Genomic DNA, 143,066 nt, shown 5'->3' with positions numbered 1-143,066 from the left:
TTTTTGAGACAGCGTTTCTCTGTGTAATAGCTCTGGCTGTCCTGAAAATCATTCTGTAGACGGAGCTGGCCTCAAACTTGCAGAGATCCACCTGCCTCCGCCTCCTAAGTGCTGGGATTAAGAGCGTGCACCACCACCTCCCGGCTCTTTTATCAATTCTTGTAAATAAAAAACTCACATAAGCTTTGGGGAGTTGAGGGATTCATAAGACTTGGAGCCGTCTCTCACAGGTCAAACGTCTTCAGATAAGTCTGTACAGATACTCTAGTCTGGGTCTGTTCCAGTAGGTTTCTTCTTAACTGACAGACACCAGGAATCAGCTGCGGACTATAAACTGCTCAAATGGCTATGAGCCCTGGACTTGCTGACAGCTGACGTGCCTCAATCCAGCCACTGTCATTGCTCCCTGTCTTCTGCTGGGTCAGCTAAGCAGATGCTTCTGATGAATGCCCCATTGTCCGAATCCCCTCCTGGCCTTTGACAAACATTCCAGCCTTCCTGGACCCTGACAATGAGGCCCTAATTTCAGTAGAAAGTAGTTACAGAAGGTAACATGTTGCTCCTTATCCCCTATAAAAAGGCTGGAGCATGAGGTCAAAAGGAAAACTCCCCGGCACAGGGACGAAATGGCTATGGTGCTGTTGTCATAGCAGGAAAGGTCCCTGTTCAAACCAAATGGACCCACATCTCTCAACAGGTGCACTCATTAGCGGAAATGGGTCTACAGTGCGATAGGGCACTCGACCTGCTTTATGCAGGACAAGGAGGGCTTTGTGTGGCTCTGAGAAAAATTCTGGTTTCCATGAAAACCACTTGAGGACCATTAGAGAAAATTGGCTAGGATTGGATCTACTAACAAGGGAGAAGGGCGGCCTTTGCCTCTTCCTCAGGGAGGAATGGTGGCTTCTATGTCAACCAGTTGGGTATAGGAAAAGGCAAGACCTGCCAGCTCCAGACAGATCTCCAAAGACGTAAGGACCAGCTTAATACCCTGGCTGGGGATCGCTGCTAGTCCAATGTGGAGCTGGACACTGCCCTTCACCTCTTCTTCTCCTCATCCTACGAATTCCTTTCTTAGAAACTTCTCATCTAGATTTCTTCAGTAAATTTGAAAGATTTCTAACCAGACTTTTAAAATCAGTTGTTAAATTATGGAATTATCAGCCCCTACCTATGGAATCAGAGGCCTATGACCCCTCCCCTCCATTACACCCTGACAGTGAAGACCAAGCTTCCCTAAGGACTTTGACACCCCTTACAGGAGGATGTCTTCTAATGATATTGCAGCGCTCTTTCCTAACCCCTGAGGGAGGCTTGAGAAAAAGACCTCAAAGCCCACCCCCACAGTGACATACTCCTTCCAACAAGGCCACACCTCCAAATAGTGTCAATTGCCTTTGGGGGTCATTTTCTTCCAAACCACCACACCCAGCATACACGAAGCCCTGGGTTTGGTCTCCAGTGAATTAGTTGGGTATGGTGGCCCACACCCCTAAACACAGCATTTAGGAGGTTGAGGAAGGAGGACCAGAAGTTCAAAGTTGTCCCTGGCTCCAAAGCAAGTTTAAGGTTGGCAAGGAAACAAACAGAAAGTTTCGTTCAGGAGGGACGTGGGAGCAGAGGAAACTTGGCCGGCTAACGGTCACATGTCTAAGGAAGCTGAAGTATATAGGGTTTCAGAACAGCGGACGACTGTGGGGTAGGAGACACTGACCAGCTGAGTTGTAGAGAGATTTCTCTGACCTGTGGAGCCCCTGGCAAGTTGTGCAGAGAGCTCCAGGGTTGCTGTTACAGGTGTCAGGGTGGTCGTTTTGGTGATGTAGCTGCTTTGGAGTGGCCCTGTGTGTAATCCATCGCCCATACTCTTGTTAGTGACCCCAACAAAAGCTCATGGTTCACCAAGTTGGACGTAAGAACAATCCTAACTTTGGTTTGTGGTGGGTTCCCTTCCTGGGGTAAGCGCGGTTGAGTTTTCATCACCCCCAGACAGACAGGCATACAGATGGATGGAAACCGCGACGGACATGGACCGTCCCGCATGCTATGTTAATTCCATCGGCACACTCACTAACATAACTCTTACGAGCAGTCTGGGGGTCTGAGGTTATGAATGAACCGCCTCGCTCAGCAATCACTTAAAGAATAAACACAGCTTTTGAAAATCTCTAGCAGCTGGGGAAGCACGGGCAATCAATCAGTCTTGTTAATCTTTCTTGTTAAAGCTGGAAACACGCAAAGCCTCTCAGGTTGCTACATTTTTGAATGGTGGACATGATTCATGTTAAACTTTTGTTTTCCTGTTCAAGATATAAATCATTCATGGAGGGGGACAATATCAAAAACAAATAAAAGAGCACAGGCGATCATTGTGCTGGTGAACACTTTTCTTCCATCTGTGGCTAGAATTCATGTCTTGGTCTCCTAACAAGAGGAACATTTTACCAGTCCTGATTCTGAAAAACATTAATAAAAACCCGTCCTTTCTCAACAGCCCCAGTGGATGCAGCCCCTACATCTAGGCTCAGAGAACGGGGTGGGGTGGTGGTGGTGGGGAGCAGTAAGGTTGTAAGAGCCAGAGGACCAGGATTCCTCAGCTGGATAGTGTCTCCTAGATAGAACAGAGAAGCTGCACCCATGGAATTTCAACAGTACACATAACGACCAGACTAGCTGGCATGCCAACATAGATGGGGAAAATTTACAAGGCTCTTCTCCTAGATGAGGAACTACACACAATGGCTGTAGTTTTCGCCAGGGACAAGGACCCTGTTTGGTTATCCAACCTCAAATAGTCAGCCCTAAACACATTGTACATAAGGACAACACTCCAGGGACTCAATGTTTTAATATATACATATTTACTTATACACACACACACACACACACACACACACACACACATATATACATGCATATATAATGAAAGAAGAGGACATGAATTTGAGAGGGAGTGGAGGGACACAGGAGGAGTTGGAGAGGGGAGAGGGAGGGTGGAAATGATGTAAATACAGTACTTATCCATCAAGTTCTCAAAACATTAAATTAAAAAAAAAAACTAAGTATTGGGGGCTGGAGAAATGGCTCAGTGGTTAAAAGCGTTTGTTGCTCTTGCCGAGAACTCAGTGGTGCCTCGCAACCGTTTGTAACTTCTCCAGTTCTAGGAGATCCAACGCCCTCTTCTGGTCTCCGAGGGCACTGCATGCATGTGGTGCACAGACGTACGAACATGAAACAAATCTTTCAAAAAAGTACTGTATTGGGCTGAAGAGATGGCTCAGGGGTTGAGGGCTCTGGCTGCTCTTCCAGAAGACCTGGGTTTGATTCTCAGCAACCACATGGCAGCTCACAACTAAAACACCCATACAAATAAAATAAAATAGTAATTTAAAAAAGTACATATGAAAATGTCAAAGGGAAACCCTTTTTTCTTTGTATGGTAATTTAAAATAAAAAGGAAATCTAAGAGCAAGATATTTAGAGTTAGTAAGTGTCTAGATGCACAGATATAAATATGCATTATGCATATTTGCGCATGAATGCGTAAATATTTGAAGTGTGTGTTACATGTGTGCAGCTCCAACGTGCATGACAGAGACAGCATTAGGCTCGGAGTCAAGGCTGGTCTGGGTTTTGAGCGAATCTACCAGCCACTTAGCATTTAAGTGATGAACTGTGTTATGAAGCAAGATGAAATATTCCAGGTCTCTTAGACAGATCCACCATCAGTCCCAATTATGCAAAGTTGTGGTTAGGAAAACCGAGGCACATGGTAGCATGAAGTTTAACGGAAACAGAACTAGGGCTCGGGGAGCGTGCCAGCTGATAGCTTGCTCTTGCTCTGCTCCGTGCTACTGCCTGGGAGATCACCCTGCTATACCTCTAGGCGGGGCTCGTGATGGCAAGAGGCAGCAGGCATCTAGAGGACTTGGACTTCAGCATCTGTTTTGGCAGATCGGTGTACTGTGAGCCATCACACACAGGAGGGCCTTTTCCAGTTCAGGCCCGTTCTACAGAACGGGGGCATTGATTTTTTTTTTCCTCCCAAACTACAAATGCTGAATGCCGTGGTAAAAATATAATTTATTTATACAAATGGTGTGTTTTCACAAAGGCCATCTGTCAGTTGACTCTCTGATCTACAACAAATCTGTTTGTTCCCCCAGAAGAAATAACATGTCTGTTGAAAAGGATTTGCGACCGACAGGCTCCTCGACGCACAGCCTTGCTAAAATAGTAACTATTGATGATCTATTTACTTCTACTGGAGGGCTGTGAGTGGGAACTATTATATCTGAAGTATGGAAATTAATTTTTCATCCAAGCCAGGAAATGGAGCCCAGTTGCATCTATTAAGATGACTGCAAGGGAGCTGTGCCCCCTCCTAGAAAAAAATCTGCTCAGTGAACAGCTAAGTCCACACATTACAGCTTGCTGCCTGATGTCCGGAGAGGATCGCAAGGTTGACCTGAAGTCCTTAGTTACTTTCTGGAGACGAGGACACTTTAAATTTTATTGCTATTTTTCAAACACGGGTGCACATAACACAACATATATGAGGAGGTCAGAGGACAAGAACACATTTTTGGAATTGGTTTTCTTCTGCTGTTGTGGACAAGATGTCAGACTCAGGCCTTCAGCCTTGCTCGGCAAGGACTTTTACCACTGAGTTTTTTTTACATTTTACCCTGCTGGCTGCAGCTACTCATAAATGATTCTGGCTGTTGGATGTCAAGGTGCCTCTGATGGCTCTCACTGGAAACTAAATTTTACCATTAAAATGAAAGAGAAGGGGGACTGGAGAGGCGGCTCAGTGTGGTTCAGAGCACTGGCTGCTCTTCCAGAGGACCCGGGTTCAAGTCCCAGAATCCATATGGCAGCTCACAACTGTCTGTAACTTCAGTTCCAGGGGATCCGGCATCCTCACACAGACATACATGCAGGCAAACCACCAACACACACAAAATAAAAATAAATACATTTTTTTTAAATGAAAGAGAAGGACATGGGGTGTTTACAGAGGAAATCTACTCCCTCCAGATAGAGAGCCCATGAAAGACTGAAGTACGGATATCACTAAAGTTCAACTTGGTGACCTAATGAGTTTTATTGAGTTTGCTTACAAGAATATGGGTGAGGGCTGGGCGGTGGTGGCGCACATCTTTAATCCCAGCACTTGGGAGGCAGAGGCAGGCGGATCTCTGTGAGTTCGAGGCCAGCCTGGTCTAGAAGAGCTAGTTCCAGGACAGGAACCAAAAAGCTACAGAGAAACCCTGTCTCGAAAAATAAAAAAAAAAAAAGAAAAAAAAGAAAAAGAATGATGAGGGTGAGGGGTTAGTCACAGAGAAGACATGACTTAAAGACAGCTACATCAAAAAAGACCACCCCAGTAATGGTGCTAACTCACAAAATCTGAGAACCTGGAGAGCATTGCACAGCCTGCAGGCAGCTCAATGGGTTGAAGGGTCTCCCTTCCAAGTGACTCAATTGGTCTAAACCTCTTCATGTAGCTCCACTGATTTCTGCTTGATCCAGGCAGGTGGTCTGGTCTCACAGTCTTTACAGTTTAGGTTGTCTGAGAACAGCTCTCCTCTGTCTTTATTGTTGACTCTTGGTTGGGGGGGGGCACGACCTAGTGAGGCTGGTTGGTTTCAGGAACTTCCTGGAGCTATTTCGAGTTGTTTGCCTTCTGCCTTAGGGAGCTCCCCTGCAGGATGGAATGAAAGGTTAGGTGTGTGTGTCGGATCCTTTAAAAGCTCTTACCAAAGCTGAAACACATAAGACAGTATTGTCAACTGTTGTCACCTTGCTGTACATGAGCACAATATCTAATATTGTGAGCAAATGCATACTCTTTGATTAATAGGTGTGTGGCACCTGGGACCACTGTGTGAGGTGAGTAGTTCTTGAGATAACCTTTTTGCTTTTTCTTTCATTGTGGCAGAACACTGCTTGGAAAAGCAAGTTAGGGGAAGAAAGGGTTTATCTGGCTTATACTTCCAGGCCATAGTCTATCACTGATGGAAGTCAGGGCAGGAACCTAAGCAGACACTTGAAGCAGAACCATGGAGAAAGCCCGCTTGCTGGCTCACACTTACTCATATGCTTCCTTAGCTCTTTTTTTTTCAGCTCAACCTGCTTAGGGATGATGTCAACTAACAATAGGATAAGCTGTTCCCCCTCCCGCCCCCCACACATGCCCACAGGTGGGTAAATCCTCAGGTAAGACCTTCCCCTGGGATGACTGTAGCCTGTGTCACGTTGACCGTTCAAGCTTACAGGACATCTTCCCTGTGCTCTCGGCCCTCTCCTGTCCCCTCTGTTTCATCGCCTTTTTTGGTGGACTTCCCTCCTTAGATGGGACACTGGTGTAGCTCTTGGGTGCCCCTCAAAGGCTCTTTTGTTAAAGGTTTAGCTCCCAACTTGGAGCTTTCAGGAAATGGTAGAAATTCCCTCGACAGAGAGAACTAATGACAGACCAAAGTAAGAACACCGCCAAAGTCTATGCTGACCAATGAGTTTGCTGTTTTACAGACACATGGGCGAGTGATTACTTAAAGGCCCACGGCAGCTACCACACCAAAAACCTACCCCAGCCAGTGTGACCGTTTGTGAAAGCTGGAGCCCCGGAGCTCTCAGCAGGATTTGCAGGCAGGTGGACAAGTGGGAACGACTCTTCAGTAGGCCTTGCTGCTCATGTGATCTTGTGAATCTGGTAAACTTCAGGGATTCCATTGAGACTAACGAGTTGTTGACTTCCTCAACTTTTTAAAATAAGGGTCTCACTCTAGAGCTCTGGATGTCCTGGAATTCTCTCTGTAGACAAGGGAGGCCTCACAGAGATCCACCTGCCTATGTCTCCAGTGTTGGGATTAAGGGTGTATGGCCACCTCCACTTACTTCCCGAGTCTTAATGAAGTTCCCTTTAGAATGTCTTGCTTCCTAAAGAGCTTCCTTTCAGGGTGGAATGTTTTCAGGTCAAGGGGCATGGTCATATAACACGGAGCATGATGTCACTGAGGGGTATGCTGTCATACCAAGGGGACCTTGGTTTCTTTTGCTTCTGGGCCGCGCCGTGAGTTGTTTGGCTTCAGCGCCTACTCCCTGTGGTCTGTGCTGCTCTGCCACAGGCCTAAAAGCAGTAGCCACCTGATCATGGACTGCAGCCTCTAAAATGGTCAGCCAGAACCCTTTTCTCTTTATAATTTATCTCTTGTGTTTTGTTATAGTCATGAAATCCGACTCACCCAGTAGGACGTACTTTCCAGGAACGAATTTGGGAAAGCTTACCTGTCTGGAAAATATGATTTGCTTGTAATGTTTCATCTGTGGCCATTTCATTTGTCCTTGGAGATTTATATCCTTAAACAGTTTAACTCTTGTTTTAGTGCAGTCTTGGCAGAGAGTGGAGATAAACTCAGAGAGCAGAGTTACATCTTGTTTACCCACTTTTCAATGCCTTTTTTTGAGACATGGTTCCCATGTAGCCCAGGCTGGCCTCTCTCAGGTAGCCGAGGCTAGCCCCAAGGATGACCTTGAACATATGATCCTCCCAAGTTCTGGGAGTACAGAGGCCCTATTATGTCCACCTTATGTAATGCTGTGATGCACACTTTGTTAGCTCTCTGCCAACTGACTCAACTCCAGTCTTTTTCCTTCATTAGTCGAATTCTTCAAATTAAGCCAGACAGCTCAACTGCACTTCCCAGGCTCCCTTGCAGCTGTGTATGATGGCACCACTGTGCTCTGGCTCGTTCTGCACACATTATTTTTGTAACTTTTAAATCAAGCTCTTAAAGGCAAGCGGCACATTTTCTTGCTCCCTGTCATCTGGCCATGAGTGAGTCGTATGGGAGATGGTGTGGTTTAGGAAGGCTGAGCAATAGAGGAGAAGGAATGTGAGTCCCCAGCATTGTAGGGACCTTGGTCTTTTAATACCCTTTATTTTGGGGGGAAGAATGACACATCAACCTTATTTAAGGATCTCTCTCTCTTTTTGTCATTGTTGGTTTTTCAAGACATGGTTTCTCTGTGTAACAGTCCTGGCTGTCCTGAAACTCACTTTGTAGACCAGGCTGGCCTTGAACTCACTGACATCTGCCAACCTTTGCCTCACAAATGCTTGGGTTAAAGGTATGCGCCATCACTTCCCAGCTTAAGGAACTCTTAATATCACCTGCATTCTGCATTATTAAATACCATGTGCCCCATGGCTCATAGTTGGTATGTCATGTTTTCTTTAGAATAGTTTGAATTTATTCTTTGCTTATAAGTTTACAATGTATTTTGATCATACCCTCCAACTTTCCCTTCCCACACACCCGACCTCGCAAATGGTTTCCTCCCACTTTCAAGTCTTTTTTTTGTAATCCACTGAGTCCAGTTATTGCTGCCTGATGGAATCTTGACTGATCTTGTTGGCTTGACCTTGTCCCAGCCTCGTGTAGGTGACCACAGCTGCAGTGAGATCGAGAGTACAGCAGCCCTGTCATGTCTGGAAGACAGCATTTCATAGCACAGCACTCCTTCCTGTCTGCTGACTCTAGCATCCTTCCTGCGTCCTCATCTGCTGACTCTAACACCCTACATCCTCATCTGCTGACTCTAACATCCTACATCCTCACCTGCTGACTCTAACATCCTACATCCTCATCTGCTGACTCTAACATCCTACATCCTCATCTGCTGACTCTAACATCCTGCGTCCTCATCTGCTGGCTCTAACATCCTGCGTCCTCATCTGCTGGCTCTGACATCCTACATCCTCATCTGCTGGCTCTAACATCCTGCATCCTCATCTGCTGACTCTAACATCCTACATCCTCATCTGCTGGTTCTAACATCCTGCGTCCTCATCTGCTGACTCTAACATCCTTCCTGCATCCTCATCTGCTGACTCTAACATCCTACACCCTCATCTGCTGACTCTAACATCCTACATCCTCATCTGCTGACTCTAACATCCTGCATCCTCATCTGCTGGCTCTAACATCCTGCATCCTCATCTACTGACTCTAACATCCTACATCCTCATCTGCTGACTCTAGCATCCTTCCTACATCCTCATCTGCTGACTCTAACATCCTACATCCTCATCTGCTGACTCTAACATCCTACATCCTCATCTGCCGACTCTAACATCCTACATCCTCATCTGCTGGCTCTAGCATCCTGCGTCCTCATCTGCTGACTCTAACATCCTACATCCTCATCTGCTGACTCTAACATCCTGCGTCCTCATCTGCTGGCTCTAACATCCTGCGTCCTCATCTGCTGGCTCTGACATCCTACATCCTCATCTGCTGGCTCTAACATCCTGCATCCTCATCTGCTGGCTCTAACATCCTACATCCTCCTCTGCTGACTCTAACATCCTTCCTACATCCTCATCTGCTGGTTCTAACATCCTGCGTCCTCATCTGCTGACTCTAACATCCTTCCTGCATCCTCATCTGCTGACTCTAACATCCTACACCCTCATCTGCTGACTCTAACATGCTACATCCTCATCTGCTGACTCTAACATCCTGCATCCTCATCTGCTGGCTCTAACATCCTGCATCCTCATCTGCTGACTCTAACATCCTACATCCTCATCTGCTGACTCTAGCATCCTTCCTACATCCTCATCTGCTGACTCTAACATCCTACATCCTCACCTGCTGACTCTAACATCCTACATCCTCATCTGCTGACTCTAACATCCTACATCCTCATCTGCTGGCTCTAGCATCCTGCGTCCTCATCTGCTGACTCTAACATCCTACATCCTCATCTGCTGACTCTAACATCCTGCGTCCTCATCTGCTGGCTCTAACATCCTGCGTCCTCATCTGCTGGCTCTGACATCCTACATCCTCATCTGCTGGCTCTAACATCCTGCATCCTCATCTGCTGGCTCTGACATCCTACATCCTCATCTGCTGGCTCTAACATCCTGCATCCTCATCTGCTGGCTCTAACATCCTACATCCTCCTCTGCTGACTCTAACATCCTTCCTACATCCTCATCTGCTGGTTCTAACATCCTGCGTCCTCATCTGCTGACTCTAACATCCTTCCTGCATCCTCATCTGCTGACTCTAACATCCTACACCCTCATCTGCTGACTCTAACATCCTACATCCTCATCTGCTGACTCTAACATCCTGCATCCTCATCTGCTGGCTCTAACATCCTGCATCCTCATCTGCTGACTCTAACATCCTACATCCTCATCTGCTGACTCTAGCATCCTTCCTACATCCTCATCTGCTGACTCTAACATCCTACATCCTCATCTGCTGACTCTAACATCCTACATCCTCATCTGCCGACTCTAACATCCTACATCCTCATCTGCTGGCTCTAGCATCCTGCGTCCTCATCTGCTGACTCTAACATCCTACATCCTCATCTGCTGGCTCTAACATCCTACATCCTCATCTGCTGACTCTGACATCCTACATCCTCATCTGCTGAGTCTAACATCCTACATCCTCATCTGCTGACTCTAACATTCTACATCCTCATCTGCTGGCTCTGACATCCTGCGTCCTCATCTGCTGACTCTAACATCCTGCGTCCTCATCTGCTGACTCTAACATCCTACATCCTCATCTGCTGGCTCTAACATCCTACATCCTCATCTGCTGACTCTGACATCCTACATCCTCATCTGCTGAGTCTAACATCCTACATCCTCATCTGCTGACTCTAACATCCTACATCCTCATCTGCTGGCTCTGACATCCTGCGTCCTCATCTGCTGACTCTAACATCCTGCGTCCTCATCTGCTGGCTCTGACATCTTTCCTGCATCCTCTTTGGCCATGTTCCTTGAGCCTTGAAGTCCCTTTTAGAGTTGAACATTCAACCAACAGTCATTAATTCTCAGCACTTTGAGTGTATGCATCTCTGCATTCATAGCTGCCTGCTACAGAAAGGGACTTCCATGGCCAAGGTGGAGAGCAGTACTCACCTATGTGTCTAAACATAAATATTTAGATATGGTTTGATCACGTGTTCATTTAGCAAGACAACAGTTTCAGGTTCCCTCTAGGGCCTGTGTTGGTTTGCCATAGGGCTCATTAACGATAACTGGTAGAGGGGAGAACATGTTTCTCAGGTGGTTGGATGAATGAAGAAGTGTTAACACTCCTCCAATTTATTCTATCCTCATCTCTTCATTCAAGGGAAGAAGGAAGTGTATGGAGAGTACAGACTCAGATTTGGTCCCAGCTCCTGCGCCTGTGACCTTGGACAAGCAGCAGAGCCTCTGTGAGGCTGTTTCTTCATCTCAGAGCGAAAACGGTGGCTGAAGAGGGGGCAGGCCACCAAGTTCTGCTTTTGCGATTATGCCTCCAAATGTTTGCCCTATGAATCTGAAATGAATCTTTATTATGAATGTTACTTAATATGAAAACATGCAGTGTAGTAGTCACGGAAATAGCTGCTGTTTATTAGGCATTTCCCACATGTCAGCAGCTGCAGAGCACTTTAATAAGGTGCTGATGTTGACAATAAACCCTTGCGGCATCTGTGCCATAAACACCGCTGTGTCTGTTTCTTCCGGAACTGTGCGCAGCACACCTCCTTCCTTCCTTCTTTCTTCTTTCCTTTTGAGACAGGGTATCACTGTGTTAGAGGCAGGTAGGGAATCATTCTATACAAGGAACTTGAGCATCCTTGCATTTTGCTATCTGCTTATGTTTATAGTTATTTCTCCCAGAGATAACTGCACCCACACACATAAGATATCTGTATGTATACAGACAAGATATAATGTGTGACTCACGTGACAGCATGGGATAAAATAGATACCAGAGTGGTTGGACATAAGAACTTTTGCAGTTGTATTTTACATGGGAACTCCATGTCCCACTGTGAAGACTATAGCTGGATCTCTCTGTTGTCTGTGATTTTTTTTTTCATAGATATTTTTCATGGTCTTACAATGTGTGGCTGAGCCCCTACCATGTTGGTATTAAGAGGTGAGGCACTAGGAAGTGAGTTAATGACTTTATAAAAGAGGCTGGGGTAGTGTCTTCTCTTTCCACCATTTGGGGTGCATCAGGAAGGTCAACCCACTGGCACCCCCATCTTAGACTCCCCAGTCTCCAAAACAGTACATAGTAAAGTTTCTGTTTGTGCATTATCTGGTCTCAGGTGTTTTGTCATAGCAGCCCCCCAAAGACTATGAGAACACTCTTTCAAGAGGGTATTCAGTATAACAGATGCACCCAGGCTCTCAGGGTGTGTTCTCAGTTTTCTCTCTCTCTCTCTCCTTCTTCCTATGTGGCCCTAGTTGACACGGTGTTCACTATATATAACACAGTCTGGCCTCAAACTTACAGCAATCCTCCTGCCTTAGCCTTCTGAGCACTGGCATTCTGTGCGTTTGCCACCATGCTCAGCGCACATCGTCAAACTTTTGGCTGCTCGAGTGTGTCACCGGTAAGTCACTTTGTCAGCAGCCTGACCGTAGAGCAGGCGACATGAGGAAGCCCAGCCCACCTTGTTCTATATGGTGAAGAAATCAATGTTGCTAAATTATCTGTCAACTGAGCTAGAAGATTCCTGCGGGAACCAGGAGGTTTGGTCACAAGGGAGACATCCCCCACTTCCAAGAGGCTGTCCCTGCTGAGGGGCTCTGACAGACGCCGCTCCTAGAGACCCAGAACCCTTGAGTGGGAAGCAGCCATATTGAATGGAGGACGGCTGCTACACTCTGTGACCGTGGAAATGTAGCTCTGGGAGTCCTACCTTCAGTGTGGCCCCAGGGACCTGGACTGCTAAGGATTATCACCCTGGTCATTCACAAACAACCTCGTCATCCACAAACGACAGAGTTTGACGTCATAGTCTTCACTTGCCTGCAGGCTCTGTGAGCGACTGATTTCATTAGCCGGCTGTGCCTTTATCAGACACTCGGATTTCTGGTTTACTATTCAGACTGTGCTGATTTTCCCTGCTATGGGACCGTGGTCTCTTGGTGATGCCAAAGGCTTGTGGTCCATCATCTGTCTTCGCAGAGTCTTGTTCTTGTTTGGGATACAGCTAATGGAGGTTTTTGTTAGGTGAAACTGAGAAGCAGTATAATGTTCAATTAGAATATCAGAAACAGAGAATCTTCCAGCAGCATTTATAATGCTGGCTTCTCAGGCTCCTTGATTATAAAACAACAGTGAATCCTCCGAAGCACATCAGAGTCCCTCAGTGACATCCTAAGGGATGGAGGATTGCCAGATCTGACTTCAGGATTTTTGTCGCTCACCTGTCATCTCCCTGCCAAGCAATATTATTAACCAGAACAGGAAAGTCTACATTGAAAGCCTAATATTATCTGTCTCTAATTTGGCCCTGTACATAATTTATTTACCTTTAGAATGCTTACTAATTTTGTTAGATTTTGACGGTCATCAAGTATCACAAAGTCATTCAGACAGGAACAGCCAGGACAGATGTCATCAAAGAACTTAGGACTGTGAATTGGTTCCAAAAGTATGGATTTTGTTCCCAAGGAATGCATGATTTGTGAATGAAGTGTTTTCATTCAAAGTATTTGTTTACATGGGTTACAATAGTGAGTGAAAAAAGTGTTTTCGACACACACAGAACGGTCACTGCTAAATCTTTATTTCAGCCTTTTCCATTTCTTCATCAAACAGAAGTAGGTGGTCACTACTGGTTTTCAGCTTGACAGGATTTAGATTTAACCAGGAAAAGAATCCCAGGCGTATTGTTTAGGGAGTTTCTAGGCTGGGATAAATGAGGTGGGAAGACCTGTCTAAATGTGGGCAGCACCAGTCCACACGCTGGGGTTCCGGGCTGAATAAAGAGGAGAAAAGAAACGAGAAGCATGCGTTGGGCTCTGATGTCTGCCGGTAGCCGCAGCATGACCAGGGGACCTCACCTTCCAGCTGTGTGCCTCCCTTGTGGGCACATGCATCCCATCCCTAACCCAGAAGCCATCTTCAATTGATAACCACTGGCAAAGGAAAATTTTGTTTTCTCCGAGGGAGTCTCACAGGGGAAGCAAGCCCCTCTTGAGAGGAGGTGGTCCATGGCCAACACAAAGTGCTGTCAGCGGCACCTTTGGAAAGTTCTTTGTCTCATATTGTTAAGTCAGGCTGTTTTTTTCACCCTCTGCCTTACAGGCCCTTTGGTTAGACATCAGGGTGGTTTTTTTTTTTTTTTTTATGGGATGCCTGTGTGTGTGTCTTTGCATCTATATTTGTTTCTTATGTTTTTTGTTTGGCCCTTTTTCTTGCTTGGTTATTTTGTCATATTCTGATTTGTTCTTTGATTTATCTTATTATGATTTCTCAGATGACTGCTTGTTTTTTCTCTTTTTCTCTTTCTTTCTTTCTCTCTCTCTCTCTCTCTCTCTCTCTCTCTCTTTCTTTCTTTCTTTCTTTCTTTCTTTCGAGAAAGGGTCCCCGGCTGTCCTAGAACTCACTCTGTAGACCAGGCTGGCCTCTAACTCACAGAGATGTCCTGCCTCTGCCTCCTGAGTGCTGGGATTAAAAGCAGCTGCCCGTTTGTTTTCTAACAAGAATCTGGACTGAGGAGAAGTGAGGTGTCGAGAAACTGGGAGGAGTAAGGGGAGAGGAAACTGTAATCAGAATATATTATGGGAAACATTTTTCAGGAAATTAGAAATAAAAAGAGTCTAGGTTATCTTCAGCTACACAGTGTTTGGAGCCCCCTTTCATCCCATTTCTGTCTGTCGTCTGTCTGTCTGTCTGTCTGTCTGTCTCTCCCTCTCTCCAAACTCCACCCACTCAGCAAGACTTTGAACAAAGGAAAGGCGCCCAATTCCACCAAATTCTTGGTGGCTACAGCAGCTTTCTCTTCTGGTGCCACCAGCTGACCTAAGCCATCAGCTTTTGACCATACTTGGCCCAAACCCAGCTTGTTGTGGACACATCATCACCCCTTGCCTACAATCTATAAAATCTCCCTGCCTTAGCCCATTTCTCTGGCCTCAATCTCTGAGACCAAGGGACCTGCCTGGGAGTTTCTTCCAATAAACCTGTTGCTATACTTTTCCAGTTTGGCTTGATGTAGTTTACTGTGTCCATGGAGAAACTTACTATTTTGGGAAGAAAACCTATTACATAGAAAGTTCTCAAAACAAAAAGAAGCCAGTTGTATTTTTTGCCTTTCGATTATTTATGAAATTTACCTTTATTTTTGATTTTATGAAATTTTATTTTGGTAGGTCTTGTAGTTTGGGTTCCTTAGGCTTTCTGAATCCAGGGTTTAATAATTTTGATTAGAATGGAAAATTCCTTCTCTCTCTACATCCTTCTTTCTTCCTTAGATCCCTTCCTTTTGTTTTTTTGAGACAGAGTCTTGCTGTGTTGCTCAGCCTGACCTCAAGCTCAAGATTCTCCTACCTCAGTCTCATGAATGCTGGATTACAGGTATATGCCCCCAAACATCTGGCTTCAGTCACTATTTCTTTTTAATAAAAATTCCTACTAGGCGGTGGTGGCACACACCACATACCTTTTAATCCCAGCACTTGGGAGGCAGAGGCAGGTGGGTCTCTGCGTTCGAGGCCAGCATGGTGTACAGAGTGAGTTCCAGGATAGCCACAGCCAGGCTTGGACAACAAAACAAAACAACAAAAACAAAAATCCCCTTATTATAACTAAACTTGGTTGTCAATGTGGGAAGAGGGAACCTCAGTTGAGGAATTGCCCCCATCAGATTGGCCTGTGGGCATGTGCTTTGGGACATTTTCTTGATTGCTGTTTGCTGTAGGAGAACCTAGACCACTGTGGGTGATGCTGTCCCTAGGCAAGTGGACGTGAACTGTGTAGGAAAAGCAGCTGAGCAAGCCAGGGAGAGAGTCAGTAAACAGAGTTACTCCTTCCTTGCTCCCTCCTTTCCTCCCTTCTTCCTTTTTCTCTTTTCCTTCCTTTTGCTTTTTTGTGTTGTTTGTTTTCTGAGACAGAGTTTCTCTCTGTAGCCCTGTCTGTCCTGGAACTCACATACTATGGCCGGCCTCTGACTTACAGAGATCTGCTTGCCTCTGCCTTCCTAGCGCTGGGCCACCACGCCAGGTATTATTGCTTTCTCCTTCAAGTGCCTGTCTTGAGATCTTGCCTCGACCTCCCCCAGTGATGGCTGTGACGGGAAATTGATCCTTTCTTCTCCAGTTGCTTCTGGTCATGGTGTTTATCACAGCCATAGAGAAGCAAGCTAGGGCCCCTTCTCCTTCTCTTCGGGACACGCAGCCACCCATTCGAAGGCTGGAATTTACTTTCTTGTCCACCAGTGTGGTTTCCCTCCTGTCTTTTCTCTCTTTGCTTCTGTTTGAATAATTTCCCCTTTCTGTGTTTTCAAGTTGATGAACTTTTTCTTTCGCCATGTGTAATACTTTCTTTCCTTGTGTGTGTGCTAAGTTTTCCATTGCTTTTAGTTTTAACCTCTAAATGCATTTGAATCTTTCTCACCTGATCATTGCTCGGAAGTTCAGTCATTCCTCTTGTTAGCTGTCCTGACAACAGCTGTAGCAACTGCTTCACAATGTCCCCTGTCAGTTCTAGCATTTCTGTTGTTTTCTCATCAGTTAAAGTTGCTGTTCATTTGTATACTGGGTCATGACCCCTTCCTCATACACGCACGTGTGTGCACATGCACACACGCGCACACACATACACACCACACACACACACACACACACACACACACACACTGTGATTTTTGTCTCGCTGCTCCTGGATGTTTCACATTCCTGCAACACATTCTTGTGGTTTTGGTTTTTTTTTCCCCTTTCTGGAATGCAAGTTGCTTAGAAACTGCTGGGGCCTTCTGAGGCCTGTGTTTAAGTGTTTCTGGGTAGGGGCTGAGCAGCTCTGGCTCCAGAGCCCATTTGGCCTCATGACTCGAGTCCTAGAATCCTCTTGCCCTGGTTAGCTTTCTTCCCATGGAGGGTGAGGCCACAGGCTTTGCTGGTGGGTTTCTGAAGATACCCACCTAGCACCATGGGTGGCTCATTCCCAGGCTTTTGGCAGCTTCCATCCATCCCTGCATTGGTGAGTGCCTCAGAGGTACCCTCTCTGTGCACCTGCCTCTCCCTGGCACAAGCTACTGGATCCCGACTTCTCAGTTCTGTCTCCTCAACTTGGGGAGACTGTTGGTGGGTTTGGGGAGTGTTTCCTGACTGGTCCCTCAGTCTGGGTCACTCTAAAGCCCATCTCATTTGTTACCCCTCTCAGTCAGTGCTCACTCTTTTTTTTTCCCAACACCACTGTTTGAAGTAAGATTCAGCGTCCAAAGACAAGCGTTCCCCACCTCCTGCTTTATATTGTTGGCCTATTATCTTCCTAGAACAGAAGACCTCATGCACCTTGTACCACTCACTTCCTCTTGGTGTTTAGCAATTTTATCACCTAAATGTCTATTTCAGACACTATGGCTAAGGCATCCCCATTACAAAGCGTGACCCCACCGCTCAGCCCTTTGACTCAGATCCAGTATAAAAATCACCGCGAGCTGCTGGTGTCACCTTTAATCTGCAGACGCCTCCATCCTCTCTTTTTAGTTTACCTGAAAAGACTTGGTTTTCAGGAGTCACCCCTGTGACTGGATGTCTGCTGAAGAACTCTAGTATCTCCCGCACAGGCTGGACTTCGCTGATGCCCGCGTGGGTCATACGCAGTTCCTGTTTTAGTTCAAGCACTGAAAAGCCAGACTCAGAGATCAGTCGACTGGGCTTGGCACCACCAGCAACTCCGCAGTGCTGTCTTCTCTTTCCTCGGATATCTGGTTATCTTTTTTTTTCCTGTGACATTCTCAGCCATTAATGCAAATGCCTAAAAGTATTAATTTATTGGAGATGCAAAATGGTTATACTCTAATTCTTTAATTTCTTTTTCTTTTATTAGACAGAGAACCTTCATAAGGAGACACGTGTGCTCATTACTATTTGATTATGGGGGCCTGGTTGATATGGGAAGGCAGAGTAAATGCCTCACTTGAGATAATGAATTGGTTTCCCCTCATTCTGTCACAGTCACCCATTCGTTTCTTCAAACTAAATTTTAATATAACGATGACTTCACTGATTGATGAATTTTAATAAATTGTAACGATTGTCCCATTCCTGGCTGGTGGTGAGGGCTCTCTTCAAATCAGCTCTGAGCCCTTCTTATAGCTTAATACCTCAGCACCCTCTTTCAATTTTTTCCAAAACATTTCTTTATTGTGGGTGGGAGGTGTGTGTGAATGTATGTGCCGCAGCCGCCACGTGGAGGTCTGAGAACAGCTTCTGGAAGTCGGTTTTCTCCATCCACCACATGGGACTTAGGGATTGAGCTCAAGTCTTCAGGCTCGGCAGCGAGCATCTTTGGTGGCCTCCTCACCAAGCCTCAGCTTCTTCTTCTGCAGACTAACGGGGAATTCTGAGTCCTGCTGCCGCATTTCCATTGCTGGCTTCTCCTAGAAGACTTCATTCTGTGTGGTGGTCTGAGTAAGAACGGCCTCACAAGCTCATGTATTTGAATGCTTAGTCACCAGGGAGTGGCACTACTTGAGAGGGATCAGGAGGTGTGGCCTTGTTGGAGGAAGTGGGCCACTAGGGGTGGGCTTTAAGGTTTCAGATAGGACCAGTGTCTCTCTGCTGCCCATGGATATAAACTTCTCAGTTACTTCTCCAGCACCATTCCTGTAGCCATGCTCCCCGACATGACAGTGGACTAACCCAGAAGCTGTTAATTAAATGTTGTCTTTTACAAGAGTTGCCACGGTCATGGTGTCTCTTCATAAAATAGAACAGTAACTAAGTCATTTTGTTTAGAGGAAAATTGATACTTCAAGTCACGTAGGTATGTGCTGGGGACAGTCAGTGTGAGCAAGTTGGTCATTGCCTTCAGGCGCCTGCAGGGAGCAGAGCTTAGGTGACTGTGGAAACATTTCCTCTTCTTTTAAACGTTTTTAGAATAATTTATTTTTATTTTATGTGTATAGATGTTTTGTCTGCATGTATGTCTGTGTACCGTGTGTGTGCCTGGTACCCTCGGAGTCCAGATGAGGGCATTATATCCCCCACAACTGGAGTAACAGACAGTTGTGAGCTATCATGTGCATCTCCTATAAGGGTTCTTAATTCCTGAGTTCACGCAGCGACATTTAACCACACAACTATAACTCAAACCCTTGCAGATTGTATCTGGATCTTCTCTTTTCTCTACCAGAAAATCTCGTTTCTCAAGGAAACAAAACAGAATTAGAACTGAGTGATGGTGGCACACGCCTTTAATTCCAGCACTTGGGAGGCGGAGGCAGGTGGATCTCCTTAAGTTCGAGGTCAGCCTGGTCTACAGAGTGAGTTCCAGGACAGGTTCCAAAGCTACAGAGAAACTCTGTCTTGAAAAACAAAAAAAACAAATAAACAAAAACAGAATTGGAATGAGAAAACTGTAGTATTTACTGTAACGAATCCCCTCTTTTACCTTGAATTCCCGCAGACGTTACAGGAAAGACAGCCAGCCGCAATCTGACCACCGTTGCTGCTTTCAGTTCTGTTGAGCATACATTTTCAGAGTCTGGACATGGAGTAGTCTGCTATGTATTCATGAGGCCCTGGGCTCACCCTCAACTCTGCCCAAAAGCAGCAAACTACCCACCCTCCCGCCTCATTTTACATGTTCTCTATATGATGCTTTCCTCTGAGCCTCAGTGTTACTCCCAGTAACTACACGCTGTAGCTTATCACCAGCGTGGGGACTGGTGTTCATGTAATGTTTGTGTGTTGACAAGGGTTTCTGTTCTCTATACATGGATGACGAGTTTGCTGCCTCTGAAGTGCTCAGTGCATGTTTTCATTCCACCAGCGTCTTTGTTTAGAGACGGGGTCCCAAAGAATAGTCCTTGCTGTCCCAGAACTCACTATGTAGACCAGGCTGGACTTGAACACACAGAAATCTGCCAGCTTCTGCTTCCCAGTGTTGGGATTAAAGGTGTGCACCATCACACCCAGGCCAGACTGGTCTTAAAAATCTTCCTCACCGCAGCTGCCAAATGCTGGGATTACAGGCCTGGAATTCAAACTGTTTTTTTTTTTTTCCCTTTTGCTCTGCCTTGCAATTTTTTGTTGGGAACCGGATGTGACGTACGGGGTAACAGGAACCGTGGTGAACAGGCCTTCCATACTGTGCTGGGAAGGGTAGGTGTGGGGTGGGATTTGTATCAGGCCTCAGTCTCTCAGTGAGCCTGTGCCTTTGGGCTGTGAATGTCACAGTGTTTTTCATTTGAGCTCATCTTTTCAGGTGGCCATAGAATGTCAGGCTCTAACAAAGCCCGGGACATTCGGTTCTGGTTATATAGCTTCACTCCAGGACGGGCCTGGCTCAGAGCTGAGTTTTTCTGTACCTTTTAAAATCTCATTGCAGGGGCTGGAGAGATGGCGCAGTGCTTAAGAGCGTATACTGCTCTTGCAAGGGACCAGAGTTAGGTTCCCAGCACCCACAGCTAGTGGCCCTGTACCTCCAGCTCCAGGGAATCTGATAGGCTCTTTTCCTGCCTCCGCAGGCACTGCACGCCTGAACACAAACTCACATACAGACACACAGGCATATGCATCTTTTAAAAAATGTAAAAGTAAAATGAAAGATTAAAAAAAAACCTAAAGACAAAATTTCACCATCACGTTTCCTCCCCACTTTCCGCTAGAAGCTAGAAGGTCCCGGGGATGAGAACAGTACAAGCGTGAACACTGTCGCTGAAACGGAACCCTTCTAGACTGCGAGCTCTGTGGCGACCCTGAAGCGGCCTCCAGGAATTCCTCAGTGCAGCTCAAGTTCCCCACGCGGCTGTAGCACGCCCCAGAGAGTTTGTCGATGGGTTTTGTTCTGGCAAGTTCCAGTTCTCTGGGCGCTCTTCCGTGGGCACCCAGGGTCGCCCTGGGACGGAGGTTGTGCCGGATCTAAGAACAGTGGCTGGGACTGTGCTTGCTCAGCTCTTTACCTGCTGGGAGGAAGGAAGCAGCGACCTCTGATCTCCTTACACCTCCCGGAGGAGTTTCTATTTCAAAGCTTCCCTCATTTGTCCCGGAGGATTATGCAGTGCGATGGCTCACTCTCGGGTTTCTTCTAATTAACTGTTTATTCCCCAAATAATTTCCCTTTCATTTTACCTTTTTTTTTTTAAAAAAAGAAACTCTTTCCTGCCTTCTTCGTCCTCCTCCTTCATGTATATGAATGTGTGTGCACGTGTGCGTATGTGTATGTATGTGTGAATGTGTATGTATGTGAGTGTGTAAATGTGTGTGAATGTGTGCGTATGTATGTGTGTATATGTGTGTATGAATGTATGTGAATGTGTTCGTGTGTGTGTATATGTGTGAGTGTGTGAACGTGTATGTGTGAGTGTATGAGTATGTGGTGTGTGTGTGAGAAAGAGAGAGTATTGTAATGAGCAATGTACATTGGAGTTAAGTGAATGGTTCTGGCTTTCTAAATTGAACAAGCAGAGGCAAATGTGCCCGGCTCAGCAGACCCAGTCCGACCTTGGACGTGGGCAGTGATGAGGTGTTGGGGAAGAGAAGGAAAAGCAGGGATAACGGGCAGGCAGGAGCCTGGGTGCTTCATCAGTGGGGTAGCCCTTGGGCAAGGGACTGAAGATAAGACTCAGGGTAGCAGAGTCTGCTGGTGAATGCCTGTAACCCTAGCCAACTGAAGGCTGAAGCAGGAGGACTGCAAGTTCAAGTCCATCCGAAGCAACTTAGCAAGCCCCCGTTTAAAAAAAAAAAAGCTCCGATGATACAACAGAGTGACAAAGTCCGCCACGTGAAGCCTCGGGTTCAACCCCCGATATCGAAAAGGAAAGAGAAAAAGAAAAAGTCTGGTTAAAAGCGAGGCCTGGATGTGGCGAGAAAGGGGGAAGCTGAAAGCTGGGTAGCAGCTGCAAGCCGTCTTCTGTGAAGTCGCCCCCTTCTGGGCGCTGCTGGGCACTGCAGGGAGCACACGTGACTGTGAGGGCGGGCTTCCAGGCTCCTTTACCCGGAAGTCACTGTTGCACTCCTCAGGCGGCTCTCCCTGTGCCTCAAGGGATGCTGCGTTTAGGACCTAGTGCCCAGGTGGCTGTCACATGCTGATGGGTACTCCGAGGTGACACGTCCTGGCCCTTCTGCCTACTGCGCCAGTTTCTTTAGGAACCAGGAGAGCAGGCAGCCACGGCGTCATGGCTCAGTATTTCTTCCTTTATTTGTGTGAATACTCCGTTATATGCACATACGGCCGCTTTATTTTTCCATTTACTATTATTTTTTTAAAAACTGCATTTAATTTTTGAGCTTATTATAATTATTTTTTAGTTCCATACAAAAGCATCTTTTTCACCCTTCTTCTCTAAGACCAGTGTTTCTGAGGCCCTGGCATCAAAGAGTCCTTTTCTACTTTCTTGGCTTTTCTAGTTATACACTCAAGCCTAGAGATCACCTCGCTCTATACCATTTTTCAGTTCCATATATTACCTGGGAATCTCATGATTTCCGCTTTCCTCAGAGCTGAATAGAGTTTCACTGTGTCTCTTTACCGCATTTTCACTATCCACTCGCAGGCTGATGGACATCTAGGCGGCTTGCCTCTTCTTACCTTTTCTTTGAAAACAGAGTCTTCCTACGCCTTGAACTTCTTTTTTATTTTTAATTTTTAGCTTATGAGCATTTTGCCTGCATGTAGGTCTCTGCGCCTCATGAGCACCTGGTACCCTCAGAGGTCACATGAGGATGGCAGATCACGTGGGACGGATTTACAGCTGGTTTTGAGCCACTGTGTGGATGCTGGGAATGGAACTTGGGGCCTCTACAAGAGAAACCTGTGCTATTAATTGCTGAGCTGTTTCTTTAGCCCTCCCCCTTAAAATTCCTTTCCCAAAGAAAAGTGACTCTTCATCCCCCAGCACCGACTGCCAATAATGCCTCAGCTAGGGGCGGGGCCTCGGGAGCCCCTCCCCTCTTCATACTGGAACTGCTTTTTTTTTTTAAATATTTATTTATTTATTATGTATACAATATTCTGTCTGTGTATATGTCTGCAGGCCAGAAGAGGGCACCAGACCTCTTTACAGATGGTTGTGAGCCACCATGTGGTTGCTGGGAATTGAACTCATGACCTTTGGAAGAGCAGGCAATGCTCTTAACCACTGAGCCATCTCTCCAGCCCCCTGGAACTGCTTTTAACTGGCCTGATTTGTACAGATCGCACCACAGTTCCCACGAGTCCACGTGTCCAGCAACCGTGTCATGTCTGAGGACAGCGTTTCACAGCACCCCGCCCCCCCTTCGCTGACTCTTACAGTCTTTTGCTTCCTCCTTGGGCAACACCTCTGCATTTCAGGAACGGTTCTTTCCCAGTTCCTTCCCCGCCCCTTTGATTAAAATACAAATCTATTCTTGTTTTTTGTTTTTGTTTTTTGTTTGGATTTTTTCGAGACAGGGTTTCTCCGTAGCTTTTTGGTTCCTGTCCTGGAACTAGCTCTTGTAGACCAGGCTGGCCTCGAACTCACAGAGATCCGCCTGCCTCTGCCTCCCGAGTGCTGGGATTAAAGGTGTGCGCCACCACCGCCCGGCTACAAATCTATTCTTATTAAAACGTATTTATTTTTATTTTAGGCGTATGGGGGTTTTGCCTGCACGTTTGCGGTGCCACCGCATGCACCCCTGGTGCCTGCAGAGGCCAGAAGTGGGCGTTGGATCCCCTGGGACTGGCTTTACAGGCAGCTGTGCGTGCACTATGTGCATGTAGTGCCCGTGAAGGCCAGGAGAGGGCGACAGAGTCCCTGGAATGGAGTTAAAGATGGGCGCGAGATGCAAAGTGGGTACAAGGAACCCAAATCAGGTCCCCTGCAAGAGCGGCAACTACTCTTAAATTCTTAGCCATCGTTCCAGCCCCCACATTTTTGCTTTTTAAAAACATAGATGCTCAGGCTCGAAGATAAGTGCTTTAGCCACTGAGCCATCTCCCCATCGGGCTCTTGTGTTTATTAGCATACTGCTTCACCCTTCAGTTGTGTTTCCTTTCTCTCTTTGTCGTTTGTTCTTAAACACACACACACACACACACACACACACACACACACACACACACACACACACACTTTCATCAGTTTACAACATGCTTTACTGCTAGTGTCTTGCTAGTGTAAATCACTTTCTCCTGTTATGTTTACTTACGTATTTGTTTAGAGACAGCGTCTCCCTAGGTAAGTTGGTCTCAAAATGACTGCCCTCTTGCCTCCACCCCCTGCCTCCTGGGATTACAGGTGTGCACCCCCTCCCCATCTCTTAAGTTCCTTTCTTTCCCAGTCATTTTAGCGTGCCGTGGGCGGGATCCTGTCAGAACTCCAAGGTGTTCTGTGCCGTACAGGCAGAACAGGTGTTAATCCTCCCCCTAATAGACAAGCTGGGGAGATACTCTTGTTCATTCTCCTTTAGAAGGAGTGAAAGGATTCCCCCGGGGAAAGTCTGTTAGGTAGAATTTCAAGTTCACATAGTAGATGTATTAGGTTTGACAGATGTCACACTGTCTTGAAGTCATACCTATTCCAGTCTTATCAGGGAACCTAGTTCCTTTTGTTATCAAATTCCATACTATATAAAGCTTCATAGTTTTGATAAAATGAATGTTAATGCTTTCTTAATATTTTCAATTTTATTTCTGGGGAAGGAAAAAAAAAAACAAGCCCAGACTGGCCTTGAACTCAGGATCCCCCTTTGGACCTCTGGAGTACTGGGGTTACAGATGTGTACACACCCAGCTGGTACACACTCAGCTGGCCTCATTACATTTAAAACCTAACTCCAGAAAAGCATCTCAGACACTGCACGGGTGCAGCTGAGAAGTACATCCTTCCTTCCTTCCTTCCTTCCTTCCTTCCTTCCTTCCTTCCTTCCTCCCTCCCTCCCTCCCTCCCTCCCTCCCTCCCTCCCTCCCTTTCTTCTTCCTTTTCTTTATCCCAAGACTGCATTTTTCTGTGTAACAGTCCTGTTTGTCCCGGAACTCACTCTGTAGACCAGGCTGACTTGAACTCAGAGATCCGCCTGCCTCTGCCTCTTGAGTGCTGGGATTAAAGGTGTGCGCCTCCATGCCTGGCATGAGAAATACATCTTTTAAAAGAAATTGAGAAATCTGTTTTCGCCCCTACTTGCCCTTTATTGTTTTCTGTACACCGATGAGCAGCAGGCCAAGAAGATTTTTTCCCCCCACAATGGATGCTGGGAATTTGTTTCTTCTGGATTCTGCCAACAAACAAACAAACAAACAAACCAAAACCAAAATCAAAACCGGGAAAAGTTTAGTTAGCCTTAGCCATATGTCTCACTGTCTGTAATAGATCAGTGTCTTCCTTTCCACGGGAATATAATTTCCTTTACTAACTTCGGCAGGAACTTCATGGTTGAAGAAAATATTCTGGGTTCTCCAATCTTGGACATATGTTTATTTGAATAATTGAATGACTGTTTGGACATAGAGAGGAAGTTAAAATGGTTACATTTATTTCTCTGTTTACTTGAGTATGTGTAGAGGTCAGAAGACAACTGTGAACCGTGAGAGGCCGTTTTCTCTCTTCACTATGTAGATCCCAGGAATCAAACTCAGCTTGTCAGGCGTCAGGCATGGTGGCAAGCGTCTTTTCCTGATGAGCCACCTCACTGGCCCCAAATTACGTTGTTTTAGAACACTGAAATTATTTTGAAGTCATCTTCTTTTAGATGTGTTTTTGACATAATATCAAACATTAGGAAAAAGCACAATATAAAGACCTTCTGTCTGCCCTTTCGCTTAGGCGTAGAGCTCCGTATTTGTTTAAGTTGTTCCTTTCCCTTCGTCTCTGTCCATTTTTAACCATCTGAGATCAAGTCATAGCCACCTTTCCCTTTTCTTCTAAATACGTGATACGTATCTTATTTTTTAAAGTGTTTTCTTTAAAACTTTCTGTGTATTCCATGAGTGTGTGTGTGGGCGGGCACATGTGTGGAGGTCAGAGGTCAGAGGACAACCTGCTGGCATTGGTTCTTTTCCCACCAAGTGGATGCTGGGAATCGAACGTAGGTGGTTAAGTCTGTAAGCAGCTGTCTTAACTTCTGAGCCATCTCTTTGTGTTTTCTTTCAGACAGGGTTTCTCTGTGTGGCCCTGGCTGTCCTGGAACTCGCTCTGTAGACCAGGCTGGCCTCATACTCACAGAGTATGTCTCTACCTCCTCGCTGCTGGGATTAAAGGCATGCGCCACGCTACCAGGCCCTCTGTGTAGTTTCTATAAGCGGGAATTCACCTTGCTGATCTTGGGTGCGTTCAGAGGCTGCTAGCCACGCTTGTTCTGGCTCGATATTCATTACATTTCCATGCCTGTTTATTGGTTTCCTTATTTTGGATCAACTCTTCAGCTTCTCATGACATTGATTATATTTATTTATTGTTTATTAATTAATTTATTTTTTGCTTTTTCGAGACAGGGTTTCACTGTAGCTATCAAGCCTGTCCTGGAATTAGCTCTTGTAGACCAGACTGGCCTCAGACTCACAGGGACCCACCTGCCTCTGCCTCACGAGTGTTGGAATTTAAGGTGTGCACCACCACTGCCTGGCTTCATGACACTGATTATTAGAGAGAGTCCAAGAACTTTCTACAGACTCCCTTCCAGAACATTCTCCAGACATCTAATGTCACCAGTGTGGCTTTGGAAGCTGTGGGGCTGCCACCTCCAGGTGGCCAGCGGGCTTAACTCTGCTTTCTCCACCTTTGCTTCCTCAAAGCTCCAGCAATAAACATTCTGCTTTGGGGGCGTCTGATCCCCAACACTTTGTGACTTGTTCGAACTTGAAATCCCTGGAAATGCCATTCAGCAGACGTCTGCTGTGTCGTCCAGTGATGCATGAGCTGGGGGAGGGATCTCAATCCAGCCCTCTTCCCCGCAGTACAAACCAGATGTCGGAGAGACTGTGTACACTGCCTTTTCTCAACCACACTCCGCTGTCAGCAGCAACTCCAGTCACATCCTAGTGAAATGCAATGGCCCTGCTGTGTGTTCAGCCGTCGCTGTAGATCCCGGAAGAGATTGAGAGCTCAGCCTCGGGAGGTAAAAGGCCGGGAGAGGTACAGAGCTTATTAGTGCTGTGGCCACATCTTGAACAAATATTCTGATTTATTATTTAAACTGCTAAGGAAACCACTACTGTACGAATACAATGACCACATTAACTGATACTAGGGAAGGGGGAGGGAGACGTGGCTCCTGTCTCCAGCACCAAGATGCCTCCATCCCAACAGGCTAACTACAACCCCCAGAATGAGCTACAGGAAGTCAAAAGAGAGAGACTGCAATCCATTATTCTCAAAGCATCCTAACTGTCAGCGCAATGAACCACGGGGTCAGAGGCAAAGAGGTTGTTCCCAGTTAACAGCCCCCCCATGTGAAGGGTTAGGGGTGTTTAATTCAGAGGAATGAGTCCTGCCGGCGGTATAAACCTGGGGATTTACTGCTCTGCCCGAGATGAGCACAGCGGAATCTAGGGCCGATGTCCTTCATCACATCTGCTTTTGATCAGCCCTGCAGATCTGGTTATTTATGTCAAAGAGTTCTTAGCCCCCAGCTCTGTGGGGGTGGGGGTGGGGGGTGGGCTCCGAGATAGTAAACAGAGACAGGAGAGGGGCTCAGGGGTCAGAGGCCAGAAGGTTAACATTCATATAGGATTCCATCAATATCTGCCCACGGGTTTTTTTCCTGATTGCTCATTTACCAGAGTAATGCAAGAGTTAAAAATGATGTGTTCTAAACATCTATGAGCTGGGCCTGCTCGGCCAATAAAGCGGAGAGGGCTTTACAATAGTAGAAAACCAGCTAGGGTTTCGGCGGAAAGCTGTGGCTCACCTCTAGCACAGCCTCTTGGGTTACCAGCATCCAGACTCGCTAATGGCTTGCAAGAGCTCCTGCGGCACTTTATAAAGTGCAGACAACTGGTAGACCTTTCCGGTCCGTCCCGGATGATAGGAATAATCAGCTTTGTTTCCATCTGCGGTTCCTCTCGATGTTCCATATAAATCTGTGCTGTTTGATCGTTCTTCTGAGCGGGCTTTAAAAACCCATGTCTGGTTCTCTTGTCGTATAATTCAGATAAAATCTTGAACATGTGTTCACTTGTAAAGTTGTATGACTTACCTCTTCCTGGACATTCTTGTTGAATACTAAATTCTTTCAGAGCCTGGCTGCTCATGGAAGGGCTCAATAACTCGTTTCTTGTCTTTCTGAGAGGTGGGTATGAAGTTCAATTTTATCTGTCATCTATCTGTCTGTCTATCTATCATCTGTCTATTATCTATCTATCTATCTATCATCTGTCTGTCTATCTTTTTATCTATCTTGGGACAAGGTCTCATATAGCTCAGGCTGGTCTTAAATTTGCTATGTAGCTGAGCTTCTGATTTTCCTGCCTCTGTCTCTAGAGTGTTGGGATTATAGGCACAAGTCACATAAATCATTTCTCCTCTGTAAGATGTAAGGGATGGGTGCCAATTTTGAAGGCTTTTTTCCTACTCTGAAATGGCAAATATCCATGGTCAAGATGATGTGGGCAACACCTCGGCTTGTTTTTGAATGGCTTCAGTTTGGTCATTTGAATGGGTAAAGAAGGAGCTTGTTCTGTTTTCCTGGACTGTTCTTTGAGATTCCCATTTATACTTGATAGATTGTTAATTTTAGATCATTTGGTTATATTCCTCCTGGTTCTTCAAGGCATGTTAGAAACTGATAAATTTTTGCCTAAACTAAGGACATATTCAAATCATAGGTATTAGTAAGATCATTAAAACTTCTTTCTTGGTGCTGGATTGGTAGATCAGCAGTTGAGAGCACTGATGCTCTCCCAGAGGACCCGTGTTCAATCCCCAGCACCCACATGGCAGCTCACAACTGTCTGGAACAGTCTCAGGGGATCCAACTGTATGCGGGACACAAGCATACATGTTGGCAAACAGACAACTCCCCCACCCCCGGGATGACAACAAAACAAAACATCACACACATGCAAAACACATGCATATACACACACTCAAATAAAAAAAACTTATTTCTTCTTCAAGTGCTTTTAAAGCCCATAAAATAATTTTGACTAGTAACTATGGGTCTTTAAAAGTAGCTACAGAAATTAACAGTACACTCAATTTCTTATTGGTTTCGTTCCAAAACAGAGTTCAAGCAAAAAAAAAAAAATAACAGGAATTAGGTGGAGGTTTCCCATCTATGAAGTATCTGCCTCCCAACCAACGGAGACCCCGACAGTTAAGATTGAGCAGTTTGGTGCCTTTGAATACAAGTTTTTACTTTCAAAGTATTTTGCATCTGCTACTCTGTTGTGTTTTAAAAGCCTGGCAGCTGTTTTCACTTTCGGATGGAGCCCCAAGAGGTTAAGAGACTTCAATCAGGGTCCGCACCTGTTAATGAAAGACGCCAAGCTCATCTGGGCTCCGGGCCCCTAATCCCCATCTCCTCAGCTGGCGCCATCTTCCTTCCATTAGTCAGGAATGGAGGCCTTCTTTAATCAGCCTCCGCCTCCTGAAAGATGTTATAGTATATGATTTCTAAGAAGAAGGAGGAGGAAAAAAAAAAAGCCAGAAAAGGAACAAGATGTAGATGATTTGTGATTTATTGCCCAGATCAGTTTCCACTTTAGAAAAGACAAGAACAAAATATACAGTCAGTATTTACATTTTGTTTTTTACAGTGCAAAATATTTACACCAGAAAGGATACAAAATGGCAGTGTGGGACTCTGGGAGACACAGACATTAAGAACCACAGTTGCAGCGGGGAGCTCTCGGCAGCCTCTTCCGTGTCTTCTGGAGTCTAGACTGACTTGGTGAGACTCCTGCTTGCCCGTGTTGCTGAGTTAGGCAGTTAATGTTTCCTCTTGGTATTTCTAGGCCTTTCCCAGATACCTGTGGTTAGTGTGTTTCCTCACTGACCTCCCCACGTCTCTCTCGAACAGCAGTTCTCAACCTTCCTAAGGTTATAATACAATCCCTCCTGTTGTGGGGGCCCCCAACCATAAAATTATTTTGTTGCTACTTCATAACTATAACTTTGCTGCTGCTATAAATCTTAATGTAAATATGCCATCTCCAATAGGGTTGAGACCCACAGGTTGAGAACCAGTGCTCTTGCTTGCATGAATGGGTTCATCTTTGACTTTTGGGATAGTGCTGTGGTCAGAGACCCTGCCCTCTCATGAGTTCCTGAGTGAGTGGGAGGGAGAATTAGGATCTCTCTCTCTCTCTCTCTCTCTCTCTCTCTCTCTCATTTTTCTTTTGGCAGTGTTGGGGGTTGAACCCAGGGCCTTGAGCAGGGCACGCATGCACGCACGCACTCAACCATTGAGCTACATACTCAGCCCAAATATGGTTAACTGTTTTTCTTCCTTCTTTTCTTTCAGGGTCCTCTTACTTAAAAGAGTGGTACACTTATCTGGGCAGCGTGCCAAGTCCTATTTCAAAGAACAAGTCAATTTTCACAGTGAAGTTTTTCCATTTGGAACATTCCAGTTGCAGCGAACTTTGATTCCTGTACTTGGTAAAGTGGAGGGTGGGAACAGGGTTGGATACTGAAGCCCCTGTTGTCTGGGAAGACCTTAGACCTGTGTCATACTTTGAAGGCTGGGGAGAGACCACACAGCCAGACCCTACTGGGTCACAGGCAAATGAGTTTTAAGTTGAAGTCTCCACCCCCACTGGGTGCAGAAGAGGGGGCAGGGCATTTTAAGTGGTCGAGGCTGTGTATTAACTGGGGACACAGTGTCCCCTGCACTTGTGACATGCTGACCCTTAGCCACCTGGGATGTTTCTTCCTATGGCCACTTAACCTGGATGTTATTGGACATAGGAAACGGAAGAATCAGTCTCTATTCTGGAACATTCAAACACTGGCCAAAGGAACCACTGATGACCGGAAATCAATGTCAGAAACGGAAAGGGAGAGTCAGCAGAGATCCATGAAATAGTGCCTGATCATGGTGAGTGATGTGGGGTGACCTTAAAAAGGCCCCGTCATGAAAGTCAGAATCGGTCATCAAAGCGCTTTCCTTTGTCAACACAAAAAGGGACCAACTTTCAACGTGTCTAAGGGGATTAAAAAACAAGTTGGGTGCACCAGGAAAAAAAAGAAAAAGTCAAAATGAAGAATATGATAAAATCATAATAAAGATGATCAGAATAAAACAAAACAACACAAAGGAAGAAAGAAAGGAAGGAGGAAGGAAGGAAGGAGGAGGAAGGGAGAACTTAAAGCATCAAGCTAGGCGAAAAGGGACTGGCGAGTGGGAGCCTGCAGCAGAGCGTCAGATTTAGAATGTACAGGTATGGAGAGTCAAATATCCCACCTCACCAAGTCCATAAGAAACAACAGAAAGTCTATTGCCCACCATGGAAACACAGGGTTAATACTGCACCAAGTGCACCAAATCGGAAAAAGAATTTTTCAGAGACGGGGAAGCCGTGTAGCGTCCAGAGGCTTCAATGAGAAGCCTGGAGATGGGCTTGAGACTCGGGGTTGTGTACAGTCCCTATGGGCAGGATGTGAGACTCCATGTCTTAGACAGCAAGCTCTCAGACACATGTCAAGGGTGACTTTGTGCTTGGAGAAGTCTAGTCCAGTCATGCAGGGTTATAGACCCAAGTTGGTGGGGGAAAAGCCATAGTGGGAGGCACAAGACTTCTGTCCCAAAGGACCCCATTTTTCAGTATTGTGAGGCTGGGTTTGAGCCCAGAGCCATAGGATGCCAACAAAAGCCATCAGCCTCTAAGTTATCAGCCAACAGCTTTCTCGGTCAGTATCCGAGGGCTCACGTGACACCTCCTTTACCATGGTCTTCATTCAATCATATTCCCAGAAACGTCACTCTGTCCCACTTGGACCAGTGGCAACACCTCTCCTTGCCCCAGAAAGCACAGGCGAGTGTCTTAATTTCATCAAGCCACTTACAGACACGTTTTCTTCACTGAAGAGCACATGCGCAGAACTCAGGCGGTGGTGCGGGGACTCTGCCGAACCCCAGTGGTTCATGGGAGACACTGAGAATTCTTCATAGGGTACTGGACCACCACAGAGCTCGCTTGTTTATTTTTGGCCGAGTTACAAACCAAAGAGATGTTGTTGTTGTTGTTGTTGTTTTAAAGTAAAAGAACCATTGTTCCTTTGGTCTTCTCTTTATTAGAGCCCTCGTCCCAGATCCCACCAGCTCCTGCTCAGAAGGGAACCGAGATTGCATTCCCAAGGAAAAGCAAAGGACACGTCTGGAGGCGTTCTGCACGGCTTTTCCAGCATGGGGGACAGCCGCCTTTGCTCACGACCCTCCATCATGCATCGGTGGGCAAGAGGAAGCCACCAGTGGAGGCTGAGCTGAGCAGAGACCGCTGCTTTACATCAGAAGGCGCCACTGCTTGCGTGGTTCGGAACAGTGACACTCGCGGGCACAAGGAGAATCAGAATGAAACCGGCAAAGTTCCTGAGCATTACATCTGTTGTTCCTTTTTCATTTAAGCTCCGCTTGAAGCTGCCACCCTCCTCTATGGAGATAGGAGTCACAGACCCTGAGTCTGTTTCCGTGACAACTAAATTAAAAGCCTACCGGAAAGCTCTAGACTCCGCTTTTAATCATGAAGCCAAAACAAAGAAAAAGGCGGAGAGCCTCTTCACCAGTCCTGGACTTAGAACGGAGACCCAATGTAAAGCCAATCCGAGCGTCTAGTTTCCTCTCTGATGGGGAACAAATTGCAATAGATCTGTCAGAGTCTGTCTAAAGGCAAGGACCAGGAAAACAGTCAAGGTCAGACAACTTTCAGACAGGGCTTCTTCCTCCCCAGGGGAATCTTGCAGAACTCTTGGGCTGAACTGCAAGAAGTGTGGCCAGTGGGGGTGGGGAGTGTTGGGTAGAGGCCTAAAGTGATGGGCACAGAGGCAAGGGATAGATCCGACTGATCTGGGGGTGAGATGAGAGAATTGGGAAGTGAAAAAAATAATAACAAAGGTGCCAAGGAGTTGCTAGGGTGAGGGGAGAAACCAGTAGGGGCTGCTGTGGGAGCAGAGGCGGAGCTAGTGAGCGCAAGGGCAAAGGGACCATTTGAATTGAGGACCAGGGGGTCATCTTCCTTCGGAGGAGGTGTGGGGGTGGGAGGTGGGGGCGGGGAGGGTGTTGCTGAGTGCTTTGGAAACCATTTGGTGAAGGCCCAGAACCGAGCAGGAAGGTCCATTCCCTCCAAACAAGAACCAAACCCTAGGCTTCTGCATAGATGGCAAAACAAACTGTGGAGTCCAGGTGCCCGCCAGCTCAGGAGGGGTCCTGGGTGTTGGCAAGTGAACTCTTTTGTGGTAAAGCACCGGGGTGTGCATGCAGTTCTGCAGGGACAGCTGTGAGAAGGTGCCATGTTTCACTCCAGGGGACTCAGTACCAAGTGGCCCCAAAGGAGGTTTAGTGGAAGACAGCAGGGGTTCAGAGGAAACCCGTTCAAAGCACACATGAAAAGTTACTTTGCTTGACAGCAGATACAGAGATCACAGAAACACAGAAGTCTCCGGCTCTGCAAACTGGTTTCAAGTGAACGTTTTCTGTTTTTACATGGAAGACCCACTGCCTGAAGTATGAGTGGGTCCACAGGAAACCCAAAACCAAAACCAACAAATAATTCCTCTTCTATCCTGTGCCCAACCTGCAGCTCCAGGGCAGCTGGCGGCCCAGGGCAGTTATAAATTCTGCCCAATACAAAATTGTAAACTTATTTAAGATGTTATGAGAATTTTTGTGTTTGTTGTTATCACTGACCGCATGGTTCTCCTGTTTGAACTTTATATTTCACAACAACTTATCACAATGTCAGAAGTTTGGATATGCCTATGACTTTCTCAAAGCCATTTTAATCCTATCTGTTGACTTGTAGGGCCGGTCAAATATACCTCTTGCTTTCAGGATGCCATTCTGGAAATCAATTTCTGATTTTTAGAAAAATAATACCCAACCCTCAATTAACCGCATTGCAGTGCAAGAGACGAGGGAGTGAAACCTGCCCTGCTGGCGCTCTGGGGTGGCCACTCGGAAGCCTATGACATCGGGTTGGCCTGGCGGAGAGTCTGCCTAGGTGTTTGAAGGGGGCAAAGGAGGGAGACTGCTGAGGAAAGGAAGCAGCATCCTCCGAGGAGTGGGGATGGGTGGGTGGCATGTGGGTGAGGGTGGGGGTCGGGGAGCCAGGGAAGAAGAGAATCTCATTTAACTGGGTAACTGGAATTTTAAAGCAAGAGTTATTTTTGCTATTATCATTATTTTTTGCATTGCTTACTTTTCTCTTTCAGAAAAAGAAAAATAAAAACCCTATGAACATTTATAGTACTTAGTTTCAGACAGCAGCTTCACAGGTCCGTCCATCCTCACATCCTACCTAGAAATGGGTCTGTCCATCTTCCCTAGAAATGGCCCCATTCTTTCGACAGCCCAGTTGCTCAGCATCTAAACGGCTTGTCCTTCAAGCTTCTACGCAGGTGTGAGGGGAACCTCTTTGACCCTAATTTCACCAGAAAATTTGATGACCCTTCTTCAATGGTTCTAGTTAAATCAAGTTTGTCTACAAAAAAACGAAGCTGCTTGTTTTGTTTTCTAAATGCAAGAACGTGCACTTACGGCCCAGCCCCTCGGCACACGGGTTTCCAGAGCTAGTCTTTTGTCACTTGAAGGCAGGTAGCCTGTGCAGATGATGAAATTAGTATTCAGTCTGTGGAAGGCTCTTGGCCAATGTCCCCCAGAGAGCAGGCTGCTACTGCGGCAAACACAGAGACTTAATTACCGGAGACCACACTCTCAGCGGCCAGAGGAGTCTCAGGGCTGTTTACTTTGGCAGAGGCCTCCGTACAGACAGTCTTTGGAATGAATGGAGTGCAAGTAAAATGTCTCTTTGAAAATGGTTTCACAGTCTTTCTTACAAGGAGCTGGAAAGGTGACCAAGACCTTAGATGTCTTCTTCTGCTGTTGCTAGATACGAGTCGGGATTCACTGACAGGTGGTAGACTATCCAACTATAGACAAAGGTCTAGGATCCCGGAAGCCATCCACAGCCCCCAAGTCCATTTGCATTTATAGGGTGCTTTCACTTTCCCCACGCCCTGGGAATGGCAGGAGGGTTTGATAGCCAGTGCTTTGGCTGTGGCAATCCCAGCACACCCAGTAGCCCTTCATGCCATGTCCAGGGCCACTATCTGGGACCATTGTCATGCCCAGTCACACACATGTGCCCTTGATTCCAAAAGGAATCTAAGATGGGTACATGCGATTTGTGGGTAGTCCTTTTCATGGAAAAAAAAGGCTACTGTTCCTACTGGGTGAGCAGATCCCCGAAAAGGGGGAGGAAGGAAGCTGCCACATGAAGATCAGAGCGGCACCCCTCAAGTTCAGGCATTATGAGTGGGGGGAGCCCCCTAAATGTGCTCTAAAGCATCAATGAAAGATGCTGTCATGGGTTCAAAGTCAGAATCACCAGAATTCTCCAGTGTCTAAGCCTCTCCATCATGGGAGTCTTGGGGCAAGGCTCCTTTGAGATGCTAACGTATTCCAGATGGAACCTCTTCCCTTTGAGGGCTGCTGCCCTCAAACAGGCCTTCCGGTGGGGTGGTTTTCACTCCCTGCCTAGGCCAGCAGTTCTTTGGATTCTAGTTCAATCTCCCTGTCAGAGGTGAGGGGACCTTTGCTGTCTACACAATGTCCACCTGCTGCCTGGACACCCAAGGCCATCAGTTATGATTAGAGCCCTAAGTGAGAGGAGGTGCTTAGGGCTGGTGACTGGATTTAGTACTTGGGTTATCACCATTGTGAACCCCCCCCCCCCCATATCTGTTGTCACCAGCGTAGTCAGTGACTCTGTCCTCCTTCACTTGGAAGCATTGTGGATTGGACCGGCATGCTCATTGGTGAGGAGGGAGACAATGGGGGGAAGTAAGGTGGTCCATGGCTTCCAACAGTTTTGCCAAAGGAATGGCGCTTATTCCAGACCATCCTGAAATGATCTTGATTGTGACCGTGTTCCTTTGGTGTTGGCTCAGTAGCAGGTGGGGCATCACACCGTGTCACACAGGTGTGTGTGCATGCGTGTGTGTCTGTGTGTGTAAGGTCATTGGCTCTGACGGCCAGGCCAGGCAGCTGCCATGATTGCTTACCCTTGTTCTTGAGTTTTTTTCTTCTACATCCCTGCTGTTGCTTCCTTCCCAAGGCCAATGCTCTTTTTGCCTCTGGCAAATGATGTTTGAAAGAACCCAGGAAGGGACAGGATTAACAAGGCAGCCCCAAGAGGCACAGAAGGAGCACTGTGGAGTTGAAGGAGCTGAGAAAGATGACAGGATCCAGGCCACAGCCTCCTAGGAAGGGTCCTTGGGGTCAGCACAGGAAGCTGCCAACTGCCCCTCTTGTAGACAGCTGCTCAAAGTTCTTGCAAGAAAGGAGACTCTGGGTGTCACACCAGCCCTCCTGGCTGGGGGGAGCACCAGGAACCTCTGCAGGGAGCAGGCCTGGAGGCCTGGGGAGGTCTAGCTGAGCTCCTGTGTGGAGAGGGTAGAGGCCTCGCTTTCCTGTGGTCACACTCCGATCAGCTCCTCAAACCAGGGCCTTCAGGAAGGCTTCTGTAGACAGCTGTCTGCAGGAACAGATCCTCCATCTTGGTCCTCCTCCAAGGCTAGGCACTTTCCCCATGACTCAGGGCTGCCTTCACTTCTTGGCCACTAGCCAAGGACTCTGACCCTTGAGAAGGCATAGAGAAGGGGGTATTTGAGAAGGAGCCTAGCTGAGCAATGCCACATTTTATGGGCACTTCCTAGGACCAGAGATTTCCTGGATCTGGCTCCTGTATAGCTGTAGCCAGACCACCTGTCCTCCAAGAGAGGATGGGATCTCTACCTCTCTCTTCTACTTCGATCTGGTGTGTACCCTCTGGCTTAAGAACCAAGAGGCATTGGGCTCATACTAGTTGGAAGAGTCTGCCACAGAAATGAGCCATAGAGCCACCTTCAGGCAGCCACTAGCCCCTCCCTCTCTGCTTTGTAAAGCCTTCCCAAAAACCTCAGCTTCTTCTTCCTGACCATGCTGGCCCCTGGCTTCCTCTATCCTCAGGACCCTGAGCCCTGGCTGGCTGTGACCCTCCCTGAGCACTCAGCGCACGTGGCCCCTCCCTCTCCAGGATCATGAACACATGCATGCCCCGAGTTTGCAAAGCCACCTCCATGCATGATGCTATTACAGTCAAAAGACTCCAGGCAGTGAGCAGCACAGGATGCCCTAGCGTCCACAGTCATCCCGGGAGCTGACCTGGAAGTAGAATCAGAGGGCTTCAAGGTATCAGAGATGACAAGGCCACTGGAGATCACCCAAGTCTAATATCCTCATCTCATCTTGGACATAGTGTGGCCTGGGGCTCCCCAAGACCAGACAGTGAACGTTAGAGACGAGGACCAGAAGCCCAATCTGTGGACCAGTCCATCGGCTGAGTCATGTCATTGCCACGTCATGTCCTATTTGTGACATCAAGATGCTGGAAAGAGTGGGAAGCCTGACGAAAGTCATAGATGGGGTCAGAGGAGCATGTGGGGAGGGGCTGAGTTGCTCCTTTTAGTTTCCTGCTTAAGTCACCAGTTGCGGGGACAGTCATTACATGTGCCTTTGCTGAACTGCCTGCATGTCTTCACGTACATGAAGCTGGGCAATATGCCCCCTGTGGCAGAGCACAGGGCAAAGGCACTGGGAAGGTACGGTAAGAATCTTGAGTACTGCTTTTGCCTGTGTGGATTTCCTTCCTCTATAAAACCATAGAACATTCTACTTTGTGGCTGCTGGTAGAATGACAGGTATATTGCTGTTGTTATATTTTACTTCTGAATGTGAAGACAGTGAAATTAAAGTGTTTGAAGCCCTTGTCATTGGGCAGGATGGAGATGCTGGGGTGGGGTCACCAGACCAGCTGGAGGTTTGGACCTGGCCTGGGCGGCCGCACACTTCTTCCCCACAAGGAGAGGACAGACAAATACCATCTGTGTCCGCTGGGATTCACTCTAGACAGCAGCTTCAGTTTCAGACGGGGAAGCAGGTGTCCAGGAGGAGCTGCCCGATTTCCACAATAGCCTACTGGATGTTGCCCTGGGTTGATGCCTGTACAGAACCCGAGTCTGGACAGCACGGTTCCGTTAACATAACAGCTAATTAGTGTGAGTTCACCCTCACACCTGGCAGGTTCTTAGAAATGTGAAGGACGGAGAGTGTGTATGTTGGGGGGACTGGGATGGTCAGCAGTGTCTGTATAGAGGGAATGTAAAATGAAAATAGGTCTGGAAAGGGAGGGAAATTCCCAGAATCCTGTGTTGGTCTGAGGTTCCATTAGAAGCCCCAAGGACACTCTAAACATCTAACAATAGACCAGCAGGCTACATGGCTACACCCTAGTAATACTGACCTCTTCATCAACAGAGGCTTCCTACGCTTAGGGAGATGGCTTAGTGGTTAGAGCACTTGCTGAGCAGGGATGAGGACCTGAATTCAGATCCCCTGAATAAACGGATCTCACATAAACGCTCCCAGACTCAGAAGGCAGGGGCATGAGATTCCGCAGAGCAACCTAGTGTTGAAACTAGCCATCTTGGCAAGACCTGGGTTTGACTGAGACACCTTGCCTTTTGAATGAGAGGGAAGAGGAATCGAGGTTGACCTGACATCAGCCTAGAGCCTCCACATGCCCACACACTTACGTGCACAGGTTCCCACACACAAGCAAACATGCACACGCAAACACGTACTACACTAAGATACGAAAGTGGAAAAAGTTAAGGAAGAGGTTTCCTGAGACCTTTACCAAGCAGGCACTATGACAGGAAAACAATATAACTATATAACTTTCTCCCTCTCCTTTTTTTTTTTGAAACGGTTTTACTCTGCAGCCCAAGCTGGCCCCAAATTTACAATCCTTCTGCTTCAGCCTCTTGACAACTCTATTTCTTGTGTGTGTGTATATGGGTGTGTATGTGTGTATGCATATATGCATATGCATGTATATGTATGTGTATACACGTGTATGTGTATATATGTGTGTAATCTGTGTATGCACGTGTGGTGTATATGCATGTATATACACATGTATATGTATATCTGTATAATGCATATATGCGTACATGTATATGTATACACATGTATATGTATGTGTGTTTACACATATGTGCACCAGAAGACAACCTCAGGCACTGATCCTCAGAACCCACCTTGTTTTTTTCCCACCAATCTGGGGTTTTCTGATTGGGCTAAACTAGTTGGCTGGCTAACAAGGCCAAGGGATCTACCTTCGGAGCACGGTGATTCCAAGGATGTACCTCCACATTTAACCTTTTCCCAGGGGTTCAGAGGACTGAACTCAGGTCCTCAGACTTGTGTGCAGGCATGCTACTAACTGATCCACCTTTCCAGCACAAGGCTCCATTTCTTTAAAGAGTTTAAAAAACACTCTTAAGTGATGTGTGCTCATGTTTTGCTTGCGTGTATGTATGTGGACCATATGCATGCCTGGTGTCCACGGAGGTCAGAGGAGGACATCCAATGCCTTGGAACTGGGGTTACAGATGTTTGTGTACCATGAGGGCGCTGGGACTGAAACCATGGTCCTCTGCGAGCACAGAGAACGCTCTAAGTCACTGAGCCGTCTCTCCAGCCCCACACAAGTCTACTTCCTACAAAAGAACACACTAACGTGTGGTTGAGATCTGGCTGGTGTGGTGTGGGGTGTATGTGTGGTTCTTTTTTGCCGGAGTAGATTGGCACAGGCGGCAAAGCCCCCTCCTGCAGCCAGCTGTGCTTGGATCTGCAGGTTTCTGTAAGGTCAAGTGTGCTCTGCAGTAGCCGTTACTAGTGATAGTAACTCAGAAGGGGGCATAGAAGTTTGAATGGGAATGGCTGCCACAGTCTAGAACCCTTGGAGTCCACTGGGTGGTACTGTTTGGAGAGGCTGATGGAGCGTTTTGGGGGTAGAAAGTCCCTCCTTGTGGGCAGGCTTTGGGGTTTTAGAGCCTGGCCCCACTTCCTGTTCCCTTTTTCCATTTCCTGTGTGTGGGTGAGATGTGAACAGCCAGCTTGCTGCCTCCTGTTGTCCTGCCTACCCTAACATGAAGGACTCTACCCCTCTGGGCCTGTAAGCCAAAACCAACCTTTTGCTGTACTAGGTTGTCTTTGGTGATGATATTTTATCACGGCAACAGAAAATATAAATAGGGTAAAGAAACTGAAACAGCTGGGCAGCGGTGGTGCACGCCTTTAATCCTAGCACTTGGAAGGCAGAGGCAGGTGGATCTCTTTGAGTTCAAGGCTAGTCTGGTCTACAATAGCTAGTTCCAGGACGGGCTCCAAAGCTACAGAGAAACCCTGTCTCAAAAAACAAAACAAACAACAACACAAACAACAACAACAAAACAACAAAAAAGAGAAACTGAAACAAACAAAAGCCCTACCTAAACCCTGAAGCAAAACGTAAGTCCCCTTTGCAGCCGGGGGGGGGGGGGGGGGGGGGTTTCTCAGTATTGCTGAACCCTCAATGTTCAAGTGATGATGAATCTAGGATTTGACATAAGGAACATCTCCTAAAAGGAGTCCCCCACCCTCCTTTTGTTGAAGCTAACATTTCCCAATATTGCTCCACACTTCTGAGGGCTCGTGCCTCTGAGACTTCCTGCTTGCACAAGACAGAATGGATTTAATTTAGCGGTTAATCAGGATCATAAATTGCCACATTTCATTTTTTTTAATAATGGAAGTCCGTTAAAGTGTAAAATACTGTCAGACGCATCTAGTCTGGCAAACGCCATGTATCTCCACATTTCTGTGAATTCACACGTAAGCTTGCAGCACCTCTGTGCTGGCGGCCCCCTTTGGTGCTGGAACACAATAACTTATTAAGCTGTGATATTTAATAAGTGTGCACAAATATCATGCAACATTAGGAGCAGACTCACAGACAGGAAGTGTATTAGAAACAGATTTATACAAAAACGTCTTGTAAACAAAAGGGGAAGGGTTGCTTTCTGTACAAAATATGCAGGCTTTCCTCTTTCTTTTTCAATGATCTGTAAGATGCATCATACTTTGGGCATTTTCAAAAAGTGAAAACTGTATAAAAATAAATATCCTATGTACAAACACACACAGGCCAATCCGAGGTTAGAGGCGTCACTGCAAAACAAAACCAGAATGACAGCGAGTTAGTTTCAGGGCCTGAATGCTGACTCCCCTGGAGGAAAGGGGGTGGGTTTGTCTTTGATTGCGTCAGAGTCTGGGACAGGGAAGTGAGGAGCATTAACCCTGCTAGAGGGAAGACACTCATCTGGACTTTAAGACAGTTCCCCACCCCAAGGGAAACTCAACTTTCACCTGGAAATCACTCCTGGCTGTGGCCACTAGAGGGCAGTCTCTTTATGCGGTCTTAGAAACCACGCTAGGCACTACATCTGCCCTGACAGCATTGGTGGTGTGAACCAGCAGACCCAGGGTTCTTTAGTTGCTTCTCGAACATGCTGTAGCTCTGGACAGCAGCTGTGGTTCCCCTGCTAAGTTCAACATGTTCCATGTGCTGCCCACCAGCAACAACCTTGAGGAAGAATCTTTGGGAACCGAGGAAGGTCTTATTTAAAGTCAGCTGTCTGAAACATCTGGGTGAGGCTGAAGTGCAGATGTGTGTGTTTGTGTGGGGAAAGACACCGACCCCTCAATGCTGAACTTTTTCTTTCTATGGCTTGTGAGTGCTTTAGGTACCCAGGTGCTCAGGCAAGACCTTGTTTGTCTCCCTACTTTTTCTAGTCCTGTGCATCAACGAGATTTTGAGTGTTGGGGGTACACGGGTGCTGAGTGATCTCGTACAATTCTGAGTTACAGGCCGGACCAACTAAGCCTAAACTCTTGTGAGTGTGGGGCCATGAATTCTACAATGAGGACATACTGGTCTCCTTGGATGATGGTGGGAGGGGCTGAGAGGATGCTGAGTGGGCAGTGAGGTGCAGGGAGACAGCTGGCCACCTGCTGCGGACCATGCTGAGGACAAAGGCAGGCTTCTGTCTTTAGGCTGGGGAGTCCTGTGACTTGGGAGTTGTGGCTGAGAGGGCTGGCCTTGTGACGTTTGGCTGACTGCTTCAGTGATGGCAAGTGACAATGGCATTGTGAACCTGGTGATATCTTGGTATTTGGGATGCCTGCACCTCCTAAGTGAGTGGGTACTGAAATCACATACATGCACCACCATGCAGGGTTTATGCACTGCTCAGGATCAGACTCAGGGCTTTGTGCATGCTAAGCAAACATGCTTCTCAACTGATCTACACATCTGGTCCCTTAAAACATCTCAAAGTGTTCTCCGGGTGTGTGTAGCGAGTGGATATTTAATGCGTGCCCCTCTCCCCTGCCAACCACCAATAAAGTGGCACCATTTTTGACCCACATCTTGCTGTCTCATCTACAGAAAAGCAGGATGGAAACTTTACGGCACTGTTGGGAACGGGCTGCACCTTTGACCCTGAGCTGCAAGGGCCTCTGGGAATCTTACCTTGTTCCAGCAGCCTTGGACTGGTAAGCCATCTTCTCCCTGTGAGGAGGCAGAGAGTGCTTAGACTCTTGAGACAGCTGTGTAGATAGGTGACAACGACACAGACATTTTCATAGTCTCACTGAGATGCAACCTGCCCACTGTTGGCTGCTTCCTTTCTTGCTCTGGGTCCCCTTAGAAGGGGTGGGAAGCATTTAGATGCCACTGTTTTTCCCTTTGGCTAATGGTGAATGTAGCTGCCGTGAGGCTAAGCGGGACTGCTGTGACCCGTGGGCTTAGCTTGCACAGATGTCCACAGGTGTCCATGAATAGCACAGAGGACCATTTTCGTTCTGACTCGGTGGAGTGCTAAGAGCTCAGGTTACTGGGCAATTGGGCCTCCTGGTCTTCCTCTGCAAACCTCCCAAGGGAATGGTGAGCCTTGTGCTGTGGTCCCCAGCCTGCCTGAGCCTGCCTGAGCCTGCCTGAGCCTGTTTCTCTTCCTAAGCAATGGGAGGTGTCACCCAAACAGTCCCAGATAATGGTCACTAGGTGGGGACAGGGTGGCAAGTGACAGGCAGCCTCAGGGGGATTGCATCAGGCTCTTGGGAGGTCTTTCTGACCCTGCATCAGATACTCAAATCTGGAGGGGAACGGGACATTCGGGTGGGAAGCAACTATGTATTGGCTGAGCAAGGCAGCAGCCTCAGGATACCACGCCTGTGCCACGGAACATTCACAAGGCTTCTTGGGCCTGACATTCTGGCCTCTGGCACACCCTGAGGCAGTCCTGGAATCTTCCAGAGGTCAGGTTGAGGGGAGGGCCAGGTGGACCCAAGAGCAGAGCTCTGGGTCTCAGTCTAGGTCTAACGAAAGGCAGCCTCATCCTAGAATTGCAGTCTCTGGGGTCTCCTCCACCCACCCCAGCATGGAACCCCCCAAATCACCCGACATACATCAAATTTTGCCCCATCCCAAAGAAACCTAGCATGTGCCAAAGTCATGTCAATAGCTCCTGTACCCCACTTCTGCCAATTTAAGACAAAGGACATGACATTATGTGATGTTATTGCAAAAGACACCATTTTGAATGGTCAACCAATATTTATCCTCGTTTCTCCTCTCGGCTTGGACGAGGACTTGTGGGAGGTGGTGTATTTCAGTTCCCTGGTGCCCCTCCGTCCCCTTCACAGTCCATCCTGGCATGCTAAGTCACCCCACTGCCACAGTGCGGCACACTGCACACAAACTCTGGGAGGGAGCAGGGGCCTTGGAGGACCGCAGTGGCATTTCCATCCGGATGGACGGTGGCACAGAGGAAGAGCAGGCAGGGAGTGGGAAGGCCAAGGTGCCTAAGAGAAGTAAGAGTGTTCAGATGGGGGCGGGAGCGGGGAGTGGGGCGGGGGGAGGTGATTGGGGTCCAGGAAAGACTTCTTTTAATTCATGGAAGCGCTTTGGAAGCACCCACGCATGCGGCATGCTAGGGATGGAGGGCAGAGCCAATCCTATCAAGAGGTTTGCTTGCTACTCTGTGTGCTTGAGCTGCGCAGGCTGGCTTTGCCTTTGTGTTCTAAAACGTCTCTGGTGCTCTTGCAGGAACGCTATGGCCATCCATGCTTTTCATTCAAAGAGGACCTGGGGGTGACGGGTGGGGATGTGGGGCAGGAAATGCTGCGTTCATAGGGGCTTCGGGATCTCCTGGGGAAATGGAAGCCTAGACCAGTGTTTGCAGGGTCAAGAGTTGTCTTCTGTTTCTTTTACAGTTAAGAGGGTCATGCAGATACTGGGGAAGTTACCGTCTGGAGCAAGACTGGGTCTGAGAAAAACCAGCACCTGAGTTTCAGCTCCAGACATGCTCAGGGGTACTTGACCACCTCCTAACTACATTCTAGACCTTTCTACCTCTTTTTTTTTTTTTCCTAGTGAGATACCTAAAGACACAGGACAGAGACACCAAAGGACACCTGCTGGGTCTTTAGCATCTGACACCCGATCCTGGACCACACTCTAGTTTTGATGCAGTCACCTAAGCCACGACCCAGGATCCTGGGCCTGGAAGAATGGACAGGGTGACCCCTACCTCCACCTTAATTATATATAGAATGTCTCTGTCTAGAAGCAAGCCTCGTGTCCCTTGTCAAACTGTGGGGGAGGGGTAGGTATGTTCGCATCTGGGCGTGGTTGGCCAGGTGACTGGCAGCTCACTCTGTGTTTGGTTAGTTTGCTCATCTTGTGCATTCATGGCTAAGGGCACCACGAGGAGGTGAAACAATCTGTGTTAAAATCATGCCCAACGAATGTGCTGCCCTAGCTTCCAGAATGGTCTAGATGCAGTTAGGCACTGAGATGAGGTTAGATGCAGCCAAGACTGGCTTTGCATGGGCCTGGTTGATGTGTGTGTGTGTGGTTGCTTCAGAAGCAGTTGCAGCTTAGAAAACACCTGGCCGCTTTGCATGCAGAGGGTAACACAGTTGGGAGCACCCAAAGCTCTAGGCAGCGTGACTCTTGGTGTCTACAGAGTGAAGAAACAGGAAGCAGGAACTGAAAGAGCGGAGCAAGAGGATCAGGAGGCACGCGGGTACACACCACACACGTGGGGTAGCCCAGATTGGCCACGCAAGCAAGGGAGGGAAATGCCATACCAGTGGGCATGGGGCATCCAGTCCGTCCAGCCCTGGTAGCCCCGGCTCCCCTTTCTCTCCTTTAAAACCTCGGTGGCCCTGTTCATAAAACCAATCACGACGATTACTGAAGTCGAAGTCAGACATCTCCAGCTGGAGAGTGGAAAGGCCCAGTCCTAGCCTGGCCAGGAAGCAGAACCTGATACATGCAGACACTTTACAAATAAGGGGAAGTGCAGCCATGGAACAAAGCCAGTCTCTTCTGCACTGAGACCCCGACCTGACAAAGTCACAGAGTGTAGCGTGGCTTTCAGAACCTTCCAGAGCTTTGAAGGTTCACTTTAGAAGCCAGGCCAATGCGCCAATTATTTACTGGCTTGTTGGGAAGGCCGCTTGGGGCTGTCTACCCATTTTGGTCTGCAGCTTTCCAAGTCTCATCTGGGCTGCTGGGCAGTGCACGGAAAGCCCTTTATCTGGCCCTGTTCTGTTCAGCAGGGACTCTCAGTGGCCCTCAGGAGACTGACTCTGGGGTCTTGCATCCTGACCGAGCGAGGTCTCAGAGAGCCAGAGCTGCAGACCACAGAGGCGGCCATGACACAAAGGACACAAATCTTGTGTGGGTTTACAAAGCACACTGAGGCCAGAGCCTGAGACCTTCTCCCCAAACCCTTCTGGTCTCCTCCTTCCACCCAATCCATTGTTCTCAACCTTCAAAGGAGAGGGACTCAAAGGCAAGGGATTTAGCAGAATGGCTCGCAGCTGTGGCTCCGAGGCCCCCCTCTGCAGGCAGGACTGCCAAGGCACAGACAAGCTTGGTGGCATCTGTGGAGCTCCGCTCGTCCTCCGTGCCTTTGTTCCCAACCCGAAACCCTGTGGAAAAAAAACTCAAAACCATGCAAAGGAGGAACGAAAACATACCAGCGGGCAGGGGGCGTCTAGTCCAGGCGCTCCTTGGTCCCCTTTATCCCCTTTAGGCCCTCTAGAGCCTTTCTTCCCCCTCTCCCCCTGTAAGCAATGGTTTAGTCCAAGGTGAGGGGAGAAAAAACAACAGTAGCACATCATCAAAACTTTAGTATCATTCATGTGTTAGAGAGGAAACGGTGTATGAAAGGACAGGGGGAAAGTAGCTTCTCTTAATTAGGTTAGCACCGTGGTAGGATCGTGGGACACACCCACCTCCCAACTCAGGTAGGGGGAGGACAGAGAGGGGCAGCAGGGGCATCTCCGAGCTGAAGTGGAAGGAAGAGCCCACTAAAGACAGAAGTGCCCAATTTTGCTGATCTGAAGCCCAGGAAAGGATGGGGAGGCAGGGGGTACATTCTATCTCTTTAACGGTTTAATTTTGAAGGGCTTTGGGCTGACAACCTCTTGCCCCAGTTAGGATTTATTTTCTTTTTAAATAGGTGTGTGTGTGTGTGTGTGTGCTCTCGGGTTGCTCTCCCTTGTGATGTGTCTCTCTGGCTTATTCTCTTACATCATCAGTACTTGAACTTGTAACGTCGGGCTATTGTGATGGCCCAGCAGATAAAGGTGCTTGCCACCTAGACTGAGACTGAGTTCACTCCCCACACGGTAGGAGAGAAGGGACTCCCGTGGGCTGTCCTCTGACCTCCACGAGTGCATCGTGGCACACTTCATTGCAGCTAGCTCAGGGTTTCATTTCTTTCTGGAGAGCGTCAGCCATCCTCCTCCTAACCGAATCCTGTTTTCATGTCTTGGGGTTCATCTAAAGAAGGGCTCTGTGGGTGGTGGCAGCACGCTTTAATCCCACCACTTGAGAGGCAGAGGCAGGCAGATCTCTGTGAGTCTGAGGGCCAGCCTGGTCTACAAGAGCTAGTTCCAGGACAGGCTCCAAAGCTACAGAGAAACCCTGTCTCGAAAAACAAAACAAAACAAAAACAAGGCTCTGGGACAATCCTCCTAAAAGTCACCTGGAAATGAATTTGCAGTTAAATTTTCATGTGTCTTGGTCCTTTAAAATGGACCACACATGTTCCAAGGGAGTATCCTGGGACACTCTCCTCTGTGGAAGGTGGGTTATCTCATGCCCAGAGACTTGGATATTGCTGCTCCATCATGGCAAGGCCAAAGGCACGGCCACCTACTAACTTTAATGCCTCTGAATTTCAGTTTTTTTATCTGTAAAATGGGTACATTACACTCACTTCCAAAATTGCTGTGACCTGTACACACGAAATGCTCACTGGTGGGATGCTGCATCACTCAGGAAGGGAGGGTGGCTCTTGTCACCCACGGTGATGACAGTCTCCTACTGCCTAGTGTGGGAACAAGGGCTCCTGGAGAGGGTCTTGTGTCTTCAGCATTCCTCCAGTTGTGGGCTAATGTGTGTTAAGTTTCTTAGGCAGTAGAGGTTAACCATAGTTCTGATGTTCTCCCAGACCTTTCAACAGGACCCCGATATTTTTGGTTTCAGAGGTCATCTGTAATTTGTCCACGCAGGACTCTGAATGACTTTTCGGAATGATGGGTGTTGAGGAGGACATGTGTGTATGTGTAGTGAAATCCCTTGGGGCAAAGGCACGCCCACCAATGAGAAGGTCCTGGCAGGAGGGTGGCCAAGCTGAGTCCCCAGCTGTTTGGACGGTAAGACCCTGTGAAGTGGCCCTAAGGAGCGTGGCCCTTGTTCTCTGAGTCATGAGTACAGTTTCTCAATAAAGGAGATGGGCAGGGCAGCTGAAGGATTGGTTCCAGGTGTTAGAAGATTTGCCTCCAGGTCACAGTGTGAGCCATCCACACTATGGGGCATCACCCCACATCAGGTGTTCTGGAAGATTCTGGAGCTGCTACTGCTTTCCCTACATGTCCCCTACCACCCACCCGAGAATGGGATATACAAGAAGTGCCCCACCCCCAGATCCAGTTGGTGAGAAGGGAGGAGCAGACGGTGACCACAGAGATCCTTTAAGCTCTCCTGATGAATGTGGAAAACTGACACAAGCCAGGGGGCGGGGGAAGGATGAGAGTCGGGGGCTTAGTGGATGCACATATTGTGGGAAAAGAAGGAGGAGGAGAAGGCTAGCCCAGGCCAGAAAGATGGGAGGAGAAGGGAAGGGAGGGAGCAGAAGGACTCAGGAAGGGAGGCATGCGCATAACACCCCCTTCAACACTCCCCCATCCCCAGGCTTACACGGCAGAGTGTGGTTAAGTCTCAGCATGCTTGGACCTTTTCCGCTGGCCAGCTTGCAGGCGGCTCTATGGCAACAACCAATCAGCCAATGTCCTGATAATTACATCGCCGGAGTCATGACACCCTTACCCTCTGACCCTTTTCTGTTGTTTCCACCGAGTGTTCTCTAGCCAAGCCTAGCCCCACACTTGATGTGTAGCTGAGGATGAATGTGTGAACTCGGGGTCCTTCTACCTCTACCCCCCAAACTCTGGGATTACAAGCCTGGGGCTCTATGCCTGGCTTTGATCATGTTTCTGTTGTAAATATGGTTCCTGGGCCAAATTCACTCAGTCACTTAGAGACGGAGGGGATGGGAGAAGGGTTCCTGCAGAGACAAGAGCAAGCACTCTTTCAGTGGTCTTGTGTGTCCTTAATAAGCTTCTGGTTTTGGATTTTGTCATCGCAAGGACCTACCTCATTCCATGAGTGGGAAAGAAGAGTGGGGCCATTTCCGGGCAAGACAAGCAACTGTGTGTGTGTGTGTGTGTGTGTGTGTGTGTGAGAGAGAGAGAGAGAGAGAGAAGGGGGGGAGGAAGGGAGGAAGGGAGAGAGCATGCGTGCACGTTTGTGCGTGTGTACGTGTGTAGAGTTTGTGTGCGTCAGCTTTTTCCTTCCATCACACTGGAATTGAACTCAGGTTGTTGGGCTTGGTGGCCCGCACCTTTGCCTGTGGGGCCATGTTACTAGCCCAATTGTGAGATTTTAAGGTAGCATCTTCACTTAGGTAAGGTGGAACAGATACCCAGTGCTTCTCCAGGAACGAGGAACACCAGTTTGATGAGGGTACGTTCTAAGGGCTGCCTGTGGGAGCTCCTCTCCAAACCTCAGGCTAACACTGGTTATTTCCCAGAGTCACCTTCCCGGGCAGCAGCAATGACTCTTTGAACCAGAACCTTGCCTTAGCTCCTGACATGTCACCTGGGTCAAAGAGTCCATATCCTGTATCTCCCTCAGGGCGCCTTTAGGGCTGGTGGCTCCATCAGGGCTGGTGGCCTAGAGGCCTGAATGAAGTGGAGAGCTTCAGAGTGTCTTTTTTTTTAAAAAAAATAAAAATAGCACATTTAGCATCCTGAGAGTTAACTATCCTGGATGAGAAAAATGAGTTATTCCTTGATTTGAAACCTGCTGTTTGGAACAATTCACCTTCGTGATGTGACACATTGCTTTCTGACATGTCTGTCTTTCTTCCTATATTTATTTATTATATACAGTGTTCTGCCTGCACGTATGCCTGCAGGTCAGAAGAGGGCACCAGACCTCATATAGATGGTTGTGAGCCACCATGTGGTTGCTAGGAATTGAACTCAGGACCTCTGGAAGAGTAGCCAGTGCTCTTAATCTCTGAGCCATCTCTCCAGCAAAGCTTGAACATGGCTTTCTTTTTCTTGGATTTCTGAGGTAAGGGTCCAGGTGAGCCTCAGAGGCTGTATAACCAGAAAAGCCCTGACTTGCTGATTCTCGCGCCTTATGCCTCCTGAGAGCTGAGGTTACAGGTGTGTGCCATCTGCTGAGCTTTACGCAGAGTTAAACTGGAACCCTGGGTTTCAGCAGTTCTACCAGCTGAGCTACACCTTCAGCCCAACTATGACTCCAATGGAGAGACGTATTCTAATTTATAAACAGGCTGGGGAAAGCTACCGAAGAGCAGGAAGGAGAAATGGAGGGGAAAGATTTCCCCCACAATTTCTGGGACTTCCACAGATAATGGTTTAGCATCTGAGACACCAGACTGGTCCATTTTCTCACCCTCCCTCACCTATGACAAGGGTACCTCCCTGGCCCTGACTCTCCACTACAACAGGATTACCTTTACTTCAAGTGACTCAGTGCCTCCAGCCAACGGAAAAGGTCTTAAGAAGTAGGCTTGAAAAATGTTAATTGAGTGTAATGAAGAAAAGCAGAACACATTAGAAATGAGTCAGGTAGGCTTGTGTGCCAGTGAAGAAATGGAATGATCAGGTTTTCCGAAGACTCAGGGACCAGCTCCACAGCTGAAGGTGGGTCAGTTTGTTGCCGTGGGTTGTCATGTGCTCTTGCCATAGGCAGTCTGGTAGGGGTGCCTCTGCCTCCTCTCTCTTGTACATAGGTTTTTTTTTTTCTTTCGAGACAGGGTTTCTCTGTGGTTTTGGAGCCTGTCCTGGAACTAGCTCTTGTAGACCAGGCTGGTCTCGAACTCACAGAGATCCGCCTGCCTCTGCCTCCCGAGTGCTGGGATTAAAGGCGTGCGCCACCACCGCCCGGCTTCTTGTACATAGGTTTGGGGAACAAGTTGAATTGCTTTAGCGTGCCTGCCGGTGAGGAGACTTTAGGCGTTTAGAAGTGCCCAATAAATACTTCTTAAATCGAGGAGAATGAATTTAACCGGGGCCAGATAGAAATAGACAGATTCTGACATGCTCTATTCCTGAAGATATGATTAGTGGTCAAAGATCAGCCGGGTTCTGGATTCATACGCTCTGCCTCTGCCTCACTGGGGGAACTCAATGCAGTACAATTCCATGTTCCCCACAGCAGTTCTTTGCCTGCTCACCCCCCTTCCTTGCCATGTAAGGTCCATGAGCTTTACTGCCTGCTACAACATGCTCTTGGTCCTCAGGGGGCGTGCACTGCACACAAACGGGCACTGGAGGAGGCAATGGAGAGGCTATCTCTCAGATAGATTATTGTTGCTGTGCCCAAATGCCCAGGGTCATGCCCATTATATGCTTATGGTGCTGGGGACAATTAACACGTCCTGCTGAAGACAGCAGGAGCCAAGGGGAGGAGGGAGGGTCTGGAGGGTGCTCCATTCCCTGCCAAGTCTCCAAGAGAAATAGCAGCTGGGATCCTTTTTTCTTTTTTTTTTTTTTTTGACTTGGCTGTCTGCTCTTGAAGCTGGAATTTATTTTCTTGGTCACCAGTGGACTGGAATGCTTGACAAAACTAAATTTTAGGAGGCAAAGATGAGGTGACAAGGGGGTCTAAAAATATCACTAAGGGTCCAGTTATCAGGGCAATGCCGAGAGGACTGGATGCGAGGCTCCTGTTACTGGATGGCCACGCTAATCTGACGGTTGCTGTGGGATTCATTTAGCCTTCTCTGGAATGGAGGAGAAATCCTGGCTTCAACCGCAGTACTAGGCCCCAGGCTCCCCGCATGTATGGCAGGGAGCCCCTCACTGGAAAGCCTTTCAATTTGGGATGATTTAGAAGGAAAGATTATTTGTTCTGTTAGGTCAGGAGTCTCCACTTGATCATTCCATCCCATCATGAAGACATTAGTAACCAGACCCTGAGTGCGAGGGCTCAGACTTACCCGGTTTCCTTTGTCCCCGGGTGGTCCGTGTAAACCCTGCATTAAATCAGAGAAACGAAGACATGTTAATGAGAAAACACGAAATGGCCATAAGGTCCTTCCCTCAGGCTCAGAAACAGACGGATGCCCAGTTCAGTGGAGGTGGGCTCCATTACCCCCATTTTACAGAAGGAGAACAGAGAAACAAAGGCCATCCAACAACTTGACTTAGAAGCACATGGATTTAGGAGCAAATCCATGGACAAGGTTCTTGGTTTCCGTGCCCTGTCGCCCACGTCCCTGCTGACAGTCGTGTTCTTCTGGGGTGAAGAAGAATTCATGGGGTGAAGAACGGTTTCATGTTGCAGTCAGGGGTGGGGACGTGGTACTCTGAGCTGAATGTTTCCACGGCTCTCCCGCCAGGCCCTCGCTCTCCATGGCTGCCGAGACCCTCTTTAGAGGGCAGAGCACCCTTGGGGGATGAGCGTTAAGCATCCACCAGCGCAGACACGCTTGTTTAGTCAGATGCACATGAACCTCGGGTGGACGGGGAAACAAAATCCAGGCTCGTGAGAGACAGCCACTTGGCGTTTGCAGCCAAGCTCCAGGCAAATGCATTGCAGATGGGAGCCAAGTTCAGTCCTCGAGGCCAGCACCCCCTTTCTGTATGGTGGGGGATCTGGATCCTAGACAGCAGAAGCGGTGGCACCTCGGGGACCCTACTGGACAGCACAGGGGCTGAAGTGGTAGGTTCCAGACGTGCTGTGATGAGCACCTGTCCCCTGCTGTGCCCCACAGGGACTTCTAGCTCCTCCTCAGTTTAACTCTAGGCAGATTGTCTTTCAACCCTGGGTATGAGCTCCAGGCTCTGGGCTGTGTGTTTTGATCTTGCTTTTAGTTGTGGGGACAGATGGACAGAAGGAAACCTCTCGTCCCTGGAGACTCACAGGAAGCCCCGCTGCTCCCGTTGGTCCTGTCATCCCTGGGTCTCCTTTGCTGCCCTGAAAGAGAGAAAGATGCCATTGTGCACGGTGTGGTGGCTTCCTTCCCATGACCGTTTTCTAAGTCCCTATGGGAAATCTCTCTGGACCCTTGCCAGAGCCCCAGGGAACTGACGCGTGTGTGAGGCAGAGTGTGCCCTGAGAACCCTTCCACTGTCTCTCCAGTACAGCCTGCTTCCTGGAAGGACGAGACAGTGGGGGAAGGAGAGCAGGCGGTGGAGCAAGAGAGGAGCTTTGATTCCTTCTCTGAAGTCTGTGCCATCATCATGGTGTGGCTAGTCCAGTCTCCCCAGGGGACCAATGATCTCAGAGAGGCTCACGGTCTATGTAGAAGCCACCCACTTCCCCACCACAAGCCTCTCCTGGGAAGGCAAAGGGCGGAGGGAGAAAGGTGTGGGTAGGACAACTGCAGATGCTCCGTAGGGGTGGAACAGCGTGGAGTCTGCCCACTAGGGATGACAGGTCCCGGGTGTGTGGGAACCTGAATGGCTGGGGGAGTACAGTCCTGCTCCCCACCCCGGAACGGAGCTGATTTTGGTCACCCTCATCCTCTTACCCACCCATTCTGTGAGGAATGGGTCGGACTTCAGAAATCATGCGGCTTGGCCACGGCCACTCAACACTAACAGTGGGAACCCTGCCCAATGTCCCGGCTTTCGGACTTACTGATGTCATCTGGGGGCTTTTTAAATCTCACAAGGCCTTCTTTCCTATCCTGTTTCTCTAAATGAGCCTAACAGAACCTGCATCCTTGGGAGACTGCACTGTGACAGGTGCCAAGGTACCAGAGGAGAGAGAGCTTTTCCATCTCACCTGTCTCCTCACAGCCATACAGGCTGCTACAGGGATAACCAGGAGTGATGGGCGGGAGCAGGGGTGAGGGCTGAGACCCCGGGGGATGGGTCCCACGTGCAGGAGATGAACAAGCCGGGCACAACCCTGCTTCCTGGTTCCCCAAGATCGCAGTTCACTCACCCTCTCGCCCTTTGGTCCAGCTGGGCCTGGAACCCCAATTGGTCCTGGAGTACCCTGGGGAGGCGAAAGAAAACAGTGGTAAGGGGCCAGTTGCTGGAGAGCCCTGAGGATCCCTCCCAGGATCTCTGAAGATGTGCAAAGCCTGAGTCCCCGTTTTCAGGATTGGCAAAGCCAGACTTGTTCAAGGAGGCCACTGGACCGGGCCACGATCCATTTTGGATTTAAGGGCCTTGGCGGAGTGTTCCGCCCCCCTCCTCAGAGCCAGATTCATGGGATGAAAGCCTCTCACATCACAGCCAAGCTTGCCAAGGATGAAGACAGCAGGACAGTTTGGGGAGGGAGGTGACCCCACCCCAGGAGTGGGGACTTGGGGCCAGCGCCCCCCTTGCTGTCACAGCTCCACATGCAGCAGGAGGGTCTTCATGCCACAGAGACCAATGCCGAGACACACTTAGAGGCAGGCGTGAGAGGGCATCCAGCACCCCTCCCCCACCCCACTGCAGACCCACAGATCGCCAGGCCTGAGGAACAGGCAAACAGTCATGGGTTAGTACCCTCCAATGTCAGAACCACATTGGACTTCAGGGACAGGTTCTCTCTTAACTTGGGGTCCCAGGGAGCTAGGGGGCACTTCAGTAGGCTGGGGGTTGCTTGGAGACAAGAGCTGGGCTAGCTATGGAATCGACAACCATTTCTCCCAGGTTCTCACCCGCATCCCAACTAGACCAAGTTTCTATTCCACAGCCTCCTGTTTACTGGCCTCAGGATCTGTGTCCTACTCAGACCAGACTGTGGTTCAGGGGGCTGCCCTAGAAGGATGCTGTCTGGTATTCTGAGTGTAGCTGGGGAAGGCAGGGGCGTATGGGAGAAGGCAGATTGGCTGCATACGGAACCGTAGAGCCAGGAGAAGTTCTTGGTGTCCTCCGTGCCGTGTGGAGAAAGACAGTGGAGTGTGGATGACAGCAGTGGCTTCCCCCAGAGCAGAACCGGAGGCAGGTTCTCTGCCTCCGTGTCCCACAGACTCCACGGTATTGGAAGGGCTCCCCAGACTGACCCAGGCTTCAATTTCCCCTCTGGAAATCTAGGTCAATTAGGGAGTCTGTTCCAAGGCCTCCCGGGATAAATATGCAAAAGCTGGACCTGACCCCCAACTATCAGCAAGACAGGACACTCCATGGCTCTTTCATATAAGGAGACAGAGTTGGCTTTCAGTAGGAGGAGGCTCTGATGGGTTGCCTGGGCAACCTCCTACCCCTGAAAGCTCTAGGCTCTGCCCCACAACCCTGCCTGAGTGTCTTGCACAACAGGACCCAGCTGGTTTTCTTCTCTCCCACATGGCACTCCAATCAGCTAACTCTAAGTCTTGACTCTAGGGTGATGGACCTTGGAAGGCTAAGAGGGACCTTCGCTGGCTATCCAGGCATAGCTGGCTGGCTACCACTGGCTGGGCACACGGGCCTGGTATGGCTTCCAAGCTAGGAACCAATGCTGGCAAGTCCACAGGGCGTTCTGTGCAGGTAAAGCAGAGGGCCCTTTCCTGTGGCCCTTCGAGACTGTGTGTCTGCAGAGGAGACAATGACAGCTCGCTTCTGGAATCAGGAGGAAAGAGGCAATGGGGGGGGTTCACTTGCTCTATTAGAGACCCCTTGTTGTGCTTACAGGGTGGCTTGGGTACAACCAACAGTAAAAGGCGTGGTTAAAACGCACCCACAGGACACTGAGCTAGACTGGCCTCTGAGCTCCTACATGCCACTCCCATCCTGACACTTCTACGTAGGCAGGGTGACTACGTGTGACTGAGAGGCCCTCAGGGGCAGACAGAAGATGGACAGATTTCACAGTCTGACAACGACACAGCGTGAAGGTCACACACAGACACTTGTGTTTGCTGGGGACACAGCTCAAGCCCCAGGGTGGGGTTCTCAGGCTGAACCAGACATCAGGGTCACTGCCGCTTGAGTGACTTCTGCTGTCCCACGCTCCGCGTGTCTGGTGTCCTGGAGTGCGCATTGTGGCCAAGGGATCTGAAAGAGCCTTTCTGATGTCGGTGTGGAGGGGACTTCCTGGTGTCTATGGTGGGACAAAGCAGGAGCGCCATTGCAGCAGGGGTGGGGTGGGGAGCGAACACGGCCACAGCACGAAAGACAAGAGGGATCCATAGGCCGGACAGGGACGGAGAGGGGAAGGGTGACGGAGAAATGACACTCACCGGTGGCCCAGGCCTGCCGTCCAAACCTGAAGCTCCCTGGACGAAGGGCACGATTTGACCAAAAGGAAGGGAAGAAAGGGAGTGGGAGGGAGAAAAAGGAGACAATGGGGAGGGCAGAGGTGAGTAAGCGTGACTGTGGACAGACACGAGTGCCATCAACACAACGGGGGATCAAGCTTGGGAGGACAGGGGGTGTGTTTACACGGACACCGACAAGAACACGGAGACACTGAGGGCCGTGGCTGGCTGCTGAGCTGGCGTGAACCCTGGGGACAGATGCTCCGACTCTCCACAGCTCTGTCTTCCTCCCTCCCTTCACCCTGCAGGAACCCTTTATCCCAGGATGCTTTGGTGCTCAGAGAAGAGGACACAGAAAGGCATTCCTGGTCGTCCGTGTGGATCCAGAGCTATGCTCCCTCTCCAGGGCAGGCTACATGGAGGGTTTCCTGGGGAGGGGGTGTGATCCCAGCTTCTCTTGCACCCCTATAGAGATAGGCCATTTTGTACCTCCTAACCCCAGGAGCAATTGTGGCAATTGCATATTCTCTCTCTCTCTCTCTCTCTCTCTCTCTCTCTCTCTCTCTCTCTGTGTGTGTGTGTGTGTAGGTAGGTCGGAGGACAACTTCTGGGGGTTGACTTTCTCCTTCCACCATGTAGGTTCCAGAAACTGAACTCAGAGTAAGTGTTTTTTACCCACTTCACCCTCTCGCTGGCCCCTTTAAACCTGAATAGAAGTAGGCTTAGTTCTGCTCCATCTGGGCAGGCCGAGGCAGCCCTTGGACGAGGATACTGACAATGGCTGACATTTCTCTGGCACTTTACAGTCAGACACAAACTGGGTTCATTCACATATGTTCACACAAGTGTCCTTTCCAGACAAAGGCTTTGGAGGCAGTTGGCAGGGCCAGAGGTCTAAAGCTACCAATCAGTGGTTAAATGGGCCCTGAAGGTACCACTCAGCCTGCGTGCCCTGTGGCCTTGTTACTCCCTGCTGACCAACAAACAATGGCTTGGTGGGAATGGGGCCTTTTTGCTAGTGCCAGGCCCTGATATGGTCTCTGGGGTTGACAGGAGGGGACACCTAGCCAGCAAGCATAGAGTTCTTGAAAACTGTTTCTAACTGAGATTCAGACATGAGCCTCAGTCTCGGGGTGGATGAGGGGAGAGACCAGAAGATGGAGCACAAGGAGCTGGTCCTGGGAAAGGGTATTGGGTAGGAATTGTTCTCAGCGTTGGGCTGACCACCGACTGTGGGACTGACTTTGGCCCCAAGCTAGAGCTGGAGTTCCCAACTCTGGCTGTGCATGTAGCATCTCTCCTGGGGTTCTGTTTCCAATACAGATTTCCAGGTTCTACACTGGCCCCTCTTCAAGAATGGGGACCCTGGGTCAAGCTATGCTTAGAAGACTCCCAGCAGACTTCACATTGTACTGGCACCACTGGGAGCTAAACGGAAGTGGGGAAGCCAGCAGGATAGGTCTGGAGAGGTTGCTACCTGCTGTCACATGGCCGCGGACATCCAGGGGCAGTCTAGAAGCAGCCTGGAGCATCCATGGGATGTGCAGACGCAAGGCCACCACCAACTGCTCTTGAGGGGTTTGGGTCAGAGCACACAGGCCAAAACACTCAGACCCTGGTGAGCCATTGGCATCAACCTTCCAGGGCTAGAAATGCTGCTGATCTGTTGCTCAGAATATTTATGGGGCAACTGCTTATATAATGCCAGGCATCCAGCTGTAAGATTCAAATGTGCTGGGCTCTCCTCTCTCCCAAGCCAATGTCAGCTGAGCTAAGAGACTATTCTCACAGACACTCCGTGGTGCCTCCCCCAAAACCCTTATGAACTACAGTCTATGAACAATCTTGCTGCTTCTTTTCTGTTTGTTTTTGTAGGTGTGAGTGTGGAGACACACATACAGGTGTGGGCATGCGTGCTGCATGAATAGGTCAGGGAATGACCTCCAGGGTCATTCCTTGGGCACCTCCTCCTTTTGTTTACAACAGGGCTTCTCATGGACCTGGAAGTTCTCTACAGAGCCCAGGTTAGCTGGCTGTGAGCTTCCAGGGATCTGTGGTTTCATCATTGCTGGAGATTAGAGGCGCGCACAGCTGCTGCCCTTTTCTTTTTCTTTTGTTTTGTTATTTTTGAGACAGGATTTCTCTGTGTAGTCCTGGCTGTCCTAGAACTCATTCTGCAGAGCAGGCTGGCCTCGAACTCAGAGATCCACCTGCTTCTTCCTCTGGACTACTAGGACTAAAGGCGTGCACCACCATGGCTTCACAAGGGTCCTAGGGTCCGAATAAGGCCTCATTCTTAGAAGGCAAGCGCTTGACTAAGCTATCGCTTCAGGCCTCTGTTGCAGTTTTCAAACTAAGGAAGGGATTTCTCCGTACACACGCTTCTACCAGAAACAGTTGGAGAAACAAACATTGAGGGGCTTTTCTGTCACTCAACTGGCACTGTCTTTGTTTACGTCCTCTGCTGGGTGGCTGGATTATAGGCATGGGGACCCCTAACTGAAGCCTGTCATGCTCACGGGGCTGTTGGTGCTATGAAGGTGAACAACAGGTGATCTGTGGTTGAAGGGTCAGGAGGGTGCTTCCGTGTGGACTTAAGTCATTCCAGACAGGGCTTCTGCAAGGGCAAGCGTCTGTCTGCTAAAGCCATCACTCCGCTGTGGTCTGTCAAGCGAATCAGCTCTTAAGCTCTTCCTACGTTAGCTGCACCAGAGAGTGGGAAACAGCGCCTTTGGCCTCTGCTGTGTGTTTGCTATGACTGCATTGGTTTCCCATGGTTCCTCTGCTGTTTACAGCTACCTGGGCTTAGGGACTGGCTTGTAGCTGGAGACAGAGGAAGGCCCCTGTAGTTTCAATGGATAAGAAGCCTCTGGCTCAGTCTAGATAGTAACTCCATCTGTGACCTTAAGTGACCATCAGTACAATGACATGACGGCTTGCTGAAGTCTCTTGAGCTCTTGAAAAGTAGATTCAGAAAGTGAAGCATGAGCCATCAGGCCCCTGGGAGGGTGGGACAGAGACTCACTCAGCCTGATCTATACCTCTAGACCTGGGGTCTCCCTTGGGCTATTTGGGATAGACGGAGGGGGTGGGGAAGAATAGCCATTGCCATAGAGCCCCAAGTCTTCTGTGCTTACCCCCTTAGGGCACACCTTTATGACTTCAAGTCAGGCCCCAGCAGGCCTTGAGGCTGACCTTGGGCCATTCTGGTTCTCCATCAGGTTGTTCCTCAGATGTGGACCCTACCTCAGTTAGCTTCATATTGTTCCAGTACTAAGACTAGGCCTGGGAAAGATGTTGAGGGCCCACCATCTTTCCCCGCTATGAAAAGGAAGAACCCAGCACACTGGGATGCTCAGAACTGGATGCAGAGCAGTGTCCTCCCTGGTCCCTTGCCCAGCAGTGAAGCCTCAGGGAGGGCTACCAAGGGCAGCTCCTTCCAGAAGACTTATGGCTCCCTGGTACTTACAGGCAATCCCAGAGGTCCCCGGTCTCCTTTTTCTCCTTGGGAACCCTTCTCTCCTTTGGAGCCATCTAGGCCTGCTTCTCCCTGCAGGAAGGGGAGACAGAAGGCAACAATGAAGGAGGGGTCTGCCCCAGTCAGCCCAGTCAGTCCAGTCTTGTGCTCTGGGGTCTTGGGGTCTAGGAGTGGCGGTCTTGCCCAACTTTAGGTGGAGGCAAGGGTCTGGGGAGATGGGGCAAGAGTTTGATTACTTGCTAAGCAGTTCAAGAGGTGGATGGGGAAATCCACATCCCAAAGCAGGCCATGTGTCAGTGGTGGATGTTAGAGGGACTATAGGACTTCCTTCTGCCTCAATGGTCTGGTTAAGCCTCTGCGTGGTGCCATTTAGGGAGAGGGATCAGCTAGGTCTTGGAAGCACTTTCCACCTACAGCATCTGCCATGTGGCCTTTTCTTACCTTTGGTCCAGGAACACCTTGGAGGCCCTGCATTGGGATGAGAACAAGAAGCATTAGAACTGCATGCGTAGGTGACCATGCATGGCTTTGAGGTGTATAGTCTCAGGTCCCAGCTCTTGAGAGGTAGAGGGAACTAGGAAGGCAATTTGAGTACGGGGTTTCCTGGTGTGGAGTCAGAACCATCTGCCCAGTCAGGGACTGCTATAAAATTTCTCTGTGGCCTCCCACAGCTGACTCAGAGTCTCATGAAGGGCAAAGGAGGCAGCCGTGAAAACGGAGTGAATTGAAGTACGTAAAACACTTAGTATGTGGGACACGGGAACTTCCGTTAAATGGGGCCGACTATCAGTACTGTTGCTAGTACAATGGATGGCCCAGAATGTAAGGAGCAGGATGGAACACCAAGAGGCACAGACCAACACCTGCTCACTTGAGGTGTTTGGGGGACCCTCTAGCTGCATCCAACTGGACTGGTTTTAATGTGTCACTTTCTTAAAAATGATCTTGCTAACAGGAAGGAGAGAAGAGCGAGAATAGACATCTGCTAGAAAAGGGTTAAATGAATGTCAGGCAAAGCAATGGCAGAGTAAGTCTGTGGCTTTCATGCCAGCCAACCAGGCAATGCCTGGGCTTCCTGGTGTGTCACTGGGAGGCATGTTTAAGATGGGAGGGAAGAGGGGTGGGGAGGGTTTGTGGAAGTGACCCAAGGCTGAGGTTGAGTTCAGTACTGCCAAGGGCGGGGATACCAGAGGGACACCCACAATGGTTGACATGCTACCCAGTCCTTGACACTTACCGGAGGTCCTGGAGGTCCCTCTGGCCCTGGTGGCCCCGGAATCTATAAACCAAAAAGGGAAGCTCCGTTATGCTCTATTATGGTCCTGGTCCAGCTAAGGTAACGGGAGGATAGCAAAGCCACTGAAGGTCAGGCCAGTACACAGCCTTCCTAAAGGAGACTCATGACAGGAACCCAGGGCAAACTGTTAGTTGCACATAGAGTTGGTCCAAAACCATTTTCAGGAAATGTCTCCATAACCCTGGTCCTCCAGGTTGCCCTGAAACAGCACTTAGATAGCAGTAGATTGGTGCCATGTTGTGCATGGCAACCACTACCCAGGGAAAAAATGAGAGCTCTGTCTTCTAGGTAGGGCATGATCTCCAATCTGCCCAGACTCCATCCCCTGCTATTTTCAACTCTGGCCTCTTGGCATTCATGTGTTTCCTGGACCTTCTAGACATGTGAGTTTGAGATCCTTGGTTTATGGGAGCAGACACTGGTTATCTGAAGCCAAGGGAGGCTGAGATGCCACTGGAGAATCATTCTTTGAGACTAGCTCCGCCCCAGGTTTGTCATGGGTGGCCAGGGACAATGGTTGTATTTCTTTTGAGGGCAGATGCAGGGAGAGAGATTCAGACTGGACAGAGAAACACCAGTGTCTCTGGGACTGGGGTATTTCTGCTCAGTGGCAATCTCATTGTGAAGGAGACTGCCTTGAAAAGTTTCCCATGCTTGGCCTGATGGTTGGTTAGCTTTGTCAATTTGACACAATCCGGGAGAGTATCAGGGATTATTCACTTTGGGTTGACCCGTGGCCATGTCTATAGTAAATTAATAACTGATGGGTGTGGGAAGAGCCAGCTCACTGTGGGCAGCACCATTCCCTAGGCTGGGGCTACCTGAACTGCATGCGTGGAGACATGAAGCTGAGGGAGTGAGCAAGAAACCATGCGTCCATTTCTGTCTGTTCTTGATGGCGGACATGATGGGACCAGCTGAGTTAAGCTTCCACCACCCCGACGTCCCTGAAATCAAGGACCCTATCTGGGACGGTCAGCTAACTAAACCCTTTCTCCTCAAGGCACTTTTTTGTCAGGGTATTTTTTTTTTTAAATATTTATTTATTTATTTATTTATTTATTTATTATGTATACAATATTCCGTGTGTATGCCTGCAGGCCAGAAGAGGGCACCAGACCCCATTACAGATGGTTGTAAGCCACCATGTGGTTGCTGGGAATTGAACTCAGGACCTTTGGAAGAGCAGGCAATGCTCTTAACCTCTGAGCCATCTCTCCAGCCCTTTGTCAGGGTATTTTATCACAGCAGCAGAAATGAAACTGGGACACTCAAGATGGGGTTGTAGCTTAGTGGTAGAGCATTCGGCTAGCACGTGGGAAGCTCTAGACACACACACACACACACACACACACACACACACACACACAATTAGTCTTATTATAAATAAATATATGGATCTGAGTATAAGAATGCTCGTAGAAACCCAAAACCCACTGACCATGATGCATTCGGGAGGCAGAGGCAGGCATGTCTCTGTGAGTTTGAGGACAACCTGGTCTACAGAGTGAGTTCCAGGCCAGCCAGGGCTACACAGAGAAACCCTGTCTTGAAAAACAAACAAAAAAGTTTAAAAGTAACACAGACTTATTAAATAGTTTATAAATGAAAGAGAAGTGAAAGGAGGAAAAATAATAATTTCTGTCATAGCAACTGAGAAGACTGCTAATATTTTGTCTAATATCTTCCCTCCCTTTCTGGATGTAACAGCTATAGTTGTATATGTTTGTGTGCTTACAAGGATACATAAATATAATTTGGTTTCCTAGTCTTTTATAATTGATATGAAACAGATTTTTCTATTTTGGGGTGTGTTCCCCCATGAGTCCCCTTCCCTGATGACACACTGACCCTTGGTCAGGAGAGCAACTGTCTCCCTGGACAGGGCCGAGAATGGCAGTTGGCACAAGGAAGTCCCTCAAACATGGACAAAGCTAGTACTGCTAGCTCGTCAGCCTAAGGATTTTAATTTTTTCCATCTTGTTAGAAATACGGTCTGTTTTCAATTTTGGCTTGAAATACTTCTGGAAGGAACTTTTGTGTGTATAATGCTTTTCCAGAATTTAGGATTAGCTTCTTTAGGGTGCAATTCATTCTTAAATAAGGAACAGCGGTAGCATACTTGGGTCCGTCTCACTAAACTCAGATGGGCTGGTGACATTAAAGATGACAGGCCAGGGGACCTCGCGGGGGACGGTGAAGCTTGGTGGTCTCTGGCTTTGCTCTTGGGAGGCTTCTGGACTGCCCAGACCTTCCTACCAAACTCTCTCCCACCCCAGGTTCTTGCTCTGTATCCTTCCTCTCTGCCTCTCAGAGAATCTTACTTCTCGGGAAAGCATTCATCTGAAACTCTGTGACAACGTTCAACATGGCTGTTTCAGAACTTGCTAGAATGGTTCAATCTCTGTGGCACAGCCAGGTGGTTCTATTTACTTTCCTATGCCTACTGGAGCCTCAGGGTCTTCTCTGGGCACTGCAAGAACTGGTCAGTGTATGACCAGGGCTGCCTTGGAGCTCAGCACCTGACAGTTGCCCAGCTTCCAGCCTTCTCCGGTTAGAGATGCTAAGCAACTTGGAGAAAAACTGGTATTTCTAGTGAGGCTCCTGTCAGGTGTTACACAGAAAGAAGAACAGGGTTGACCTACCTCTGCTCCTGGGTCACCTTTCTCCCCAGCTTCTCCTTTCTCTCCCTGTGGGCACAAAAACATCCCAGTGTGAGAGCTGCTAGCCAGGAGTTTGGCCACAGGCCCACCCTCACATCTGTCATAAGCTACAAGGCTAGGCTGCTCCTGGGGAGGTGTACTGGTAGCCAGCCTACAGGACCGAGGACCAAGACGGCCCTGTGACAATTGTCATCTTTAAGGGTCTGAGACTCCAGTGGCGGGAGCAGGGCTGGTCCTGTGTGTGGTTCCTGCGGCAGACACACTGCAGGGTGGAACTGTGGCTTGCTTTTCAGTCTTGGAGGAGGGAACATGGCCTCATGATGCCTGTCACCCCTGTGACTATTTTACACACCACCACATACATGTTATACATAGGGAAATGTAACACATGCTAAGACACGTTATAGATATGTACACACACAGAGACACATGTGTGCACATGGCTCTGTCTTGGTAGTTCTAGATTCTAGAAAAGTCCTCCTTCTGACCTTCAAGAAATAAGCCATTGTGAGGTGAACTGTCAGCCACGGGAGAGCCACGTGGGGGGGAACTGTAGGTGGCATGCAGGAACTGGGGGACTCTGTCCTACTATGGGAAGGGATCAGATCTTGTCGACAGCTAGTGGCTGGGAAGAGGACTCCGGGCTCCGGGTAAGGACACAGATGGCCAACCATGTGACTGCAGTCTTGGAGACCCTGGCTGGGGACTCAACGATGACAGCCTCGGCTCCTGAGCCGCAGAACAGACATACTGACAGAGCTGTGCTATTTGCAAAGCTGCTGTTTGTGATGGCTTAGGGCACACTGATAGACAGTGGACAGAACTCAGGTCCCGGAGCCTCGGGGGAGCCTGTAGGGAAGGTGGACCGAGAAGAGACCACATTAAGTCTCATCAGGAGCTCAGCTTCCATCTTGGAAGTCGGCATGCTGAGAAGCTGTGAGTCCTCTACCTACCTGCCTGGCCCTGCTGGGTAGACGTTCACCTTCAGGGTCCACTGAGTCACACCTGACCTCTGAGGCTCTTTTACTCTTTTGTGTGTTCGTGTATGGGTGTGTGGAGTCAGGTTGTCAACCTCAAATGTCCCCTAGGTGCCTGACTTGTTTGTTTGCTTGCTTCCCCCCACTTTTGGGGGACCCAGGGCTCAATGATTAAGCAAGGCTGACTGTCCTGTACACCCCGGGGGCTTGCCTGTGTCTTTCTAGTTCTAAGAGCAGAATTCCATGTCTGAGTTCAGCACCGTTAGGCTAAGTAGCGCCTGAGACAGAAGCTACCACATTGTATACTGAAGAAGCTAGAACTGTTTGGACCCAATCGGGACTCCAAGCCAGCTGACAGGCCTAGGCTAACATAGCCTGGCATGATGACAGGCGCTCTTAGGTGAGGAGCCCCTTGTTCATGTGCCCTCATCTGCTGCCTGTGGACACCCTTGACACCCGGTCCTCTCGCCTTACTGTGAATCCTGGGAGCCCGATGGGCCCAGGTAATCCTGTCGCTCCGGGCCTCCCTTCGTCACCTGGTTCTCCTTTCTCCCCAGTTGGGCCGTCTAGACCCTACAGATCGACAAAGATCTCTGTCAGTGAAGCTCAGAGCCATCATGCTGAGCAAACGTGCCCATCTGTAGCATGCATACATGCGTGATTCCCTTCCTCCAAGGGTGGGTGGCCAAGGGTGGTGCCATTTCACGGACGGTACTACTGAGGTCCAGAGAAAGCTCCTCAGCTAAGTCAGCAGCCTAGCTGGACTGGGCGGGCGGGGGGGGGGTCCTTTCCCATTCATGCAATCTCTTCTGATGTACGGCTTCCACATGCTTCTGGAGAAGCAGGCTCACAGCCCTGACTGTGTCTTTTTCAACAGTCCATGGAGGTTCCAGGAAAGGCACTGTTATTCCCATCTTAGAGATGGAAAACCGAGGCTCTGGAAGATTCAGTGACTTCCCCAAGGACACAGATGAGGTTGGTACAGGACTCAGGTCTCCTGCGTGGGGACACTACAGGACACCAGCCTTCATAAAGTGAGCAGCAGTAAAGTCAGTCTTGGTTCTCTGAACTCAGGAGCAGCTGGCAGCATGCAGAGCCCGTGTCAGGCTGGAGGTGGTGCATGCAGGATGCCAGCTGTCCAGACACTTACCTGAGGGCCTGCTTCTCCTGTCTCCCCTTTCTCCCCAGGGCTCCCTGGGGGTCCGGTCTCTCCCTTCATTCCGGGAGGCCCATCCTTTCCTGGGGGCCCTTGAGGGCCAGCGGGCCCCATATCTCCTGGTTTTCCTCGAGGTCCCTAGAGAAATATTAACGGCACTTCTTAGGGATATTAATGGAGAAAGGAGGGAGGGAGAGATCAGAAAAGAAAAGGCTTGGTGGTCAAAGGCTGGGGTCTCTGGCACTGAGTGGGAGCTCACAGAGATCCCCAGGCTGGCTCTACCAGATACAGCTGCAACCCCTCTTCCTGACCCTCCTAACTTTCCCTGGTTGGGCCTGCTCCTGAGCCCTCCTGCCCACACTCCCTGGGTGAGAACCACTTGCAGAATTCTTGCTGTAGACAGTGCTGTTTACCTTGTCCCCATCATGTCCCGGAGGGCCTGGAAGTCCAATCTCCCCCTGCAGCAGGGGCAACAGAAATGGTTTAGAGTAGAGACACTAATGCTCACCTCCTTGGTAACCTGCCCCTGCCCCCATAGCGCCTGGAAGGCACACCTTTGATTGCCTTGGTGTCACAGATCAGGATCCTAAAGTATGGTGGTGGGGGGAGCTGAGTATCCCATGACCCATGTCTTAGCCACAGTGTCACACGGCTGTCTCTGAGAGTCCTGACCATCTCAGAGCTCCTGGTTACCTTATCCCAACCCTCCTGTCCTCACTGTCTACAGGGAGTTCCTATCCACTTCACAGCAATCTCAGACCCTTCCTCGTTTAGGTGGGGATCTGGGAGCATGTGGCACATGATGTGGGAAGGAGCAGAGGAGAGAGGCTGTTAATTCTACTGGATGCATCTGTAGTGACTTCCTGGAGAAGGGTACCTAGAGGAGGTCAGGCTCTCAGAGGCAGAGAGAAAACACAAGGTTTCTTCCAGAAAAGCCACTGAAAGGGTTGGCGGAGGATGAGAATAATGGCAAAGGCACTGAGTGAGGGAGGTTGAGAGCTGGAAAGTGGGAGGTTGAGAGCTGGAAAGTGGTAACCTGGGTTTGGTGGCTGCAACCAGGGGTATGTTCCAGGTCCCAGTGTATCTGAGGGGTTCTCTGAAGCACAAGACCAAAGACTAACTACGAGGGAAGAATGGCAGAGCTTGAGGCCGGGAGTGTGGGAAATGGAGTGGTAGGGTCTAAGGTACAGAGAGGAATGACAGGCAAGTGTGGTGGTCCTGGGAAGATGGGAGGATCACAGAACATGGGGAGGCCCCATGACTGATCAAGTGCTCAGAATGTGTTACCCTTTCAGCATTTTATTATATTTTATTTTAATTTTTTCGAGACAGGGTTCCTCCGTAGCTTTTTGGTTCCTGTCCTGGAACTAGCTCTTGTAGACCAGGCTGGCCTCGAACTCACAGAGATCTGCCTGCCTCTGCCTCCCGAGTGCTGGGATTAAAGGCGTGCGCCACCACCGCAGGGCCCTTTCAGCATTTTAAACACCTCATTCTGCCCCCCACCTCCCCAGTCCCCACCTCCCCAGTCCCCACCCCTCAACAGGGCAAGTCTTACCCTTTGGCCTGGACTCCCTGGAGGTCCAGGTGGGCCTGTTTGTCCAGGAAGACCAGGAGGACCCTAGAAAGGAAAGGAAGAACCTTATAGCAGAAGGGGTAGCTGTCACCAGAGGGCTCTATGTGGTTTACAGGGATCAGTCACTTTCAAATGTAACATTTCCTCAGGTGTGTGTTTGTGTGTGTGTGTGTGTGTGTGTGTGTGTGTGTACTCATGCATGCACAAACAAGCTACAGCACAAATGTGGAGGTCAGGGGACAACCTTGTGGGAGCTGGTTCTCTTTTTTTCCCTGGATGACATTCAGGTCACCAGGTATGTTACAGTAAACAGCTTCACGTGCTGAGCTATCTCCCGGGCCCAATGCTTGGCTTTTTATGTGGGTTCTAGGGATCAAACTTGGGTCTTTGTGTTCAAAAGTCCAGCAAGCATATTACCAACTGAGCTATCCCCCCTACTTCTAATGGCCTTTTAAAATAATATATTTTAATGTTCCCATATGAAGTTCATTGGTTCTGGAACCTTGTGGTTTGTACCAGTGTCCAGGGATGAGGTGTCCCTGGAGATAGAGTTTGTCTGAGACCAGGTCTTGTCGGTGGCTCCAGCTGGGTCAGAATTCGCTACATAGACCAGGCTGGCCCTGAACTTGGGGGTGACGCTCCTGTCTCTGCCTCCTGAGTCCTAGGACTATAGGTGCGAGTCACCTTGTGTGTCATCCTGCTGCATAGTTTCCAAATATTAGAGGAAAAGAGACTCCCACACTTCTGGAACCTTGGGGCCTCTTTCCTTCTCCACCGTGGAGGCTGGAGTTGGTGACAGTTGTCATAACTACAAATGTTTCCCTTGAGCCTGCCGCTGGTTGGCACATGTGCAGAACCCAGCATGGAATTGCAGGGTTTTTCCAGGCACAGATACTGAAATTGCATAGACAGCTGCTACTCATTTTCCAGAGAGAGAGAGAGAGAGAGAGAGGAAGGGCGAAAGAGAGAGAGAGAGAGAGAGAGAGAGAGAGAGAGAGAGAGAGAAACTGTGCCCCAGAGATATTGCAAATACCATCCAGAGTTCACATTGTGCCTGTGTGAACCACTGTGTAGATGAGGAGCTGTCACCACCAATAGCCTTGATAGAGGGACACACAGTTCCCTCCCCTGTCCAGGCTTGCTGCACCCTCTGCCTGGCATGACCCAGAAGTCAGAACTTTAGACTCTACTCTCCATGCCCAACCCAGTGCCTGAGGGAAAACCAGGGAGGAGTGCACGCGACTCACCATCAAGGCCAGTGTCCTGATCTCCTGAAAAAAAAAAAACCCACAGTCCAATTAGCTGGAGGACAACAGGCTCCAGCTGCCAGCCCTCCTCTGCAATCATGTCCCTCTGAAGGCACGGGGCGGAGGAAGACTTCACAGATGGGCTCTTGGGGCTGTGCCACCCCCACACATCCCAAAGGGTTGTTATTTGGATGGGAAACATCCAGATAGGGGCTCTCAAAAGCTCAATGCTGTCCTGTGTGGACTAGACCTGCTTACTGTGGGCTGTGAGCTCTTAACTGAAGGTGAGAAGGACATAGCATCCCTTTTCTTCTTAATTCCTGAAGGGGTTTCCCCTGTTCTTTCTTTTTCTCCCAGAACCCAGAGCAGAGGCTGCCAAAGCACTTCCCTAAAGCTCAGCGGGCAGCTGACCTGTTGGCCCTGACAAAGACTCCTACACCTCCACACAGCTTCACACACTGGAGCTCTGGAACTGCCTGGTCCCAAGTAAAGACGGGGTGTGGGGGCTGCCAGTCTAGTGGGCTGAAATGTGCTAAAAAACCCTTCAGCACATGGGACAGCTCTTCCACTTACTGCCACCATGAGCCAGCCATGAGTGAATGTGCCAAGATGGGGCACCTATTTAAAAGACAGGGGCTCATGAACTTGCAACAGGATGAAACTGCCGGAAAACTGTGTTTCAGAGAGGGAGCGGCAGCTCCTACCAGGTGAAGGGGGTGCCCACAAGCCATGAGCCCCCAGAGCACTGAGGGGTGGCATTTTATGAGCCAAGTTTGACCAGCTGGACTAAGATCTCCACCAGGACTTGGAGATCGCCAGCCTCTACAGAGGAGCCCACTCACCTGAAGCGCCTCGTTGATGTTTCCATTGTAATCCACCATCTCTCCCTTCCCGGGTTCACCCTTGGCGCCCTAGAAGGCAGAGGAGAGCTCAGTCAGAGCCTGGGACAGGAGGGGCCTGAGAGCCTGCAGCCTATGGTGGCGGTCCCTGTAGCTGCCTGGACACGGGGTGGCACAGAGCATCCGGGGCTGTTTGCCAAGGTGCTCAAGGCCGTGTGGAAGAAATGAGCAGTGTGTGCTTGAGCTTAAACTACACAGGCCCAGAGATGGATGAGTCTAGCTACCATGGCTAAGCAGAGCTCCCTCCTAGGACAGCGCACGGTTCCCTTCCCACCTCTCCACAAGCTCAGGTCAAGTTCCTTCGTGCTACAACTCCAGGTAGGCGAACATACCTTGGGGCCAGCTGGTCCCTGCACCCCAGCTGCTCCTGGCTGCCCCTGTGGCAGACAAATGAGTGAGATGGTTGATAGGCTGAACGTGCGAGCATTGATGTCCTCAAGTGAGCTACACTTCAGGGGTCACGGAGGGGCCAGGCAGACCATTCATCTTGGCTCAAACCAACAGGACAAACCTCCCTGTACGCTTCAGTGTAGGCTCTGCTCCCTTCCAGAAACATCCCTAACATTGCCCGCACTTTCTTCCTCTGAGTTTGAGTTCCTCGGGGTCCTATTCCTTTTGCACTTAATGATATCCCTTCTTTTCTGTCCTGTGTTGTTAGAGATTCTCCTCTGTCCCTTTGGCCACCTCTCCCCAGTTCCCTAAACCAGTCACAACCTTGGTGGCTGGTTTCTAGCCTTTGCTTCCTCTGACTTCCATTCTGCACTGGTTGCAGGGGCTCATTTTCTGGTGTCCAGTGATGGCCTTGATGAGCCCATGCGATCCTTTTAGGGACCACTCTCCCTGGGACAGAGGGAACCACAGGGCGAAACACGGAGTCCAGGGATACCACAGCTAGGGGGATACTGATGTCCTAGGGTGGGCCAGGGGCTGGGGGCTGTTCTTAATGGAAATCGGGAGTTTTGTGTGAACACCCCTAGCCATCCTCATCATATTGTTCCTGACTGTGGGGGACTGTACCTTGTCTCCTTGCTGTCCTGGGGGTCCAGCCTGGCCATCCACACCAGCTTCTCCCTGGGAAGCAGAGAAAGAAGGTGAGGACACACTGGGCAGCCAGGTCAGATACTGGAGAGCCAGAGGTCTGCTGGAAAGACAATTGTACCAGGTCCTGCCTGCCTGAGCAACAGAATCAGGGTAGAGATCCCCGTGAGTTCAGGATGGGCTGTGTCAGGAGAGACATGAAGGCAGAGGCCACTCTAGTACTTCTTTTAGTGGCCATGGAAAGTGGACCAGAGTTTGGGGACACAGCTTTCTAACTCTCCTCCCTTATATCAGAAGACATAGACATGGTGTCCAGGCATCCCCAAGTCCCCATTGAGACCCAAACTGTGACAACCTCATGACCTATGACCCCAGGTCAGAGAGCATGGGGTGGTGGTGCCACCTCTGGCAAAGTCACAGCTCCTGCTGAGTTAGGCTGGAACTGTTTCTCTGGGATGCTGGGAAGATAGCAATTACACGTGCTCAACACCTTGCCCTCCTGGTTCTATCTACCTGCTCCTCTTTGGGGCTCCATATCTCAATTGACACAGATGCCAGCAAAGACTCACCTTTGGCCCAGGGGGCCCAGGGAGCCCTGGGGGGCCAGGCTCCCCCCTGCCTCCTCCAATGGCATTGCCTGCATCACCTTTTTCTCCCTGGGGAGAGAAAGGGAGAGGGAGAGGGAGGGGGAGAGGGTGAGGGAGAGGGAGAGGGAGAGAGAGGGAGAGAGAGATTGATTGATTGAGGGAGACTGAGAACAGCTTCTTCAGGATGTCTGGGGAGGCAGTGCCCTACCATCTTAGACCACTGCTCCCCTAGCCCTTCTTGTTTTGTTTTCAAGACAGGTTTCTCTGTGTAGCTCTGGCTGTTCTGGGACTTGCTCTGTAGACCAGGCTGGCCTCGCACTCACAGAGATAACCCGCCTCTGCCTCCCTTGTGGCTTCCCTGGCTCTTGTCTATCAGCTCCTTGGCCTCTGCTTCCTGTTGGACCTTCATCCTGACTTATTCTTTCCTAATGCTCTTCGGACGGGCAGTGGCTGACACCCCTGCTCTGTTCCCATGTGAGCCTGGCTCTTAGGACTCAGGATGGAGCAGAAACCCTGGGCACAGTACACAGTTGAGTCCCCCTCTCCTGGGAGTCCCTGGAAGGGAGAGGAGAGCAGTTTGGAAGGTCAGAGCTTGGGAATTCCCCCTTGTATCCACTTTGCAGTTGCCTTTATGTCTGCCTCCTTGTCCCCTCCCCTCTCCCCCCACACTGGCCCTTGTCTTTTCTGTCTGCCTTCTCTTGCCTCTAGACAGAACCCATAGGCCAGAATGTCCTTTTTGAGAAGTTTGTGTCATGGACTAAATTGTGTTCCAGGAAAGTTTGGTGTTGAAGTCCTAACCTCTAGTACTTCAGAAAATGACCTGTTTTGGAAATTGGGTAACCGAGGATCAGTTAAGATCAAATATGAAGGTGATCATGCTGTAGGAGATAGGACCCCATTTTCCCATGACATCATAGGGTGGGGAAGTCTACAGACACAGACACACAGCTGATTCACGAAAATGGAAGTAGACAAGGTGAGGCTTCTGCAAGCTGAGAGGTCATGAAAACTGTCCTAAATCACTGGAGAGCAAAAGGCTTCAGAACGTACCCCCCCCCCCTTGGGCTCCTGCCTCCAGGGCTGAGAGGCCGGAAGTTCTGCTGTTGATTCATTTGGTCTGTGGATCATTGATTCATGAGTCCCTGCTTCAGCTCTGTTCAGTGTTAAAAAACTCAGCTATCTGTCTCCATGGCACAAATTGCCGAGTCCTGTAGGGCTACTGGAATCCAAGCCTCATTTCAGAGGTGGAGCCAGTCTGCCCCTGAGACAGGTGACTTAGGACGGCCCCTTACTGAGCTAAGGGCAGAGCCAGTCTCTTCCAGATCTCGGGTGGCCCGCCTCTTAGGGTACCGTCTTCACTTTGCCTCCACAGTGTCTGTATGATCCAGCACGGTGCTGTAACAAAACACTGTGCCTCGGTGGCTGAAATAGCCGAGGGCTAATCTCTTATCATGCCCAACTGCCATCTGGGTGCCTGTGCAAGGGAGAAGGGACAGGGCTCTCCTGACTCGTAGATGGCTGTCTTCTGTCTGTTCTCACTTGGCAAAGAGGAAGACTATCTTCTTCTGATAAGTCCACCAGGGCCATCAGGTTAGGGTCCCACCCTTGTGACCTCATTTAACCTTTATTATCCCCTAAAAGCCCTATCTTGTAGTACAGACACCTTGGGGCTCTGGGCTCTAGCATATGAATTTTGGGGGGCATAATTCACTCCAGAGCAGTCACCCCACCCCCAACAATCAGCAGGGAGTTGATTCAGGTTGGCATTAGAATTCTTGTCTCAACAGTGCAGAGTGTGGTAATGCCACTCCTGTATACAAGAACATGATCTGGGGGACTCTGGGGCAAAGTGGGGAAAAGGAAGGCCTGACTAGCTCCCCACTGCCCAGCCTTGTCTGGGCTGCCCCTGGGGCGGGTTTTTGCCTGGCACTCCCAATAGCTAGAGCAAAAGACACATGTCCTATCTACAGAAAAGCCTGGCAACAAGATGATGAGGTACGGTCTTTGTCCCCTGGCCTTTCGCTGGTAGCCAAGGACTTCTGGAAGGGTTTGTGTCCCCAGGTTGGCTGGTCCATGCCATACCCCTTTCTTCCACATCATGTCTACCCAGCACAGTAGCTACAGGGTGGAGCCCCTGGGGCCGGTGTCCCCTGAGGCATTCTGTCCTACTCTCTTTGCCGTCTTTCCCAGCACACCTGGGGCCCTAGCTTCTTTGCATCTTTCTGTGATAAGAGAAAGCCATCAATAAAAGGTCATGGTGATGAGGGGAGGATGGGGTGGAATTAGAGACCAGAGTTTCCAGACAACTATCCCCAGGTTCCCCGTAAACAAGAGGTGTTCAGATAAATATATGGAGACTGCATACTGTTTTGGCTTTTCAGGATTTCCCAGAGCACATTAAGCAGCCCCCCCCCCCGCCCAGACCTCCTGCTTGCCAGATAAGCACACATCCACTATTCCTAGCCCTCTTTTATCCTTCCCTTGACCAAAAGTCTTACCAAGTTGAGTGTGCTTAATTTGAGTTTGGGACCTTCCTGCCTCAGCCTCCCATGGAGGCAAGATTCGAGGCCTGTACACCTGGCCTGACTCCACAGAAGACTTTTTTTTTAAAAAAAAATATTTATTTATTATGTATACAATATTCTGTCTGTGTGTATGCCTGCAGGCCAGAAGAGGGCACCAGACCCCATTACAGATGGTTGTGAGCCACCATGTGGTTGCTGGGAATTGAACTCAGGACCTTTGGAAGAGCAGGCAATGCTCTTAACCTCTGAGCCATCTCTCCAGCCACACAGAAGACTTTTTAACACAATGATTTTCAAGTTGGTTTGCCATTTCTGTCATGCTCCATCTGCTGTTGTTCTAGATAAGATGAGGCACCAGGTGAAGTGCAGGGGACAGTCTATCACGGCCTCCCCACCCTTCCCCTTCCCCCATGCATGCAGGGCTAGGAAAGAGGAGATTCCTTGTAGTCTGCTCACAGACACCCTGGCTGGGCTGCAGGGGGCCAGAAGCAGATTGGTGGTCCCTGCCAGCCTCACTCCACAGTCAATCTCCTTTTTCTATGCCCCACAGGATTCCCTTTTCATCAGTACCTTGGCTCCTGGAGTCCCAGGCTCGCCCTGTGTGGAAACAAAGAAGACCCAGTGAAGAGAGTGAGTTGAGGGGGTGGGGGGAAACAAGGGCTCTCTGCTTGGAGGGAGGGGCACTTCCTCTGCTCAGGGCAAACTCCAGGATAAAAGCCTTCTGGGAGGCTGCTTCCGGGGTCTCATTTTCTCCTAGATCAGTGGTTCTCAACCTTCCTAATGCTTCATCCCTTTAATGCAGTTCTTCACGTTGTGATGACCCCCAACCATAAAGTTATTTTTGTTGCTACTTCACAACTGTAATTTTGCTACTGTTATGAATCATAATGTTTATCTCTGTTTCTGGATGGTCTTAGGCAACCCCTGTGAAAGGGTCAAATGGCCCACAAAGGGGTTATGGTCCACAGGTTGAGAATTGCCCAAGAACACACAGTCAGTAAGACAAAACAACAGTCAACTAAAAAATCTTCACCAACCCCACATCAAACATTGGACTGATCTCTGAAATATATAAAGAACTCAAAAAACTAGACAACAAAATACCAAATAATTCAACTGAAAAATGGGGTACAGATCTAAACAGAGAATTCTCAACAGAAGAATATCAAATGGCCAAAAGACACTTAAGAAAACACTCAACATCCTTAGCTATCAGGGGAATGCAAATCAAAATGACTCTGAGATACCATCTTACACTAGTCAGAATGGCTAAGATCAAAAACACAGACACAGAATGAGAGAATACTCCTCCATTGCTGGTGGGTGTGCAACCTTGTACAGTCACTTTGAAAATCAGTATGGCGGTTTCTCAGAAAATTGGAATCAATCTACCTCAAGACCCAGCAATACCACTCTTGGGCATATACCCAAAGGATGCACACTCATACCACAAGGATATTTGATCAGCTATGTTCACAGCAGCATTGTTTGTAATAGTAAAACCTGGAAATAACCTAGATGCCCCTCAACTGAAGAATGGGTAAAGAAAATGTGGTACATTTACACAATGGAGTACTACACAGTGGTAAAAAACGACATCTTGAAATTTGCAGGTAAACAGAAGGAACTAGAAAAAAAAAATCATCCTGAGTGAGGTAACCCAGATCAAGAAAGACAAACACGGTATGTATTCAGTCATAAGTGGATATTAGATATAAAGCAAAGGATAACCAGCCTATATAGTCCATGACCCCAGAGAAGCTAGGTAACAAGGAGAATTCTAAGAGAGACATACATGGATCCCCTTGGTAAGGGGAAATAGACAAGAACTCCTGAGAAAATTGTGGGTGTCTTTGGAGGGGGGAAGGGAGGGCAGAAGGGGAGGGAAAGAGGAGAAGGGAAGAGGGAAGAGAAGTTGAGGGAATGGGATGGCCGAGATGGGGGAAGGACAGAGAGGAAGAGCAAGGAAAGAGATATCATGATTGAGGGAGCCATTATGGGGCTAGCAAGAAACCTGGTACTAGGGAAATTCCCAGGAATCAACAAGGATGACCCCAGCTAAAACCCTAAGTAAGCAACAGTGGAGAGGGTACCTGAACTGGCCTTCCCCTATAACCAGATTGATAACTACCTTAAATTGTCGTCATAGAAACTTCATCCATCAACTGATGGAAGCAGATACAGAGATCCACAGTTAGCCCTGGGCTGAGCTCCCAGAGTCCAGTTAAAGAGAGGGCAGAGTGATCAAGACCATGATGGGGACACCCACAGAAACAAGTGACCCGAGGAAATGGTAGCTCACTGACTCCAGACTGAGTGAGGGAACTTGCATAGGATCAAACTAGGCACTTTGAAAGTGGGTGACAGTTATGTGGCTGGGGCAGTCTGTAGAGCCACTGGCAGTGGGACCAGGATTTATCCCTAATGCGTGAACTGGCTTTTTGAAGCATCTTCGGAGAGACTCCTTGCCTTGATCCTGCCTCAAAGTGAGTGCTAGACTTTGTTGCCTCCCCATGGGAAGCCTTATCCTCTCTGAGAAATAGATGGGGGTGGGTGGAAAGTGGGGGAGTGGGAGTGGGGGAGGGAGAGGGAACTGGGGTTGGTACGTAAAATGAGAAAAAATTGTTTTAAAAACAAACAAAAAAAGAAAAAAAAAAGAACTGCCACCCTAGAAGGATGGGCAGGTTAGGAGCATCCCAGGAGGAAGGGTGGTAATGGTGATCCCTGATGAGCAGAGCTGCTGCAAAGATCAAGATTGGGTACCATTGGGCACCCCCATGGTACCCACTGGCGTAGTAAAGGGTTCAGGGAAAAGATATTGGCTCTTCTCTTGTAGGCTTTGGAAGCCGGTGGAAGCTGGTTCTGAGTTTGGGAAAGACCTGGCTTCTCTCAGTGGCAGGCAAAGGAGGCCCTGAATGGAGGCTGGAGACCTGGCTGAAACCTCTGTTCTCCCCTGGGTCCCACTGCCATGCCGCTGAGCCCCTGTGCCCCAGCTCTGTGGTCTCATGATACTCTGCCCCTAATACATAGAGCAAGAGTGTCTACCAACCTTCATCCCGGCCACGGCAATCCCAGGAGCCCCCTGGTAGAGAAAAAAAAAATAGGCATGAGGTTCTCTGAGTTCAGAGGCAGCTACCAAACAGCTCCACCTGGCCTTCCAGCCTGCGCGTTTCTGCTGACTGACAACCAGCAATGCCTGAATGTGGGAGAATGTGACATACTGAGCTTGGCACTCCAAGAGCACACTTGAGGACGGGAATATGGGCTGTCCATTTGCCGAACTACCGGGACTTCACTGGAATGTACAGTGGGGACAGAGAAGCCTGGGCTAGGTCCCTGTGGCCAAAGGGTGGAGACTATCAGGCCACTCCATAGGAAGGCACTGGTTTCGCCAAAGTAGAGTACACCCTTCTGTATAAGTGGGGCTACTGCCACTCCCAGCTCTCAAGACCTCGGCCCTCAAGAACCGGGAGCAACCCCACTCCTTCCTTTGTGTGTTGTGTATGTGTGTATGCACGTGTGTTTGTAGGGATATACCCCCATGTAAACACATGTGGAGGCCAGCGGTTAATGCCAGGTTCTTCCTCTACTGCTCTCTACCTTAGTCTTTGAGGCAGGCTCTCTCACTGAACCTGGCGCTCACTGGTTGTCTAGACTGGTTGGTCAGCAAGCTCACAGGACCCCCGTTCCCTCTCCCCCGTGCGTTATAGGCATGCACCACTCCATTTATGTGCAGTTGTACAGGCTGGTCCTGAACTCCTGACCCTCCTATCTCCACCTCCGAAGTGCTGGATCACGTGCGTGTACCACCACACCTGGTTTGCGAAATTCATTTTCATATTTCCCCAAGGCCACATACTTTGAGGTGACAATGTTATTTAAAGTTCCATTTAGAAAAGCCCAAGAGGGATTGGAGAGATGGCTCAGAGGTTTAGTGCACTGGCTGATCTTCCAGAGGTCCTAAGTTCAATTCCCAGCAAACACACGGTGGCTCACAACCATCTGTAATGAGATCTGGTGCCCTCTTCTAGTGTGCAGATAGAACACTGCATACATCATCATCATGCCCAAGAGGAGGATGTTGGGATTCTTGTTTTCTTTGGATCTCAGGACCATACTAGAACTGATAGCTGAGGAGGGTTTTTATGATCCAGAAAGGATCATAAAACCAGAGCCACATCATGTTAGCCTCACTCATGTTAGGAAAGACAGATATACAAAGGGGCGTGGTTGAGGGAGGGCTGACCCCATTTTCCCAACAGGTTGTGAGAAGGAAGGGATCCAAGAAGTTTTGGAGAGGAATATGCACAGGGAGGGATGGGTACCTTGACTCCATGCTTGCCGGGCATTCCTGGCATGCCCCGTTCTCCCTGGAAAGAGAAACCACGAGAAAAGGATCAGACTCAGCATTATGGCCCACAAGCTTGAGCATCCAACCCCCATGGGTCAGGGGACCCTGCCATGACAGCAACCACATGGGCCACTTCCCCCAGTTCCGTGACATCATCTTGCAGGAAGACTCGAGTCACAGGTGTAGAGGAGAGAGATGAAGAGGAGGATGCGCACACTCACACACACACACACACACACACACACACACACACACACACACACACACACTAAACCTAGCCAGGGAGATGCCCTTGAACTAGATCTGCAGCTGAGGATGCTTCTGCCTCAACGATGCTGGGCCTGGAGTCAGCCTGTGGCAAGAGCAGCCATGTGGCTACTTACCTTTCACAGACCTTTCCATCCCCAGCAGGTTTGCTAACATGGTGCCCACTGCTGGGCCAGACATGTGCTTCTCTCTACTTTTACCCAGGGCCTCCTCTTCCCAAGCGCTTGGGGCTTGTGAGTTATCGTTCACTTTTCCAAGCCCCTGTCTGATACTGCCTGGCCACACACAAGCTGCAGCTTTCCTGAAGTTCGTGGGCAGAGCTGTGCCATCTCAGCTCTGTCCCTCTTTACTTTCAAGGTCTTCCTCTCTCCTGCAACCATCAGATCTACAGGAGCTGGGGGCACCAGGAAGGCACTCACACCATCATGAAATGGGTCAGGAGATGACAGCCACTGACAAAGGGGGGGCAAGAAAAGGGGAGTCAAGACTTCAATCCAACTGCCTAAGGGACAGCTCTTTTCTCACGCTCTGAACCCCACACGGCACCCCAGTATGAAGATGCAGCAGGCTCTGCCAGCCTGCTGTTGCCTGCCTCAGTGGTGCTGACAGTGATGCCAGGGAAGGGAAGGCCAAAGCCCAGACACGGACTCCCGCTGGGGCTCCTGCCTGGCCTGTACTGTTTCATCTGCTCAGACTCTCACGGGACTGCTCTGCCCTCCCTTCTCCAACAGAGGCGAGAGCGACTCCTACTCTTCCTCCACGCCAGGCCCTCCCTAATGGTGTTTCCAAGTCCCCCAGCACATGAGCTAGATAACGAGGCTTCCAACTTCCTGGTCTCCGCTGCCCACAGATAAAAGGCACAGGGGCTCCTGGGCTCAGTACTCTGAAGTCTGTGTCCATCCTTGTTTCTTGGTGAAGATAAACCACTGTGATCCTGAAAGCACCATCCACTTGCATGGCCTCACGACTCTCTGCTGCTTCCTCAGTTCAAAGGCATATTTAGGACTCTATGAGAACCCTTTACTGTCCCCATGCCCCAGTTCTGGGTCCTCACATTGTATCCCCAACCCCTAACACTGGACTGAACCCAGAGCTTCATGTACGCTAGGCAATCGTTTTACTGTTAAAACTCTATTCCCATGAGATGTCTTTACCCTTAATTTTGAGACACGGCCTCACTAAGCTGTGCAGGCTGGCCTTGAGTTAACTCTGTCACCCAGGCAGGATTGTGAGCCTCCTGCCTTGGCCTCCTGATGATTCAGGGTCACAGACTAGTGTCACCACGCAAAGCTTGCTGTGCACTCGACATCTGTACACACATTCCTGCCCATCTGGGACAGACACTACAATGCGTTCATCCTCTTCCAGCCAAGCGCCTGAGTTCTACAGAAACCCCCAACCTTTATGTCCAAACACCAAAAAAATCCTCTTCTACCCTGACCTGCTCAGGGTACCCGAGGGGTCCACACGGGCAAGTCTGCTCTGTGGCCAGCAGAGGGTGCAGGAGGACCTTCTCTGAACTTTGCCATCTTGGCCACAGTGGTCTTAAAGACTTCTCAGGGTCCTCAGTGGCACTCATCTCTAGAGGAACAGGTCCCCTGATAAGATTCCAATGGACTCCACCCCTCTGACATAGCTAGGAGGTGTCCCTAGTCCAGTGGTTCTTAACATGTGGGTGGCAACACACTTTGGGGGTTGGGTATCAGATCTTTACATTGTGATTCATAACAGTAACAAAATTATAGTTACAAAGTAGCAACAAAGTAACTTTATGGCTGGGGGTCACCACAACATGAGGAACTGTATTAGAGGGTCGTAGCATTAGGAAGGTTGAAAATCACTGCCCTAGATAGAGTCCCTTTGTGTGTGCAGGGATGTTGGAGGGCTGTCACCTTGGGAAGCTGCTCAGAAGCTCCTGTTTGGTTTACTCCCCAGCTTTCTGCAAGGTCTCTGAGATCCTTCCCACCTCCCATGTGTGACGCTGGTCTAGGTGTCAGCGTGACTGTTTTTCTCTCCGAGTCCATGCTTCTTTTGTGCACAGTAAGATCAAAGTGGATCTATTCCCTCCCTCCAGTTCTGCCCCCAGCCCCACCCTGGCTGCTTGCATGGTTCTGGGGAGGGAGATCAGTTAGAGCCGGGGAGGAGAGGTCTGGTCCACGGTTCCAGAAAAAGGCGTCTTAGCTTTGGATAAAAGTACAAGTCTAGAAGGGGGTCTTGGTGGGGTTCCACTGTCCCCTCTTGTGCCTCCAGGATGGCCAAGGATGCTTCTACTGGGGAGAAACAGCCTGGAGCTGGAGGGCAGCTGAGAAGCCACGCACAAGGGCTAACCCAGATTGTCCTTAGCTCAGCTGGCTTGACCCTGTGAAGGCAAGCCTGTGCACACAAAAGAACCAGCCATCCTTACTTCCTTCTCAGGAGCGGTCCTCTGTAGGGTGGCTGAGCTCCCTCTTCCTCACCCCCAGCCCCCCTTGGTTGATCTTGGTCTCAGGGCCTCAGAACTTCCCTCCCTCCTGCCCTTTTTGCTGGGCAGGAAGTAGGGGCGCCTGGCTGACCCCACACCCGGGGCTCTCTTCATGCATTAGCTTCGCTGCTCAGCTCCAGCCTAGGGGCTTGCCCTGTCTGACCTCTGGATAGGCCAGAGAGCATTGCTTCCTGGCTGGGGGCGAGGCACCCTTCGGGATGCAAGACGCTGCTCCGGAGGGGGAAGTGGGGGCTGGCGTGGCCATGGCTGAAGGACAGCGACACACTTTGAAGCCATGGCATGCCTTTGTGAGATTTAGGGCCTCCTTTTCTATTGCCCTCTTGAGTTTTTTCAGTTCCAAAGGCACAGGTGGAACTGTGCTCGGCTTGGCTCCGCTGGCTCAGTGCTGTGCTTGGCTTTGTGGCTTGGGTCTCACAGCTGTCCAAGCCTATGGTTTTGATTGCTCTCTGCCTCACTTTTCCAGTAGGGATCCCAGAGACTCCCTGGTGGTGGTGGGGCTCTCCATCCTGTTGCTGGGCAAGTGGATGCTCCAAGTGCCCCAAAGGGTCTTGGCTCCACTGCCCAGCATGCGATGACTGTGACTCCCAGGCAGCCAGTCACCCTTGGAGGATGCTGGTTCTATAACAGGGTGCCAAAAAACAATGGGTGGAAGCTGCACGTGGGGAGGGGAGAAACTGCAGTCATTGTGGTTCAAGAGACACATGGTTAGGGCCACACTAAGTGATCTTGAAGGCCTGTCCCAGCTCCTAGGAGCCCCCTCTCGTGTCCCCACCCCCAGAATCAACAGGTTCTGTGTCCTTTGAAGTTTCTAGGAGGGAGGACCCATCCTCTCCAGAGATGACAGGATGGCACAAGCTTGACCAACGGGTGTGTCCTCCTAATTGATGATTTACTGTTTGTTGAACGAGCTGCACAGGGACTTGGCAAGAAGTCTCTCTGGAATAGGGGTGGGGCTTCAATGTCAGCTCTGCAGCCAAGCAAAAGGCCGGCAGGCAGGGGAGATGAATGGCTTTCCCTAACTCGGGGCCAGGGCTCTCTTACAAGGGGCCAGTGACATGGCATCTTTGTTCTCTGCAGGGGATGGGAGATTGTCTGGCGAGTGGGCTGGGAAAGCTGGGGAGCCCCTAGATTGAAAAAGCTGGAGAGATGAGGGTAGGAGACCTAATACTTTTCCAGGAAAAAGGTTCCCACTTTCTCAGTTTCCCTGCCCAGAAGCAAGGACCCAAGAAACAATGGAAATCCCAGGTCCTCCGGTAATTAGGGCTGGCAGGGAGTGATCCAGGGAATTTCTGGGTCGGGTGCCCCATTGAAGGCTTGGGGCTTTGGAAGGATGGCTGGCTTGTAATCGCAATTTGAGATTGGTTGGTTGTGTAGTCAGTTCTAATTAATCTGTGGACTTTGGAGGGCAGAGCAGACCCCAGAGGTCACGGAGTGGGGGCTGGGGCTGTCCCGTCCCCTTGAGGCCCATGTCTCCCTGTTCTTATCTGCACCCATTTCAAGAGTCTGGATGTCCTCACTGTGACTTCCCAACGTTGACAGAAAATGCTATGTACCCTCTGCTGCCTGGAAATGCCACAGGGAGCTTGGGTCACTTGGACCCTCTGTGAGCCAGAGGGCCACAGGGATCATTCGGGAGTAGTGGCGGTTTGATAAGAGCTGGTTTAGAAGCAAGCACCAGCTCAGCTATCTAGGGTCACTCCACTGGTCAGAGCACACTCTCAGTTCATCTAAACAAGGTACCCATGTGCCTACACCTTCTGTCCTGCAAGATCTGAACCCAGCCAAGCTCTTGGTCTCCACAAAGAGGACATCTCAGCTGCCACCTCATGTCCTTCCTGGGAAGATGAGGGAGAAAGCCTTTCAGAACACTAATTTCCCTTGGAGACCCTAACACGTGGGTAGCAAAGTCATTCAGAGTAGTAAGGTTTTGGATTTAGACAGATCAGGTGTTACCACCTCCCAACTGTAGGCTAGAGGGAGGCAGACTCTGTGATCCATGTTTTGCTAGAGATTATCAAAAAAATCCGACTTTCAGAGGTGGATTTAACAGAGACAGCACAATGGTGCACGGGGGCTGGGGATGAGGCTCAGTTGGTAGAATGCTTGCACAAAACCCTAGGCTCAATCTCTGGCATCCCACTAAGCCAGGCGTGGGGCAGCACAGCTATAAAACCCCAGCACTTGGGAAGTCAGAAGGATCAGGTGTTCAAAGTCATCCTTAGCTACCTAATGAGTTTAAGGTTAGCTCAACGAGGGGGCGGGGCAATAAAGTGATGCCTGTGGAGTGCCTGGCACCCTGCCTGGCATGGGGGAGGGGTTCAGAGAGTATTCACAACGCTGGTCATCATCCCACAGAGCTAACTATCTCCTTCAGAATGTGTGTCCAGCTACAGTCCTCTACAAAGACCCATGCGGACGGTCTGGGGTGCACCACGGGATGAGCTCCCCCATCAAGTTTGTAGGCTTGTGCCCCACACTAGTCTGAACGAGAGCTGAGGTGTGATGTGTGATGTTCGAAACACGCTTTGTATCGTGCAGCGGAGTTAAGATGGATGCTAGCCATCAACTTGGGCCAAACAGGTACCGCATGGGTGCACAACAATATATGCAATGTCTAGGCAAGAGGGTGGCCCTGGGCAGGTACAGGCTGCACAAGGGTACCAGTCACCCTGGGTTTTGATCTCAAAGAGCTAGTAGTGACGTAATCCTTGCTGTCCTGGCTGAGTGGACACAGACCTGGTCCAGCCGGTAGAGCGATGGAGTTAGTGCCTTATCCTCATACTTCACAGGCTGAGAAATTAAACTCCACCTTGTGTGCCAAGGCTGGGAGACAGAGCAAGTGGTGCTCATGAGGCAGGTCTGTCTGCTACACCAAGGGCTCCCCTTCTCCCATAGAGACCTCGATGGGGTGGATGCATATCTTTCTCAGCTCTGTGTCACCATAACTGGTGGCCACGGCTCCCTTGGGGGGGGGGAATCTTTCTGACATCCATGTTCACTCCTCTCCCAAATTAATTTCTCCTTCTTGCACCTTAATGAAGCACAAAGTGGGAGGAAAGATAGAGAAGACTGATGGGTAAAGGGGAGGGGGGCGTCATTCAGCTTTCCTCTCCTAGAGGATCCACAGGTGCTTTCAGACAGGCTGGAGAGACCGTGCTTCTGATTCCAGCATGTTCACCAACCGTGAAACTTTAGGCAAAGTATTAACACCTGGGGGATAATGGCCTCTCAGTCCTGGCTCTGGTGAGGTTGGAGTGAGACAGATACCATTGCACTTTGGCTGAACTAAGACGCAGAGGATGGTCGCACTTGACCAAGTATGAGTGACAATTGTTCCGTGTCAGGATTGAGAGGGAAGCGAGTGTCTGTTTGGGCATGAGGACTGCTGGGGTCAGGACACCACAGTCCCAGTGTGTCTGTCTTGCTAGTGGACCAGGAGGCACAGAGGAGTTGGCGATAGGACGAGGGCACCAGAAGAGGGAGAATGGCAGGGGTGTGGGGTGCTGTGGTTACCTGCGAGGTTGCTAGGAGGGGTGAAGGTTCAGAAAGGTAGAGGGGGCAGTTACGGCCTTGACTGTTAGAAATTGTGAAAAGAGACTTCTATGGAGGAGCAGAGAGGCGTGGTCTAGCATAGAGAGACACCATAAGGAAGTCAGCATGAGAGGCTGGGCTGAGGGGGCTCTGACTGCCCTAGACACAACTGGGGAACAAGGTGCCAAGAGGCTACGGCTCACAGAGCTCTGTAAGGCCTCCAGGAAGCCATGGCTTCCCTGAGCAAGAAGGGACTGTAACCTCAACCGCTGCAGACGTACCTGTTACCAGTCCAGGCCAGTGGTTCCAGACCTCTGGCTCTCCCCTGGCACCTGGCATGAGGAAGTATCTTGGATGCAGCTAGAACTGTTTTTTTTTTTTTTCTGGAGGGTCACCATAGGACTTGTTCACATCTAATCCCAGGAAAGCAGCAGAGTCCCGTTCTATTAGGCTAGAGTTCTCTGCCCGAGCCAGCGTCCTCTTCCCCAGGAGCTGCCCCTCCCTCAACAGAACTGCGCCATTCTTCTGCAGATGCAGGGATGCCTGGATTGACTGACCCCTGCTCCCATCTGCCCTCATGGAGGATGGACATGGCTCCAGGTCCCCCAGTATCGGGACACCCTAGCCAGCAGTTGGGCTCTCTCCAGCCTCCAGACGACTGTTTCCCACATTCTGTTTTGGAGGGATTACGCTTGTTTGTGGCGGAGGTAGACACTGCTGGTCACAACAGTCCCAGACAAGGGCATCGCCGTGACCCCGGGGGCCCCTCTGACAGGCCTCCACCCCTTCACAGCTTGGAAGACCTGACCTGACTGCTAATGGGAAAACCGAGCCGTGCTGCGCCAGGAGGCAGTAAATTTTGTGAGTCTGAGTGAGTGGATGGAGGCAACCGTGGGGGCTGTAATTTCCACTTCCTGACACAATGCAAGCCTCTCAGTTTATGCAGAACTAATTAAAGATCTCTGGTGTCTCACCGCTTCCCCCACCAGGCACCCATAAAACACCACAGCTAATGGCAGCCTCCAGAACCAGAGTGGGGCGTGTACTCCTAGCTGAGTGAGTCTCTCTTTCCAAGATTCCTTCCCCCACCCATACCTTTCCTTCCTGCTGCATTTCCCCCCTTCTGGAGGATTCTGGAGCTTCCCAGCCAATGACTGGGAATCCTTGTTGCATCTGGTACCATGAGAAGGACCCAGACCTGATTTGAATTCTTTGACTTCTAGCTGAGACTCGGGTGAGCCTCAGTTCCCCATGCGCTAGGTGGGAGCAAATTATAGCAGTTCCCAAGGAGTATAGTATTGGGAACAGTGCAGGCTGTATTGCAGGACAATGCTTGGCCTACTGCTGGCATTCATAAGTCCTGGCTGTCATTGAAAGTATTATACTCTTACAGTTATTGTAGTAACTGCTTCCGGGCCCTGGCTCAAATAGTTTCCTTTACTAAAATACTATTTCCTTTCTGATCTGCTAAGGGATCGCAGAGGTCCATTGCAAACAGTCAGAGAGTTTTCTTGCCCCTTCAATCCATCCGTCAGAAGTAGGTCTCTTCCTATGCTGCTGCAGGTAACGTAGTCGTGTGACCCATTTGAACAGAAGGTCCTTAGGAAGTGTGGTATAAGATGATGCTTCAGAGGGTGCTCATGCACTGAACCTTCCCACCTTGGAGGCTGCTCTAAGCCTACCTTGCTGTGGGGAAGCCTATCTGGCTTGATGAAAAGCACCTGGAGAGCAGAAGCCACCAGCCAGTACCACCCACAGGCCCGAATAAGGCTACCTTTACCCTCCTAGCTATCATATGCTAAGTTTCTACTCCCGTGAACCCAGGTGGAACTGTAGAACCCCAGGTCACCAATCCACAGAAACATAAGAAATAATCAAGATTTTAAGCTAGTCAAGTTGGGATACGTTACACAGCACTAGCTAGCTGATACACCCACTCATAGGCTGAGCACTTGACTGCTTTAACTCTTCCCACTTGAACTCTTTCCACCCTGCTTTCAGAGTGCTTTGTAGTAGTAGCACTTAACCGTTAGCTTCTGGCAGGGCAATCTGGGTGGGAATGCTTGTCCATCTGGCCTGAGAACTGCTCTCAAGCAGGGCTGGGTCTGTTTACACCCCCTTCTAGGCTCAGCACGGAGCTTGTGTTAGAGGGGCCCAGTATTCTGGCTCACCCAGTCCAGATACCAGACATAGCCAGCCAGACCAATAAGAGAGACACTCCCTTACTTGAGGATGGATTGGACTGCCAGCCCGCCAAGGCCCTGTCCCATCGGTTCTGAGTATTCAGACAATCTTATAAACAAGGAGGCACATATGGCTGGCACAGGTGTGAGCATATGCTCTTACCTACCCAGCCCTGGCTGTGTGCATCCCTGTAATGAGGCCCCTCTTGAGTTCCCCACAGAAGAGGTAGCGTCTTCCCTCCCCCTCTTGCTTACCTTGCGGCCATGGTAACCCTGGATCCCTGGATCTCCCTGGGGAAGAAAAAAAAAAGCCAAATGTTTTTTCATACCAGACCAGTTGGTACTCTCTGCTACACAATGCCACCTTCTGCCTCCCCATGACCCCCCTGGGAGGTCCTCCAGACCCATCTATTCCTGGAGGTCTCCCAAGGTCCCCAGATACGGTTCTGATGGCTGAAAGGTGCTGCAAGGGGTCAGCTGTTGGGACACCAGGGACATCTCGTTTTGGTTCTCCCAATGAATCTCCTTCCCAGCCCCTCCCAGCTCCCTGCATCCATGTTTGCAACGCGGTGGCCACCCTCGTTGCTTTATGCCCTCTGGTCCCCAGGGTTTCTAACTTCAAAGTGCAATTGCCTTTGCCATCGTGGGCTGCCAGGCAACATTTCACAAGGGATCAGATCGCTTTGGAGATTTTTCCATAGTGGACAGTTTTGGGGACACTATGACCATGTCATGACATCTGTCTGCCTTGTGTTTTCAACTAGAACACAAACTCCCAGGCAGTCAAGATTGTGCTTTCTTCTTTTCTTTTTTAATTCTTTAGAAAACAAAAACAACCTTATTTATTTATTTATTTATTTATTTATTTATTTATTTATTTATTTATTTATTTTAAGACACAGTCCCCTGTAGCCCAGGCTGGCTCTAACTTGCTATGTAGCCACAAAGAACCTCTGTTCCTTCCTGCCTCTGCTTTCTGGCTGCGGACAGAAGCATCACACTTTGGTTATGAAGCACTGGGGATTCAAACCCGGGGCCTCATGCATTCTAGGCAAACCCTTAACCACTAAACTACACCTTCAACCCAGGAGGGTACCTTCTATGCCAACCATAGAGCTCGCTTAGCCAGCTTGAGCACCCAAGAAAGGTGTTACATATTAGGATCAAAACAGTCCAAGAAAAGGAGGAGATGTTTTAGAAATGGACCATGTTTAATCCATCACTCAGTTCCAGTCCCTTTCAGCTGGCATCCCCTACAGGGAATGCCTTCCCTAGAGCACCCATTATCACTTAGGGGAGCACTCACCTTTGCTCCAGGAGGCCCAGGTAAACCCTGTAGAAATAAGGAGAAGGTGAGTGGATTAGGTTAGTCGTGTTCACAGTGGAGACTGGAACAGAGAGCCCCAGATAGCTCCAGGCTGGAAGCAGAGAACCCCAGATAGCTCCAGGCTGGAAGCAGAGAACCCCAGATAGCTCCAGGCCAGAGCAGAGAGCCCCAGATAGTCTAGGCTGGAGCAGAGAGCCCCAGATAGCTCCAGGCTGGAGCAGAGAACCCCAGATAGCTCCAGGATGTCCTGGAGAGTAACTGACACCTAGGGAGGGCACGTGGGGACAACAGGCTAGCATCTCCGATTAGAGCCATGTGGGCACTGTGGGCAACTGTGCTGAGCTCGCCCACTGGAAAGTAGGTCAGCGGCCTGGGGCTAAATTGGCAGTGTGGCTTAGTAAAGATCCTTCAGTCACGTACCTCCTAATTTAGGCCCCTTGCTGGAAAGCTGACCTTGCCCAACAAAGCCCTGATCTTGTCCTTGGCCCTGAACCTCTGAAGAAGAGCCTGTTGGACCCCGTCTGCCACAGCAGCTGGCCATGGTGAGTTGGTGTGGGTACAGGGGCCTGTGGGTACCGAGGGAGAGACCAGGGTGACTGGGTACTGTGGTCTTGGGTGGAGGTCTGGGCAGTAAATGTGGGCCAGAGAAAGCCATGAAGCCTAGGTCTAGTCTGTTTCAACTGGTGTAAAATACACTCAGGGTTTATTCCTCTATAAATGATCTAAGAAAAAACAAACAAACAATATACCCTGTTGTCATATAGAGAACAAGAGCCCAGTACTGGGTCGGAGGGTGGTAGTTGGCAAAGCCGTGAATTTGGGGTACTTTGGAGGCTTAGTCTGGCTCAATTTTCTAAATTCATTTCCTTTCAGTTTTTCTGTTTTCCCTCTTGACAGACGGATGGAGGTGTGACTAACTCCTCGCCCCCGCCGAAGTCCTGGGGTAAAACTGTGTATGTATGCCTTTTGGGGACCAAGCTAAGCACAGGCTGTCACTACAGCACAGCCCTCCTAGCCCAATGGGAGATCACAGTGGCCAGAGCTGTTGCTTAGGTCACAGGGACGGTCCACGAAGTCTCAAGATGGCTAAATGTCAGAGCAGCTGACGGGCCTGGGCACGAACCTGAATGACTTTGGTGTCACCTCTTTCAAGCGACTTGGAAGACTTTATCGGCATTCTACGCTTATATGTCTGCTATACTGCGGCTGTGGAGGACATGGTCTCGGCCAGAGTTTGAAAATGAGTGAGCTGGAGGTGGATCTGCCGCTTGACGGGGATGTCCATGGCACCCTTCCCCAGCAGCGGCAGTACCAACCCTCAGGGCCCCACTGACTGGGAAGCTCGCCTGGAAGGCGGTCCAGCAGCATGGATCCTGCATTTACTTTTAAAGACATAGACATCAGAGGCCACGCCCAGTACCTGTCCAGAATCCACTGCTCTGACTCTGGTTTTCTTAAACCAGGGCTGGGGACAGATGGAAAAGGCCCTTCAGACTTCCCCCAGTTACTCTGCAGTGACATAACGCAGTACTTATTAGAGCGACCCACAGGGACCACGACTGACATGGCCCTGCAGCTGTGTGGGTAGAGCTGGGAGGGCAAACAGGCGAGCAGAATCATAGACATGGATGGTTTCTCACACAGGCCACCCATGTTCAGGTCCCTGACAAAATGTTTCTGTCATTCTGGTCACTATTCAAGGTTTAGAGGCTTCTGGAGACTTCTAAGGAGCAGAAAAGAGGGATACTTACAGGTGGCCCTATAGGCCCTGGCAGCCCTGGGTGTCCCAGAGGGCCACTTGGTCCTGGGGGGCCTGGTGGCCCTGGAGGGCCTTGGATGCCAGCCTGGCCTTGTTCCCCCTGAAGTCAGAGAAAACATGGATTAGCGAGAGGGTCTCAGAGCAGCGGTCAGGCCCCGCTCCCACCATGTGCCATGCAGCTGCCGAGGCCTCTGTGGACCCTGCTAGGAATGCAGTGGGGGGCAGTGGGTGGATGGTGAGGGTAACAGTGGCAGTGATGGTGACTGCATGCAGGGGCTAACGGCAGCAAGGAGTGCTCCAAGACATCGGGTTGCTGAGCTGTGGGGGCTTCTAGAGGTCTTCAGGGCAGAGGACTTGGCAGTAGTGGCAGAAACAGAGAGTGAGAGATGGCCGCTGGCCTGAATCCAGGCCCTGCTCCTGGCCTGGCCCAGTGCCTGGGCTGAGCCCAGGTGGTCTGCGGCCTGCCTCTACCGCTCTCTTAATGTATGGAGTTTATCATCAGCCTTGGCCTCCCAGCGACAGGATGGGAGCATGGGGGTCCTTATTCCCCATCTTAGCATATGCTGGTTTTGACTATCTGTTCCAGAGGATCAAATGAGACCCTAGGTCAGAGGCCATGGGGTTTTATCTGGCTCACTGTACAATTGAGCTGGGCTCGTCAGTCAAGCCCTTGCCCTTTGGAAGTGGCCTCCAGCACCATCTGCTAAATGCATCAGTCAGGATTGGCTCTTACGTAAGCTTATCCTTGCGGCTAACTCGCGACTACCTTGTGCAACATGCATAACCAATATATATTTATCGCTAGGAAACTGGTAGGCCTTCTCATGTCCCATGGTGGCTGACAGTATAAAACCCTAACTCCCCAGAGAGTCTGCAGAGATCATGAGGGCAACTCCTTCTGGTTCTGCTCTAGAAACCAGGGTCAAGGCAATACGGGAAAGTCTTGCCGAGCCACCTCTGTGTCTTGGACATGGACACAGCAACAGGTGGCAGCTGGATCTACTCCTCTAGGGAAGTGGTTCTCAACCTGTGGGTTACAACCCCTTTGGGAATCACACTATATCCTGAATATCAGATATTTACATCACGATTCATAACAGCAGCAAAATTATAGTTATGAAGTAGCAACAAAATGAGTTTATGGTCAGGGGGTCACCACAACATGAGGGACCGTATTAAAGGGTCATGACATTAGGAAGGTTGAGAACCACTGCTCTATGGTCTTCTTCTACCAACTGGAAATGAACAATATGGCCCATGGGGAGCAGGGAATGCAGCTACCATAAGATAATCATGCATGGTTCTGGTATGTATGTGTATGCACACATGTGTATGTGTGTAGTCTTGGGTATCATTCCTCAGAGGCTGCGCTCATTTCTTTTGAGACTGGGCCTCTCACTGGGACCTGGAGATCACCGATTAGGCTAAGAGAACCCTGGGGGAGTCCCCTGTCTTTCCCATCCCAGGGCTGGGACTACAAGTATGTGCCTGGAGGTCCGAACTCATGTCTTCCTGCTTGCCCAACAGGTACTTACTGACTGAGCCACCCTTTGTAGCCCTCACATTAGGACCTAGAGCAAGCAAGTCTGCACAGTTACTCTGTGTGTGTGTGTGGGGGGGCATGTTCAGAGGCACTACCTCACCTTCTCTCAAATGGGGCCTGTCTGCAGCAGGATGAGAGCCCATGAATGGGCCTGGCGCTGCTTTGAGCTGCAAGCGGCCTCCTGAGCAACCCTTGGAGCCCTGGAAGCTCTCGAGGATTTGGTGGGGTAATGCGATCCGCGCTCTACAAGAATGGGCTGAATGCTTAATAGGCTGCGCCTGTATCATGTGACTCTGTATTTTTAGCTGATCATTGGAGTGAGTTTTCAGCCTTATTCAGTCAGGGACTTGAGTATCCACGTTCCTGGGTTGTGGACTCACCAGGCAAGTAGCTCAAGGTCCTGCCACTCCCTGCTCCCAGGCCCCTGGGGACACCTGGGCCGCAGAAGGCAGATGAAGGGTAAGACAGACAGCCCCTGGCCTCATGTGACCTCAAACAACATGGGGCCTCAAAAAAAAAAAATCAATGATGCTTTTTTCCCTGGGAACCTGCTCCTGGCCAAGCCTCCTTGGAGACAACAAGGCAGAAGGCAGGAAAGTAGCTGTTTGCCTGCTGGTCATGGGCCATGCTGTTCTACAAACTCCCTCGCTCCTCACACCCAGGCTCTGAGGGGTGAAACTCAGCAGGATGTGTGCCAGAGCAGAAAGAGTGTGTGTTCAGGCGTCAGACATCTGGCTCTCATGTCCATTTCGCTCTCTTGCTGTTCCCGTGACTCAGTTTCCCTGTCCTATCACAGTCCCTGTGCCTGTTCTTACTTTATTGTGGAGGGAGCTGAGGCACACTGGGACCAGGCAGAGAACCTGGGCATAAATCCTCGCTCTGTGACATCAAGCAGCTTACTGAACATATCTGAGCCTTTATCTCTGCATCTGCGCAATAAAGACAGTGGTATACCATTGAAAGACAGCATCAGGCCTATAAACAGGATGTTGGAATGTCTACTGTTGGTGGGGCCTGTATATTGTGTCTTTCTGCTTTCATGGCAACACTGGGCCAATGATTGTCTAATTTGCGGTAACTGTTAGAAACAGGTTCTGGCATAGTGGGTAACCCCAGCTGCCTTGCCACGACCCCAAGATGTGCCAAGCCCCTGGGAAAGCTCCACATGGTGTCTACCTGAAAGGTCCGCCTTTTAATAACAGGGGGTGGAGCCAGCCGCACTGAATTGAGGAGAGGCAACAGCTGAGGAGAGACAGGAGTTGGAAGGCCGCAGGTATTCAGAGTGATGCAGGAAGTCCCCAGAAGGCCAAGTGGAGAGAAGAGGAGGAGAGAGATCAGTGTGAACACAGCAGCAGGACAGATTTTGGGGAGGGGGTGTGGTAGGCACCCCTGAGGCTCAGCTCTAGGGACAGAGACAATTATAATTTTGCTTTTGGCTGTCCTTTTGAAGGCATGGCCTCATAAGTACCCTGCCTCAGCTCTGGCTACTGGCTAGTAGCCTCCTTGAGTTCCGGAAGAGGGGCTCTCCCTGACCAGACCCACCCACCTCTGAAGTCATACCAGGCCACTTGGGCCACGTAACACACCACCCAGCACTGTACTGCCCCACCCAGGCCTGCCGGGTGGACGGCCGCTGCTGGGCTGAGGGTCGGGAGCCACAGAACGAGCTAAATTGGTGCGTGGAGTCAAGCTGGCGTGTGGTCCCTGTGGGTTCCTTTTTGGTAGGACAAGAATAGCTGACGTCAGCGAATCTGAGGACCACGGTCAAGGGAAGTTAAGCCTGGCCTCTGGGGTTGAGTTGGCTGAGGGTGTGGCTTGTGAGACATTCACTAAGTACTGTGGAGGCCTCATTCTGTGGCTGGTAAGCTCAGAAAAGTTGTCTTAGGAATGGTCAACCACTTCTAGGAGGACGGGCAGCTTCTGATCACATTATCGAACATAATTTTCATTTTGGGTCATTTTTGCTGCTTGTTGTCTCCTAGGCTAAACCTGTGGAGATGACCGGAATGTTAGAATCCATATGAAGGCAAAGACCTAGGGGGGTGGTCAACCCATGTGTTTAAGGCCCCTCAACTTGCCAGCCGGGCTGAAAACTCAGGGAATTAGGAGCCCATCTGGGGTGGCCCTTCTAGGCTATTCCTGTTGCACACGGGGGCAGCTGCCACACACTGAGCCATGCAGAGCCCCATCCTCCCACGCTGGGCCCAGGGATGTGCGATGTTATGCTCTGTGTCCAGGAAGCATCTCAGCCAAGAGGGGCTGGAGCCCATCTAGGACCGACAAACCTTTAGGGCAATTATCGGGTTGGAGCGCAGAGCTGCCAGGACGCCGCCTGGGTGCTCCTGGTTCGGGAGGCAAAGGGAGGGGTAGCAGAGATGGGGTCACATCGAGTAGGAGAGAGCCCACAGACCTAGCAACCCTGCCGGATGCCAAAGGACTTCCCGCTCATTGCCTAGCTCTTTCCTTTCCTGCTAGACTAGCCAGGCTGTCCTGGGGACCTGTGAGCACCCCCACCTCTGCCCACTCCTTGGAAAGCCACCAATCTACTAAAGGCTTCCTAAGCTCACACTTCTAAATCAACTGGCCTCCTGGTTCGGTCTTCACTACTTCTCCCATCCCTGCCTGCTTCTGGAACTTCCTACCACTGTTCCCTTCTCTGTCCTTGTACAGGGTTGAGGGGCAGAGATCGTGCCCTCCCCAACCTAAGCATCCCCGCAGAATCAATGACACACTGCAGAAGGTCTTGCAGCTGTGCTGTCTCTGTGCCAGGGGATGCTCTTTCTTTTGGGTCATACAGCCATCTTGCAAGTCCACCGTTCCAAATAAACACAGCTGGCTTTCTATTGTTGTGTCAGGATGAGCTGGATGGAACGGCAGGACCCTACAGCCCTGAATAGGCCTGGACCTCAAATCTATTGCTGCCTCTTACACACCAAACCATGCACAGCCTCTCTCTGGTCCAAGGACCCAGATGTCAGGGACCGCCACGGTTTTCTGGGTCCTGAGAGGCTGGGTAGAGGCTGGCCATGCTAACCATACCTTCTCAGAGACCTGGAGAGTCAAGTACATTCTGAGCCTGGTTTGTGGAGAGGGGTAGGAGTGGGGTGAAGGGGTATGATAGGCTCTACCCCCTAACTTCTACCCGGCCCAGCTGTAGTAGCAGCCAGGGAAATTAGATTGTGTGTTTCTGGGTACACTGTGGTCCCTATAGATGGAAGATCTCCCAAGATGAGTTTTATACTTTCTGCCCAGGACTGAGCATGACAGGATGTCCCACTGGGGCTTCAGGGAGGAATTGGGGAAGGACTCTGCCCTCCCTTGTCTCCAGCAGGGCACAAGTGAACATTGGGTTCCGTAGACTTAGAGGAAGCCAGGAAAAGTCAGGGTCAAGAGGAACCATCTCAGTTCAGAAACATCCCACCCCATCCTAACACTCCTGCTGAGAAGGGTTTCCTGTGTTCCTAACAGACAAGATGTACACTGCCTCCAAGGATGCGGTGGCCAGATGACCTCCCCTCCTGGAGATCTGGGTCATCCGAAACCATGACTAACTCAAAAGTCCCTCATATTTGTCCTGGACTGCCGGAATGCACACGCGCATACACACACACACACACACACACACACACACACACACACACACACACATACATGGGCACCCTACAGGGCAGAGAGGCAACACCTAGCCCCATGCATGCCTCTTGGCCAACAGAGGGCAAAGTGACACACACAAGAGACTCTCAGATACTTGTTCAGCAGACAAACAAGGTCATATAGGATTCTGGGTCCATGCAAACAGACACAGTGACCACCCTGACACAGTGCCAATAGCAAGTCATTATCAGTTGTAGGGCGGAGCACACTGCACCTTATACAGGGTTGCAGATCCCCCTACCCCAGGGTAATGACTGGGCTTGAGGATGGGTCAAAGGGCACCCTTAGCTTGAAGCATCACTTACCCTGTGTGGGTACTCGTCACACTGACCCTAGAGAGGGGGAGAGAGAGAGGTGTTAGGTCCTTATTAGGGGAATCTGCACCCCATAACACACCATGCATCTCCTCACCCACTGGTACCACTGTCCTGCTTTGGGTCCTCGGAGGCAGATGAAGTGGTCCCCTCTCCCTTGCCTCTAGTAAGCAACAGGAGGAACCCCCTAGGGCCAGAGCTCTGGGTACAGAGACAGGACCCCACTACATGCCACCTACCATGATGGTAGGATTAGAAATTATGTCCAGCTCATTTGTCAGTCCATGCCCTGTGTTAGTACTCAATAGCCCTGATGGGACCAACAGACCTTATGATGGCAGTGGCTGGCAGGATTCCAGGAACATTTCCCCTAAGCCAAGAATGCCAGGATCTTGCATCACTGTCCAGGGATAAACCTACCAATCTTGGTCAAAAAGTGAACAAGACAGACAATGCAGGAGGCCCAGAAAGTTAGGCCAGCAGGGGTCTAAGTTCATGTCATAGAGTGCAGGAACTTGGGGGATGGCAGGTGGACAGGAACAAACTGTGTGCAGGTCTTCAGACACAAGACTGACAGTGTGGGGGTGTCATTGTTTTTTTCTTACATACTAGGTATCTCCAGAGTTGTTTTTGTTTTTTTTAAACTCAGATCTGGAAGTGGCCTCTCTGACCCCTTTCTGCTCTGGCCCTGGTAAAGGTCTAGGAAGCCTCAATTGCACTTACCTTTTCTCCCTTTTGTCCCTGAGGGCCCTACAAAGAGAAGGAAATGACAGTGTCAGGGCTCAAATCCCAGGCCACATGATCCCCAACCTCCCTACTGGGGACAAGGAAGAGGAACTACCAACCGGTTGTCCTCGGGGACCCACCAGGCCCTGTGGAAGAAAACACATGTGTCAGTGGGTGGGTAGGTCGTAGACACATGCCTGGTTGGGTTGACACAGATGTCGGCCTCCTAGGCACTTCTCAGACTGTTCCAAAGTCCTACAGGGCAGGACTGCCTAGGTTCAACTTGTCTAAGGTTGTATGGCCTTATATGCTAAGCCTCAGAAAGTGTGGCCAGTTGTTCCCTGTCCCCTTCACTCATTCCTCCAGCCACTGACACCCTAAGGGCTCTCTGCATGGGAGGTTTGGGTGCCAGAGCATTTTACTCCAAAGGACTCTATGTCCTACACCTGGGAGCCTCAGGAGACTCCAATACAGCCTGCTTCCTACTCTCCTGGCCACTGAACCAGAAAGTCTGGTGTTGTGAAATAGTATTTTAAGATGTGTTACATTGGTTTATGCGGCGGAACATTTGTTTTAACGATGCAAAGATGTATGGTATTCCTTTATGTTGCATTTGCGTAACTCTGTAAAGCTGTGTTACTTTGCCTGTCTAAAACACCTGATTGGTCTAATAAAGAGCTGAACAGCCAATAGCAAGACAGGAAAAAAGACAGGCGGGGCTGGCAGGCAGAGAGAATAAAAAGGAGGAGAAATCTGGGAAGAAAAGATCTAGGAGAGAAAGGAAAAGAACTCCAGGAGCCAGTCACCCACATACACAGCAAGCCACAGAGTATGAAGCAAAGAAATGCATACAGAATAGAGATAAAAGCCCTATTAAAAAATGTAGATGGGATGACTTAAGAAAAGCTGGCTAGAAACAAGCCAAGAAAAGACTGGACATACATAAGTCATAAGAAGACTCTGTGTGATTTATTTGGGAGCTGGGTGGTGGGTCCCCCAAAAGAGCAAAGAGTGAAAAAACAACCAACAACAGGCTGGCATGGGTGGAGCAGACACTACATTTTGAGAGGCTTGTGGTGTACAGCAAGCTGGGATGGACACCCTTATGTTCTGAGTTCCCTGGAAGGTACAAGAGGACTTGGTATTTCTGTCAAGGTCGCCTTATTGTCCGGTTCAAGGGAGAAGTGGAGCTCAGTGTCTGATGGACTTTCAGGAGACCTCATTGATGCCCTGGTTGAGGAGGCCCATGCTGATGTATAGGTAAGAGGACAGGACAGACTATGTGTGGGCTGACCCCTCTGGGGCAGGCTCTGCCCTTCCTCACAGGGCCAAAGATGAAGGGGCTGGCATCATCACTGCCTCCCAGCGCCAAGAGAATGACAGTGTTCAGACATGGTGGCTCAGGGTATGATCATGGAAGGCTAGCCATTTCCAGTCCAACACGCTCTGAATTTGAACCCTTGCCTGAGCTTCTGAGGTTGCTGTTAGACCTATGCTGGCCAGTGGGAAACACCTGAATGCCAGTCTCTAGGCCTCTGGGTACCTGGCTGAGTGGCCTCAGTGTGCCAAGATGTAGAGAAGGCTCCTGCTTCAGACTCACAATTGGCTCTATCTTGAAACTAGGAAACTGTGAGCAGGTGCACAGTGGTGGGACTTGAGAGTCCTGGGACAGCTCAGGGGAAGCCATTGTCGGAAAGCAAAGGGCCACCATCTCCTAGGGAACACCCTGCACAGCATCCCGAGGGTGCTGATGTTAGCGTGTTGGAAAAAGCTCAGACTGTGAAGTCTCAGAACGTGAGCTAGTTACTAGTTGACCCGATAAGTTATGTGGCACGGGTCAAGGGTGACACTCTGGATGTCTCCAGTGCAGGAGATAAAGGGCTTACCATGTCTCCCTGCACGGTGTGAGGATCTAGGGAAGTGAAGGGTGTACCCAGCTGGTGGGGGTAACTGTGATAGGCATGCTTTGTCCCTTTGTGGGAGTGAGACCAGGCTGGTCCCCCACCTGTCTTGTGAAAGAAAGAAAGTGAGGGGTCTTACCGTCTCCCCTTTAGGTCCTGGGTGGCCCTGGAAGAAAAAGGATTTTACGTACATGGTTTAAACAGTGAAGCCCTCACCCTGCCTGCTCCAGTATGTTCCTCCTTATGCGGTCCTGTTAGCTTTTGTTCTTAATGCCACCTGTCATTCACTCATCTGCCCAAACCCCAACCTGCAGGCTGACTGGGCCAGGGGCAGGGCTGTCTCCCCTTTCATTTTGCATGCTATGTTAGTAGTTAGCTGCCCTTCAAAGAAGAACAGAGCTGAGGGTGTTTCCCTGGACCCCAGCTACATCCACTATATACACCCAGGGCAGCTGTGCGGGGGTAGAGGGGGATAACTGGCCTTGTGGTGAGTAGACATGACCACTGTAGCCTCTGGGCTACATGTGGTTGTCTAGGAAGGTGACCAGGTCCCCACCTGAGGTGACACGAGCTATCTGAGGGAGAGTTAAATGTTTATTACACCCCCAGGGCATGCACTTGTGGGGATTCTGAGAGCTTTGAGGGGGCAGCCATCTTCCAGTTGCTATGAATTTTTTTTTCTGGTTTTTCGAGACAGGGTTTCTCTGTGGCTTTGGAGCCTGTCCTGGAACTAGCTCTGTAGACCAGGATGGTCTCGAACTCACAGAGATCCGCCTGCCTCTGCCTCCCGAGTTCTGGGATTAAAGGCGTGCGCCACCATCACCTAGCTCAGTTGCTATGAATGTTTGGACCAAGACACCAAGTACAAAAGGTTAAGGTGACCAGAGGTGGACCTGAGTATATGCACATGAAGCCTCAGTTGGAGGGGACTCCAACTTTGAGGAGAACAGGAGACATCTTGGCACTTTGGTGGTACTGAAGCAGCCTGTGCCACTCCACCTCTCTACTGTCCCTGCTGCCTCCTTGCCTCCCCAAAGTCTATGGATGGTTTTTGCTCCACTCCCTGAGCATCCAGCCTGACCACCAGAGACTTTGCCCTGCGGTAGCCTATTGAGAGCAGAGGTGACTTACGCAAATAGTTCTCCCTCCTCTTCCCCTTAGCCAGTTTTCTTTCTATGGAAATATCTTTCAATCTCCTGGGGTGTAGGAGAGTCAGGAGCCCTAGGTGAGTGAGCTGGGCAGAAGAGGGACAGAGCCCAGCTCAAGGGTCTACTTACCCCAAGAATTCACTTACCGGCTTGCCATCAAGACCAATGGGACCCTGAAAAGAGAAAGGTTTGATGCAAGGGCCAAGTTTCCCAGGTCTCCTACCCAGGAGGCAGCCAGGGCATAGTGCATTCCTTGAAAACTAATATTGGTCATCACCGACAAGTGGCTCCCCTGATTCTGCCCCCTGAGAACCTATTTAGGCTCCATGGGCAAGGGTTAAAGGATACTGCAATGGCCACCCTAATGCTGCTTCCCTGGTAGGCCTCTCTTCAGTGCCTGACCAGAGGCCAATCAGCTCACTTCTCTGGCTCACCATCTGCCCATATCCTGGTATCAAATGGGATGTAGCAGCTGGAAGTTCATTCACTCAGCTCCTGCCTGACCACCACTATCTATATAGATACCTCGGTTCTTTCTTGTAGCAGGAGCCCAGCCCTGAGCTACCAGCCCATAAAAGGTTACAGAATAGGTCCTTAGCGACTAGGAATCAGAAGGGAAACGTGGCCTTAGGGATTATCTTGGTGCATGCACTTTAACCCAACCAGGCCCAGGACCTACCCATCTCTGCTAATCTTAGCTCTCTGTACTTACCGGAAATCCAGGGAAGCCTCGAGTGCCTGGCTGACCCTGGGAAAAACAGAGCAGTGAGGATGAGTGAGGAGGAGCCAAGCCTATCCTTAGGGCTCATCTCTGTGCCCATCCCTGATTCCATGTTATCACCTATGAGCTGGCTATGGGAGGGTGGAGAGGACAGGAGGGCACATGCAGGGACCAAGCTGGGGGGAGGGAAGGAAGCAGCCAGCATCCTTTGGGCCTACTTCTAGAAGTCCCCAGGGACACTCCTCACTGCTTGGGCCCCCTGAGCCTTGACATGCAAATAGACAACAGACCAATGGGGCAATCAGGACAGTGTGGGGCTTACTCCAAATTGCACAGAAGTCCTGAACCAAAATCGAGTCCATTTTCTTGATTTATAGGCATTGCTCATGGCTACAATGTAAGGCTGACTTGGGAGTCTGCAGAAATTAACCTTCAAAACTGTTTTCAGACTAGAAGGGGTCAGATTCTTCCTTCTCTGCAGGCTTCTCCCAGCGGCTGGGCCATCTTTGGATTGTCCCTGTCTCTTGGGGAGGAGAGACATCCGGGCTCATTTCTCTATAGGTGCAGAGTGCCACAGAGTCAGCTGTGCGTTTCCTGGTCACAGCCCAGTGGCTAATAGTCAGGATTCCCAAGAAACACAGAACTGTGGCTTCTGGTCTGAGAGGCTAATCTGAAGGTCAAGGGTACCAGAGAGCCGAGAAACCTGAAGCCTGGTCACTCCTCTCCTCAGGATCCAGCAAGGACTTCCCTGCCTCTCGTATCAGTCAGGGTTCCAGCAAGATGGCCCAGCAGGTCAAAACACTTGCCATAAATCCCGGTGACTTTAGTACAATCCCTGGGACCCACAGAGTGGAAAGAGAAAACTGACTTCTACAAATTGTCAGCGCACATGCGTACAAACACACACTACATGTAGTAAAAATTTGATTTGTGCTTTTTTTTTTTCAGACAGAGTCTCACTAAGTAACCCTGGCTGTCCTGGAATTCACTATATAGACCAGGCTGGCCTCAAACTCAGAGATCCACTGCCCCTGTCTCCTAAGTGCTGGAATTAAAGGTGTGTGCCAATATGTTTTTTAAAGATGAAGCCATCCCCCATTGCATCCCTGTGACCTGGTTACCTCCCTTCCTGTCTCCTCTATGCCTCTCTGTCTGCCTCGAATAGTGGATCACCTGCTTTTCCTGAAACACATGCCAGTTCTCAGCTTGGGGGCCCCTCAGCTTGCAAGGCAGAGCCTCTTTGCAAGTATGGACTGTTGGGTGAGGGAGGCTGAGTTCTAATCCAGCCATCATCAACAACTGTGTGATGCCAACTCTCCCCAAGTCTCAGTTTCCCCATCCCTAGAATGGCAATAACCAATGAAAGCTCATCAGGTCACAGAACTACCCCCAATTCTGCTTGTAACACCTCTAGAAATAGAAGCTACGCCATTGGGCACTTGTTGAATTAAGCTGACCAGATGGGTACCAGAAGCCAGCCAGACTGCTTGTGTTTATTGTATGCCTGTATACAAGCTCATGTGTGTGTGTGTCCATGTATACGCAGGTATGAGCCTAGAGGCCACAGTGCAAAGTCAAATGTCTTCCTTTATCGTTCTTCCCACCAGTTTTAAGGACAGTGTGTCTCTTTGCTGAAACCAGCATTCACTGATTTGGCTAGACCAGCTGGTAAGTGAGTTCCACGGATCTTCCTGTCTCCGTCTCTGGTGCTGTGGTTACTGACACGTGCCACAATGCCTGACTTTTTCTGTGTGCGATGGAGACCTGACCTCAGGTGCTCACTGCTCACAAGGCGAGCGCTACTCATTGAGCCACCTCCCCAGCGTCTTGGGACCCGCAGAGGTCTTAATCAAGAAGCAGTTTTTGAGAACAAAATCTCAACCCAGGGACAGTGTTTCTGCACTCATGTGCTGTGACCCTGAAATATTTCCAGGATCCCTGGATCCTTCCTGGGTCTGTGCAAAAAATATTCAAAGGCCACTGCACAGGAAGGCCACCCATCTGGCCAGGTGGCATAGAACCCCTTGCCATGTCAGGGTCGGGTGCTGATCCACAGAGAACTGACTAGCTGAAGTCAGCTGCAGTCTCAGGATGGACTTGGGGCACGTGTCCAAAGGCCAGCGAGCGGCAACACCACTCATATGTCAGAGGGCGCTGGCCTCTGTCCTCTCAAGGATAAGAGTTGCTAAGAATAGGCCTAAGGAGAAACCTGGAAATTGTTGCAATGCAACCTCTGAAACCTCCCAACGTAAACTTTCTGTAGCTGCTCTGGACACGGAGGGGCTGGAGGAAAAGGTCAGGAGGGAAGGGTTCCAAGAATCATCTTCATAACATCTCAGCTGTTATTTACATGGCCGGCATAATCACACGCTCTGCTAATTACAGTGCTGGCTCCGGTAGGCAGTGCGCATCCCTCCAAGTCCAGGACTAACCAGGGCTTTTTCAAGGCTCTGGGGAGGAATGCTGTCATTGACCACATGGAAATGGGACTCTGCTTCCTGGAGAGGTTGGGCACGAAGAAGGCAGTTGAGGAGGCTTAGGACTGGACTGTAATTTACATCTCAATTTATGCTGAGCTTACAGCCTCTTCCAGTGTTTTCTGGTCATGCCGATTCCAGGCTGGGGAGCTGGCTGTTTGAGGCAATGTATTATTATGGTGTATGCTTTAATATGTTAGACTAGTATTATATATTATTTATATAACATGTGTTATGCAAAGGGTATAAACAAGCAAATATATTTGAGACAGGATCTATGTTGCCCAGGCTGGCTCTGAACTTCTGGACTCAAGTGATCCTCCTGTCTCAGCTTCCTGGGTAGCTGGGATGACAGACTTCCTAATGCCTGGCTTAACTAATCTTTTCTGTTACATTGTTATCTTTTCTGACCAGGTCTGAGTAAAGCTGTTTGTTAAGATCAGCTCCTTGCAGATGCTATCTAATTCACCTTTTGTCTTTGAATTGTTTGCTTTCAATTGTTGTTGAATCGCTCACCTAGAATTGTCATGTTTAGACAGATAAACTTTCCCTGTGGTTTTTGGGTTTTCTGCCATGTTTGAAGAAGAGGCCTTCTTACTGGGAATTATAAAACATGTTCATATTTTGCTCCTATAGTTTATGGTTTCATGTTTGTCATCTTAGCATTTTGTTGTTATTCTTATTTTGTTTTGATTTGGTTTTACATAAATAATATATAATACTAGTCTAACATATTAAAGCATACACAATAATAACAATGGATGGTCAGATAGATATATAGATATAGCCTGGACCAGTGCATTTAGACAGCACTCACGGCCACTCCCATTCAATGTGCTCCCACTGAGCACAGGGAGAGGCCATGTCTGTCTGCTGTGCACCATTGTATACCTCATCCACTTAACACAACCCAAAGCCCCCCCCTTCCCCCCCCCCCCCGCCGCCGGCCTTGGGATGTATTTCCCAAACTCTTACAGAATCCTTTACGCAAAGTCCTGGCTGCCCTCTCCAGCCCCATCTTTGCTTTCCCATTCAGTCCTTTTTCTAGGTACTCCTCTTAGTTCAGGAGCTTGGCACCCTCCTGACCCTTCTTCCCTGGGTGGACTCTGTAAGACCTTGAGTGTTGTTCCGCTATCTTTTCCTCCTAAAGCCTTTCCTTCCTGGACTGGCCCAAGCCCAGCGGTTCCCTTCCCCCATGTCCCTACTACTCCCCGCTGCAGCTCCCACTATCTGAGCTGTCATGGCAAACGAGATCGCTGTCATAGGCCTGCATGGCAAGCAGTTAGAATCCCAACCTCTACCCAAACCTGGGGGGCTTTACGTTCCTGACAGACACTCAGTAGATATGTCTACCTGTATGAGCAGCTCCTTGTGGGTGAGGATGGGAGCTCAGGTCCTTCTCACTGGTCCCCAAAAAGCAACTGGGGAGCCCATGGAGGGGATGGGTCCCTTGACATGCAGTCATCCCTAGCTTGGCCATGACCTGCCTAGTACCTTGGGGTCTGGCCTCCCACTCCATTTCATACGGCTTCTATGAGGACACTCAGACACTAGATTCCCACTCCTTGGGCCACTGGAATGGAGTCATCCTTCTTCAAGTGCCTGGATGGCCCCTTTTTGTGGGACTCTTGAGCAGGCTCCAGGAGAATGGGCAGGCAGCCCTTAAGAATGGCAAGGCTGGAGCCAGGGCGGTGGTGCCGCACACCCTTAACCCAGCACTCGGGAGGCAGAGGCAGGTGGCTCTCTTGTGAGTTCGAGGCCAGCCTGGTCTACAGAGTGACTTCCAGGACAGCCAAGGCTACACAGAAAAATTCTGTCTTAAAAACCAAAACAAAAAAGAAAGAAAAAAGAAAAGAAAAAGAATGGCAAGCGGGTTGTGGTGAGCAGTATTTATCCTGGGCCTTTCCTGACGGAGTGGAAAGTCGCCTGTCTCCATGTCTCCAAGTGCCACCTAAGGCTTGCCTACTTGATCTCAATTCTTAATGTCAAGCAGACTTCTTGTCTGCCTATCTCCTGCTTCCACAGGCTGGCGCTGCAGGGGCAGTTGAGCGGTAGCTTGGTGTCTGATAAGGACTCAGGGTAGTTTGGCCTTCTGGCTGATGATCAGTGGCCAGCGTCAGGGGACTCTGGGCATAACAGTGTCACAGAACCAATGGAGGCACCAGTAAGGGCCATCATCTTCCCCTCAAGGCGAACGTCCTTTCTACACAGCAACGCTTCTAGCTGGAAGGGGCTCTTGGGACAAAACTGTGCCCATCATTTACGAGCCTGGTAATCGATGTGGGCACAAGATTCCCACGTTCCTCCTGTGACGTGCTGGGATGTGGGGAAAGGACACATCCTGCCTGTTCTGAATGCTCAGCATGTGATCAGTGCCCGTCACTGTGACTTCCTAGTCCTCTACTCCAGCGGGCCACTACCTTGGGAGCGACATACAGATATCCTACATACCAGATATTTGCATTACTATTCGGAACAGTAGCAACGTTACAGTTATGAAGCAGCAACAATTTTATGGTTGGTGTGTGTGTGTTGGGGTCACTGCTCTGTGAGGAAATGGACTAAAGGGTCACAACCTTAGAAAGGTTGGGAACCACCCCGCTCCTCACTGTCTGCGCTCCCTGGCTCCCTGCTCCCTCTGCTTCCTCGTCATATGGCAGGTTCCTCAGGCTCCTCATCAGGGAAAGGGAGGCCCTGGCTAAACCCCTTCTCCCCTGTGTGCCTGTTTCTTCTTCAGACGGGCTGTACTAAACTATGCTGACACTGGTGAGTGGGCACCTTGGGTCCCCACTCCTCCTCCTTCCCATGGTTGTGATAGTTTGCTGAATCCATCACCCACGTGCCAGACCGTCCTTAAGGAAGTATGTCAGAGGAAAGTCAGGTGCTAGTTAACTCCCAGGACCTGGTACTGACACTGAGGAGGAGGCTTAGGGTGTGTGGAAGGTGGGTTGGGGCTTCATTAGACCCAGGAGTGGGAGCCTGGGATCAGTGAACTCGGACTGCATCCATCATCTTCTCTTGATTTCGGGAAGGGGAGATTAGTTCCAAAGAAAGCCGGGGCACCCACCCAGGGCAGGCAGCGCCTTTCCCTCCTGTAAACAACAGCAACCGCCTCTCCTGCCTCCCAGCTGCTGGAGTCTTGCGGTGAGAGGCTAGGCCCTGGAGCCCTTCCAGGAGGCAGCAGTTTAGGTATAATTAGTCAGCCCACTTTCTTTAACATCAACATCAACCCTGAAGGCCAACAGCGCTGACCACACCGAGTGAGATGGCCACACCCGGAGGCCAGTGTCAAAGCTCACCCTCATCCCCCCAAAAGCTCTTTTCATTAACTCTCCCAACCTCCATATCCCCCAAAAGAATAGCAACAACTTACAGGAGGGCCTCGAGGCCCGATGATGGACATCCCCGCATCTCCAGGGGCACCCTGTAGGGAGACAGAGGGTGTATGGAAGGGTGGACAGAGTGGAGAGTAGTGGAAAAATGATGCAAAAAGGGACGGGGGAGCTGGCATTCGGGAGAGGGGATGCCAACCCCATAGACCAAAGGGAACCCAGAGACGATGATTAGAGCCGAGAAGGGCAGGTACAAAGCAGCAAATATGAACAGATATGGGCGGGGGAGGACAATGGGCTCAGGAAGTGCAGAAAGGAGAGCAGGGTCCGTGACACTGAGGGGCAGGCAGGAGACACAGGGAAAGGCCATTCAGCAGTGACAGTCCACCCATTTCACCTAGCAGCACACCCTACAAATGTTAGATAGGAATTACAAGAATAGAGGGTCAGAACCAACAACACTGGCTGTATGGGCCCAGCAGCCTTGAGTCCAAAGGCTGGATGTCCCAGAGAATGTCCCAGAAGGACGAAGGCTGAGCCCAATGCTCAGCCCCTACAGCATGTTCCCGAGTTACTTGGCTGGTAGCCCTCAGTGCTATCACAGGTGGTTGAACCAGCTGGGTAAACACGGGGTGTATATGTGTAGGGGTCCCCACATGTAAGGGTCCCTACCAGGAGCCCATAGCAAAGGCAGGAGGGGAATGAAAAAGCCCAGGGCCCTGAGTTAAAATCATGGCAGCTTTCTGAGTTCACACAATGCTCCCGAGAGCTGGAGCTTGGAATGTTCTATAGCCCTTGCGTGGTTAAATGTCTTAAATGTCCTTCCTCACATACAGGTAGTGGTGGTTTAAAGCCAGTAAGTGTAGCATTGTCAAGTGATGAACGTAGCTGAGGGCAAAATGCACAGTTTGAAGGGAAACACTGCTCCTTAGCAACTGTGTGATTTGGGACAAACTAATTCATGTCTCTGTTCATTTCCTAAACTATGGCAGGGAAAAGAACACCTATCATATAGATGGAATATGGAAACTGCATGGGATAGTACTGGGAAGTGTTGAGAAGCACCATGTGGTCTGAGGAAGGCGATATGTCTCTCCTTGCCAGTTTCACGCCCATAGGATGGAACCAATAGTTTCATTCCATTTGGAAGACCGGCCAGTCCTATGGTCAGTAGCCTCAGCCTTGGAGTCATAGCACGCGGGGTTGCTCTCCAGCTCTGTCACCTTCTAGCTGTGTGACCATGGCATGCAACTTTCCTTCTCTGTGCCTTGTATACAGAGAACTAGTAAAGCTTCCGGGAAGGGCTGTCAGTGTCAGCTGGGTCATTAGAAACAACACTCACAGCGTGCCTGAGGCTGGAGTGTGCCGGAGGCTTGGAGCAACTATCACTGTTAGCATTTGTTCTTACTTTGGGGATAGAATACTCTGTTGCAGAAACTGTGTGTGTGTTGGGGGAGTCTCATGCCTCCAGGCAGAGGCAGGAGGTTGGAAGAACGTTATGAGTTTCAGGTCAGCTTAGTCTATGCATGGAGTTTTAGGCTAGCCTGAACTACAAATCAAACTCTGTCTTAAAAAAAAAAAAGGGAGGTGAGAGGCAGACAAAAGAGGCCCATAACACTGATATGTCCAGTGTCTATGAGGAGGGAGGAAAAGCTAAGGACCAGGAATCCCAGGTTCTGGTCCCTACTACGTTACAGCTGGGGACATCCGACAAACCCTAGTCCTTCCCTGGATCTTACTTTCAGGTCTGGTTGGATAGGTTACACTCTGAAATCTCCAGAACCCACCAGGCTGCTCTTTCAGGATGGCCCCTGCTCCTCATGCTTCCCTCCATTCCGGGGATTCTGGCTTCCCAGGCGGGTGGAGGGTCCCTCTCTGTGACTCTGGGGTCCCCCCTGGGCAGTCCCAGTTACACAGCAGTGACAAGCCAGTCTCCTCTTGTCAGGGGTGGGTGACAGTTCACAGCTAGGAATCAGAGCAGCGGCATCCATCATGTGGTGAAGGCAAGTCAGGACAGACACTCTGAAGCCGGACAGCTGGGACCCTGCCCAGGAATCCCAGGGCTCCACACCAGGGTGTGGAGGATGTTAATCTGAAAGCCTCCCAGTAAGAGATGAGGTTGGGATGAAGGTGGAGGGGCAGCAAGGACTCACCTTCTCGCCTGGTTGACCTTTGACACCCTGGGCAGGCAGCCCCACGAAACATAGGGTGTGGGGTAGAGAGGGTCGCGGGGAGAGGGGGGGAGAGAAAAAATAGGATGAGAGACAGACACTGACATAAGAATCCGTGTTAATGGCACAGCAACTGAGCAAAAGCAATCACCGTGAAATAAGAAACACAGCACAACAGAACACAGATGCAGGCACGCGACGGCCATCTCAGCCAGCAGGCACGGCCAGCTGCTCTCCATCACGAGGAGAGGAAACGGGGACCCTGTCCAAGTGCTGCGTGCACGTGTGAGCTAGCAAGTGAGTGAGCAAGTGAGACACACACACACAGGGAGAGAGAGAGAGAGAGAGAGAGAGAGAGAGAGAGAGAGAGAGAGAGACAGAAAGACACAGAGAGAGACAGAGAGAGAGAGACCCAACCTAGTCAGGAAACCTCCCTGAGCAGCCAAGGTCCAATGGCTTGTGATCATGAACCCCAGGAGCTGTAGGCATGCGGGGAGGGGGGGGATGGGAGTGGGGGTGGCTACTGGACCTAAGTGGCTCAGGTTTGAAATCCCAACTACTTGGAAACTGAAGCAGGAAGAACACAAGTTCAAGGCCTGTCTGAGCTAGAAAGTGAGTTCGAGGACAGCTCGGGCCAACTTGGTGGGATCCTGTATCAAAGATAAAGTCTAGAGAGAGCAGGGGATTGAGCCCAGTGGTAGGATGCTCGCCTCCTAAGTTCAATCACCAGCACTACAAAAAATGGCAGCAGTGGCAGGAAGCCGGAGATACAAATTCTGCCAGGATGGAGGCTGAGTCTAGTACACAAAGAGACCTGAATACCTAGTCTTGGGTCCCTTGTCACCACAGTGGCCAATGGACAGGCAGCTTCAAACTACCCAGCTCCCAACAGGCCAGTGGTGCCACCTCTGGTGAATAGCTGGAATGACCCAGGAATTTCACACCTACTGGTCACTGGACACTCCGGTCCTTATCAAGTGGTTTATGCCAGGACCCCTAGCGAGCAGCCAAATGGGCCATCCCACATTTAAAATAGCACCAGCAGCGAGAAGTTCCAAAGTGGTTGGGATGGAGATTTGCCCAGGAGGTGGGAGGCTTCCGGTGGCTCCCCTACCTCACCCCATTGCCACCACACAGGAAGCTCTGGTGGGGGAGGAGCGAGAAAGAGTAGCCGGAAGTACATGTTTCACTCAGCAGGACTTCCTGCAGGCCAGCTGCTGCACCCAGGGGAAAAAGCTCCCAACACCTACCTAACAGGAGCAAGGACCATATAAGTCAGTTGGCTTGGGTAGAGGATCAGCTCCGCCCGCTTCCTGGGTAGACTTTAGCCATAAAATGGGATCTTTAAGGCTGGGGCAGAGGCAGTGCCTTGCTAGGTGCGTGCAACACAAAGCCTTGCGGAAGGATGGAAGGGTCATGTCTCATCTCTGGATGGGATCCAGTGACAGCACACACGGACCCGGTGTCTAATGGGTAGAGACGGATGGAGCAGAACCATGGGGCAGGCAAAATGTCTGGTGTCCTGGTCTAGAAGTGGTGTGAGCACTCCATGGAGGGGGCGGGACTCCCACACTCTGATAGGTCTTGGTAGTCTTATGATACTGAAGAATGAAAATGCTGTTTGTACCCACTCTCCCTGGGTACCAAGTTTTGTTGACTGCATGTGTGTGTGTGTGGTGGGGGTGAGGGAGCAGTGGGCAAGAGCTTCAAGGTTGCTGGGGTCCCCATGAGATACCATTTACTGGTAAATGTTGGGCAAAATGGCATCGACTAAGGTGACTCCCCAGCGCCATGGAGGCGGCCCCTCATGGCTCAGGTTGCATGGAGGACCTGAACGGAACTCTGGAATGTTCCAGGCCTCTGGGACACCCTCCTTTCAGCTGTGATATTAGGGGTGAACCACCAGGATCCAGGGCCCAGATGTGGAGCCTGGCTATCTGTGCATGAGTAGCCGCTTAATCATTTCTTAGTACATAACCTTGAGAAAGACATTTATCTTTTAAGCCTTGGCTTTCTCATCTGGAGTACTAGAGGACGGGGGGGGGGGGCGGGGACGTGGGGCTGGAGAGAAGGGCAGAAATGATGCCTCTCAGCATGCAGTTTTCTCGAGGACTGAATGAGCTGATATGGGAAGGCTCTTTGGTTTGGTTTAATACTCAGCGTGATGTCAGTACTAGCAAGAGTTGCCTAAGCTTTGGGTACCCCAACTCCATGCTAGCTCCAGCCATGCAAATTCACACACAGATGTCACAGTCATGCTTAAGACCAATAACATCACAGAGTCACAGGCAAAGCCAGCAGTGATGGAGGCGGGAGCAGGCTGGAGGAGAAAGCTGAGGCTGGTGTGTAGTTAGGAGTCAGATGAGATGTGCAGCCCTGACTATGGCCACGTCCTGGCTATGTCCTGAAGCAGAAATGCCCTTCACCACCTCACACTTCTGTTTTTCTAGACCCTGGAGAGCTTCATCCTGAGGCTGACAGGACTCAGTGCCTGCATCCAGGCTTCTCATGACGCTGACCAACCATTCTCATCTTCCCTGAGCTTGTCCCTCACTTTCCACGAAGGAAATATTAACTATATATACTTTCATGGGGACCTAGATGGACAGCCTAGAACCAAGCCCTGTCTTTGGCACTTCTGAGTGTAGCATCCATCCACAGAGGACACCGTGGCAGAGAGTGGCTGTTCTGAGGATGGTTGCAGGGGCAGCTGGTGTCTTGGAATACCTAGGTCTCGCTCTATCCCCGTGTGTCCAGTGACTTTCTTGCTTTTTTCCTCTGTTGCCCAGTATTCTGCAGAGAATTTAGTCCCTGTGTCTCCAAGAATGCATTCCAAGACCCCAGCAGATGACAGAAACACTAGTTCGCACCAGACCTTATGTTTGCTGTGTCTTGGCACAGTAAGAGATTAAAAACAATAACTTGTATTTAATAGTACAAGCTTAATTATTTCCTAAGAGGCTGGTCAAATGCGGTCTCTCTTGAAATATCTGACTGTAGTAACTGAAATCATGTATGCAGGTGAACTACAAGGTGTTTTATACAGACTGGAGACTGGAATAATGTGTCTTCCCTTCCTTTTCCTTGGCCCTCCTGAAGTTGCCCTGGGTAGCACCTTACCTTGTACTGAGGATAAGCCAGCATGGAGAAGCAAGCCATGCTCCCCCCCCCCCCCCCGCCCAAGCAGGGACATGTGGGCCAACTCACCACACGTCCAGGCATCCCGATGGCACCCTTGTCCCCCTGATGAAGGAGGAGGAAATAGTCACTGTGGCTGCCACTTGCCAGAGAGTCCCATGTGCTCGTGTACGCCTGACTTGGGGACACGGCTAGGCAGCTTTGTTGGGGCAGCTGGGACAACATCTGGAGTGGCACCGAGTGTCACGTGGACGTCACAGATGACATCCCAGGAGACCTCACTAACCAGTGTCAGGACCTCAAAGCCTGGATGGAACCAGACTTCTCATCTCTCACTGACGGTTGTCTGCACTCAAGCATGGTGTTATAGAACGAAGGTTACAGCTGGAGATCATCAGCCTGGGCCTCAGTTTCCTTAGGTGTCTCCAAGGCCCTTTCTCCCTTAGGCTTGTGTCATGGCAACCCATCAGGGATAGCCAGAATGGGGCTAGGAGTCATCATCCTTGACTTGAAGACACAGAGCAAGAAGAAGGACGAACGGCTTCCCTAGGTCTGTCTGCCAGAGCCAGAGAAGCAATGCCCCTGCTCTGCTGCTTCCCCTTCTGCTCTGGGGCCGTGCCCCGCCCCCTCTCCTCACAGGCTGCTCCAGCGTGTGAATTCACATGCTTTGTTTTGTAGCCAGGGTTATATCCTCTAACTCTGGAAATCTGCTTATGAAGTTTTCATTCGTCCCCCTTTCGGCAGAAAGTATTTTTTTTGTAATCACAGGCATGCAGACATCATAAAAATCTGGGGTGGGGCCTCAAAGGATGAGGAGCAACAGGGTACAGAAGATGATGTCCAGCCTCCTGGACAGGAGACTGCCCTGAAATTCCCCTGGGGTGTGTGTGTGTGTGTGTGTGTGTGTTGTGGGGGTGTTCTGGGGTGACTCTGGATCTGCTGAGGCACAATGCCTCAAGGGACAAGCGGCATCCCAAGACATATGTGGGACACACAAGAAATGCTGTCAGCTCCTGTTAGGCTGACACTGTCAAGATCAAGAGTCTATGAGCAAAGCGTCCTGCTAAGGATGGCACAGCGCCGGTTGTAAGCACCGACCGTTTCCCTAGCCTCCCTGAGCACCAGTCTTACTGAGTGGGAGATGGACGGTGAGAGCTTTGAGGTGGCTGAGGTCCTCATGGGATGCTCCTGCCTTATGCCGAGAACCTGACATCTGGCGACTGTTGGGCGAAATGGCATAGACTAAAGAAAGCAGAAGCCTGCAGCCGCACCATGGTTCTGTATGAATGTTTGCTCTTCCTGTCCCTTATATGCTAATGACAGACCAGCAAGGGTGTACCTGCTCGTGGGCCACCTCACAACCCTTCGCATGGAAGCCAGACCCTCAACCAGTGGCACTGCCCCTCCCACTGAGGACACACCAGGCCCGTGCCTGTTGTCAGCTCTGACTCTGATGACCTCACAGTCCACTCATGCTTGGGCTCTTGAATGATATTCCAGGGTGCTGTGGGTCTTGGATTATTTTTCCTTTCTTTTGGAAAATAATGTTCTTTGCAGCCCTGGCCATAAAAAGCTCGGGTTAGGAACAAGCATGGAAAGGCCAGTGGCTGGAAACTCGACAGCATCCTCTGCTCTGTGAATCGCCCCCTAAATGCCTTTTAAAGGTGGACGTTGTAAGAAAAGCCTGCCCACATTCCTCTCAGTCACCTGATCATAGCCCTGCTTAAATTTCACAGGGACCAAGACACCCGCCCTGCTGAGCTGTAGCACTGGGAGAATCTCAGCTAAGCCCAAACCTTCTTCCACGTGTACTGGACTAATAAAGTTACTAGTGATTGATTCTAGAGGCTGTTGGATTAGCCGAAAGGCTATATTATAATTTATATCCAGAAGGTTCTAGAATCCAATGGAAGTGGGTTTTTTAGCAAAGGGATACAGGGAAGACAGATATCAAAGATACCTCCTGTAAGGCCTCCTCCTCTGCATTCATTCTATACCCTGCCTAAGTACTCCAAAACCCATCCATGCCTTTCCTTAACCCCCTAAATGGATACAGCACCTTGTCTGAGCCACTCCCTGCTCCAAAGCCACAGTATTTATATCCAGTCTTCATCTCATTTATCTAAACAGATAAATCTCTCAGAAGACTTTAAAGATGGTACTCCAATAAAGGTCAAGCATGCCCCAAAAGAAAGTACAGTGCTCAGCGGTGTGTGATAACCCATTAACAATCCATTGTTGGGAAACTCGGACAGGCTGAACCATGCACGTGACCCTCCTGAGCCTGAGACTCTGTCTTCCCATCACTAAAATGGATTTGGGAATACCCATTTCTCCGAGTTGTTACTGTTTTTCTCTGACTCATGGAGGGATCAAGGCTGGAAATGCTCAGAATGCGGGGGACTTATTAAAGCTCCAGGAAGGGATGGCTATTCACATGGCTTCTATCCACTTTTGTCCAAACTCCCTCGGGTTACTCAGCCTCTGGCAACTAGGGAGAATCAAAGGTTTTGCATTCACCTTTCACTAGAGGGCACAGGAAGACTAGAACAGCAGTTTGAATGTCATCTGCCATGAAAGATGATGGGAATGACCCAGGGGTTGACCAGTTGTCCCAGCTCCCCCATTATAAAACTATCTATTCAGTGTTGGGAGGGTCTGCTACTGGGTCTAACTGCATAACACCTTAAGAAGGTTGCCAAGAACTGTAGCCATAGATCCTAGGTATTCTCCAATGTTCTAAAATAGAGGACATGGGAATGGTTTTACCCTCCACTACAGATTAAACACTCCAGAGAGAGGTGACACTCAGAAAATTGTAAGGAGAACTGGCCACCCAACTCAGCCAGTCAACAGACTGAGAAAGACTAAGTGATGGGGGCTGGAGTGTGGCTCAGTGCAAGAGTATCTGAAGCATGCCACAGCCTCAGGCTCTGTCCCCAGTACCCACATGAAAAGGAGACAGAGAGATAAGAAATGAATTACTTACAGGGAGTCCAGGTCTTCCTGTGGGGCCCTGAAATAAAGAGGTAGAGCGTGAACTTGATACAGGTCAGAATTATGAAATGTCAATGGGGTAACACTGCCCCAGTCAGTTGTGACCTCAGGGAAGTCCCCTGTACTCTGGGAACTTGTTTGTTATCAAAAATATTATTGTTATCAAAACAATAATATTGTTTGTTATCCTTTCTGTCATCCATCCATCCACAAAGCCAAGCAACCAGGACCTCCTGTATGCCAAGCCCAGGAATAGGACAGGAAATAGAAAGATGATATGTCCCTTCCCATGACTCAGGGGTCACTGGGGCTTTGCCTCTCACTAGCATACTCGGTCTCTGAGCCCTTCTGTTTGGCTCCTTGTGGTTCTCTGGGCACCACTTATGCCCACTGGCCCTGACTAGGAAAGGGTTGAGATGACATCCAAGGGTCAGAGATAGTCAGGACTCTGTGTTTCTTGTCCTACCACATAGATGGAGAAGCCAAGGGTAAGGCAGAGCCTGCCATCTGTTATGATGCCCCTGGTGCATGGGCCACATCTATACTGGTGACATGGAGCCAGAGAAGGGGAAACCCCACAGAAGACCATGAGGGACCCAGTAGGACTTGCTTTGATGTGTGAGACCACATAAGATCATCCATTCTGTGATTGGTCTGTAGTGGGATGGGAGGTGGGAGCTGTTCTGCCTTCCTCATTTCTGGAACCCAATAGACAAAAGTCTCTATAACATGAGTAAGAGAAGAACACCAGCTAGGCTATGTCGGCCTAGAATCATCCTGGCACTTGGGAGACAGAGTCATGAAAAAGAAGAAGTCTAGGCCAGTATGGGCTACAGAGCAAGACTCTGTCTCCAAATAAGCAAACATAAATAAAAAGGAATTAGCCAACAAATATCCTAACAATTATACTTTCCATCAAAATAATATATACTTGAAATCTCTCAGGAATCCACGAAATCCAGAGAGTGGCATTTTTCTAGAGCTGGACCCTGACCTCAGATGGGCTTGACTCAAAAGTGCTGCTAAGGTACTATAATAACAGCCACCCTCCTCTGCCAAGAAGGGGGAGATTTCTGAGATACTCTCAGGAGCTGTACCTGCATGGATCAGTAGGACTAATATTGTAAAAAATCACCATCCTGGAAATACACACATACACAACCAAACAAACCACAAAACCCAGGATAGCTAAAACAATCCTGAATGACAGAACTGCTGGAGTATCACCATCCTAGATTCAAACTGTATTGCAGAGCTATAGAAATAAAAACAGCATGGTCCTGGCATAAAGACAGACATGCTGATCATGGAATTGAGCTGATCAGTGGAACTGAACTGAAGATCCAGTCTCACACACCTATGGACACCTGATTTTTGACAAAGAAGTAAAATATAAACATTAGAGAAAACAGTCCCTTCAACAAATGATGCTGGTCAAACTGGATGACTGTGTGAAGAAGAATGAAAATAGATCCATATCTATCACCCCGCACAAAACTCAACTCTAGATGCTTCAAGGCCTTCAACATAAGACCAGATGCCTTGAATCTGATAGAACACTAAGACCAAGAGTTAATGCATGGGACCTCAAAAAAGCTGAAAAGTTTCTATATGGCAAAGCACACACTATTATTCAGGCAAAGCTGAAGCCTATAGAGTAGGAAAAGATCTTTACCAGCTGTACAGTTGATAGAGGGTTAGTATCTAAAATACATAGAGAATTTTTTAAAATCTGAACATCAGGAAACAATAACCCAATTCAAAAAATGAGGTACAGATCTAAACAGAAGGTTCTCAAAAGATGGAATGGCTGAAAAGCACTTAGAGAAACATTCAACGTCCTTAGCCATCAGGTAAATACAAATTAAAACTACTTTGAGATTTCATCTTAACCCAGTAAGAATGGCCAGGATCAATAAAGCAAATGGCAGTTCAGACTGGTTAGGAAGTGGGGTAAGGGGAACACTTATCCACTGTGGGGTGGGAGTGCAAACTTGTGTAGTCACTGTGGAAATCAGTGTGGCAGTTCCCCAGGAAGTAGGAATCAATCTATCTGAAGACCCAGCTATACCACTCTTGGGCAAAGGACTCTATATCCTACTATAGAGACACTTGCTCATCCACGTTCACTGCTCTCTATTCATAATACTCAGAAATTGGAAACTGCCTATCTGTTCAGCAACCGGTGAATGGATAATGAAAATGTGGTACATCTATACGATGGAATGTTATTCAGATATTAAGAAAAATTAAATTATCAAAGTCACAGGCAAATGGATGAAACAAGGAACAATCATCCTGAGTGAGGTAACCCAGACCCCAAGAGACACATATTGTGTTTTGTATTATTTGTGGAGGTTAGCTTTTAAGTTTCCAGTATGTTTGTTTTAATCCAAATAACCACAGAGGTTAGGTACCTAGTAAGAAACCACAGGGAGGAGAAGAGCTCTCAAGGAAGGGGAAATAGAATACAGTATTAAGGGGGGGACAAAGGGGAAACTAGAGTAGGAGGATTAAATAAGGAAGGGAATGGGAGGGTATGGGAGGAGCAACTAACACTAAAGGCCACTTGAAAACGATACGGAAGCCTACTACTCTAATAGCTTCTTAAAATATAAGCGAACATGAAAGGAATATAAATGGAGTCCCCTAATAGGGGAGACAATACCTCAACTAGACATCTTATGCCACCGAGCAAAACCTCCAGTCTAGGAATGAGTTATATATTATTGAGATGATGGCCAAAGGGACCCCATGGGAATGCTCAAACATCAAGCTGTTGACAAGGCTATCATTTGCTCTCCCCAACCTGATGGTAAAGGTCTACTGCTGAAGACAGCACTTATGCTACTGATCACAGAGAAGTCGAGCTGATGCCTATCTAGAAACTTCACCCTATTGACTAGTGTTCATGACACTAGAAGGTACCTTGCACACTACAGGAGGAGAAGGGTAAATGCCAACCCAGCTATAACCCCGTGACCTACAACAGCAACCTGCCTGCAAGATATACTTGTGCGATAGTGGCACAAATGCTATGGGAGTAACCAACTACTTTTTGCTTTTTGACTGAATTTAAGACCCACTCCATGAGTTGGAACACCTGACCCTGCTTGGGTACCCAAAACCTGAGACTAGATAGGTCATGGGCCTAGGGGAAAACCTAGTACTATTATTCTGAGAAAGGGACATAGCGACAAAATGGCATAGTGCTATACCCATAGATCAGTGCCTTGCTTGACCCACGTCAGAGAAGCTTCTTCTCAAAGTAGTCGGTAACTAACACAGAGACACACAACTGGACGATACGCATAGAGTGAGAGACTTTGGAGCACTCAGTCCTAAAAGGGGATGTCTTCACTGAACCTTGCCTCTCAAGGCCTGGGAATCTACAGAAGAGGAGGCAGGAAGAGTCTAAGAGCCAGAGGTGATGGATGACTCCAGGGAACAATGTCTCCCAGACACAAGACTGAGGCGTATGAACCCACAGAGACTGTAGCAGCATGCACAAGACCTACACAGGTTCAAGCCAGATGGGGGCCCAGAACTGAGGGGAAAGTAGACACGGGGTCCCACCCCTAACCAAGAAGCTGTCTACAGTTGACACCCAATGGCAAAGGGGGAAATTTCTCCATTGGAGAAAAACTAAGTATATGTCAGCCACACTTCAGCACAGGCCCCATGCTCAGGAGTACTTGGCCCACACAAAACAAACTCAGTGGCAATTCTGTGGATCTTTTTGCTTGTCTTTGCTTTGTTTAGGTATTTTTTTTTGTCTTGTGTCTTTTGCTTGTTTATTTTGATTTTCGTTTTTGTGGGTTTTTTGTATGTGTTTCTTGATTATTTTTATTTTTGTTTTTTCTTTGTTTTTGAAAGTGAGTGAGAGAGAAAAGAACATAAAGCTGGGTGGGAAGGGAGGTGGGGAGGATCTGGGAGGAATTAGGAGAGAAAAACATGATCAAGTTATAGGGTAAGAAAAGAAGGTTTTCAATTAAAAAAAAGTGCTGAGCCTGAGCCCTGGCACATAAGGTAGAGGCCAGCACAAGTGAAGGTGTTTCAGTAGCAGAGATAAAACCTTCTGGAACAGGAGCAAGTGCTGTGTGGTCAGCCCACCTGTGCTCAGTTTTGGCTCTGCACTTACGATATGAGTGATGCGGGTGACCTTAGGGAAGTGACTTGGTTTCCTTGTGCCTTCATTTCCTCCGCTTGAGAACAGGAACTGAGTAATCACCCACCTTTTACAACAAGGTAACTAGTGTAACACTGAACTCCGGGAGGGACTCACGTACAGCAAGTGCTAAGTGAAGGTTGGCATGAGCCATTATTAGAAGGGGACAAGGGAGTGAGGCACAGGACCAGGACAAGCTTCACTGGATGTCCATGGCATTCCTACACAACTGTAGACTGACTTTTCCAACAACCTAATTGACCTTTTTGCATTGGAACAACAGGGAACATGAAGCCCAGTTTTTCTGCCTCTTCTGTTCAGTTCCCCACCTCTATTTCCTTACCTAGTCCATCCCAGCTTGCTTTCTGTGGCTGTAATAAAGACCATGACCAAGGCAGGAGGGTTATGTGGCTTACACATTCAGACATCAGTCCATCATAAAGTCAGGGTAGGAACTCAAGGCAAGAACTGAAGCAGAGGCCATAGAGGGGCATTGCTTACTGGCTAGCTTACCATAGCTCCCTCTGTTTGTTTTCTTATACAGCCCAGGAACACCGGCAAGGGCAGCATCACCCACAGTGGGCTGGGTCCTCTCCCACTCCCATCACTAACCAAGAAGATAACTTGCCCACACACCAGTCTGATGGAGGTATTTTTTTCAGCTGAGAGCCTCTTCCCACATGACCCTAGCTTGTGTCAAATTGACAAAAACCTAACTAGTATATATTTTTAAATCCCTCTCTCCCAAGGTGAGGTGGGATAGAAATAAATAAATCAACAGGAATTACAGATTTTTTTTTAATCGGAGTGTGCTGTGTGCTCCTATAACTTCAGTGATGAGAAAGGGAGCGGGGAAGACAGCTTCTGCCTTGGACACCAGGGTAGGGACAGTGGGAAAGGCTAATCTGCTACCCTTTGCTAACTCCTGCTGCCATATGGATGCATCCTTCATGGTGTGTGCCAACCTTGTGCCCATGGGGACCTGGGTATCCCCTCTGGAGTACAGAGCCAGGCCCTAGGAGATGGTCCACAGGGCAGCAGGCGGGCATCTGCCCAACGCTCACCTCTGGCCATCAACCTCCTTTCTTTGCAGGAAAGCAGAGAACACAGGGCTTAGGAAGCTCCCCCATCCCTCTTCTTCCTGCTGCTTTTTAGTCTTTTTAGACAGAGCTGGGCAAAGGCCAGGGGCCTCTCATCTGCCTCAAGCTTACACGTACAAAGAACTACCTGGACCTTGTCCCTTGCGCCACAGCTCAGGAAGGTAGAGACTGTTGAGTAGGGACTTGTACCCCACTTTCTTTGTCAGTCCCCAGAATCCAGGAGCGACAGTACCAACTCTGGCTGGGAACAGCAAGCCAGACAGTCTGACACAACTCTAAGGATGCTAAAGTTCTTGCCCCCTCTGGAGTGTCCTAGGATGAGGCAGATGTGGACTCTCGTCTTTAAGAAAAGGAAGGGATACACGGCCCCAAGTCAGCAGGTGGCCTGTCACAGTTCCTTTACAAAAAAGACAAAGTCTTAGGCAGCCTGGGCTGGCCTTGAACTCTCTATATAGCTGAGAATGACCTTGAATCTTCCTGTCTCCATCTCCCAAGTGCTGGGATTTATGCTGGGAATTAAATCTGGAGTTCCATGCATGCTAGGCAAGTGCTCTACCAACTGAGCCACAACCCCAGCCCCTGCCATCTATTCTGGAAGATGGGTGACAGGAATGACCCTTTGACACCCCTAAACTAACCATGATAATGCACTTCCTCCTTGACTGCTATCAGACAAGGTACTGGCAGGATTCTCGGGGTGGGGGTTGGGATTTCAGGGTAATCACAGAGTACCGAATAAAGGTCTCTTTAAGAATCAGGTGTGTCACTATGTTCAAAGCAGCATTGTTTGTCATAGCCAGAACCTGGAAACAACCTAAATGCCCCTCAACTGAAGAACGGATAAGGAAAATGTGGTACATTTACACAATGGAGTACTACACAGAAAAAAAAATGACATCTTGAATTTTGCAGGAAAATGGATGGAGCTAGAAAACATTATTTTAAGTGGGGTAACCCAGACACAGAAAGACAATTATCACATGTACTCACTCGTAGGTGGTTTTTAAACATAAAGCAAAGAAAACCAGCCTACAAACCACAATCTCAGAGAATTTAGACAACAATGAGAACACCAAGGGAGACTTATATAGATCTAATCTACATGGGAAGTAGAAAGTAGAAAAAGACAAGATCTCCTGAGTAAATTGGGAGCATGGGGACTTTGGGGGAGGATTGGAGGGGGGGAGGGGAAAGGAGCAGAGAAAAATGTAGAGCCCAATAAAAATCAATTAAAATAAAAAAGAATCAGGTGTGTCATGGGAGAGAGTAGAAGAGGGGAGGAAGGGAGGGGAGCAGAGAAAAATGTATAGCTCAATAAAAAAAATTATCAGGTGCACTGGCTTCTCAAGTAGGGTACTCTCTTCCTCTGGCTTCCATTGGTTCCTCACAGCCCCAAAGTTACCTCATAGCAACTCAGGAGGGAGGGGTGGGACAGAATTCAGTAACCTTGAGAAAGATCTGATGTGAAGTGGCTGGGCCCTTTCTGAGCCAGTACCCTCAGGTCTTTTGTCGGGCTATCAAATGCTGTCCCTCAAAGAGCATGTGATTCTGGCTTTGGGTCCTTTACCTTAGGGAGGTGTTTTCCTTGGGTTCTTCTCTGGGCGACTGGAAAAGGTCCAGCTCCCTGCCCACGCTAGGACTAAGGCCCAGAAAGCAGGATATGTTGCCTCTCCTGCCACCGCCACCACCAGCCTCAGCTGCCCCTCGGGGCCTGGCCAGAATGGGGCTGCCCACGCAGGGGTGTGGGTGGCACTCCGGAGTCTCTCTATCTTGGAGCTGTGTCCTGACCTGCTTTCTGCATGGCACAAAGACACTGGAGGAACCTAGCTGGGTAATCTTTCTTCTTTCTGATAGCTACCATTTCTTCGAGTGTTGTTAGAGTGTGTGTGTGTTTGTGTGTATTTGAAAAAGGTAGGACAAAATAGCCAAGAAGGGTTATGCCGATCTTCTAGAATGAAATGGAGGCCAGAAGGACAGGGTGGCCATTATCTTGCCCTGAGGGGATGCAGAGTACTCCATCTTTGTGGCACCCGGGGAAGGACCCTCCTGGAAGACAGCAGGGGGCTGGCTGTCAGCGCCCCACCCAGGGCCCTGTTACCATAGATGACACAGGCCTTTGAGACGCACACGCGCACACGCGGGGACCAGCTGCAGCCTGTACTTACAGGAGGTCCTGAAAAAGAGAGAAAAGGGCTGGTCAGTGTCACTGCTGCCAGAGGGACACGGTGGGGAGGTCACCTTAGAAACAACATCCAAGAATTCTTTGGCAAACGGGTTTCCATCTGGTCTTCAAAGTTCCTCTTTTCCTGGCTCACTCCTGCCGGTGTAATCCATTTCCCCTTTATTTTGCCTCCCTATTTTTATTATTGGATGAGAAACGCAGGGCTTGGGACCCCAGGCTTAGTACGGAGAGGGGTCTAGTGGTCTCCACCCCTCACCTTCCCGACTGTCAACCTGCATTCTTGGGGTTCTGCCAGTGTTTGCATTCCAGGTTGTTCCTTGGTGGCCTCCAGTGCATGAGCAGAAAGGTCACAAAAGACGCTGGAGAGATTGATGCTCTTAGCATGCTCACCACTCCTGCAGGCTTTCCCAGGACATGCAATGGAAAACTGGCAAAAGGAGCGGGGGTGGGGAGGGAGGGAGGCAGCCTGATGTCTATTGGCCTGGCCTGGTTTCTGTTAGGCTCTGAGTCAGACATCTTGCCCTCGTGGGTCTGAAGCCCACTACTGCTTTCCTAACACCCACTTCTCAGTCTTGGGTCCAGCTCTCTCTCTCCACGGACTCCCCTTTTCCTCCTCCCCCCACATTCCTTCTTCCTGCACTGGACTTCGGCAGCAGCCCGGTCTCATTACCAAGAATTACAAGTTCAAGCATTGTGAGGGTGGGAGCCAAGAGGGTAGGAGAGGACGTAGTGACAAGAGACAGTCTGGATGGCATTCCTGTAGAAGGAGATATGGAGGCCCTACGGTCCCAAGGGGAGGGGTCCCGGCTGTGCATCCCCTTAGCCCCTGCCGACCTGACTTTGTCAGCTTAGAGGCTAGCCACTTCTGTTCCCTTTCATGCTCTGCCAACATGGTCGCCTGATGCTTCCCCAGTGGTTCCTTATGGCCCCAAAGCCACTTCCTTTCTCCCCTCCCTCATCTGCCAGTATCACTCTGTGTTCTGGTTCCCATCCAGAAAGAAACAGCCCATCTTGCGCTGGCCTCTGTCAAGCCATCATGTCCGGGTGAACAAAATGTTTCAATTAAAAACAACAACCCCCCCCCCCAAAAAAAAGGTGTAGTTGTAGTGGCTGGCTGGGAACCTCGGGGCTAGATGGCAGGGTTCCAGAACAGGCTGGGGGCAGCGTGGGTCAGGGAAGGAGAGCATCTGGGACCTATTAGGCTGAGGATGTCATCCAGAACCTGCAACTATCTCGAAAGCACAGGCTTCCTGGGCAGTCTGTGCCTCCTGGTTGGGGGACAGGGATTCAACAGTGACAAAATTGAGCCTCGAGACATTTTTGCATGGTTTGGCCACATGAAGGGCAGGCACACTGAGCCTATCAGGTCTGACAGGGTCCCAGCTCCTCGTGTGCAGGATTGGGGATACTCCTGATGATACAGGAGGGAGATCTGGTGGTGGACCTGATGCCGTTAGTAAACCAGGAGAACTGCCGACCCATGTCTACAGTGTGCCCTCACTCAGTGAGGTTAACGTCCTGCACAGCCACCTGCAACCCTCTGTAAGATTTCTCGTCAGCTCCCAGGGGACTTGCTTCACTAAGCTGTCACCACACCCCCAGCCCGTCACTCACAGGGTCTTCAGTGAGGAAGAAGCCCCTTTGTTGACGCTGGGCCACAGGATGGTGTGTATGTGTGTGTGTGTGTGTGTATGTGTTTTAGGTTTGTGTATGTGTGCATGTGTGTTTGTATGTGTGTTTTTGTATGTGTGTGTGTGTGTGCACGGGAATTAGTAACAACAGTCACCTTGACACCTGGGAGACCAACCGCTGAGCACGTCTGTGAGGATGTTTCAGGATTCATCCTCTGCCCCCTGCCTACAGACATGATGCGTCCACTGACAGGAAGCTCCCACTGCCATGCCTTCTTCACCGTGATGGATGATGGCCTCAAACCGTGAGCCAAAACAAATTTTTCCTTCCTGAAGTTGCTTCAGCCGGGTATTTTGTCAAGCCACACACACAAAAAAAAATAACTAGCAGCTGGAAGGGAGAAGGAGATGGCTCAGCAGGTGAGGGCTCTTGCTGCCAATCCTGACGACCTGGGTTTGATTCCCAGGACCCATATGGAGGATGGAGGGAACTGACGTGGATTAGACTTGGGGATCTGACAGGATAAGGCTTTGTCAGTGATGAACACTTTCCTAGCAGGGAGGAAGAGCGCCATCATCTTGATGGAACCTTCTGGGAGATCTTCGAGAGATCCAACTGTTGCCCTCCTACCTCTCATCTCCCAGGCCTGCAGCGGGGACCCCCGGGTTGCACCTTTGCCCAGTGTTGTGTTCACTAAACAGTGGACAGACAGCTGACACATTTGCAATGTGTAGCAATGTTGGCATGTGACATGTCTGTGCTCCTCAGTCATGTGACTCGGGACTGGTCCATCATTCTGGCCAGGCACTCAAAGCACAGCCACTTTAAAGCATCATCAACTCCACTGTAGACAGACTAGGGACTGAGAAGCCCCAGAGATTGGGTGAGGATGTGAACAGAACCCAGCCTCCTGACTCCTCATCAGGGAGCCTCCTACCAAAAAGGTTCATCTCTCATGACTGGGGGGGGGGAGGGACTCCGTGACCAACTGTCCACATCACCCCATCTGAAGAAGGAGGAAGTCACCTGTGCCTGCTGCAGGTCGTGGAACAGAGGGGAGAATGATGCAGATTGTCCCAGATAACCCAGGGCTGCAACAGGATGCCCAGAGATGACCTATGGTAGACACCCAGAGTAGAAACCTGTACAAGAACTTCCTCCTCATACCTGTTACCTGCCACCTGCCACCATGGTATCTATGAGCAAGGCAGTCTTGCCTCTTAAATAGAAAAACAGGAGCAGACACTGTGATGAAACCTGGGGTGGCCAGAATTCCGAGTGACCTTTCTTTAATAAATTCTGTACCACGCTGTGGCTCTATAAAGATGGAGAACACACAGGCATTCTCTTTGAGGAAGGAAAACGGCATTGAACAACAACTACTACATGTGTTATCTAAAGCCCGAGGCTAAGCTCTGGTGACATAGAGATGAGGAGCTCCTTTCCTTCTGCTTAGGAGTTAGAGTATCCTATGTGGGACAGCTGGAGAATACCCAAGCAGCCCTGATGGATCGTGAGGACTCTTGAGAAAAGCCCGTAGTAGGAGGAGCCATTCATTCATGCATTCATTCATTCACTTACTCAATCAATGTTTACCACGTTCCCAGGGCCCTTCATTCACTCATGAAATCACCAACTATTCTGTAAATCAACATAACAGGCGATGCATGAAGTGTAGCACTAATAGGGCCTCCATGATATCACATCAGCTCTTGGGATAAGCTTGGGGTGGAAGTGGCAGGCTCACCCCTACTCACTGATGTGGAATCTGAGTGTTCAAACCTTATGGCACATCACAATGTTGTCACCAGAGGAGTCTACATTGGAGCAGTGTGCAATCAAGTTACAAGGGGGAAAAAGCTAAAGTAAAGATTCCATTGTGTTTGGGAAAAGACGGGTTGCATTTGCCCATCCACTGGGGGTTAAGCAACTTGTCTAAGGTTCCCCGTAACCTCAGGCAGCACCTGAGCTTCTCTTTTTGTTTGTTTGTTTTGAGACAGAGTCTCTCCAGTGCTCTTGGCTGTTCTGGAGCTCACCACTACACTGACCAAGATGGCCTTGAACTCACAGAGATCCTCCTGCTTCTGCCTCCCCAGTGCTGGGATTAAAGGTGTGCGCCACCATGCCTGACCTGGCTTGCATCTCTTAGTCTGTTATTTTTTTTTAAGTTTTAAACTCTCCACTGCCTGCCCGGCTTTGAACCTGGACTCTGTGAACTGTGTTTTCCTTGTTGGAATCAAACCGTCCTTAAGAGTGGAAGGTTCTGCCTAGCCCCTCTCCAAATCTGCTCCTGGTCCTAAGCAGAGCAAGCACTGAGTCAGAGTGTGCTCAGAATTCAAAGTCACCCGAGGCATGTTCTGATGCAGCCTGACTGCTGGGTTCCCAGAAGCTGGGATCTGACCGAATCCTGTTCCACATCTCCCACTGCCTGCCAGTCTCTGCCAGGACAGACACTGGGTACCCCAGACACTCCAAGGACCTTGAGTTGTTTACAATAGCGGTCATACTCTGCCTACAGGGTGGCAACAACTTACCTGGGCTGTTTTTACTTTCAAGGAATAGTCTAGAAACCCCAACATGGGAAACCCTGGTAGGGAGGACTGAGGCCAGTTCTGGGCAGAGCATCTGGATTGGTTGCCCCAGGAACATGCTTGACACAGTGAACCCTGGTCTACGGATGAGGAGCCTCTGGCTGTAGTTTGCCAGAGGTTCACAGCTGGTAAAGGATCCCTAAACCTAGTTCAGAACAGCCCAGAATTGGTAGAGCTCTGGGGATAGCAGGAGGCTTTAGAAAATCTGACAACTGCTCAACATCAGCACATTCGGTCTCCTGTGAGCCAGCACAGAGCTCTCCTTGGCTGGGCGCTTCGGAACCTCATGCATTGACAACTGAAAACTGGCCATGGGGTGCAATAAGGGATGTGAGTTCTTTTTTGATTTCTCAGGGAGGCCTGGCTCTATCCTTGTTGGGCAAGAGAAAGGCTCCGCAGCATGCCTTGCACCAGACTGGGATTATTTTGTATTAGCCTTTTTCCCCCTTTCCTACCCAGCTGTTTAGATTGGCAGAGAGGTGAGTGGGGCTACAGCTCAGTTGGTACAGTGCTTGCCTGGCACGTGAAGGCTCTAGGTTTTATCCCCAACATCACATGGACAGATCATGGTGGCCCAAACCTGTAATCTCAGCTCTCATGAGGATTGAAACTCAAGGTCACCTTCAGCTACATAAAAAGTTCAAAGCCAACCTGGGATAGGTCAGATCTCCCATCTTAAAAGGAAAAAAAAATGGCAGACTGGGGTATGAGCAATGAAAGTGTGGGGGCCAGAGAAGACCCCCAATTAGACCTGCCCCAACCCCAGAAGTCCTCATTTGACAGCTTTGTTCCCAAGAGCCCAGCTGAACTGTTGCCACCCACAGTCCTCTGAGGGCAATTTCAGTGACCCCCCCGTTTCCTGTGGAGCCCATGACATGAGCTCCCAGCCTGGCAGGATGCTCGGACCACTCTGCTCTTGGATGCCCTGCCCTTCAGCGCAGAGACTGTCCCTTCAGTGTTTCTGCTGGCTTCCCCACCTTGTTTGGTGAACGCCTAGGGATGAGCTGAGGTAGGTGGCTAGGAGGCGGCACAGGCTGTGCCAGGACTGCGGACTCCCTCCTCTGCCTCCCTTGCAGCTTTTCCCTACTCCTCCCCCTTCTGAAGAGAACTTCTACTTTGTTCTAGCCAGCCTTTCTCCAGTGCCCACAGAGTGGCGCATCTTCCCATACAACTCGAGACGTGGCTAAGAAACAGCTACGGTGAATGCCTGGAGCCAGGCACCCTTGTGAAGATGGCGAGAAGCCCACAGCAGAACCAGGGGACCCTATTGCCACCTCTGTAGTTTTATCTACCCCCAGGAAAAGCGGCCCTGAGGTTCTGGGAAGTGACTACAGGGAGCCACAGGCAGTAGGCCTGAGTGCAGGGCCTTCCTAGGTGAAGAAGGTCAAGTCTAGTCTCAAAGGGGCCATTCGGAGGGAGGGAGGGAGGGAGGAAGGGAGGGAGGGAGGGAGGGAGGGAGGGAGGGAGGGAGGGAGGGAGGGGGGGGGAGTAGGGAGAAGGAGGGGAGAAAGACTGAGGACTGAACTTAGGCCAGGCTTGGCAGCAGGCACCTTCATTGGCTGATCCATCTCCCCTGCTCTCAAATGGGCTTTTTAATGACTGCATCACACTGCCTAACCCACCATGGGTGGTGTCTTCCTGTCTTTCATCCCATCACTCTCTTCTGCACTGTTCTTTTGCTCCTTGTGGCATTGCTATAAGGTAATGTCACTATAATCCACTCAGGGCAGATCGGGCCACAGGGCTGTGCCTCCAGCCCACAGTCATACCAGAAGCTGCAGAGTAGCGGTTCTCAACCTGTGGGGTTGTGACGCCTTTGGGGTCACATATCAGATATTACATTACCATTTATAGCGGCAAAATTATAGTCATGGAGGAGCAAAGAATAATTCTATGGTTGGGGCTCATTACGCCGTGAGGAACTTCATTGAAGGGTTGCGGTGTTAGGAAGGCTGAGAATCACTCCTGTAGTGGGATGCAGGACCTCACAGCCCTCGTAGCAGGGTGGGTGCCCTATTGCCCCATTTTGCAGACAAGTCTTTCTCAGTACAGAGAATTTAAACAAGTAGTTCAAAGTCGCAGAACTGGGAAGCGGCAGAGCTAGCACCTGGGACACTCCATGTTCTGAAGCTTGTCCTCCTGACCCCTGTATGTTATTTTTTCAGCTGTAAAAGCAAACTAAGAATCAGGCCTTAGACAATGAGGGGAGGTTTAGACAGCTAAGGGGGAACCTGCAGGGATGCCTCTTCAGGCCCCTGAGAGGACGTGATGGCATCATCTCTGGGCCATCTTCCCTCTTTGTCCTAACACTGACTCCCCCGCTGAGGTGGGAATGCTAACCCCATCCAAATTTGACCCATCCTGGAACAATGACAGCCACCCTAAGAGCACAGAAAGTCTCTTGTTGATCTGTCGGCAGAGAAGGGGCCATGAAGGGACAGCGCCACAGGCCACCCTCATAAGTCCGAGGAATTCCCAAGGCTTTCTGGGAGTTTATTAGGCAGACCAGGATTCCTAGCTTCATTGCTGTATAGCAAAGATGAATAGGGGATTTGCTTTTTAAATGTAGTGTGTGTGTGTGTGTGTGTGTGTGTACACGTGTCCAATGGTCAGCATGCGGCAGTCAAAGAACACTTCTGTAATCGGTTCTCTCCTTCCACCCTTCTGTAGGATCTGGTGATCAAACTCAGGTCTCCCAAGCCAAAACACTAGCCCATACCCTGAAATATTGTTGAAGAGATTTTAATTTAGACTTTGAACATAGAGGAAAAGCGACAGGGAGGCATTAGGTAGAAAGGAGGCCACGTGGAGGCCATGAGTGTTACCTTCCCTCAAAGAATCACATTGCTAATGTCAAGAACACCTTGACGTTGCCTTGTCTAGCTGTGCAAGCTTGGGCAAACTGCTTGCCCTGAGTCCCGGTGTCTGCATCCACCCTCTTGGATCCGGAGAAGCAAATGGGAGACTACAAGCCAAGAGCCTTAACGGTGCCTGCTTTAAAGTTAAGTACGCAATAAATGGCGCCACAGCAGCTACAGTGCTTCTAGGAGGCCTGGCAGAGTGGCATCAATTCCAGAAGCATGTGGCACACGTAGAGAGTTTTTCTCACATGCGGGCCACCATACGTGATGTTTTATGGACAGTATCATAGGCGGCCCCTGCAAGGCTTGTATTATATGCCAGTGGTAGCTAACGTTTACATTCAGGGACATTGCAGCACACAGAAAGATGTTTCCTGCTGGAGCCACAAGCTAGGGAGGGGCTGGGTGTCTAGCTGCTGACCACCCTGTGAATGGGCTTTCTGAGGAGATGCTGAAGCTCTGGAAATGCAGACACAGCAGGCAGGACTCGGGAAATTAGCGGGCAGGATGGACCAGGCTGGGTGAGCCCTGCCTGGTTAAAACAGACACAATTGATCAGTGTCCCCAGCTCCGGACAGCAGGACATGTTGTGTCTGTTCTTGCTTCCTTGGGCCCCTGACACTTCCAGGCTGGGGTCAGCAGTGAAAACTCCTGAGTGATGGACTCTTGCGTAGGTCTCACGGGTGGGAGAGATTACCCGGCTGGGTTCTGCAGACTCAGTCCAAGGGCAGGCATTGTTCTCAGGCTGAGCAGTTTCCGGGCACAGCCCCACCCACCCCCTCCCCAACACAGGGCAGAGGGGCTGATGGCCACACACAGACGGGGATAGCAGTTCAGATAGGGGGGGGATGGGCTGTGTGACGAAAATGAAAATTAATCACGGCTGGGGCTTTGCAGGGGTGGACTCGGTCAGCTCAACTCAGCTTTATTTTGATAAGAATCTGGAGTCCCAGGGTCTCTGAACTTGAACCTGTCTCTCTTGACTGAATCTCCCAGGAGCAGCGGGATCCTCCCATACGACCTACAGAGGTCTTCCCAAGGAGGGTGACTTCCTGCCCCATCCCCCACCTCACCTCGGGTCCTTCCCAGGAAGTCAGCAGTTATGCAAGCCAGGGTCCCCTTTCCATGACCCACAGGGACAGCCGGTTCTCTGGCAAAGGCTGCGTGTACATCTCAGACCACACCTCCTCCTCCAGGCCGTGGATTCCAGCTCACCACAGTGCCGTGATAGCGGAAAGTTTCTCTCGTTTTTTTCTTGTATCTCTATGCAGCTGTCAATCCATCTTTTTTTCCTACCTAGAACTCGCTACTAGGCTGTGAGGACTGTGGTGGACACAGACTTTGCTCATCGCTCCAAGAAGAGCTGAGGATTAAGGGCTGTACATTGTGGGGCTTCAGGGAGCCAAAAGTAGGAGATGGGAATGCAACGAACTATGCATCGTGCAACCGGGAGTGGAGAGGTCTGAGACAAAGCGCCACGGGCTTGTCTGTCTGCTCGAGAAAGACTGAGCGCCCTCAGTTGCAGTTGTATGCCCCGACCTTGAAAACACCCAAGAAAGTGAAAAGCTAGATCTTTTGTACAAAACTCCTATTTCTAGATGTTGGTGCTGACTCAGCAACATTTGAGAGCCTTCTGCAAACCCAACAGAGCCATGAGACCCAGCTGGTCTGTGGGTTCTAATTCTTAGCACACGTTCACTGTGGCCCTCTCAGATCCATGAGTTCCAATCCTGTGGTGCAGAATTGCCATCCTGGAGTGAGTGTTCGGCCAGCAGGTGCTGAATAAGTGAATGAGCAATGGAAGGAAGTGTGGGGTGTGGGGCCCCAGTTTCTACCTCAACTATGTATCTGTGAAGAATAATAGTTGGTGCTTTCCTTGGTCACCATACCACCAGGACCACATGGCCAAGCAAGTGGTCGGCAGGCTGGTCTGCTCTGGCTTGAAGTACAGCAGGGCTGTGAAGAGCGATTGGTTCTCAGGGAGGATTTTAGCTGCCTGCTGGCTGTGAGCACTTTTGCTTTTTTCCCAGTACTGGGGATTGGGGATTGAACTCAGGGGTTTGCATGCATGCTAGGCAAGTGGTCTACCACTGAGCTACACCTCTAATCCCCATCCCCCCTCCCCAAAACACACACACCATTTTCTTTTTACTTTTTGGTTTTTCAAGACAGGGTTTCTTTCTATAGCCCTGGCTGTCCTGGAACTCACTCTGTAGACCAGGCTGACCTCGAACACAGAGAGCAGCCTATCTCTGCCGCCCAAGTTCTGGGATTAAAGTTGTGTGCTACCACCACCCAACTCTTTTTTTTTTTTAATATTGGGACAGGTGCTCACTAAGTTGCCGAGGCTGGCTTTGAACTCAGACTGGCCTTGAACTTGTGGATTTTCTTAATGTTATGCTTCCTTTCTTTTCTGTCTCCTCTTTCCTTTTCCCCAACCCCTCATAGCCTAGACAAGCTTTGAACTCTCTATGTAGCTGAGGATGACCTTGAACTTTTGATGCTCCTGACTCTACCTCCCAAATGACGAATGGCAGGCGTGTGCCAACATGCCAGTTATTTGTAGAGCTGGAGTTCAAACCCAGGGCCTTGTTCATGTCAGGCAAGCATGCTACCAACTGAGTTACAATCCCCGAGAGAGAAAAAGGTCATTCTTGACTCTCTCAGTTAACTACACCTCAAGCAGCCATGTAACATGCCCAAGAGGCCACGGTCAAGGTGTGTACAACTGTGGCCAGGGAGATCTAAAGAAAACAATCTCTGCACTGAAGCCTGGCCCCCGCAATGGCCCCAGCAAACCTTCTGTGGCCAGGATGTCAGTTGCTTTGTGTGCCGCAGAAGGCAGGGCTCTTTCTATTACCCATTTCTGATCTTCAGAACGCAAACTTATCAAGTGTTTTAACTTATAAATGAAACCCCCAGACTCCATAGGAGAAGCAGCTCATCCAAGGTCAAATAGAAATGAATGATGGGAGTTGGGACCAATTGGAGTCCTGGCCTTCAGCTGCTCTTCCCTGCCAGAGCCTTCTGATTGGAGTTACTAAAATCTGTGCCTTGAGGATCAGAGGATGGGCTTTTCACCTGTTGGCCCACTTGACTGCTGGGTATTTAAGCCTCCATGGTGCTATGAAATAAAGGGCTTTGTACCAGTGACTAGACATCCGTGTGTCTGTCTGTCTGTCTCTGTGTATTTGTGTATTTCAACCTCCAGCCCCTTGCCCGAAGCTCGCGAACTGTATTGTAGCACATAGAGCACAGACGGGAGGGGGGGGCGCAGTGCGCTGCAGAGGGGACTGAGATTTATGTCTGGACCCAAGTGATGGCAAAGATCATCCTCATTCCATGCCTGCACATTGCCCAGAAAAAACAGGAGTCTTTCCTTCCTCACACCCAGGACAGTGTGCAGTAGCCATTGAGAGAAGCCCTGCTTCTGATTCACGCCAGTCTGTTCTAGGATGACAAATCCTGAGCACAATCCACTAGTCCCTATCCTGGGTTCCCTGAAGATATAACCAATCGATTTTGATGCTGTTACTGAGACTTAGCCGTAGCTAATCAATCAGGGTTGCTACACTTGATCTGCATCTTAGGAAGTGTGTTCACATCTGAAGGAACAGCTTTGCCCAGGGTCTGGGGGCTGGTACAGGTAATTATCTTTGAATTGAGAGGGGGTTACACCTATGGGAGAAGAGCCAGGGAAATGAATGCATGAAGTGGCACCCGAAGCAAGGTAGGCAGGGGCCTGGATGTTGGTGGCATAGCTAGCTGTGTGACCTCCCCATAGCACGTTGGGGTGCAGAGCTCTGGAGTGACTGAGGAGCCAAGTAACTGAGTCTATCTAGGCTGAGAAGAGCAGAAATTGTTTGGGTCTTCCATTAGACTTTCCTTCTCTCCCTCCCTCTCTCCTTTTCTCCTCTTCCCTTCCAATTGTTTCCTGACATTTATTCATTGCTAAAGGAGCTCTTTAAAAGCATTAAAGGCATCACTCCTGGTCCCATGCCCTGCTGCCACTAAACTGTCTCCATTTTCTCCTCTCCCTCGGATGCTCAGGGATATTGTGGAATCAGTAGGTGCTTCTTTCTTTTTCCCCAAGGCAAACACATTCCCCGCCCCCCCCCCCCCACACACACATGCAGCTCTCATGGTTAGGAGCCCTGGATGCCAGAGACCTGGATTATACCCAGGACATGAGGACCATGATGCCACAGCATCCAGGAGAACAAAGCTGTTCTGGTGGCTTCCCCTCCTGTCAAACTGACTTAAGCAAAGACGCTGTTTGGAGGGGACCTGTACCGGAGGATGATGGGGTGTGGTATCAGGTGTCAGTTCCCACCAATGGGCTCTCATACCTCGCCGGCTGCTCAAACACTCCCAGCTTTGCATCTGGACAGCCTGAGCCAGCTGCTCTAGAGGGCAGAGGCGTGGGAGTTGTGTGTGGAGGAAGAGGCTGGGTGGTCTCTGCCCAAGGCACTAGGAAAGCACAATAAACACAGACCTAATGCAGACCCAGGCCTGACACAGCGCCAGGATGGTAATGGTGACAGCTAGCCACATCTCCCTTGGGCTGAGCCTCACTCACCAGCTAGGAGCTAGGCCTGTAAGTTTTAGGCAGCCAGGAGAATTTCTCTCCCTACCCTGATGTTTCTAGGATGGGGTGGGTGATGAGGCTGCACTCTAAACTGGAAATGTCTGGGTCTGTTAAGGTTTAGCAGTTTCCTCTGAGGTTGACACATTCTACCCTACAGAAAAGCCCCATAAGCAGGAAGTTAAACAATTCAAAATAGCTTCAGGAAGTCCCTAAAGCTGACCAGATTCACCAGGCCCCTACCTGCCAGAGCGACCAGTAAAAGCTGAGAGTCCATCTCAGGCTAAACCAAGCCATGGTGCAAAGAAGTCTCTCAGACAAGCCAAGTTGCAAGAAGACTCTGAGACCAGACCAACTGCCTGGAAGAAGTAGGAACCAGCAGAGCTGCCTACAAGAGGTTTAGAATTGCTTTACCAAGTTGGCCATTGATGGTGTCCATATTTTGGTCTGTGATGGGTTCTCTTTCTGAGGTGAGAAGACGTGTGTGTTGCCATCTCCTCAGGGATGTCACACAAGACCAGCTAAAGCCACTTAGCCTCTCTAATTGCCTAAGCCTACCATTTTCCTCCCTATCTTCAAAAGGGCTTTAGACAGCAGGTAGCTATAGGCTCCCAGCATCAGGAGAGTAAGGGCCTAGTCCTCTAACAGTGGGTGACAGTTTAGGACTCAGCAAACCTGAGTCCCGATAGTTAAGTCCTGCCCTGGCTAGACAGGCAGAGTTCTCCAAAGGCAGCTTCCTTCAAATAGGGGTCACTGCTAGAGAGACGCCAAGGCCAAAGACCCCATTTTGGACCTGTTCCATGGAGGAAAGAATGTGTTCATGGGGTGGCGCTCCCATGCTGGGCAGTTTGCACCCACATTCCAAGGTCTTTCATGAGGTCCTTAGGAGGTGTAGCCATATTCCCACCTGTTCCACTGGAGACAGACGGAGCAAGACTGAGAGCCATACTTCCTGAGGTTCTCATTTGTCACAGCTTGGATTCGAACCCCGGTCCTGCCAACTGGGACGCTGCTATTTGGGGTAGGCACTACTTACAATGTATAGTCAGAGCTCCCACAGAGCTTCAGCCTCACAGGGTCATGGATTAGCGCAGATTTCACTTAAGGAGGGTTGGCATCTTTTTGTTCTTGAGCCAGGGTATCGTATAGCTGGTCTCAGGCTTGCTATGTGTCTAAGGATGACCTTGAGCTTCTCATTGTCCAGGCTCTAACTCCTGGCGTGTGTCAACATGCCCATTTTATGTAGTGCTAGGGATCAAATCCAGGGCATTATATGTGGGCAAATATTCTTGGGAAGGCAGCCAGCCTTTCAGAGAGCCAAGGTCCAAAGGGACAGCTTTCTGCCTCATTCTACTGAGGCCCTTCCATGGTTGTGGCCCAGTGACTGGCTACCAGTTGATGCTAATGTGTGTTCTAGTTACCACATCTCCAGCTAAAGGGAAGAGTGGTTAGTAAATCATCAAGCAGAACCAATCCACCCACTCTCCTGACCTCTGACCTCACCCAGGCTCTGGTTGTGGGACCACGGCTGTCCCAGGAGGCACTAGGGTAGAACGCATGTTTAAGGGAAGCTAAAATCAGCCAGGCAGTTCACCCAGAGCAAGGAGCCTAGAAGTCTGTCTGGAGCACTGACCTTCCAGCAGATGGGGGTCCCTCAGGGACTGTTGCCGCCAGCCTCCCTGGTGACAGGTTGAAGCATCCTGGGAAGACTGAGGGTGACATCATCCTTATCACAATAGGAGACTACAGTTGGCTTCTGAAGAAAGTGGGATCCTTGACTACTAGGGTCAGAAAGTTGAGCAAAACTGGGGGCAAGGGCTGGGCCAAGATCAAAAGATATAGAGAAAAAGAAAAATAATATCCTTTTCATGTAATAAAAATAAATAATAATGGAATCTTGCTGTTGAGAGAAAAGAAAACCATGGCCCTCCCCAAAGATGGGACAGGAGAGTACTGAGCTGGGTCCTGACCACAGGCCTTGATGATGGGGGGACGGGGGGATGTGAGGTGACAGATATGGTACTCAGTCCCCAAACCTCACATAATGGGGGATGGGGGATGTGGAGTGATGGACGTGGTACTCAGTCCACAGACCTCACATGATGGGGGATGTGGAGTGATGGACGTGGTACTCAGTCCACAGACCTCACATGATGGGGGATGTAGAGTGACAGACGTGGTACTCAGTCCACAGACCTCATGTGATGGGGGATGGGAAGATGTGGAGTGATAGAGTTGGTACTACAGCCAGAGGCTTCCTAAGATCAGACAGGTGACTGAGGCATCTTGGGAGAAGTGGGAAGGAATCCAGAAGTGAACACTTTGTTCATCCCTAAAGGGACAAGAGAGGAGCTAGGCCTGGACATGGTTTTTCATTGGCTTGGGGTCAGGAAACTGCCCTTGATGGTATTCTCTCTACTTCCTCCCTGTGGGCCAACCCAACCCCAGCCCCCTTAAAGACCTTGATGTTGAGATGCTCTTGAACTCTCTTTAGATTTCTTGCCTGACTTTGTGAAGCTATTGAGAATGCAAGCCATAAAAAAAACCCTAAGATTTCTTTCTAGGTATTTATATGTATGTATGGGTGCATGAATTAGGAGGGCAGAGGACAACTTTGGGGAGTCAGTTCTCTCTTTCTCCATGAGTGTGGGTCCCACAGATAAAAATCAGATCATCACATTGACCCAAAACACCTTTACCCACTGAGACATCCCATTGGTCCCTCAAAGCCCTTAAAAAAAAATAGCTTTAATGTTTCCCTTTGGGCCTGGTAAATTGACTGAGAAATTTCCATTCCCCCTTAGGTAGCAGGAAACATGGAGATGGGATGAAGCTGAGGCTGGGGTTGAGGTACCTTGGCTATCTGGGTAGAGTGGCCACTCTGGAAGCCCCATGGGGACACAGACACAGGAGTGAGAGCTAGCTGGAGGTGCCAGCCTGGGGCTGTACAAATGTCCACAGGACCCAGTACTCTGGGACTAGGAGGAGTGATATCATGGCCCTCACTTGTTCCTAAGGTGCCACCCTTGGTGAGGGTTGTTCCTCTACAATGGTTTGCTTTAGTCTCCTAAAGGGTTGGGTGTGGGGCCGTCCTCTTCTGGTCCACTGAAACATTCTAGTCCATTTGCCTGAACTGTGTGGGGAGGACCCTGGTTAGGTGACAGCTGAGGGGATGGAGTGTCAGTCACCAGGCCTATTGTCTGGTCCCTCTCTTCTCCCTCAGAGCAATTTCACTCTGAGCTCTGAGCACCAGCTTTGCTTCCTATGGGCTCCACTCCAACCTGCGTGGGTCCAGGCTGGCTGAAACAATGGCGATGATTTGCTTCAAGCCTTCAGCTTTCTTTATCCATCGGCAACCTCAGCTGCATTACCTTGTGACACCCCCTCTTCTAGGAAACCTTGGGCTCCACCCCTTTTCTTCCCCAGAACCTTCAGTGACAGCTGGTTCGCCAACTTGAGCAAATGACCAAGAAACCCTCCGGTCGGACAACCCCACCACAGGTGCCCAGGCACTGTTGAAAGGCGAACAAGAATGGAACTGGGAGCAAAAGGGCTGCTTCCTGCCCATCTTCCAAGCACACAGGGTCCCAAGCTCCCCTGGGCTAGGGTCCAGCCCTCTCAGAGAGAGTGACCGGAGTCTCTCTCTACTTCCTCCCTCTGGGCCAGTCCTAACCCCCTTGAAGACCTTGTTGTTGAGATGCTCTTGAACTCTCTTTAGATTTCTTGCCGAACTTTGTAAAGCCTGCCATGTTTTTTATCAGTCACAGATGGAAAGAGGAAGGGGAGAGGGACCAAAGCCGCCTTCCCTGATGTCTGGGCGGGGCCCTGTCCCTGTCTCTTAGGGCTCCTGATGCTTGAGCCAGCAAGCGCCTGTCTCCCAAGCTGAGATCCTGCAGAGCCCAGACCTGTTATTTATTGGGAGGCTTAGGGCCAGGACAAGGGCTGGAGGCTACAGAGGATTCTTGCCTGTGAGGAGAGAAGAGAGAAAGGGCAGAATGAGGGAGGAGAGGGGTGAGGAGTGGGAGAGGGAGAGAGAGAGAGAGAGAAGCAGAAGACTGAAGGAAGGAAATACACAGCTGTGTTGGGGGAACTGCCATGTATATGTCCCCGAAACAAGGTGCATTTGGGGAGACATCATTTAATAGACCACGGTTAGTGGCAGAACTGTGAGCAGTGCAGGGCTGTGTTTTGGAGACAGGATGGATGACACTCAGCAGCAAGAAAGCCCAGGCCTGATTCTTAGGGCTGAACTTATATACACAGATGAGTGCTGATCCTCCCCCTACTCCACCACCCCAAGCCCCCCCCCCAGCTTCTGGTCTTGGTTTTCTCCTTCAAGAATTCCTTTCTCTTAGGGTCTTGCCTAAGACTAAGCATGTGCCTTGAAAGTAGATGGTGGCTGCAAAGAAGAGGAAAGGATAAGGATGACAGAGAGGACAGGCAGAAGGAGGAGAAGAAGGAAAAGGGAGGAGAGGAGGAGAAGAAAGGAGAGGGAGGAGAAGGGAGGAGGGAAGAAGAAAGAAGGGAGGAAGAAGGAGAAGAAGGGAGGAGAAGGGAGGAGGAAGGAGAAGCAGGGAGGAGGGAGGAGAAGAAGGGAAGAGGAAGGAGAAGGGAGGAGGGGGAGAAGGGAGGAGGGAGGAGAGGAAGGGAGGAGGGAGGGGAGGAGGGAGAAGGGCACAGATCCCAGAGGCAATGCTATGGAGACGATGGGAAAATGGCAAAGGTTAGATGCATTGGAGCTGGAGAATTTCCCCACATGGTCTCCAGGTTCAGGCCACCTTCAGCATCCTTCAAGCACCCTGAGGATGACTGAGGCTGAAACAGGCCTCTCTGAACAGTCACGTTGTTTCTGCTGCCTCTGCCCCCAAAGCCTTCATTTTGGGGTTCACCAGGACACTGTGCACAGAAGAGCCTCCTGAGGAAAAGCTCTGTGTGCCTGCCCCAGGGGTGGGAGTGGGGGTACTGAGTCCTCTCCAGGGGCTCCTACTGCAAATCAGAAAAAGGGCCCTGTGTCTTTAAGGAGGCGCCAGTTGGGAGTGCAGAAGGGAGGAAGGTTAAGACATTAGCGGGTGCTAACAAATTTAGGATGTGGAAGGAGTCTCTTCTTGGCTGTCCATCAAAGGAAGGATTGAATGTCCCTGAGTGTGGAGAGAGCAGGACAGAAGGAGATGGGGGAGGGGTGCAGGAGGGTGCCATCAGACCAGGCAGGCTCACTCCCTGGGCAAGCCTTCCCCAGGTGTTGTGGGTGCAACAAGTTGGTGTGTAAGTGTGGCAGAGCAGCTGCTGTAGGTCCCAGCACTGGCAGCCCCATGGCCTGTGTGTTGCCACTCCTCCCCCATGCCCCATCCCCAGCTCAGGTTCTGTCCAAGCAGCTGGCTGAAAAGTGATCCTGGAGGAAGAGGCCCTTCCTGTTGATTAGGAACCCCGGGACAGTGTCCCTGAGCCCCCTCAAGGCCCACCAGAGCCCTCCTCATTCAGGCTCCTGTCCTGGAGTCACTTGGCTCCTTGTCACCTACGATGGGGCAGCTCTTAACCTAGGTCTCTGTGTAATCCAGGGAGACCTGCACAGCTACCTAGAGAGAGACCGCAAACCGTGCCAGGAGCCTCCTACAAGGTTATTTCCGGCAAGGGCTGAAAGGAGGGAGGGCATGGGGGAGCCATATCAGGTCCAGGAACAGTTCATTCATCCTTCCCTGGGGCGGGGAGACAGCGGCACTATCCTAGTGAGCACAAAGTCCCTGCCCTCAGATCCCCGTCTAGTGGGGGGAAGAGAGATGAAAACAGAGACACCCTCAAACAGCGCACACATACAACAGCGGCTTTTGGAATACAATAGGCCAGTTCTCTCAATGGCTGGCTAAATGCAGAGTTCCAGGCCCAGCCTTGGGGTGCATAGGGCCAACCTGGAGACTACACACGTATAGTTCTAAGAACAGTGTGTGGGCTGTGGTTTAAGAGCAAGTGTGACAGCAGGAGTCAACACCTAAGGCTGCTTCAGAGGAAGGAGGCAGGCAGGAGGCTGTGCAAGGAGGCTTGGGAGTGTGTGCTTGTCCCTCAGAGTCCCACTCGGGGAGTGAGGAGGGCTTGCTTGAATGACTTTGCAGTATGGAAAGCCTGTCCGGTTTGCCCAGTGGGGATGCTGGAGCAGCAGGGATGAGGGGGTGGAGAGGGTAGTTCGTGGGGTGGGGTGGTTAGGAGGGAGGAGGGAGAGGAAAGCAGACATGAAGATGGCAAGAAGGAGGGTGGAATGCCAAGGACAGAGAGCCTGGCAGGGGTGGAGGCAGAGGAAGAGGAAGGACAATTTTAGGATGTGTCTGGAGATGCTATGCTAGGTAACAGACAGTGCCTTACTGGGGACATACAAGGGGCAGCTGGTTCAAGAGGAACACAATGTATTTTCTTTGCCATCTAGTAATTGTAGGCGCTGTGGCCATCCTGATGGGAGGTGGACAACCGGACCCACAGATCCGGAAGGCAAGGATCCCAAATACAGATTGGGGAGACTGTAACTTTAAGTCTACGGATGTCCAGAGTTTGATAAAGAACATCCAAGTAGGACACATCCCCAGGGATGAGTGGCAGTGGCCTTCCTACACACAGTGCATCTGAGATTTGAGAATTCATTTTTTTCCATCCTATTAATTAAAAAAATGCTGATCACAAGTCATCAAATTGATTTCACAAGCCACTAGGTTGTGACCCCAAACTGAAAAATACCGATCTCCATGGAAACGGGAGTCCCAGGGGCAGAGGCAATGAGTTCACTAAGAAGAGGGTGTAAGAGGCAAATGGGGCTCTGGAAACCCCAACACTTAAGGCCCTGGTCAGAGATACAGAGGCCGAGACACCTGAGAAGGGGGGCATGAGAAAGTCCCACAGCATCCATCTCCAGCACACAAAGCAGGATGCTTTAGAAGGAAAGATGGACACCTGTGGAGAGCCCTGCAGGGGACCTGGAGGTCAGTGGGGATGGGACCTAGCGGTCACAGACACCCAGAACTCTCGACCCAGGAAGGATCAGCATAAATAGAGGCCTCGAGGTCCCCTGGGATGTACAGCAAAAGGACAACTAAGTCCCCCATCAGTATGGGTTTTACCCAAGGAAACCCAGGACTCAATTGCTCACCCATGTCCCCTTGTCCCCTAGCCTATGAGGACCTGCCATACTGCTCCCTCTCCTCAAAGTTCAAGTCTCTAAGGGTTAGGGTGAGAAATATGTTCCTTTCTCATGCTCAAGTTGCCTAGCTTTAAACAGGACAAATGCCAAGGCTCAAGGAGGGCCTGTCACCTCAACAGTTGCTTGTCACATACTGGAGACCTACTGTGAGCTAGGCCTGCAAGGCAGGGGATTTAACCTCTGGAGATAGGAGGTGGAGACTATACTCCCTGGAAAGGAAGTGTGTTAGTCCCACAGAACAGAAATGAGCGTCACAGTGAGCTAGGACATTGCGTCAGGAGTCAGCGACACAGGGTCTATAGGGATTGACAGCCTTGTGACTGAGTGGACCTGTGCAATGGTGAGGATTAGGGGTGTTATCCTGGGCGGGGTGTGTGTGTGTGTGAAGAACTAGAGACAAGAGGTGTGTGGTGGCTCAGAGGCACCCAAAGACCCGGCAGCAGCCTGTTCTGCAAACAGACACGCCTCCAACCCAGGCATGACCATCATGTATGACTTCTCCATCCTCCAAGGATGTCTATCCATGTGGACCACAAGCTATGGAAGTCGGGGCTGCACACAGAGCCTGAAGTCTGACCAACATGGCATTCTCTAAGAAAGGATCCCCAGGAAGTCTGGGGCTCTCCTGGAGAAAATCCTGAGTGTCTCCCACTGGATACTCATACTGCAGAGAGAGGCTGAGGGCACATGTCAGAAACCGTGGAAATATATAGTATACGACATTGACAATTCAGATGTCAACCTATCAGAGGGATGACACTCTGATGGAGGTTAGTCCTGTCCAGGCAAGGCCTGCAGGACCATCAACTCTGGAGACTGTTGCTCACTTTTGCTAAAGCAGCTTGGTGTCTCCCAATACCTGCACTGTAGTGTGTAATCTCATGTGATGTGCATATGTAATCTCAAGACTGCATCTCAGTCTTATGGGCACATATACTTGTGGGTGGTCAGGAAGATGACTTTTCATTAAATGATTTTGATATATAGAATATGCTTTATAACTAGATCTATCTGTCCCACAAGGACTGTTAGACACTTAAAAGCCTGCTTTGTTCCTTTGGCTCAGACTAACTGCACACAATTAGTCCACTTTCATCTCAGAGCAAGTTCAAACTAGGCTAAAGACTCTTTGTAAATAGAGCATACGTTTAAAACCTTACAGCTATGCACAAGGTCAGAGTCACAAATATCCAACCAAGGTTGCAACACAAAGCATCCAGGAAAAGCATGCCAATTCCTCACCTGCCAAGTCAGCTGACAACAGGCCTTAAAGTTTATCACTGAGCACTGTGCCCCTCACCCCTCTCTGGTCATAGTCTTATCCCTGTAACCTTGGAGCCTTGTGCTGCCATGGCAATGGCTCAACTCCTTATCACTTACCCTAGGAATGTGCTTTTGACCAATGAGAGGTAATTCCTATACTTTTTTTATTGCTTCAAAGCTCCTGTAAGGACAGTGCTTTTAGGCTAGAAGAGAAGAAGCTAGGAGGAATTAGAACTAAAATGGGAGAATTAGGATAGGGGCAAAAGAATAAAGAGACTTGCTCAGAACAGCACATGTGCAAGAGAGTTCACTCGCCCTAAGAAGAGTTCCTTTTGCTTACTGTAGCATCCAGTATGAACCCTGAAAAGGACCTTGGGGCTTTAGAGTTAGGTTTAGACTCTAAACACATTTGGTGTGCTGGCAAGTCTTTCTGTTGAAGTTGGAGTTTAACTCAGAGATTGCAGGTGTGTGCTTCCACACCTGTCTATCGTAACGCTTGATGGTGACATTAATTGATATTAAATAAAGCTTAAATTGGGCATGGTGGCACATACCTATAATTTCAGAACTAGGGAGGCCAAGGCAGGAGGATCTCAAGTTCAAGACCAGCTTGGGCTACATAATAAAACTGTCTCAAAAATCAATAAATAGCCACATGTGGATATAGTTCATAGCTACGGGATCTTTCGGTACAGATGAAGACTCATTTCAACAAGTGAAGAAACTAGAAAGTGACAAATCTAAGGTTGTCTGGTATTGATCTACCCCTCAAGCCCCAGCTCCCTTTCTTGCCTAGAGATTGTATGTGGAGCAGGAAGGGACCAAACATCATAACCAGCTAAATATAGTGTGGGCAAGCAGTCAAACACTGACCACATGAGCAGTGTGAAGATACCTGTCCTCTGGACCTCCCTAGACTCCTATTCTGCTGCCACACTGGGGGCTGCAAGAGACAACACCTTCCAATGCGGACATGCTAGGAGCCACTATTTCTTCACGGGTCTTTGATCCCAGGCTTAGCTCTGTAGAGCATAAACATTTCACTCACTGCACTGCTACAAGGGTTTAATTTGGCTGCGCCCTGGCACCAGTTTCCACACACGTGGATCCCAGGCATACAGGAATCACTGCTCTGCCATTAATTCTGCCATAGAGTTCCAGCAAGGCCCATCTGAACCCCGTCTCACTCCATGCAGCAGGGTCCAGCAAATGCGGTAGGAAGCCCAGCTCTCTGCTTCCAAAGAGACAGTCCCTGAATGCTGGGATCTACCCAGGGAGTTCTGAGGCTGCTTTGGACACCTGGCTTGCCTTGATTAGAGAGAGGTCCTCAACCTCATGGAGCTGCACAAAATAGCATTCACATCGGTCCCCATTTTCCAGTGGCAGAGAATGTCAGGTCAGAATGCCCCACGAGCATGGGCAGAGCAGTATCCAGGCTTGGAGAGGTCCTCGCTGGGCAGGGATCCAGTGTAACAGAGCATCAGTATCCTACAGGGGCTAAGCATCAGTACTGGGATGGCTTGGGGTCTGGTCCCTGCACTGAGTAGTAATTAGTCCCAACTTTCACACCAATGCAGCCAGGCAATGGCCCTGCTCAGCATCCCTCAGTGGCTCCCCATTGTTCTTAGGATAGAGTTTCACATATCCCAGCTGTTGCTCACCTTCTGATGTCAACCAATGTCTCTCTTCCTAAGTTGCCTACTCCAGCCACGGTTCTCTTTCTCATCCACCCTACTCTCTTATCAGTCTCAGGGTCTTTGAAGGTTCTGTTCCCTCCTCTCTTTGCCTCGGCAGCTCCTATTTCCATCTCAGAGCTCTGTGCAAGGGTCTCTCTCTGTTGTTGTGGTTTTCCCTTCCTAGTTTCTTGTGACACCACGTAATTCTTTAGTCACCACTGTGACTTTTACGGTTACTGTTGCCATCGATGGCAAATCCCCCCTTGCTAAGTCCTGAGAGGGGAAAAATTCTGTCCCTACTGCTGTGACCCTCTAATACATGTTGTGGTGATCTTCAACCATAAAATTGTTTTTATTGCTACTTCCTAACTTTTTTATATAATTTCATAATGTAAATATATGTGTTTTCTAAGGGTCTTAGGTGACCCCTGTGAAAGGATCGTTCAACACCCCCCCCCCACAAAAGGGTCATGGACCATAGATTGAGAACCGCTGTCCTAGAGGTCCCAAGCCTAGTGTGCTTGGTGATACAT

The 143,066-nt window shown here is 49.9% G+C and overlaps 1 protein-coding gene across 1 annotated transcript; it reads right to left on the bottom strand.

The window, feature by feature from the left end:
- Positions 1-40,644: 40,644 nt before the first annotated feature.
- On the bottom strand, positions 40,645-120,735 carry LOC142854492 (uncharacterized). The gene is made up of 37 exons (XM_075980150.1): positions 120,732-120,735; positions 113,291-113,317; positions 110,371-110,406; positions 107,146-107,172; positions 105,034-105,084; positions 99,175-99,210; positions 98,609-98,635; positions 97,454-97,480; positions 95,533-95,559; positions 95,411-95,437; positions 94,679-94,705; positions 93,005-93,061; positions 89,169-89,276; positions 87,397-87,423; positions 86,346-86,381; positions 77,602-77,646; positions 76,326-76,358; positions 73,847-73,873; positions 70,734-70,820; positions 70,144-70,197; positions 69,459-69,503; positions 69,070-69,138; positions 68,228-68,251; positions 66,963-67,025; positions 65,821-65,865; positions 65,402-65,545; positions 64,726-64,824; positions 63,257-63,301; positions 60,552-60,593; positions 59,756-59,782; positions 59,306-59,386; positions 53,610-53,663; positions 52,581-52,634; positions 51,655-51,690; positions 46,088-46,174; positions 42,570-42,608; positions 40,645-41,206 (listed from the first exon to the last, which is right to left on the bottom strand). The coding sequence occupies exons 3-37, from the start codon at positions 110,383-110,385 to the stop codon at positions 41,204-41,206; spliced, it is 1,695 nt and encodes a 564-aa protein (XP_075836265.1). The 5' UTR covers positions 110,386-110,406; positions 113,291-113,317; positions 120,732-120,735; the 3' UTR covers positions 40,645-41,203.
- Between the last annotated feature and the right edge of the window lie 22,331 nt (positions 120,736-143,066).

The sequence above is a fragment of the Microtus pennsylvanicus genome, chromosome 7 (assembly GCF_037038515.1).
Source record: "Microtus pennsylvanicus isolate mMicPen1 chromosome 7, mMicPen1.hap1, whole genome shotgun sequence".
Taxonomy (NCBI): Eukaryota; Metazoa; Chordata; class Mammalia; order Rodentia; family Cricetidae; genus Microtus; species Microtus pennsylvanicus.
Note: the sequence above shows the minus strand (reverse complement) of the source record. Positions and strands in the feature narration are given on the sequence as shown.

Excerpts from the sequence above, each read along its gene's own strand:
- LOC142854492 (XM_075980150.1), bottom strand. Across the intron at positions 99,211-105,033 it reads TCGGGCCTCGAGGCCCTCCT|GGTCAGCCAGGCACTCGAGG; the intron begins GTAAGTTGTTGC and ends TGTTTTTCCCAG. Across the intron at positions 67,026-68,227 it reads TCAGGACACTGGCCTTGATG|GGTCCTCCTGGTCTTCCTGG; the intron begins GTGAGTCGCGTG and ends TTTCCTTTCTAG.